The 144179-nt window shown below is 36.4% G+C and overlaps 7 protein-coding genes and 1 pseudogene across 13 annotated transcripts; 3 read left to right on the top strand and 5 right to left on the bottom strand.

The window, feature by feature from the left end:
• Window positions 1-33832: 33832 nt before the first annotated feature.
• On the bottom strand, window positions 33833-34373 carry LOC127082689 (agamous-like MADS-box protein AGL62). The gene has a single exon (XM_051022915.1). It carries the CDS (start codon window positions 34370-34372, stop codon window positions 33833-33835), a length of 540 nt encoding a protein of 179 aa, XP_050878872.1. The 5' UTR covers window position 34373.
• Window positions 34374-54080: 19707 nt separating this feature from the next.
• LOC127087653 (pentatricopeptide repeat-containing protein At1g80880, mitochondrial) lies at window positions 54081-57214 on the top strand. Its single transcript, XM_051028576.1, has 2 exons — window positions 54081-54602; window positions 55462-57214. Exons 1-2 carry the CDS (start codon window positions 54133-54135, stop codon window positions 56456-56458), a joined length of 1467 nt encoding a protein of 488 aa, XP_050884533.1. The 5' UTR covers window positions 54081-54132; the 3' UTR covers window positions 56459-57214.
• Window positions 57215-60097: 2883 nt separating this feature from the next.
• Window positions 60098-62761, bottom strand: LOC127087651 (putative receptor-like protein kinase At1g80870). Its single transcript, XM_051028575.1, has one exon. The coding sequence runs from the start codon at window positions 62481-62483 to the stop codon at window positions 60294-60296; it is 2190 nt and encodes a 729-aa protein (XP_050884532.1). The 5' UTR covers window positions 62484-62761; the 3' UTR covers window positions 60098-60293.
• A 1683-nt stretch (window positions 62762-64444) lies between these two features.
• On the bottom strand, window positions 64445-67750 carry LOC127087650 (uncharacterized). Its single transcript, XM_051028574.1, has 3 exons — window positions 67563-67750; window positions 67015-67282; window positions 64445-64861 (listed from the first exon to the last, which is right to left on the bottom strand). Exon 2 carries the CDS (start codon window positions 67221-67223, stop codon window positions 67047-67049), a length of 177 nt encoding a protein of 58 aa, XP_050884531.1. The 5' UTR covers window positions 67224-67282; window positions 67563-67750; the 3' UTR covers window positions 64445-64861; window positions 67015-67046.
• A 7632-nt stretch (window positions 67751-75382) lies between these two features.
• On the bottom strand, window positions 75383-79461 carry LOC127087648 (galactoside 2-alpha-L-fucosyltransferase-like). 3 transcript variants are annotated; one of them, XM_051028570.1, is made up of 3 exons: window positions 79124-79461; window positions 78930-79013; window positions 75383-77431 (listed from the first exon to the last, which is right to left on the bottom strand). In XM_051028570.1, the coding sequence occupies exons 1-3, from the start codon at window positions 79320-79322 to the stop codon at window positions 75960-75962; spliced, it is 1755 nt and encodes a 584-aa protein (XP_050884527.1). In that variant the 5' UTR covers window positions 79323-79461; the 3' UTR covers window positions 75383-75959. The 3 variants fall into 3 exon arrangements, with proteins under 3 accessions (XP_050884527.1, XP_050884528.1, XP_050884529.1); XM_051028571.1 differs by having other exon boundaries at window positions 78930-79017; window positions 79128-79461; XM_051028572.1 differs by lacking the exons at window positions 78930-79013; window positions 79124-79461 and adding an exon at window positions 78073-78214.
• LOC127085911 (dephospho-CoA kinase-like) lies at window positions 78274-78924 on the bottom strand (annotated as a pseudogene).
• Window positions 79462-79523: 62 nt separating the features above from the next.
• On the top strand, window positions 79524-81990 carry LOC127087649 (uncharacterized). Its single transcript, XM_051028573.1, has 7 exons — window positions 79524-79665; window positions 79760-79843; window positions 80572-80638; window positions 81216-81338; window positions 81420-81503; window positions 81583-81669; window positions 81749-81990. The coding sequence occupies exons 2-7, from the start codon at window positions 79776-79778 to the stop codon at window positions 81833-81835; spliced, it is 516 nt and encodes a 171-aa protein (XP_050884530.1). The 5' UTR covers window positions 79524-79665; window positions 79760-79775; the 3' UTR covers window positions 81836-81990.
• Window positions 81991-92499: 10509 nt separating this feature from the next.
• LOC127087647 (ABC transporter C family member 13) lies at window positions 92500-111547 on the top strand. Of its 5 annotated transcripts, none has more exons than XM_051028566.1 (36): window positions 92500-92641; window positions 93282-93322; window positions 93406-93515; window positions 93813-93973; window positions 94070-94201; window positions 94321-94421; window positions 94707-94770; window positions 95740-95991; window positions 96551-96620; window positions 96921-96981; window positions 97782-97869; window positions 97985-98103; window positions 98412-98509; window positions 99034-99100; window positions 99729-99846; window positions 99995-100111; window positions 100225-100305; window positions 100403-100651; window positions 100970-101071; window positions 101153-101220; window positions 101369-101500; window positions 101577-101724; window positions 102243-102523; window positions 102643-102802; window positions 103149-103324; window positions 103408-103519; window positions 103619-103672; window positions 103750-103872; window positions 108919-109017; window positions 109403-109495; window positions 109588-109698; window positions 109785-109946; window positions 110038-110225; window positions 110369-110558; window positions 110758-110925; window positions 111225-111547. In XM_051028566.1, the coding sequence occupies exons 1-36, from the start codon at window positions 92600-92602 to the stop codon at window positions 111303-111305; spliced, it is 4419 nt and encodes a 1472-aa protein (XP_050884523.1). In that variant the 5' UTR covers window positions 92500-92599; the 3' UTR covers window positions 111306-111547. The 5 variants fall into 5 exon arrangements, with proteins under 5 accessions (XP_050884523.1, XP_050884525.1, XP_050884522.1 ...); XM_051028568.1 differs by having other exon boundaries at window positions 92501-92641; window positions 93406-93514; window positions 93818-93973; XM_051028565.1 differs by having other exon boundaries at window positions 92501-92641; window positions 93406-93514; window positions 93818-93973; window positions 96551-96632.
• Window positions 111548-144179: the final 32632 nt, after the last annotated feature.

The following is a 144179-nucleotide window of genomic DNA, read 5'->3' as shown; positions in this document are numbered from 1 at the left end:
GTTAGTAGTTAATAGGTTAGAAGTTAGTATTGTTTTGTTTTTTTGCTATTCATTCTTAGACATTCTTTGGAGAACACTTAACCCACTTATCACAAGCATGGATCCTACATGTTTCATTTCTCTAGCATTAGAATCTTCGAAATCTTTGATTACTTCAGCATGAATCATTTCTTCAGCATTAGAATCTTTGAAATCTTTGACTACTTCGGCATGTTTCATTTCTCCTACATGAATCCTTTCTCCAGCATTAGCATCTTTGAAATCTTTGACTACTTCAACATATTTCATTTCTCGCATGAATCCTTTCTCCAGCATTAGCATCTTTGAAATCTTTGACTACTTCAGCATGTTTCATTTCTCCAGCATGAATCCTTTTTCTTAGTATCTTTAAATTTTTTGACTACTTCAGCATGTTTCATTTCTCCGGCATGAATCCTTTCTCTAGCATTAGCATCTTTGAAATCTTTAACTACTTCAGCATATTTCATTTCTCCAACATGAATCCTTTCTCCAGCATTAGCATCTATGAAATCATTGACTACATCAATATGTTTCATTTCTCCAACATGAATCCTTTCTCCAGCATTAGCATCTTTAAAATCTTTGACTACTCTAACATCAGCATTTGCAGCTTCCAATATTCTACCACAAGCAACATTGAGCAACAGAAAGAAAAAAGACAATGACAAATCCAATTGCTCTTGATTTCATCTTGTATAAACTATGGAGGATATTGAATGGTTTATTTGCTAACATCATACAACCACCTATATATAATCAATATATTTTTGTCCACAACCATTAAAGCAACCATACGTATATCATATGTTATTGCATTGTATAAAGTAAAAATATCATTTCTAATCCGAGTAACCAGTCAATGTACTTAATTATTAAGAATCATATTAAAATAAAATGAAAATATTTCCAATATTTCATCATAATATAAATATATTATTACTTTATTCTGTTTAATTTAGTATCATCGAAAATGATTGATAACAATTACTGTATCATTATATATATATATATATATATATATATATATATATATATATATAATATATATATATATATATATATATATATATATATATATATATAATATATATTATATATATATATATATATATATATATATATATATATATATATATATATATATATATATATTATATATATATATATATATATATATCATTATATATACAAATATATATATATATATATATATATATATATATATATATATATATCATTTATATATATATATATATATCATATATATATAAATATATATATATATATATATATATATATATAAATATAAATATATATATATATATATAAATATATATATATATATATATATATATATATATCATTATATATATATATATATATATATATATATATATATATATATATATATATATATATATATATATATATATATATATATATATATATATATATATATATATATATATATATATATTACTATAATGACTCACATGATCTCTAATATCATCATATCTTTAAAATCTAACTGTAGTCATTGTTTGCATTAAATTTATGAGGGAGCAACTTAATTTATAAGCAAGAACAATCATATATATTTACGTGTATAAATTGTAAATAAAAATTACACAAAAAACGTTATATAAAAGTATCGTGTTTTGTTTTCTTTTTTTTCTACGTCTTCAATGCATATTTTTCTTAATTAACGATAGTTTTTTTTTCCGGTGTATTCTTCTTTCAATATCGTTAATGTTATAGGACTTAAGAAACCCGACTGCGTTAAGGAAAATACAGCCTCATTCATGCCATTGCTAAGTAAAAATAAGAGAGTCGAGTGTGCAATAGTGTAGCCTACTAGGTAGCATTGTCTTATTCGTTTTTAAATCTTCATAGTTATTCAAGTGATTTTTAACATCTTAAGTGATATATCATAATAATTCCACTATTAGTGATTCTCAATTTTTGATAATATGATATATGATATGATTGATTAATTTGTTGTTTAATTAAATATATTTTATGTGATTGAATATTTTTAAGTTAATTTAATTGCAAATTTTACTAACACAATAAATTTATTAAATTAATGCATTTACAATCAAATATCGGTGGACTAAGATTTCTGCCTTGTATAAATTGATTCTAGGATAAATGTATTAGACTCTTCAATTGGTGAAAGGCATATAAGTTTAGGACGAATTGTACTTTTATAACCGGATCTTACTAAATTATAAGTGTTGTTGGTCTCTAATAATTCAAGTAAGTTCATAGATTTATTTATTTCAGCATCCAAACATTCATATCAGATGAAAAATAATAAGACAAAATTGAAAAAACTCAATATTCATAACATAATAATATTATTATCTTAGAAATGATACATTATCTTAGAAAGGGAGGTCATGATTCAAAATAAACGATTTAGCAAAAGATCATAATAACAAGTAGTTTTTATTTAATATATGATTTATAGAAAATCATATCATGAGACGGAAAGCATCTCGATTTTCTCCACAAGAATGAAATATGTAGGAAAGAAAAAGACGTACCTAAATTTTTCATTTCTTCAGCATCAACATCGATGACAACTCCAGCATGTTTCATTTCTCCAACATTAGCATCGATGACAACTCCAACATGTTTTATTTTTCCAGCATTAACATCTTTGAAATCTTTGACTACTTCAGCATGTTTCATTTCTCCAACATTAGAATCTTTGAAATCTTTAACTACTTCAACATGAATCATTTCTCCAGCATTAGTATCTTTGAAATCTTTTACTACTTCAAGATGTGTCATTTCTCCAGCATGAATGCTTTCTTCAGCATTAGCATCTTTGAAATCTCTGACTACTTTAGCATGTTTCATTTCTCCAGCATGAATCATTTCTCCAGTATTAGCATCTTTGAAATCTTTGACTACTTCAGCATGTTTCATTTCTCCAACATTAGAATCTTTGAAATCTTTGACTACTTCAACATGAATAGTTTCTCCAGCATTAGCATCTTTGAAGTCTTTAACTACTTCAGCTTGTTTCATTTCTCCAACATGAATTCTTTCTCCAGCATTAGTATCTTTGAAATTTTTGACTACTTTAGCATGTTTTATTTCTCCAGCATGAATCCTTTCTCCGGCATTAGCATCTTTGAAATCTTTGACTACTCCAACATCAGCATTTGCAGCTTCCAATATCAGGCCATGACAAGTCTAATTGCTTTTGATTTCACCTTGTATAAACTATGGAGGATATTGAATGGTTTATCTGCTAACATCATACAACCACCTATATATAATCAATATATTTTTTCACAACAATAAAAGCAACCATACGTATATCATATGTTATTGCATTGTATCAACTAAAAATACCATTTCTAATCCGAGTAACCAGCCAATGTACTTTATTATTAAGAATCATATTAATATAAAATAAAAACGTTTCCAAAATTTCTTCTAGATCCATTTTCTTCCTTTTCATTTTTTTGTGTATTGATTATTTTTGTTTGTCTTTATTCTTCATGTTCATGCTATTAATGAAAATCATATGGTTCTTACCTCCTCTATCATGTTCAAAAAATTCATGAGAATATATTCCTTCATTGTTGTCTTTTTTTTTTGTTTCTCTGTTGTGCTATATAAAGTTGTTTTCATGTTATTTATACTCTATTCAATATTGTTTTTGATCCGTTTTCTATTTGCTTACCCATTATGGAGGCAATGGAAACCAACATGTTGACGCTATCTTACAAGATGACGCTATCTTACAAGATGTTAAGGTTTTTATTTCGTATTCCCTTTGTTTGAATTTGTGTTTTCTTTTATTGCATTTGAAATTTACATGTTTCACTATCGGTTATATATCATATTTACATGTTTCACTAACGGTTATATATCATGTCTATCTCATTAGACTTTTCTCAGTTTCCATTTTCAAGCTTTTTCAAACAGACGATTAACAGACTCAAATAGGTTTTTCCAGAATTGAGCCGACCTTTGACTCAATCTGTTCAAACCCAAGAGTTACACATAATGGAATATGCATGAATAAGTCAACCGTTCCAAGGCATGATTCGACTCAAAGTTCTTAGACGGTCAAAAATGAGATTTTGAGATATATATATATATATATATATATTAGAGATCCAGGTTAATAAATTTTATAAAATAAAAATTTCAATCATTTAATTACTTTATATTAATAACTTAAATTTATAACTTTTTAAATGTTAGAATTAAAGGGTTTTTTTACCGAGATAACCCACATTTTCGAAAAAATTCTCAAAATACCCCACTTTTCAGGAAAGTTCCCAAAATACCCCACTTTTAGGAGGAGGCGCCAATTGGATTGGCGACCCCTCTTAAAAATTGCAAGGAGACGCCAATTGGATTGGCTAGGGCACCTGCCCTAGCCAATCCAATTGGCGCCTATGTGTTATTTTTAAGAGGAGGCGCCAATTCAATTGGCGACTCCCTTAAAAAAGCCTCAAATGAAAAAACCTCCAACATGAAAGTTGTATATCTTTTCAAGACAATGAATTTGGATATAAATTTTGCATCATTTGGATTTTTTATGAGAAAGTTATGGGTAGTTGAAGTTGGACTTCTGAGTTTTTGAACTGTTATCTGACCTATAATGTCTTGCATTATTTCATGTGTTTCTTTTAGAGTTATGAAATTTTGTCAAACATAACAACTGAATTAGACATCTTAAATTTTGCAATTAACTTGGTCCCACCTCAAAATAATTAAAAATGAGTGAGTTAGGTCCCTGCGAAGTTGACCCAAAATTAGGGTTTCTGTCAAAATGACCTATAATGTCTTGCATTATTTCATGTGTTTCTTTTAGAGTTATGAAATTTTGTCCAACATAACAACTGAAGTAGACATCTTAAATTTTGCAATGCACTTGGTCCCACCTCAAAATAATTAAAAATGAGTGAGTTAGGTCCCTGCAAAGTTGACCCAAAATTAGGGTTTCTGTCAAAATAACCTATAATGTTTTGAAATGAATGATGAGCTTCCAAGTTTCAAATGGATTTTTGATGAACATGAAAGTTGTTCATATGGCGACTCTTCTTAAAACTTGAATGGAGGCGCCAATTGGATTGGCTAGGGCAGATGCCCTAGCCAATCCAATTGGCGCCTATGTGTAGGTTTTAAGAGGAGTCGCCAACTCAATTGGCGAGTCCCTCATAAAATGCCTTTTTTGTCTTATAAATAGATGCGTTGTGTGACCTATTGTTCCACAACTCATATAATCATTTGGCTATCATGTTTGGTGTTCGTCCCCGCGTCTTCATTAGACAGTCGAATCTCATCACGATAATATTGAAATGACGGTTGAGTTAAAGCATACCCAGCATTCACCACCTTCTTGAGAAGATTCTTATCTTTTATAGCACGCATGAAGTTTTGTGCAATGTGTCTGATACAGTAGACATGTGTAGAAGGAGGATCATGTCATCCGTTGTCATGGTTGTTGTAGGCACTTTCAATGGCAACATGTCTATCTGAAATCAAACATAGATTGGCTTGTGGAGCGACATGCGTTCTGAGATGTCGAAGAAAGAAACCCCATCCACCAGCTGTTTCACCTTCAACAAGAGCAAAGGCAATGGGAAATACATTGTTGTTACCGTCTTGTGCAACTTCCATGAGCAAAGTACCCTTGTATTTTCCGTATAACTAGGTGCCATCAATTTGCAGGAGAGGTTTGCAGAAAGCGAAACCTTTGATGCACGGGTCAAATGCCCAAAAGAGACGGTGAAATATTCTATTACCTGTAGCGCAGGTTCCGTCTGGCATCATTGCTGGCACTGTCTCCAGAATTGCCACAGTTCCTGGGACATAAGTTTTTAGTGCCCATAAAAACCGTGGTAATTCCTTGAATGAATCCTCCCAGTTGCCGAAAACCTGTTCAACAGCCTTTGTCCTCGCAATCCATGCTTTCTTGTAAGATGGAGTATAATTATATGTTGTTCGGATATGGGATATAATTATACTCACCTTCACTGATGGGTCTTTATTTACCAATGGCAGAATGTCTTGACATATCAAGGCTGTGCTCAGTTTACGGTGATCTTGTTCAACGTTAGTTGCAACGCAACTGTGTGGTGGGTCTATTGAAGCGATCTCCCAAGAGTCATTTTTCTTCTTGTAAGATGCAGCCAAACGAAACTTACAAAGCATGTTACGACATTCGATAACATACCTTCTAGAATCAGTGCGTTTCACTGTAAAGTCAGCAAAGTTGTTCATGTGGAATTTTTTATTGCCAAGACACATTCTTCTTTGGTACGAAACATGTCTCCCACCTTTAATTCGCCTACTGGTCTCGGATACGGATTATAGAAGACACTGTCGGACGTTTCATCGTCGTGAAGATCCATATTTGTCATATGTTGAGGAGGATTGTAGGCATGACTAGGAGGTATTGGTGGTGGTTGAGCCTCATCGTCATCGTCGTTGTTCAGGATGTGATCAACCTGTATCTCAGTCTCCTCTTCTTCTTCATCAACAACGTCGACTTCTACTTCTGCTTCTGGGTTGAGTTCATCTGAACATTGTGCATCATCTGCAACATCTTCACCAACTGCATCCTGATCGGTTAGTTGAGACTGTTGAGACGGTATACATGGTTGTACAGTAATGTACAACTCGATAGAATCCATGCCTGAATGTTCATGACTAAGAAACATGTTTTGAACATCTTCATCGTCTCGTATCTTAAGGGGGGAAAACTTGCATTGACCATTCTCAAAAAATATAGGATTTTGATATGTCATCTTTGACACAATACCTGATCCTATAAAGGATTGTATTCTTTTTTTCAAATGCAAAAATGTTGCATTTCTCTTCATCGTGACTCTAATGGTATCAGTGTTTCTAAAACAAAAACCATGAAGCTCAGACTCAAAAGTTTCACCATTGCAGTGAACGTTGACACTGTATAATGATGAAGATGACATTTTGGAGATGAAAACTATTTTGCAAGTGCAGATGAATGTGAGAGAAGTGTCTTGGATGTTGATAGTAAGACACTTAAATAGATGGTATCAGTATCTCACATGCTAGTTAGTTCTGAGATGATGCGTCAGACATTGAAGCTACTCTGAGATAATGTGTCAAGCATGCAAGTCAGTTCTGAGATGAGGTGTCTGTCATGCAAGACAGTGTGAGTTGATGTGTCAATCATGCTAGCTAGTCAAGACAGAAGTGAGTCTTCAACATGCAGGATACTAGAGAGCCACGTGACTGAGATGATGTGTCAATCTGCAAGACAGTGTGAGTTGATGTGTCAAGCAGGCAAGCTATCAAGAAGTGACTCTTCAGTATGCAGGAGACAAGATAGCCATGTGTCGGACATGTAAGACAGTTCTGAGATGATGTGTCAGTCAGGCAAGACAGTGTGAGTTGATGTGTCAGACAGGCAACCTATTAAGAAGTGAGTCTTCAGCATGCAGGATACTAGAGAGCCACGTGTCAGAGATGATGTGTCAGTCAGGCAAGACAGTGTGAGTTGATGTGTCAGACAGGCAAGCTATCAAGAAGTTAGTCATCAACATGCAGGAGACAAGACAACCACGTGTCGGACACCTAAGATGGTCAGACATGATGTGTCAACCAGGCAAGGCATCAAGAAGTTAGTCATCAGCATGCAGGAGACAAGACAGACACGTGTCGGACACCTAAGATGGTCAGAGATGATGTGTCAATCATGCAAGCCATCCATAAGTGAGTCATCAGCATGCAGGAGACAAGACAGACACGTGTCAGACACCTAAGATGGTCAGAGATGATGTGTCAATCATGCAAGCCATCCATAAGTGAGTTGTTTAGCATGCAGGAGACAACAGTGCCACGTGTCAGACATGCAGAAGGTGGCGCCAATTGGTTTGGCGCCTACACTTAAGGCTTGCACATGGTCGCCAATTTGAATGGCGCCCCCATGGAGTCAGTCCTCGAAACCAAGCATTCAGAACTAGCCTTGCATGCATGTACCCTATGGTGTCGTCAATTTGAATGGCGCCCCCTCTTTATTATTGCACATGGTCGCCAAATGAGGTGGAGACACCATGCAAACACAATTTTTTATGCTCTCCTCCATTTGCCTATAAATTCATCCACTCCTTCAACAATTCTTCCACACCAACATTCTCACTACTTCATCTACATTACTTCTTTTACAATTTCATCTTCAACAAAATCTTCCAATTTCATCTACACCAACTCCCCAACAATATGTCTTTACTCACAATGGGCGAAGCACACAGAGGAACAGTTGCAAACATCGCAACATACATAAGTTTTTTCTTATACTAATTTTTTATGTTTCATCTCCACCAACCCCATTTTATTTTGAAATACCAACTTAGTCAAGTGTTATATTATTTCTATTATAGGATGTATCAAGGTTTCGAACTCGAGTCCACGAATTTGTCCCAACGGACCCGATGATTCAACCTTATGTTGAACTTGCCGGTTTTGGTCACATTAGCAAGATTATGTCTTGGTCTATAGATAACAAGTTCATTCTAGCCTTATGCGAAAGATGGAGGCCAGAGACACACACATTTTGGTTTCCAACCGGTGAGTGTACCGTGACGTTAGAAGACGTCTACATGCTTTTAGGACTACGAATTGAAGGCAAAGCTGTTAATGGTAAGACCAACTATGCAAATTCAATTTGCATGGAGCTTTTAAACACTGATTTGTTAGATGATAATGCTAGAGGTCAAGGTATACTACTCTCACGCCTAAAGTCATATTATAATAGTTTTTATTTAGATGAGCATTCTACCGAAGATGCTCGAATCATCAAAACTAGGTGTTACATTATGTTGTTACTAGGATCCTTTTTATTTCCCGAAGGTAGTGGTTCTAGCATGCATATTATGTACTTACCTTTACTTAGACATATAGATAGAATAGGTAGTTATAGTTGGGGATCCGCATGTCTAGCCTATCTTTATAGTTCGTTGTGTAAAAACTCCCACAAAGACACATCTACGTTTTCTGGATGTGCTGTTTTGCTACAAGCATGGGGATGGTCAAGACTACCGTCTCTAGCACCGGTCAATAACAACCCCTTCACTTTTCCATATGCAAAAAAGTAAGTTGTTTAAATTGCTATATCTTTACTTCCTTCCTTACAGTTTAGTACCCATAACTAATTTTTTTTTAACTTTTTGGTGTAGATGGTCGGCACGCGGTATGAATTACAGCAGATGTCCGAGACACTGTATTACTCAGTATCGCAACCTGTTGGATCACCTTCGACCGACAGACGTAAGCAAAATGACTTCATTAATTCGTCATATTATGTTGACTTTTTTTACATTCATTTAAATCCTATCGTCTTTAACATTTCAGTTCATTTGGCGTCCATACCTTAATATGGATCATGAGCATCAGATCAACCCTGAAGACGCAACCGTATGGACAACATGCACACCGATAATACGGTTCACAACAGTGGAGATGCACAACACCGATCGTGTGAAGCTGCAGTTCGGTATGGTCCAGAATATCCCAGACCCCCCAGCTAGCCTAGGAGAATGGCATATGCGTAAAGTGAACGACCAATGGAACTACAACCCTTGGCAACAATTCGCAAGATCAGAGTGTCGCAAGTGGAAGCACCGTCATGACCATGTCTTAACTGACGCAGTCATGCCAAATGAGGTAAAACCAAGTCGTACTTATATGGCTTGGTATAGATCGGTTGGATTTCAATTCATCGCCGATGATATGTACCTCTACGACCCACGTCAGACAAGTTACACACAAGCAGGATCAACATCTAACCCCCAACAACAATCTCAGTCCGATTACTCACAACCACCTATCCGTCAAACTTTCCGTTCCACAAACACACAAACATACAACCAAAACATGCCATTCACCCAACCCCAATACCAAGAACATCCCCCATACCACCACCAACAAATGGACCATCAACCTTTGACCGAACATCGCTTCGCACCCACACCATCACCTTACCAAAGTCGCCTTAGCCAAAACACGAACCGCCCCTCCTCCTACCGTAGCCAAGAACCCCAAACATCACAATACCAAAACATCCCACAACCATACCCTTTCCAAACACCCCAACAACCTTTCCAACCGTTCCTAGACCCATCATTCACACCTATGTCTCCCTTCAACCGTCCCGGTCGCCCATCCATGAGTCAACCACACCCCAACTTCTCTGGCATGGGTCATGAGCTCAGCTACGCCGGTACACCATCATTGAATACAGAAGACTATGTTGAGTTGGTTGAATACCTCAACGGATCTTCTCCTGTAGGAGGTAATGACACTCCTGGACCATCAGATGAACAAACACCGGTGCAGAATCGTCAACGTGGGTTAGGGCCAAGGGTTAGGGTAGCTAGGGGATGTGGGACCGGAGGTCGGTTAGGTGATCCCGGTCATCACCATTAGGATTCTTTGTGTAAAATCCAAATTTTATTAATATCAATTCGTATTATGTCAAATTTATCTTTGTGTAAACTCCAAACATTAGGTTTCTTTCATAATTCTAAAATAAACACATATCATAATACAAAACATTATAGGTCAGAAACCCTAATTCAAGGGCTTGTTATTGTTATGTTGAAGGGCTTGAATTTGGTCCCTTTTGGCAAAATTCACATACACATGTTTTGACAGAAACCCTAATTTTGGGTCAAGTTCGCAAGGACCTACCTCACTCATTTTTAATTATTTTGAGGTGGGACCAAGTGCATTGGAAAATTTAAGATGTCTACTTCACTTGTTATGTTGGACAAAAATTCATAACTCTAACACAAACACATGCAATAATACAAAACATTATAGAAGACAATAACAGATAAAATGTCAAAGAGTCCAAGTTCAATTGGCGCCTCCTCCTAAAAGTGGGGTAGATTGGAAAATTTTTTAAAACTGGGTTATTTTGGGAATTTCTTCGAAAAAGTGGGTTATCTCGGTAAATTTGCCGAATTAAAGTTTATATTAAATATCTTAGATATTTTTTCTTCTATCTATTTAAAATCTCAATCATGTTGTATAATTTCAATTAATATTTAAAAAACTAAACAGCATGATATTTTTCTATATATCAGTTTCACAAAGATATTAGAAAATCCATATTAGAAGGTATGGTAATTGATGAGCATTTCAATTAATATATTTTTCAATTACAAAATAATATCCAAAATTCTGTAAATGATAAAGTTTCGTTACTTTTCTCCAACTAATGTCTGTTTCATTATGAAAAATCATCCATTTAAAAAATAATTTTTTTCTAATTATTTAAATGTTTAAGCATCAATTCCCTCATCTCTTTTAGTGTTAAAATATATTTTTAACTCTTTATAAACTCTTATAAAAGGCACTAATATTTCATAAAATATAATTTATGAAGTAATATGGGACACATCCAATTAGATTCAAATAAAAAAATCATACATAAATATTTCTAAAAAAAATGAGAAGAGATTCAAATAAGAAAGTAGGTGTAAAAGTTAATATTGATTATTATTTATTCAAATCTTTTAATTATAATATTTAAAATATGATTGAAACACTTCCTAAATTGTACGAGAAATAATCAATTAGATCAAAAAAAACATGCATAAATATTATAAATTATTATACATTTAAATATAATTTAAATATTAATATATCTAATATTATATCTCATACTTTTTCTCATATCCGTGCAGACGCATGGATCTTCTACTAATATAAATATATTATTACTTTATTCTATTTAATTTAGTATCATAAAAAATGATTGATAATGATCTTACCTGATCAGGAGGGCCTTCCAAGGTCTTGGTGAATGGGCCAGAGAATGAAATGAGAGGGGGGTGTACCTGCAAGGTGCTCCAATGCTTAAGTCAGAAAAGGTACAGAATGAGGTTATCAGAGTGTGAGTTAGAATACCTGCCCCTTTGCCATGAAAGGGGTATTTATACTGAGCCCCCAGCGCTGGGCCAAGGCTCCTAATGGGCTGGATTAGCTAGGCCCAAGGAGGAGCTGCCAGGGGACGCGTCAGAAGCGTTAAGACCTAGACCAAGGTCTGCCCCCTGGTCCAACTGCCCCTATCCCTAAGGAGACAATATAGGGGAGTTGGGTGACGTGGTAAGTGAGATGCCGTTATGGCTCTGCCGGACACAACTTAGGTGTCCGCGACGTGGGTTGACGATAAGTGGATGGAGATCATATGAGGAGGGCCCGGTCGTTGCCCGACACGTATTTAAGGGGCCGGGGAGACGTTCTTCGGGCGGACGGTCGTTCACCTGACGTGTCCTCGTGGTCGTTTGGACATGGACTTGGCGAGCATTGGGCCGTGCCGTGCCTAGTGTCATGGCCCAGTCCAGAACAGGAGCCCCCCAAGTCGAGTCTCTGAGCCAGAGAGATGACTTATGTTTCAACTAAGGGTTCCCCGAGATGATGGGGAAGCTTGATCGTTAGACAGGTGAGGTTGTAACAGACCTATTCATGACTGACCTTTTCTCCGGGAATGTCGGGGATGGAGGTGATCGGTTGGTCTGCACCTTCCTTGTAGTAGACGTGGGTATGACGCGGGGAGGTGGCGTCTTGGTGAGTCGAGGAGACGGATAGGTGCTCGGGTCGTTTCAGTTTCTTATCTTTGATAGACGTGTCTCAGAATTAGCGGCGTCGCTTCGTTTCGTGTGCAAAGACGGCGTAGGCAGGCTAGGCAATGATGACCTAGCGTGTTGGTCCACGTGCCAAGCCCTATAAAAAGGGGTTGAGTAACTTCATTTCCACTTTTTTCGCTCACACGTTCACCGGAGTTCTCCACACTCTCTCTCGTTTGCTCGCTCAACCGTCTGGACCGCCGTCTCCGCCCGTCCTCCTATCTGAACCACCGTCTTCTGCTCGGGCACCACCGTACCCCTTTCAACTTAACTATGTCAGGTATGATTTTCCACTGTGATCCACTGTTTTTCCTCGTTGTTTTCTGTCAAACGCATGCTATTTTTGTAGAAATGTGGTTGGGTTTAACTTAGGAATAGTGTAGTGGGCTGTAGGTGTATATTAGATGGTAGAAAATAGGGTTGGGATCATACTGTACCGGGCATAAATTTCATATGCCGGGCAATACTTGCATAGACTGTATGAAGTTTATGCCCGGTCTCCATAGAATGCGCGCGTCACCGAGTTGAGCACGGTTAGTGTCCGTCGCCGCTACGCCCTTTCACTTGACCTGCGGTGGAAGGGTGGATTTGATATGACGTCGAATTCACTCTTTCTGTCTGCGTTTCAGGTGCTACCGGGCGCTTTCGACCGAGGAGGGAAGATTCTGGGTCCTCCACCGAAGACGCGACAATCGCTCGTCTCCCTGTCGGGGATGGGAGTGTCCGAGATGGTACCGAACACGCCTCCTCTTCCGGGCAGGTCGACTTCTCATGGGTTGCGGACGAGCCCTTGGAGGAGGAATCAGACTTCTGTGACGAGGCCACCATTGCTTACGCTATGGTCGAGACCATAAGCCGGGAGGATCCACCAAACTGGTATTGCTGCGCCCCCAAGGAAGAAGACCGCATTTGTCATCATTTCCCGGGGAAGCAGTTCACCATGTATGAATTTGCTTTCCGTGAGGCGGGGATTAGACTGCCCTTCAACTCCTTCCAGATGTCGGTCTTCAAGTGGCTCCGGCTGGCGCCGTCCCAACTACATCCTAATGCTCTCGCATTTATGCGGGCATTCGAGTTAGTTTGCCAGTTCCTCGGCATTGGTTGCACCCGGGCTCTCTTCTTCCACGTTTTCCATCTCCAGAGGTCCGGTTCCCGTGGTCGCCACAGTTGGGTTTCTTTCAAGCAGCCCGTGCGTCTGTTCAAGACGTACGAGGATTCTGTTCGCCATTTCAAAAACCGGTGGTACGTGGTGATGCCGATTACCCGGGCTGCCCTTCACTCTCTATACTACTATCAGTGGAAACCCAACGGGGAGGAGACGCTGATGTCGAAGATCCCGCTGAGGTGGCAGCGTGATCATTTCGATCTCTCCACGGCGCATTACCGAGTCAAGTATGCGATGCTCGGCGAGGAGGATAGGCTCGCGTACAAGAAGCTGGTCGATTACGTGCAGAGCTTCAGCTTGGGGTTCTGGGCGAATCGACAGGGCGTGCCCTACCTGGATGAGGCCGGGGAACCAATCACCGAGACGCGTTATATCAATACGAAGGCTCTGCTCGAGTGTGATACCGAGGAGGAAGCTCTGGTGTTATTGAGTAGGCAGACTTTGTTTAGCTTTTTATTTCTGTTTATGACTTCGCTCGCTAATGTTTGTGTGTAATTTGTTTGCAGGTGCCATGCCCAATGCTCGTGATCGGGTGCTGAAGCTAGCGAATCAGGTCGGCGCTCCTGACCGGGTGCCCAAGAAGAAGAAGAAAACTGTGGCCCGTGTCTTGGAGACTGCTGGCGATGCCGGGGCCGGTCCCTCGCAGGCGGCGAGCGTGATTCCTTCCTCTCCTCCTCGATCTAACCCGATCGACATTCCTGATAGCAGTCCGTCGCCAGCGGCTTCTCCCCTCCATAAACGGAAGCGTCCGGCTGGGCCTCTCACCAGGTCGTCTCTAGGAAGTCCGAATGGACCGGGCAGCTATCTTCTACCTCCCTGCTGTGTGGAACGGTCGTTCTTCGAGGCCGAGGAGTCGATTGCTGTGCCTGCGCCTGAGGCCAAGGCTATTCTGGACCAGGATGCTGCTGCCCGGAGAAAAGATCTGGCCAGGGATATTGCTGCTGTCATCCGGGTGATGGAGACGGCCATGGTTTTGACCGACACTTCGGTCTCCACTGCCTCGCTGGAGGATGCCCTTTTGCAGGTTCGGACGGAGAAGGAAAGACTATCTAAAGATCTGTCGGACTACAAAGAAGAGCATCGGCTGCAGGAAGGGCTGAGCCAGAAGCTGGAGGAGGTGGAGAAGGAGAGGGACCAGTTGAAGGCTGCTAAGGCGAGCTTGGAAGAGCAGGTGGTCGACCATCAGAAGCTGACCGAGGACAACGCTGGCCTACGGGCTCAGGTTGAGTCTCTCGAGGGAAAGGTCCGTCCTCTGGCAGATGAGACCGAGGAGGAACGCGCCCTTGGTTCGCGCGGTGAGCTGCTAGGGCATCTTCGGACTCTCAACCAAGATCTCGTGGCCTGCTTCAAAGAGGGTTTCGACAATGCTGTCGAGCAGCTCGGGCTTCTGAACCCTGAGTTGGTGACAGCAGGGTCGGCCTATAACTGCTGCGTCCGGGATGGTGAGATTATCTGCCCGTTTGAAGCGGAGGAGGAGCTGGGGGGAGAAGAAGAAGAAGAGGATGAAGAGGTGCTCCGAGCGGAGTCTTAGTTTATTTGTTTTTCTTTGATTTTAGTTATCATGGCCTGCGTGCCTTATGTATTTTGGCCTTCGGGCGTTGTAATATGGCCTTCGGGCGTACTTGGCTTCGGCCACTCTTATCGTTTTTAATGTATGAATATTTTCGTTATCATTCATTGTGCTCGTTTGTGTTTGATACTTGTTTGTATGAATTCGTACTCTGCTCGACTTTGTTAATCTCCTCGGTTTAGGGAACCGACGGAGTGTCGGGCTTTGTGCCCGTGGGTATCGAAGCCCGGGTCCGTTGTTCGAACCCTGGTCCCGAGGCTTGGGCCCTCCCATCGCGAGCTGGGTGCCCTGCCAGTCCTGGTACTTCGACGTTGAGTCTTGGTCAAGATCCCAACCGTCGGGGAGGGTTGTGTTTGTTATGTGACCCCGGATCGTTCCCGGGTCTCGTGGTTCCTCCCTGGGGTTTTGGGGACGAAGAGCGTGGTCGTACCTGCCACGTCTCCCCGTGGTGTATTTAGCTGTGGTGTATTTAGCTGTAATATTGTCTAAGTTTTTCTGCGTTCCATGGTCGAGCGAGTTGTTCTCCTTGTAGGTTTTCTAGGTAATAGGCCCCGTTGCTCGTTTTGTCGCGGACACGGTAAGGGCCTTCCCAGTTGGCCGCCAGTTTGCCCTCTCTCGGTTTTTCTGGTTTCTTCTGAGGACCAGGGTGCCGACCTGGAACTCTCTTTTTATGACTTTCGCGTCATGGCGTAGTGCTATTTTTTGTTTGAGGGTTGTTTCCCTGAGAGCTGCTTCGGAACGTATCTCCTCGACTAGGTCGAGCTCGGCTCTAAGGGTTTCATCGTTCATTTCCTCGTCTAGGGGCTCCTCTGTCCTCCTCGTTGGCGCCCGTATCTCCACCGGGATGACTGCCTCGGTGCCGTAAGTTAGTCGGAACGGGGTTTCCCCGGTGGTAGAATGTGGTGTCGTGCGGTAGGCCCATAGCACGCTATGTAGCTCCTCGACCCATGCCCTCTTTGCCTCACCGAGTCTGCGTTTGAGGCCACGTAAGATTACCCTGTTGGCCGCCTCTGCTTGCCCGTTCGTCTGCGGATGCTCGACGGACGTGAAATGCTGTGTGGTGCCCAGGCTGGCGATGAAGTCCTGGAATCCTCCGTCCGTGAATTGTGTCCCGTTGTCTGTGACAAGTGCCTGGGGTATACCGAACCGAGCGAGGATGTTGCGTTTGAAGAACCGGAGAATGTTCTGCGCGGTTATTTTAGCCAGTGCCTCCGCCTCGATCCATTTGGTGAAGTAATCCACCCCGACGATGAGGTATTTATTCTGATATGATCCGGTGACGAAGGGTCCGAGGATGTCCATGCCCCACCACGCGAAGGGCCATGGGGAAGACAGTGATTTGAGGTCGTTCGGGGGTGCGAGGTGCATGTCGGCATGTCGTTGGCATTTGTCACATCTTTTGACGTGCTCTTTCGAATCGTTTTGCATGGTCGGCCAGTAGTAGCCTGCTCGAAGGGCTTTTCGTGCGAGCGATCGTCCGCCGAGGTGTTGAGCGTTAATTCCCCGGTGTATCTCTCCAAGTATGTCGGGGACTTTCTCTTCCTCGACGCATTTGAGTAGTGGGATGGAGAATCCTCTCCGGTAGAGTTTGCCTTCGAGGAGTACGTACGAGCATGCGCGTCGTTTGACAGTGGTCGCCTCTTTCGGGTCAGCCGGGAGTTCGTCTCGTGCGAGGTAATTGTAGATGGGTGTCATCCAACAGCGGGCATCTCCAATAGCGTTGACCTCGAGTGGAGGCGGTAGTTTGTCGATGCTGGGCCGAGGGAGAATTTCTTGGATTACTGATTTATTCCCACCCTTTTTCCTCGTGCTGGCTAGTTTCGAGAGAACGTCTGCCCGTGTGTTGTGCTCGCGGGGTATGTGTTGAACTTCCCATTTTTCAAATCTATCAAGTTTTTCTTTGACGAGGGACAAGTACTCGAGGAGGTTGTCGTTCTTGGTTTGGTATTCTCCTCGCACTTGTGAGGCCACGAGCTGGGAGTCGGTGGATATTTTTACCTCTTTTGCTCCCAGGTCCTCGGCTAACCTCAGGCCTGCGAGGAAGGCTTCGTATTCGGCTTGGTTGTTTGATGTTGGGAACGCTAGCGCTAATGATACCTCTATCAGGATCCCTTCTTCGTTTTCGAGGATGATCCCGGCCCCGCTGCCTGATGTGCTAGAGGCGCCATCGACGAAGATCGTCCATTTGTGGGCGCTTTCTGCTGGAGTCGGGCAGTGGGTCATCTCCGCGACGAAGTCGGCCAGTGCCTGAGCTTTCAAGGCTTTCCTACTTTCGTATTGTATGTCGAATTCGGAGAGTTCTAGTGACCATTTGAGCATCCTCCCGGCCATATCCGGGCGCCCGAGCAGCTGTTTGATTGGCTGGTCGGTCCTCACCTTTATCGTGTGTGCGAGGAAGTAATATCGTAGTCTCCTCGCTATGTTGATGAGGGCCAGGGCGACCTTTTCGATTTGCTGATATCGGAGCTCGGGGCCTTGGAGTGCTTTACTCGTAAAATAGATGGGCTTTTGTCCCTCGTCGGTTTCTCTTATTAGAACGGCGCTGACGGCCTCGGTTGCCACGGATAGGTATAAGTATAGGGTTTCCTGTTCTGATGGCCGTGATAAGACCGGGGGTTGGGACAGAACCTTCTTTAGATGGAGTAACGCTTGCTCGCATTCATCGGTCCAGTCGAAGGTAGCCTCTTTGCGAAGGAGTCTGAAGAATGGCAATGCGTGCTGGGCGGACTTGGCGATGAAACGGGAGAGTGAGGCGAGCACTCCATTGAGTGACTGGATCGATTTTTTGGTTTTCGGGGTCGGAAACTCCGAGAATGCCCGGCATTTGTCGGGGTTGGCCTCTATCCCTCTTTCGGTGAGATAGAAACCGAGGAACTTGCCTGCCCGGACTCCGAACGTGCATTTTTCGGGGTTGAACCTCATTTTACACTGTCTCGCCTGCTCGAATACCTTCGCAAGGTGTCGAGCATGGGTTATCTCCTCGTGTGATTTGACGATCATGTCGTCCATGTATACTTCGAGCATGTCCCCTATTTCGTCCTTGAAGACTTTGTTCATCATGCGTTGGTATGTAGCGCCAGCGTTCTTGAGCCCGAACGGCATCACGTTGTAATAGTAATTGCCCGTTGGGGTCATGAACGCTGTGTGTTTCTTGTCTGTGGGCGACATAGGGATCTGGTTGTATCCACTATATGCGTCCATGAAGGACAAGAGTTTAAAACCTGCAGAGTTGTCAACGAGCATGTCTATATTAGGGAGGGGGAAAGCATCTTTCGGGCAAGCCCTATTAAGATCAGTATAATCAACACACATACGCCATTTTCCATTATTTTTCTTAACGAGGACTACATTAGAGAGCCAGGTTGTGTACTGGGCTTCAGAAATAAAATTTGCCTCTAAGAGGTCTTTTACAGCTCGCTCGGCAGCCTCTGCCTTTTCGGGCGATTGCTTGCGTCTACGCTGTGCTATGGGCTTGGCTGCCCGGTCTAGAGCTAGCTTATGACACGCGATCTCGGGGTCCAGCCCGGGCATTTCTGCGGCATTCCACGCGAAGAGGTCGGAGTTCTCTTTGAGGCATGCTACTAGCTCTTCTCTTGTTTCCTCGGGTAGTCCCTTACCTATCTTCACCGTCCTTTCCGGATCGTCCCCAAGAGGAATGAGTTCGAACTTTCCGGATCGTTCCCACAGACGGCGCCACTGATCTTACCTGATCAGGAGGGCCTTCCAAGGTCTTGGTGAATGGGCCAGAGAATGAAATGAGAGGGGGGTGTACCTGCAAGGTGCTCCAATGCTTAAGTCAGAAAAGGTACAGAATGAGGTTATCAGAGTGTGAGTTAGAATACCTGCCCCTTTGCCATGAAAGGGGTATTTATACTGAGCCCCCAGCGCTGGGCCAAGGCTCCTAATGGGCTGGATTAGCTAGGCCCAAGGAGGAGCTGCCAGGGGACGCGTCAGAAGCGTTAAGACCTAGACCAAGGTCTGCCCCCTGGTCCAACTGCCCCTATCCCTAAGGAGACAATATAGGGGAGTTGGGTGACGTGGTAAGTGAGATGCCGTTATGGCTCTGCCGGACACAACTTAGGTGTCCGCGACGTGGGTTGACGATAAGTGGATGGAGATCATATGAGGAGGGCCCGGTCGTTGCCCGACACGTATTTAAGGGGCCGGGGAGACGTTCTTCGGGCGGACGGTCGTTCACCTGAGGTGTCCTCGTGGTCGTTTGGACATGGACTTGGCGAGCATTGGGCCGTGCCGTGCCTAGTGTCATGGTCCAGTCCAGAACAGATAACAACCAACAACTATTTTAATTTGTATCAAACATCATACTCATCACATTAAAATAAAATTACTGTATCTTTAATACCATCATAAATAATTAGTTTTTGTATATTAATTCAAATTGTTTATTGTCGAAAGTTTATAGATTGTCAATGTTTCTCTAAATTTTACTCTAATGATTTAATTAAAAATATAATATTAATTAGATATATTTTGCAAATTTTACTAACACAATAAAGTTTTTATATATTAACTAGTTTGTAACTTGTCAATATTTCTCTAAATTTTACTCTATTGACTTAATTAAAAAACAATATTAATTAAATATATTTTATGTGATTGAATATTTTTAAGTTAATTTAATTGCAAATTTTACTAACACAATAAATTTATTAAATTAATGCATTCACAATCAAATTCACAATCAAATATCAACCGACAAAGATTTCTGGCTTGTACAAATTGGTGAAAGGCATATAAGCTTAGGAATATAATAAGACAAAACTGATATCAGACTCTAATAATTCAAGTAAGTTCATAGATTTATTTATTTTGGCATCCAAACTTTCATATCAAAGGAAATATAATAAGACAAAATTGTTAAAACTCAATATTCATAACATAATAATATTATTTGTTGAAATGTTAAACTTGATTTGGGCCTAATTTTATTATTTGATTTTGGGCTTAATTATTTGGGCTTAGTTTATTTTGGGTAATGTTTCTAGAAAAGTCTTGTAGTATTTGGAGTGTCTAGATATTTCTTAAGATTGTAATATTTTCTATAATACTCTTTGAATGTCTAGAGTTGAGAACTCTCTAGAATTAGTGTGTCTAGAGTTCTACTTAGAGTACTATAAATAGAGATATAATCCTACACTTTTGTATCAAGTAAAAATAAAAAGTTCTCTCTTCCATAAATAATTCTCCTACCTACCAAGTTTATATTCAAGCCTCTAATATTCCCACACACTTTTCCTAAACACAAAAAGAGTTTATTTCCAACAAAGTGGCATCAGAGTTTCAAGGTTCTAAAAAAATGCCGATTGGAGGTTTCCCTTTTCAAATGTCGATCCTCACAAAGAATAACTATGACAATTGGAGTATCAAGATGAAGGCACTACTAGGAGCTTAAGATGTGTGGGATATCGTTGAGAAAGACTTCAATAAGCAAGATGAAGCCTCGCGAAGCCAAGGTGTAAAGGCGACATTGAGGGAGTCAAGAAAGAGAGACAAGAAAGCTCTCTTCCTCATTCATCAATCGGTCGATGAAAATACATTTGAGAAGATCTCCAACGCACCGACGACCAAAGAAACATGGGACAAACTTCTAACTTGCAACAAAGGAGTGGAAAAGGTGAAAAAGATTCGTCTTCAAACGCTTAGAGGTGATTTTGAACGTTTATTTATGGAAGAGTCCTAGTCAATTTCTGATTATTTTTCTCGAGTATTGGCCGTAGTCAATCAACTTAAAAGAAATAGAGAAAATGTTGATGAGGTGAAAGTCATGGAGAAAATACTTCGCACTTTAAATCCAACTTTTGACTTCATTGTTACCAACATTGAAGAAAACAGGGATTTAAAGACCATGAATATTGAGCAACTCATGGGTTCCTTACAAGCATACAAAGAAAAACAAAAGAGAAAAATTAAACAAAAGGAGGCTATGGAGCAACTACTACAACTCAACATAAAGGAAGCAAATTATGCGAATTATAAGAGCCAAAGAGGACGAGGTTGTGGCCAAGATCGTGGCGTGGACGAGGACATGGAGGAGAAGGAAGAGGCAGTTACAACTACTACTCTAACAATGGAGAAAGAAGTTGGAATCCACAAGCAACAAGAGGTCGTGAGAGAGGAAATTCATGGTCGATGTGTGACAAATCACAAATCAAGTGCTTCAACTCCAACAAGATCGGTCACTATGCATCTGAGTGTAGATTTCTGAAGAAAGTTGTGGAGGAAGCTAACTTTGTAGAAGAAAAATGCGGAGAAGAAGAAACTTTGTTGCTCGCATGCCAAAACCAAGTTGAAGAGAAAAGAAACAAATGGTACCTCGACACCAGCGCAAGCAATCACATGTGCGGCTGTCGAAGCATGTTCGTAGAGATCAATGAAGCGACAACTGGTAATGTCTCATTTAGAGATGACTCAAAGATATTGGTCAAAGGCAAAGGTAAAATTCTTATACGCTTAAAGAATGGGAGTCATCAATTCATATCCAATGTCTATTATGTTCCTAACATGAAGAATAATATTTTGAGCTTGGGACAATTATTATAGAAAGGCTATGACATCCACTTGAAAGAACATAGTCTTTTCTTAAAAGATTGTAGACATAACTTGATTGATAAGGTGCCTATGTCAAATAATAGAATGTTCCTCTTGAACATTCAAAATGATGTTGCAAAGTGTCTCAAGACTTGCTATACCGACTCTTCATGGCTATGGCATCTACGATTCAGACATCTCAACTTCGGCAGTCTAAATTTTTTGTCAAAGAAGGAAATGGTGAGAGGATTGCCTAGTATAAACCACCCAGACCAACTATGTGAAGGATGTGTAGTTGGGAAGCAATTCCGGAAAAGCTTTCCAAAGGAAACAACGTCAAGAGCAACAAAACCGCTAGAGCTCATACACACTGATGTCTGTGGACCAATCAATTCAAACTCTTTTGGTAAGAGTAAATACTTTATCCTCTTTATTGATGATTATTCTAGAAAAACATGGGTTTATTTCTTGAAGGAGAAGTCATAAGCGTTTGATAACTTTAAGAAGTTCAAAGCCCTTATGGAGAAAGAAAGTGGTATTTCCATTAAGGCCATGAGATCTGACCGATGAGGAGAGTTCATTTCAAATGAGTTCCATAAATATTGTGAAGATCATGGAATCCTCCGCACACTAACAGTGCCAAGATCACCACAACAAAAGGGAGTAGCAGAGAGAAATAATCAGACTATACTTAACATGGTGCGAAGCATGCTTAAGAGCAAGAAGATACCGAGAGAGTTTTGGGCCGAAGCAGTGGCATGTGTAGTTTATCTGACAAACCGTTCCCCAACAAGAAGCGTGCATGAGAAGACACCACAAGAAGCATGGAGTGGAATGAAGCATGGGATCTCTCACCTCAAAGTGTTTGGAAGCATTGCCTATACTCACGTTCCTGATGAAAGGAGAACAAAGCTCGATGATAAAAGTGAGAAGTATATGTTCGTCGGTTATGACTCAAGCTCCAAAGGGTACAAGCTCTATAATTCAAATAGTGGAAAGATCGTCATAAGTCATGACGTGGAGTTCGAAGAAGAAGATTGTTGGGATTGGAGTGTTTAAGAAAACAGGTACGATTTTCTTCCTTACTTTGAAGAAGAAGACGAAATGGAACAACCAATGATAGAGGAAATATTACACCACTGGCCTCACCGACACTAAGGTTGGATGAAACAAGCTTAAGTGAGAGGACACCACGACTAAGGAGTATTGAAGAGCTTTATAAGGTAACCGAAAACATAAATGACATTAACCTTTTTTGCCTTTTGGGTAATTATGAGCCTCTAAGCTATCAAGAAGAAGTTGAAAACGTAAAGTGGAGAGACGCCATGGAAGAAGAAATCAAGTCAATCACGAAGAAGGATACATGGGAACTTACTACACGTCCACAAGGACACAAAGCAATTGGAGTAAGATGGGTGTACAAGGTGAAGAAGAATGCAAAAGGAGACGTGGATAGATACAAAGAAAGATTGGTGGCGAAAGGCTATAGTCAAAGACAAGGAATTGACTATGATGAGGTATTTGCCCCCGTTGCCCGTCTTAAAACTATTAGACTGATCATTTCTTTGGCAGCCCAAAATGAATGGAAGATCTATCAAATGGATGTGAATTCGGCCTTCATGAATGGTTTTCTCGAAGAAGAACTTTATATCGAGCAACCACAAGGCTATGAAGTAAAAGGGCAATAAGAAAAAGTCTTGAAGTTGAAGAAGGCATTGTACGGACTCAAGCAAGCACTGAGAGCTTGGAATGTTCGAATCAACAAGTACTTTCAAGACAAGAACTTCATCAAGTGTCCATATGAGCATGCACTCTATATTAAAGTGCAAAATGGAGATATTTTGATTGTGTGTTTATATGTTGATGACTTGATCTTCACAAGGAACAATTTAAGCATGTTCGAAGAGTTTAGAAAGACATGTCAAATGAATTTGAGATGACATATATGGGGCTCATGGCATATTATCTCGGCATCAAAGTAAAGCAAGAATACAAAGGAATTTTTATCACCCAAGAAGGTTATGCCAAAGAAGTCCTTAAGAAGTTCAAGATGGATGATGCCAATCCAATTGGCACCCTAATGGAATGTAGCAGCAAGTTGAGTAAGCATGAAAATGGAGAGTTTTTTGATCTAATTCTTTACAAAAGTTTGGTTGTAAGTATGCGTTACTTGACAAGCACAAGTCTGAAGATTCTCTATGTTGTAGGAGTCGTAAGTTGCTACATGGAAGCTCCAACAACAACTCATTTCAAGGTGGCAAAAAGAATCCTTCGATACATCAAACGTACAACAAACTTTGGCTTGCACTATTACTCTTCTAACAATTATGAGATTATTAGCTATAGTGATAGTGATTGGAGTGGAGACTTGGATGATAAAAAGATCACTACTGGTTTTGTGTTCTTTATGGGAGATACTTCTTTCACTTGGATGTCAAAGAAGCAACCTATCGTCACACTGTCAACTTGTGAAGTTGAGTATGTTGCCGCCACATCATGTGTTTGCCATGCAGTTTGGCTAAGGAATTTGTTGAAAGAATTAAAAATGCCACAAGAAGATCTTGTCGAAATATGTGTTGACAATAAATCAGCACTTGCTTTGACAAAGAATCCTGTATTTCATGAAAGAAGTAAGCACATCGACACTCGTTACCACTTCATAAGAGAATGCATCGAGAAGAAGAAGGTGAAGTTGAAGTATGTGATGTCTAGAGATCAAGCTGGCGACATTTTCACCAAGCCACTCAAATTAGAAACTTTTGTGAAGCTAAGGAATATGCTTGGAGTCACAAATCAAGTTTAAGGGGGGATGTTGAAATGTTAAACTTGATTTGGGCCTAATTTTATTATTTTATTTTGGGCTTAGTTTATTTTGGGTAATGTTTCTAGAAAAGTCTTGTAGTATTTGGAGTGTCTAGATATTTCTTAAGATTGTAATATTTTCTAGAATACTCTTTGAATGTCTAGAGTTGAGAACTCTCTAGAATTAGTGTGTCTAGAGTTCTCCTTAGAGTACTATAAATAGAGATGTAATCCTACACTTTTGTATCAAGTAAAAATACAAAGTTCTCTCTTCCATAAATAATTCTCCTACCTACCAAGTTTCTATTCAAGCCTCTAATATCCCACACACTTTTCCTAAACACAAAAGAGTCTATTTCCAACATTATTATCTTAGAAATGATACATTATCTTAGAAAGGGAGGTCATGATTCAAAATAAACGATTTAGAAAAAGATCATAATAACAAGTAGTTTTTATTTAATATGTGATTTATAGCAAATCATATCATGAGACGGAAAGAGAAATAAGCATCTCAATTTCCTCCACAAGAATGAAATATGCAGAAGAAGAAAAAAGACGCAACTAAAATTTTCATCATGATAAACAATCTTTCTTTTGTCCAGCATTAGCATCTATGACTAGTTCAGCATTTTTCATTTCTTCAGCATTAGAATCTTTGAAATCATTGACTAGTTCAACATGAATCATTTCTCTAACATTTGCATCTTTGAAATCTTGGAATACTTCAGCATGTTTCATTTTTGCAGCATTAGAATCTTTGAAATCTTTGACTACTTCAGCATGAATCATTTCTCCATCATGAATCATTTCTAAAACATTAGCATCTTTGAAATCTTTAACTACTTCAGCATGTTTCATTTCTCCAGCATGAATCCTTTCTCCAGCATTAGCATCTTTGAAATCTTTGACTACTTCAGCATGTTTAATTTCTCAAGCATGAATCTTTTCTCCAACATTAGCATCTTTAAAATGTTTGACTACTCCAGCCAGGGCCGATCCAATTATATCGGAGCCCCCGTTCTAATTACAAAAATTAGTCCATTTTTTTAAAACATAATTATAATAATTAAAAAATATATATTAAAAATACATTTATATATAAATTAAAAATAAATTTAATTATAAATTATTTTGAGTTTTGATTTTTGTATGTATTGAGTTTTTATTATAATATTTTTTTTTATTATTGAGTTTTTTTAATAACATTTTATTTATTTTTATTAATATTTATGAAAAAAATTGAAAATTTCAAAAATTTGGGCTCTCTAATATTTGGGGCCCAGTGCTGCAGCACATGCTACACATGCACAGGGCCGACCCTGACTCCAGCATCAGCATTTGCAGCTTCCAATATTCTACCACAAGGAGCATTGGGAAACATAAAGGAAAAGACAATGACAAATCCAATTGATTTGCAGGGTTGGAAAGAAGAAAGAAACCTGGATTAAAAACGTTGTGTGCGGCCCGAGATACAAGTGATACTTGAGTGTATAACTAATTCCTAATCTTAAGGGAACCCTATTGTTGATTCCTAGTATTAAGCAATGAATAATTCAAACTATACCAACTCATATGCATAGTAATAGGAATGGTTGGTTACACTTAATTATTGGAACAACTTATTCTTATCTATTATTATGCCCCCTCAAAATTGGGTAGGTACTTGAGATGGTACTCCAAGTTCACTCAATAGATTGAGCAACCACATGATCTCAGCTGTAGTATTGGCAGCAGATCGGTATTCGACTTCTGTGGAAGATCTTGCAACTGTTCTCTGTCTTTTTGATAACCATGAAACAAGATTTCCTCCAAAGTAAATTATGTAAGCTGAAGTAGATGTTTTGTCATCGTAATTACCTCCCCAATCAGCATCGGTGAAGGCTTGCAGTTTAAGATGAGGTGGTTTTGCTAGCCGCAAAGCATGATTAATAGTATGTTTTAGATACCGTAATACTCGCTTGAGTTGCTGGAGATGCTGTTGTGTTGGTTGATGCATGAATTGTGACAATTTATTAATTGCAAATGACAGATCTGGCCTTATCAAAGTAACGTATTGCAATGCACCAATGATACTACGGAATAGCTTTGAGTCGGCAGCGGCTGATCCATCATTTAGTTTGAGAGGAGTAGTCATACATAATGGTGTGTTGACGGTCTTTGCTCCAGCCATATTGAACTTATCCAAGAGTTCTCGAATATAGCCATGTTGAGATAATAACATACCCTCCTTGGTTGGGATCATTTCAATGCCAAGAAAATAATGAGGGAAACCAAGTTGTTTGAGCGAAAACTTGTTGGAAAGTTCTGTCATGAATTGAGTTAAAAAGGTAGTATCACTGCCCGTCAAAAGTAATTCATCAACATATACTAATAAGAAAGCTTGTACACCATGTTTATTGTAAATAAACAAGGATGAATCACTTAGGCTTGTTTGAAACCCAGTAGAAAGAACAAAGGCCTTGAGAGAATCATGCCATGCTCGAGGTGCTTGTCGTAAACCATAGATAGCCTTCTTGAGTTTGCATACATGTTGAGGAAATTCAGAATGAATAAATCTGGGTGGCTGTTGCATGTAGACATCTTCAGTCAATTTTCCCTGCAAAAAGGCATTATTAACATCCATTTGGTGTAAGGACCACCCTTGAGCAAGTGCTAAAGTGAGAACCACTTTAATAGTTTGAGGTTTCACAACCGGTGCGAATGTTTCCTTAAAATCAAGACCAGGTGTTTGAGTGAATCCTTTTGCAACCAACCTTGATTTATATCGTGCCACACTTCCATCAGGATTTCTTTTGATGCGAAACAACCATTTACAACCAACTGAATTAGTATGAGCCTGACGGGGAACCAAGGTCCAAGTACCATTATTCATGACTGCATTAAATTCAGCCGAACAAGCATCTCTCTAATATGGTATTTTAAGTGCTTGAGTAATAGTAGATGGCTCAAGATTTTCCTGCAAGTCATGTTTAGAGGCAATAAATAGTTTCTTGGGTTTGAATATATTATTTTGTGACCTTGTTACGATAGGAGCACGTTGAACAGGATTATTTGTCGTTGAAGTTGGAACCGGATCAGATGCAGTGTTAGTGGTAGAGCTTGTTAGGTTATCACTAGTCACTGGTATCTCTGTTGTTACCGACTCGATAGGTTGCATTGGCTCAGGGACTGGTGGAGGACTTGATACCGGATCTGTTGTGGGACTCGATACCGGGACTGATGGCTCAGGTGTGGATAACTCATGTGCTAGGGACTGGATAGGTTCCTGAGCTGAATTTTGATCTTGGGTAACATGAATAATATTGTGTACCGAAGAGTCATGTGATGGAATTAGAGGACAAGTAGATGACGAATTAATTGGGATTGATAGGGGAATGAGTTTTCCACAAAGGGGACATGTCTAGATGCATATATCCTATTTGACAAAGGTTCAAGACAAAAATATGCATGCTGAGACGTTGAATAGCCTAGGAAGATGCAAGGTTTAGACCTGGGTTGGAGCTTATTTTGCATATATGGTTTTAGCCAAGGAAAGCACAAACAGCCAAATGAATGAAGTGTATGATAAGCTGGTTTGCTTTTAAATAATATTTCAAAGGGAGAGATCATATTAATAATTGGTTTAGGCATCCTGTTAATAAGATACACAACAGTGGTGAAAGCAAATGACCATAGTTGGGAAGGTAAATTAGCATGATGCAAAAGAGCACGACCCGTTTCAACAACATGTCTGTGTCTCCTCTCTGCTGTGCCATTTACCTCGGGTGTGTGGGGTGGTGAAGTTAAATGAGAAATGCCATTATTGGCAAGAAAAGATTTTAATTTGATAAATTCTCCACCGTTATCAGTGAAAAGGGAAACAATCGGAAAATTAAAGGATTTTTCAACAATGGACTTGAATTGAACAAAAATAGAGAAGACATCTGACTTATGTTTGATTGGGTACAATCAGACATATTTGAAAAAATGATCAACAATGATTAAATAATATAAAAAACCATCTACTGATCTAACAGGAGCTGGGCCCCAAACATCAGAGTACAAAAGTTCCAAAGGTTTGCTGCTTGTGAGATGATGATTTGAAAAAGGAAGCTTGTGGCTTTTTGCACAGTGACAGGAAGTACACTCATGTGAGGCCGGAAGCTTTATTGGTAGATGATGATTGTCAGTCAGATGCTTTATTATTTTGAAAGAAGGATGTCCTAATTTATGATGCCATGTAGATGTAGAATGAATGCTTGTATGCAATGCTTGCGGTGGACTGGATGAACTAAATACATTGGATAGATGATAAAGATCTTGTTTAAGTGGTCCTTGAAGCAGTGGTTGACCCGAGGTCAAGTCCTTGACAACAAAATGGTTTGCAAAAAATTCAACAGAACAACTATTAGATTGACATAACTTGGAAACAGACAGAAGGTTAGATTGAATTTTAGGAACACATAAGACTTGTTTAAGATGAAGAGGTTTGACAGAAGTATTAATAACAGAGTTACCAGTGTGAGTAATTTCCAAACCTGTTCCATCACCAACAATCACCCGATCTTCTCCAGGATAGGAATTTGTTAAGGTAAGCTGTTGTAGGTCCTGGGCAATATGATGAGATGCTCCTGTATCCATGACCCAGTTACCATGTTGTGTTGCAGCCTGATTCTGAGCAAAGTTCGTTGTTAGTTTAGGGCCGTTTCGTTTAGGAAATCCCTTAATTCTATAGCAAACCTTAGAAGTGTGACCAGCCTTGTCACAAAACTAACAGACCACCTTATTTTCGCCATTCCGCAAAGTTGGTGAAGGGCTGCAGTTGTTTTTGTTTTTATGGTGATGGTTTTTTGTTCTTGTGGCTGCATTGGCAGTGGCAATCACATTGTCAACTGCAAGTGGATCAGCTTGATGATGAATTGTTTCAAAATCCATCAGTTTTTCATGAAGTTCAGCAAATGCAACAGGACTTTCTCTGCTTCTAAGTGCAGCGGAAATTTCATGATACTCAGCACTCAAACCATTGAGAGTGTGAATAACAAGATCAGTTTCATCAAGGGGATGATCAATGATTGAGAGTTCATCCGAAATTGCCTTTATCCCTTGTAGAAATGTAGCCATCGATTGATTTCGTTTTTTGAAATTGGAAATCCGTTGTTTGAGCGCAATAATCCACACTCTTGAGCGGCCCGCATACATGGTTTTAAGGATCTCCCATGCTTGATTGGAACTTTTGACAGTTCCTAAGTGTGTGACCACTATTGCAGCCACCGAAGATACAATACCATGTAGAATGAGTTGATCTTGTCGAACCCAATTCCTGAAGTCTGGATTGACAACGGTGGTATCGTTTGCGAGCTATTTTGATGGACAAGGTGTAGTTCCATCAATATAACCTAGAAGATCATAGCCTGTTAAAAGAGCCATGAATTGAATTCTCCAGGCAGGATAATTGTCTCCATCAAGTTTAATGGAGAGTTGAGAACCAGCATTCAAGACAATCAGTTTGTCGGTTGGTGATGACATAGTGTGCGTCGGTTCAGAAGGCATAACAAGGATCGGAAAAAAATTGCTTTTAAGCTTTACGCTCTGAATACCATAAAGAGAATGATTCTTTTATATTCTGTTCCAACCATAAATGCTGAGTATTTATAGATACAAGTGATACTTGAGTGTATAACTAATTCCTAATCTTAAGGGAACCCTATTGTTGATTCCTAGTATTAAGCAATGAATAATTCAAACTATACCAACTCATATGCATAGTAATAGGAATGGTTGGTTACACTTAATTATTGGAACAACTTATTCTTATCTATTATTAGGAATGGTTAGTTACAGTTTTTTCCATTTACAAAACCTTTTCACAAGAAGTAATTAGAATGAAGCATCAACTTATTAGTTTGTGACTGTGATAAGGTTTGTGAATATTCCATGTTTAAAATGGCACAATTTGATGCACCTAAAACTCCCTAGTTTATTGTGTTTGATAATTTTTTCTTGATTTTGAACCATCCATTGCAAATAATTGTGTGATATGAAATCAGAAGTATGAACTTGATGAAAGCCTTACTTGTGTTTATGCTTCTAGGTTATCACAGTGGAGCCTGGATGCTACTTCATTGAAGCTTTGTTACTTCCAGCCATGAATAATCCAGAAACTTCCAAGTTCTTTAACAAGGAAGTGATTAAGAGATTTATCGGCTTTGGTAGAGTCCGAATTGAGAGTGATATGGTATTCCACTTGCTGAGCCTTATTAAGTATAAACTGGTTTATGGTTTATCATTTCTATCTTCTCATTGTGTAGCAAAAGTTGAAATTCATGTTTTTCTCTGCCATGTAATATTTTCTCTAGAATGCATATTATCAACAACACACACATTATGGTTAAAAAATGTAGTCATTGTTTGCATTATATATATAACATAGGTATATATTACTCTAATGACTCACATGATCTCTAATACCATCATAAATTTAAAATCTAATTGTAGTCATTGTTTGCATTAAATTTATGAGGGAGCAACTTAATTGATAAGCAAGAACAATCACAATAATATATTTTTATGTATATAAATTGTAAATAAAAATTACACAAAAAACGTTATATAAAAGTATATATCGTGTTTTATTTTATTTTTTTTCTACATCTTCAATGTATATTTTTCTTACTTAACAATAGTCTTTTTTCGGTGTGTTGTTCTTTCAATATCGTTAAAGAAACCCGATTGCGTTAAGGAAACCGCAACCTCATTCATGTCATTGCTAGATAAAATAAGAGAGTCGAGTGTGCAATAGTGTAGCCTACTAGGTAGCATTGTCTTATTCATTTTTAAATCTTCATAGTTATTCAAGTGATTTTTAACTTCTTAAGTGTCGATACAACAACAACGTACTAGGTAGCCATGTTGAACAACAGCGTACCCTAAGATTTCATTTGCAGCTAGTGGATACAACAAAGAATTGATGTGCATACAACAAAAAAATTAAAAAGAGAAAACCACTGATCCGAACATATACAACTACTATCATTGAAAAATGCAAAAGGAGATAATTAGCAAGTGGTCAAGATTGGATTTCAAACTCATTAGGGTTTGATACCCTACTAGGTTTCTTCATGGTCAAGATTCATTTATGTGTCATCATTTAAGCATAGAATAATTATTTCAAGATATATGTATTAATATCTCATTTGATTTAAGTCAAGATTAAAGAGCTTGAATAAAGTCAAATTCAAAGCTTTCTTGATCTTTGGTTTTCACATGGCGTCATGCATAAACTTCATCACCTTGCATCATTGATAAAAGTCAAGGCCTAATGTGATTTAATTCCTCTTCATTTCCTGGGTCCCCATTTATCTTTCATTTATCCTTAGAAACTTGAACCCATGATGCTGCACAATCCCTGTAAATCACAAGCCCAATTATATCTATTATACTGCATTATTTCATTTTTATTTTAATAACCATTTTATTTTCATTTTTATAACCATTACATTTTCAATTTAATACCGTTTTCTTTTTCATCTTAATAACCATTTCATTTTCATTTTTATAACTATTACAAAACAGTAACTATTACTTTTTCATTAAAAACCCATTATATCTGCATTTCAATAACTATTACTTTTTTTCATTTAAATAACCATTACAATAGCCAATTGAAATCAATCATTTGATTTACATGGTTGGAAGTTCACCAATTTTTCTTCAAGAAATTCACCAAAATCTATGAAAATTTTTGAACTGAATCTTGATGAACAAGAATCAATCTTTCTGATTGATTACTCTTCAGTCGAGTGAATCAATCAATCTTGGTTGCAAGGTTTCAGTGTACAATGGTAATGAAAATATACAAAATTGAATTGGGGAAGAAAGAGATATTAGGATTTTTGAATAAAGAAGAAAAAGAAAAAGAAATTCTACAAAGTAACTCTCAACTCTAAAACTGAGAAGTTGTATTCTTTGCAACTGCAAATATGTGGTATTTTTAAATCAATAAGGGTTACTCCCTATTTATAGATTCTGGGTTTGCTTGTTCCCTATGCAAATCACAAATACCTAATTCTGCTAACACTGCAAAATTTGGCCAAAGTAAATATCCATGTCAAGGCTAACTTCTCGACACTTCTACACTTCTAAATTTTTACATTTAGGTGTTTCGACAACATTATGCTTCGACACTATGAATTACATTTTCAACACACTTTACTAATTGAATCGCATCAATAACAATTCAACTCTAAGTAACATACAAACTAACATGTTGGTTCATTACACTACAACATGATTTCACTCTACAAATTAAAATAATCAAATTCAAACAAGCCCATTCACATAAACCAATTAACTAAATTACATTTCACCAATTAATTACATTAGTAGAAACTAATTACATAAGTGAAAACAAAAAACTACATTAGTAATCTTTTTCGTCCACGAAAGAATGAATTAGATTCAGTTGTTTAATATGTTTTGAACGGAAGATGAGTCCTCGAATGGGAGACTAAGAACGGTCATCATCCACATAGCTCAAACTATGATGTTCTGAATGAGAAAAACAATAGAGATAAGTTATTGCCTGGTCTCATTTTTACTATGCATGTGGAATGTGTAACTTAATAGTAACTAATTTGTCTGTAAATCAGTTTAAATACAAAAGTTCATAGGGCAACCGAAAAACCACATTGCTTAAATATTAAAGAAAAAGATAGCTGTAACATAGTATTAGATATTAGAGGTAAAATTAGAAACTGACTTGCCCTTCAAATCATAATCAAATTTATAATGAAGTCAAATAAATTTTTTATGTTAAAAAAAAAACAAATGGTATAAAAAAAATCTCAATTTATAAATTAATTTTTTAAAGGCAAACAAAGAATACCAAATATCAGAAACAAAAGAATAAAAGCAGGATCAAAAAAATGTAAAGAACAGTAAAACTTTCTCTAAAAAACACCAATATTATTAGTTATTATTTAAATTAATAATAGAAAAAGTAACAAAATAAACGAAACTATTAAAAGAAAAACTAATAAGTGAGTAATAAAAAAGCTAACCAAATAAACTAAACTATTGTTTAAAAAAAAGCTAAAAATTCTCCAACATGGCAAACTCCATCATACGTTGATGATCCCTTTCAAAAAGCTTACCTCTAAACTCATAAATAGAAACCATAAATTGTTGAAGTTCATCGATACACATTTCATCAATATCTTCATTCCACCAAGCCCCTCTTTTCGAAACCCTAGCCAACTTTTCGACTTCCAAAAGTTCCTTCTCCATGTCCAAAATCTTCAACACTTCTTCATATTGTTTATTATACTCTTTGTAAATCGAACAACATTCTTCTAACTTTAACCTCTCGAAATCGAGAGATTCCTTGACATAACTGTCGATAATTGCGTCGGTGTCGGGATGACCGAAACAAAAGAGCTTGTGAGCACCAGAAAAAACAATGATGGATGCATGAACATCACATAGGATACAAAGTTCACTTGCTTTTTTGAATAAACCTTGTCTTCTTTTTGAGAATGTCACTTGTTTGTTGGACTCTTTGTCAAGTTTCTTGATCTCAATCTTTTTCCTACCTGTGCTTTTCCTTTTCTGATTTTGATTAGCCATATCCATGGTGAAAGTTATTAGGGTTTTGAGTTTTGAGAATTCTAATATACATATTTATTTATATGGAAAGAATTATTTTGGGCTTATCCTATCATTAAATAAAATCCTACAATTTCTCCTTATCTAAGATTATAAATCAATTAACTATTAACTCACTCTTAATGCCATTTTCTTACATAAAATAATTGACATGAGGTTTTCCTTTTGGAAATATTGATTATTAAAAAATTTATTTGATTAGTGTTGGTAGGTTAAAAATCCCTTAAAATTAATTAAATAAAAAATTTGATGTTTTATATTCATACATAACAAGGAAAACAGCAGGCATTTTAAAACAAGAGAAAAAACAGATTATTGTGTGCAAAATAATTTCACAATCAAGGTAATTATATTTAAGAGGATAATGTTAATTGTGTTCTAAATGCATAAATTAAAAACTAAATGAAAAAAATATTATTTTAAAAATTATGTATTAATTATAATAAAAATATAAAATTAATTTTTTAATTATATTCTAAAATAAGTGAATTTTCTAATTTGTATACTAGGAGTAAGAGTTAGCACTATACTATATTTAATACAATGAAGAATAATTTGATTCGGTATCCATTAACACCAAATATAAAATTTAACATATACTTTTAAAAACTCACTCGGATTGGAAGCCGAGATTACTGTTTTTTATTTTTATTTTATTATAAATTTTTACTGAGTTGAAAAAATTACAAAATATTAATAAAGATTTCTAATATTTTTAATATTTATTGCAATATTTTATTTTAAAATCAGTGTAAAAAGTATTACACATATATCTAATCAAAATATTTTAAAATACCAAATCATATAATTAATTTAAAATTTATAAGTTGATTTGTCGAATATAAGATAAGGGATTAATTACTATACATGGTCACTGTAAAAAGATTTACACTGTGGAATCATCATCACCGTTTGCATTACTTTATAGATTTTTAAAATAAAAGTCAAACTTATTTCAATATCTAACTGATGGTGTAAAATCTTTTTACACTATCAGTGTATTTCAATTAAATTTATAAAATTATTGATAATATAAAAACAATTTAGGTTGACATTGTACCATACATTTTCTCTTATTTTAATTATATAATATTTAAAATAGACTTAATTATACTTTCCACGTTCTATTTTATCAATCATAAAAAAGTAATTCAAAAATAGAGTAATGTTATTATTGTAAAATAAATTTGAGTTTAATTGAAACTATAGTGTAAAAGGATTTTACACCGTCAGTTAATCATAGACGTCGGATATTAAAAAAAGATTGAATTTTATTTTAAAAATATATAAAATAATACAAACGGATGATGGTGATGAATCGACGATATAAAACTTTTTACATTGTATAATAATTAATCTCAATAAATTTACATATAGAATACCATGTATTTAGTCAAATCATACATTTATTTTAAAATTACTTTTCTTTTAATTTAGAAAATTAAAACCCTCTTACATTAAAGAAAGTAATAGAAAGGAAAATTGAATACAATAAATTTATCGTTTTTTATTGGAATGTTTACTTTATCATTATTATCATTTTCAGTATATATCCATTGGGCTAAATCCATATACTTAGCCCAAAATATAGTGAATTTGATTTTTAAAAATTGTGTTTAATTGTTCCGATCAAACTCTAAAATTTTGATGATAAATAGAGTATACAGTTAATACCTTTACAATGTAAATATTAAAAATTTTACACCTTGTAAATATTAAAAATTGTGTTTAATTGTTACAATCAAACCAAATTGACATTTTAAAAAAAAAATATTTATTTTTAAATTAATTTAAATTAAATCATTAAATTTATTTTGTTTCTTAAACTTTGTTACTAATGTCTATTTGACTCTTTATACCTCTTTAATTTGATACCTTGTTAGAAAATATACGTATGTTTTGGTTCTTTAATTTTTTTAAAATAAAACCTCGTATATTAAAAATAGAAAAAAGAGTAAAAAATATCAAAATTTTATTAATAAAATAATAATAATAATAATAATAATAATAATAATAATAATAATAATAATAATAAAAAATAGTAAGTTTATAAAAAAAATGATATTTTTATGTATTTATTCTTATATGTATTAATACCATATCAAAAGAAATAATTTATACTTCTCCAATATACTTTAAATATCGATATTTTTATCATAACATAAATGCAAATTGAATTTGACAGATAATCAAGAATTTAATCTGCCCTCCTCCATTTTAAATCTGACATCCCATTTTTTTATATTCAAAAATGTCTTTGGTTATATTTATCCACAAAAATAGTTTTTTTTGTCAACAATTCTCACTTTCACTAAAACAAAAAAATGTAAATTTTTTGTAACGTTTTTTTTTTTTTCAAGTTGTTGAAAATTTGGATTTATATCCGAAATATTAGAACTTTTGATATATTATAAAAAAAATATATGCAATCATACTGAAATTTATGAAATTTAAATAATTAAATACCAAAATTCTGATAATTTCTGAAATTTTTTAAAATTTATTGAAAATTGTCAAATTTCTGAAATACCATAACTTTTACCTTTCTTCAAAATTTTCGGTAATACAAAATAATTCTTCATTTCTGCGGTCCCGAACCGGAAGGCTCATCAATGAATTCTTTTGAAGATTATACGCAGTTCTTCTCCACAGATATAAGATTATATGCAGTTCTCAAATAAGTTTAATTTATAAAATAACATGAAAAAATGACTCAAATAAGGTGTTATACATTTTCGACATGCATCTATCTCAATCAAACATATATTAATGCAGCTGAGTAAAACATCATTTAATTTAATATGTCTCAAAAATCATAATTTGACTTCATTAAAGCAAAAGGTTCAAACTCATAACAAAAAAAAATCATAAACAAATAGTTCATCTAGTGTTACACATCTGAGCGACACTCCGGAAACTAAACGACTCAAAAAACAGCAAAATAACAATTTAACTTTATTGAAGCAAAAGGTTTCAAAGAAAAAAAATCATAAACAAATAGCACATCCAGTGTTACATATCAAAGCGACACTCCGTAAACTAAACGACTCAAAAAATAGCAAAATAATGAAGAAGACCTTTACGCTATCCTACATCTTAACAGCAGCTATTGCTCATCTACTTGAGTATTTGTACCACAAGTGTATAAAACACGAGAAACAAAATAACTAGGGAGTGAGAATACATTAAAAAATGTTAACGGTCTATAAAACAGTAAAGGATAGCACTCTCAATCATCAACATACAAATTATTCACAACAATCACCAACTATAAGTGCATATGTGTATGTAATGCATCTCCTCATCACCAATGCACGTGGTTCCAATCTACTCACCAATTTCAGATGTCAGAGTTATATTACTGATTAATCAACTCACCGATATAGGAAATCAGAGTTATGTTACTGATAAGCAACCTTCAGAGCCATGAAATGGAACTGAATGAAGACGAGACAGTTGTGAAATCCAAAACAATTGCATTAAAATATGTGGCTGGAAGATCTGGTGGTCAAACTGTAACATCCTCTAAAGTCTAGAAATCAGAAGAGGCTTCTAATGAAGAAGCTTCTACTAGTGACTCTGATAAAGAGGAAATGACCTTTATCATCAAAAGGTTCCAACAACTGCCTAGAAATAAAAAAGGATTCTCTGGTAAAAGCAATGGCTTTATAGGGTCTAGTTCTAAAGGCAATATTGATGACCAGAAGAACTGCTTCAACTGTAAGAAGTCTGGTCAGTTTAGAGCTGATTGTCCTGATCGTCTGAAAGAAATATCAAATAAAGAATGATCTTAAAAGGATGGATTCAGGAGAAAACTCAAGAAGAGTCTCATGGCAACATGGGATGAACTTGACAACGAGGATGGATCTGACAAAGATGAGGGAGAAGCTAACCTGGATGTTATGGCCATGACACCCTCTAATATAGAATATGAATCAACCTCATATTCAGATTCAGATGAAGAGGACGAGGTATTTTCTAACCTATCTCGTTCTGATTTAATATCTTTCATTCAAGAGCTCATTAGTCGATGTCAAGATAAAGTAAGACTCGTGAAAACATTGAAAAGGGAATGTTATCTTTTTAAAGAAGAACTGAAAGTTTCTCAAAATAAAGTTGAAACTTTAGAGAAAGATCACATTATTGTAGTAAATAAATTATCTGATAAAAACTTGAATGAGCATGAGATAGCTCTTCAAGACTTTATCATGACAGGTCTTGAAAGGACCAAACTTGATTCCATAATATATGGAGTAATTAAGAGTAAAGGAAAAGGTTTAGGTTATAATGACAATAATGCTGAAAATCAACTCATAAAATTTGTTCATGACAGGGCTAAAAACTTGTTTTGTGCCTGCTTTTGACAAGGTTAAAGTCTGAATAAATCAAACCCAGGATATTTGAATCAAAGGTTCTAAACAAATGAATACCTAATATGTCAAAATCAAAGGTAGTGAAAATTTTAGAACCTAACTTTCAAAAATTAAAGAATCGGAAAAAACCAAAACCAAAAAATTTCAAGTCTAAGATTATAAAGAAAGTAGAATCTAAGACCTATGAACCTAAGGTTTTGAAAAGTGCAAATGTCAAAATTTATTATAGACAAAAGTTTTATAAATAAAACTTTGGAATAAGCATAGACCTTCCTATCAGAAGAAGGCTTAGAATAGAATAAAACCTATAAGAACTAACAAAAAAGGACCCATAAGAGTATAAGTACCTAAATCTCAAATTGCTTTTTCTACAGATATGTCTAAGGGGAGAAACCAAGCAATAACATTAGTGCCTAAACAGTGGTTTCTCATGTTATATGATGAGAGAAAAACTCATGTTCCAAACCATGACTCTGAAGGAGGAAGGCATTGTGGGGTTTAGAGAAGGACGGAAAGGGAAGATTATTGGAATATGCACTATTGGTAACTCTCTAATCTCTATAAATAATTTTTGGATGGTGAGTGGACTTAAACATAACCTTCTGAGCATAAGCCAGTTTTGCGACAGTGGTTATGAATTTTTGTTTGACAAGAACTTTTGTTCTGTCATCAAAGAGTCAGACAAATCCATTATGTTCAAGGGAAAAAGGAAGGGAAATGTGTATACCATTAATCTTTGTGAATTGATTGACCAAAATGTTGTTTGCCTTATGTTAGTGAGTGATGAAAAATGGGCCTGGCACAAAAGATTAGGTCATACTAACTGGAGGCTGATCTCCAAATTTAGCAAGCTAAAACTTGTCAAGCTACTGGAAGATCTTGATTATCACTCAGATTCTATTTGTGAAGCATGTCAAATAGGAAAGATTAACAAAACCTATTTCAAATATAAAACATTTTCTCAACCTCTAGACCTTTAGAACTACTTCACATTGATTTATTTTGTCATGTTGGGTCTGCTTCAATCAATGGGAAGAAGTATCAATTGGTCATTATTGATGATTACAGCAGATGAATTGAGGTTAAATTCCACAAATCCAAATATGAATCATATAAAGTATTCAACATCTTCTGCATACAATTTCAATATGAAAAGGAACTAAAAATTATAAAAGTCAAAAGTGATCATGGTGGTGAATTTAAAAACGAGCCTTTTGAGATCTTTTGTGATAAACATGGAATTATCCACGAGTTCTCTTCTCCTAGAACTCCACAACAAATTGGGGTTGTAGAAAGAAATAACATATCATTACAAGAAATGGCTAGAACCTTGATCCATGAGAATCATCTTCCAAAATACCTGTGGGCAGGAGTTGTCAATACTTCTTGTTATGTTCAGAATAGGATCTATATCATACTAAATCTGAACAAAACATCATATGAATGGTTATAAGGAAGAAATCCAAACATATCTTACTTTCATCTATTTGGATGTACCTGTTACATTCTGAACAATAAAGTCTATTTAAAGAAATTTGATGCTAAGGCTCAAAAGGGTATCTTTTTAGAATACTCTGATCGCTCTAAGAAATACAAAATGTATAACTCTAAAACCAAGATGGTTGAAGAGTCTATACATGTAAAATTTGATGACAATAGGCTTGACCATGATACATCAGAGCATGTTGAAAGTGTTGTAGATTTTCAGGTTTCTGAAGAACATCTAGAGGTTGGACCTTCAGAAGTTAGTATCTCAGAAGTCAGAGGTTCAGAAGTTGTTGAACCAGGAGTTGATCATATGCCTGAGCTCTTCCAAAAGTGGAGGACTCAGAAGAAGCCCAAGATGGTTCATAAATGTCTGCACAACCCAAGAAGTCCTTCAAATATAAATATTCTCATCCAAAAGATCTAATAATTGTAAATAAGGATGATCCCTTGAGAACTAGATCAGCTTCCAGAGATGATAATTGTGTGCTAGGGTTTATTTCCTTGATTAAGCCAACTTCTGTGGATCAAGCTTTATCAGATGATGGATGGATTGTGGGCATGCAAGAAGAGCTAAATCAGTTCTAGAGAAATGATGCTTGGGATCTGGTTTCAAAACCAGATCATAAGAATATTATTGGGAAAAAGTGGGTGTTCATAAGCAAGTTAAATCAACAAGGAGAAATGGTAAGGAATAAGGCTTGACTTGTAGCTCAAGGCTACAGTCAGCAGGAAGGTATAGATTTTTCTGAAACCTTTGCTCCTATAGCAAGGTTAGAGGAAATAAGACTTCTTCTCTCTTATGTTGTCAATCATAATATTATCCTTTACCAAATGGATGTTAAGAGTTCCTTTATGAATGAAGTCATTTTTGAAGAAGTATATGTCAAACAACCCCATGGGTTTGAGGATTCAGTCCATCCATATTATGTGTTTAAACTAAAGAAATCACTTTATGGATTCAAACAAGCTCCTAGAGCTTGGTATGAGAGACTAAGTAATTTCTTGTTGGAAAATGGTTTTGAAAAGGGGCAACTTGACACTACACTGTTCAGAAAGACTCTGAATAAGGAAATATTAATTGTTCAAATTTAAATTTATGTTGATGACATAATTTTTGATTCCACTGATGCCTCTTTATATCAAGAATTCTCTAAGGCTATGCAGGTTGAATTCGAGATGAGCATGATGGGAGAACTGGAATTATTCCTGGGAATCCAAATCAATCAAGGCAAGGATGGAACTTATGCCTCTTTACGCCTTTTTCTCCGTTTTCATCTGATTTGTCTCATTTCTTCACGTACGACTCTCTCATGGTTAAGTACCTGAAATCCAGACAAAATACCAATATAATACTAGAAATGAAAGCAAAACGACAATAAAACATGTGCAAGTCGAGTAAAATATGCGGTGTGTTGCGGTGTTATCAGTAATAAAAATATCCTTTGTATAAATAATAAGGATACAACCAAAACACTCTTTTAGATGTCTTCTTTCAAAAGAAATTCCCACAAAGTGTCATCCGGTATATTTATTTTAACGTTAAAAAATACATTTTTATTTGTATTTTTAAAAATATTAAAAAAATTAAATTTACTTTTTTATAAATTAAAATATGAATCTTGACATTCTATAATATAAATATACATTATTAAAAAAAATTCAAAAAAAATATTTCGTATATCTTAAAATTATTTTTTATGAAAAACTATTTGAAATACCTTCAAATTTAAATATTTTTTTTATTTTGATAACTAAAAAAAATTACAGTAAGATAATAAAATATCTAAAATAATATATTAAAATAATTATTTAAATTAATTTTTTATTAAAAAATTTATTAAAATTTATATGTAAATATTCTTTAATAAAAATTATAAAAATAATTTTAAAAAATTGAAATAGGGCCCAGGAAGCTTTTATACCAATAAAAAATAGTGAAGAATTGCCATAGGTTAGGGAGAGTTTTTCTCCTTTTTTTTTGTGCTTACTTTAGTTCTATTTTCTATTTTTTATGTTTCAATCCTTCATTTTCGCTACTCCCAAAAGAAGGAAAATCCAACAATTTTCCTTTTTTAATTTATGTCGAGGATTCTACGGTGTTGTATAGGTACGGGTACGTATCCAGTATTGGATACTGGTACGAAATACGTCATTTTTAGAAAAACTAAGATACGAGTACGTTAGTATAATTTTTTTAAAATATAATTATAAAAATAACAAAGGTGTTATATTGTTTAAATAACAACAAAACATTAAAATTATAAAATAATTAGTTTAATAAAATTTAATATCTGCTCAATAACATAAATAAATCACACTTAAAAAGTATTCATAAATCATGACATCATTAAAAAGAACGGCTTCTAGTTCAGGTTTATCGAGAGAAAAACTAACAACTTCAAAAATATCAACTACATCAAATATATCTCATTCATCTCCACCAATATCCCATATTTTTATTGCTCCAACATTATAAACCTTAATATGAAAAGACAAAGATTTGTATGAACAAAAACTAAATCTTCGACCCTCTTTGAATTGAGCCTATTCCTTTTCAATGAGTGAATAAATTTAATTGTGCTCCAATTTTTCTCCACGGCAGATGAAGAATTTGGTTGTGAAAGAACTTTTTTATTTCAAAATAGAATAATTAACCTAATTTTTACTTAGGAAAAAAAACCCAAATTATACCATCCGAAAAAAAAATTAAAAAAAAATTGGGTATGTGGTACCAAATATGTACTGGTTGGTGTACCAACTTAAAAAAAAAAACAAAAAAAAATGGTACGGCTTCGGTGCGTACCGTACGAGTACCGATACCCGATACCGGTACTTTATCTAAAATGGAGTAGTCGTGCTTCAAAGGGATTCTAGCAGTCCAACAACTTTCTTACAATGTTTTTTTAAGGTAAAGTCTTGGTCATTATATATGAATAATTGTTATTTGTATGAATAATTTCAAGTTATAATTGCTTGAATTTCAATGTATTATGTATCCAATGATATCTCGTATCGATGTATTTTAACTTTAAGTATTTTTTTAAGGTAAAGTCTTGGTCATCATATATGAATAATTGTTATTTGTATGAATATTTTCAAGTTATAGTTGCTTCACTACGCCAAAAACTGGAATAGACAGCGCACCTTAGAGGGCGCTTTATTACAAAAGCGCACTCTAAAGTGAAGCGAAAAAATAAGGAGCGAACAACTGGAATAGACAACGCACTTTAGAGGGCACTTTTGTAATAAAGCGCCCTCTAAGGTGAAGCGAAAAAATAAGGAGGAGATAGAGGGACAACAATACATGGCGCTTTTTAGAAAGCGCCCTCTAAGGTTACCCTTAGAGGGCACTTTTAAAAAAGCGCTCTATAAGTCCATGTGCATTTCCAGTTTATAAAGCGCTTTTGGAAAGCCTTAGAGAGCGCTTTCATAAGCGCCCTCTTAGGCCCCCTTTAGAGGGCGCTTTTTTTCCACAAGCGCCCTCTAAGGTCCCCTTTAGTAAACATTAAAATTATAACATACTGCGCGTTTTGTTATTTCACTCTCTGTTATTTTCATTCTTTTTCACGTTAGGGTTCTCACTGCTACAATTTTCGCTACTTCTAAGGCGTTCTCCTTCCACCTCTGTTAGATCTACGACGTTTCCTCCTTCTACCAATCAAAGGTACACTATGCAGCTTATGAGTGTATTTATTCTAGCATACATTATTACTTGCATTATTGCTTTGTTTTAGCTTTGCCCCATTTCAGTTTTATGTTATTGTTGTCTATGCTACGTTTGTTTCGACCATCAAAATTAATGATGAAGAAAAAAAATGAAATTTTATGATTTATTATTGACTCATTTGTTGGTTAACCCTGTGAAGTTTCAATATTCATAGTCATTTAAATAGTTTGGGTTTATTAGGCAAGTGACGGTTGATTTTTAAATTGCGGAATTTGATATCGCTATGAATCACATTTGTTGGTTAACCCTGTAATGTTTCAATATTCATAGTCATTTAAATAGTTTGGGTTTATTAGGCAATTGACGGTTGGTTTTTAAATTGCTGAATTTGATATCGCTATGAATCACATTCAAAGACTGTTGTTAGGGTTCGGTTATGGTTGCATTATAGAGACATTAGAAACCTTTGATTTCGCGGCTTAGATTGTAGTTTAACAACATTTTGTAAAACCCTAAAAAAGTTTCAAATTTTTGACTATTCAGGCAGCAATATCTAAAACACCTCCTACCAATCAAAGGTACACTATGCAGCTTATGAGTGTATTTATTCTAGCATACATAGCGTAGCTAGTAACTTAAGAAGTTTAGGTATGGATGTTATTTGATAGAGTAAATGGAGACATGAATGCCCTGCACAGAGACTAACTCAATAAAGCGAAATTGTTTTGTCTCATCCCATTTTTGGTTTCTCTTCTGAAATTGTTTTTTGTTTATTCTAATTAGTAATGGATAATACATGGATGTCTTCCAATCGATTGTCGAGAGAGTACGAGAATGGGGTATCAGAATTCGTTAAGTTTGTCGTTGCGCACGCCGAAGACCCCAATAGAATGATATGTCCTTGCTTGGGTTGTTGTTATGGGAAACGGGTTGACGCAGTTCAGTTGACATCGCATCTAATGAGGCATGGAATTGATCGAAGTTATACATGTTGGAATTTGCATGGTGAGAAAAGTAACGAGAATGTTGAACCGGGGGATAGTACGACCTATGCCTCAAACTATAGTGGCGCAGATACATACGATTGTGATCGAGTTGAAGAAATTGCAGAAGCACTTGAAGGAGATCTTAAGGATTGTCCCGAAATGTTTGAGAGGTTGGTAAGTGATGCAAAGAAACCTTTGTATGATGGTTGCACTAAATTCACAAGATTGTCTGCGGTATTAAAGTTGTACAACTTAAAGGCGGGCAATGGATGGTCGGATAAAAGTTTCACAAAGTTATTAGCCCTTTTGAAAGATATGCTTCCTGAGGATAATGTTCTTCCCAATCGAACATATGAGACCAAAAAGATGTTGTGCTCTATTGGCATGAGCTATGATAAGATACATGCATGTCCAAACGATTGCGTTTTGTTTCGAAATGAGTATGCATCGTTAAATGAGTGTCCTAAATGCGATGTCTCGCGATATAAGAACAAGTTGTCTCCAACAAAAGTCTTGTGGTATTTTCCTGTTATTCCGAGATTTAGACGCATGTTTCGTAGTGAAACCGATTCAAGACACTTGACCTGGCATGCAGATGAAAGAATTATAGATGGAAAGTATCGACATCCGGCAGATTCACCACAGTGGTTGAAAATTGATAATGATTATCCTGAATTTGGAGAAGAATCAAGAAACCTTCGCTTGGCATTATCTACTGATGGAATGAACCCACACGGTATCCAGAGTATCTCACACAGTACATGGCCTGTGATTATTATGATTTATAACCTACCTCCATGGCTATGTATAAAGCGTAAGTACATGATGTTGTCTATGTTGATTTCTGGACCTAAACAACCAGGGAATGACATAGACGTGTACTTGAAGCCCTTAATCGAAGATTTAAAGATTTTGTGGGAGACCGGTGTGGAGGTTTATGATGGATATAGGAAAGAAAGTTTCAACTTGAGGGCGATGTTGTTTGGCACAATTAATGATTTTCCAGCATACAGAAATCTATCAGGGTATAGCATAAAAGGTCAATGTGCGTGTCCTATTTGTGAAGATAAAGCAGATTGGAAGCGCTTGGAGTTTGGTCAGAAGAATGTCTTTCTCGGTCATCGGAGATTCTTAAATTCAAATCATCACTACCGTGGATGGAGAAAGGCGTTCAATGGAGAGACAGAACAAGGCAGAGCTCCACCTATATTGACGGGTGATCAAATTTTTGAAAAGGTGAAAGATTTGGATACTCAGTTTGGCAAGCCTTTTGCCCACACACTTGTCAAAAGTGGGTGGAAGAAGAGGTCAGTTTTTTTTTAATTGCCGTATTGGAAGTCCTTGTATGTGAGACATTTTCTTGATGTTATGCATATTGAAAAAAATGTATTTGAAAGTGTTATTGGCACGTTACTCAATATACAAGGAAAGTCTAAGGATGGCCTTAAGGCAAGAAAGGATTTGATAGCGATGGGAATAAGAACTGAATTAGGACCCTTGAAGAAAGGAAAACGAACATATCTACCGGCTGCTGCTTATACTCTATCTAGAAAGGAGAAAAAAACATTGTGTAAGTTTCTAAGTGAAGTTAAAGTTCCAGAAGGGTACTCTTCAGATATTAGAAGACTTGTGTCTATGAAAGACCTCAAGTTAAAGAGTTTAAAGACCCATGATTGCCATGTTATAATGGAACATTTTCTCCCAATAGGTATACGTTCTATTCTTTCAGAAAAAGTAAGAAGCTCTATAACTAAGTTGTGTTCTTTCTTCAAGTCAATTTGCAGTAAGGTGATCGATCCTGCGATCTTACCAATGTTGCAAAAAGAAATCGTTATTACTTTGTGTGAGCTTGAAATGTTTTTTCCTCCATCATTTTTTGACATAATGGTACATCTAGTTGTTCATCTTGTGAAAGAGACACAATTGTGTGGACCAGCTTATATGAGATGGATGTACCCTGTTGAACGTTATATGAAAATATTAAAAGGGTACGTGAAGAACCGAAGTCGACCAGAAGGTTGTATGGTTGAAAGATACATTGTTGAAGAAGCGATTGAGTTTTTACTGAATATTTGTCTAATGTTCAGTCAATCGGACTCCCCAAGTCTCAGCTTGTCGAAAAGAAAGAAGGAAAAAATCTAATTGGAAATAAAATCGTGGCAGTATCAAGGGTCGAACGGGATCAAGTGCATTTGTATGTTCTGCACAATGAGAATGAGGTTGAGCCGTATGTTGAAATTCACAAGGATGTTCTCCGAGGTTTAAATCCCAATAGAAATGAAAATTGGATAGTACGAGAGCACAATCGATGTTTTATACCTTGGTTTAAGGATCATATTTATTCAAAGTATTATTCAGATCCCGCTTCAATAACAGAAAGGTTGAGATGCTTAGCATATGGTCCAAGTTTCCATGTTTTTTCTTATAGCGCATACGCGATTAATGGATACACATTTTATACCAAAGAACAAGATGATAAAAGTACTATGCAGAATAGTGGTGTCACCGTGGTAGCTGAAGCAATGCACATATCAAGTGTGAAGGACTTAAACCCCAAATTTGCAAATCTGTCGTATTTTGGTGTTATCGAGCGCATTTGGGTGTTTGATTATGAGAAGTTTCAGATTCCTATATTTGGTTGCAAGTGGGTTGAAAATAATAACGGCATTCGAATGGATAAGTCAGGATTTTTGCAAGTGGATCTTAATAGGGTGGGATACAAAGATGAGTCTTTTATTCTAGCCTCTCAAGCTAGACAAGTGTTATATGTCAATGATCCGAAAAGTACGAAATGGTCTATAGTTCTTTTTTCCAACAAAGTAATTGATGAAAACACTGGAGATCACGGTGATATTGATGTTGAGATTGAATCGTTTACCAGAAATGATCAAGATGAGAAAATTATATCAAATGATTCATATATTAGAAATGATCATAATGAGGGTATTTGGATCAATCCAACCGTCCGTGTTGTTAAGAGACATGTAGAACATATTCCAACCAAGAAAAGAAAGAGAACTTAGTGAAAAAGGTACAGGTCAAATGATTTTAATTGTTTTCTTTATTACAGGTAAAATGGCTTTTATGATTTTAATTGTTTTTATATTTGTCATCTGATTTTAATTGTTTTCTTTATTACAGGTAAAATGGCTATTATGAAGCCAATCATTCGTGCAAGGGGCAAGGGATACTTGAAAGTATCAATTGATATTTGTTTAGATGGAGATGTTCCATTGTCGTCAAGCCTCATTCGCGTAGATGATGATGCTGGATATTTGAAAGTATCCCTCTACGACAATGGAACATGTCCATCTAAACAAATATCAATTCTATCTTCAAAAGATAAGGGACCAAAAATATAAGGGGATTACGCAGCAAATCGAGTCAGTTGCATAAAAAAAAGGTATAAACACAATTATATGATATTTATGCATAGAAAATGTTAATTCTTGATCTTATACTTCACCTAACTAATTTTATGATATTTTAGGTTCATGCTATTGATATTGAACAAAAAGAGGTTGTTGCTAAGAAGACTGCGGCTAGCAAAAAAAACATACATCTCAGAGATGCTTTTGCTACTTAGTTTTATTTCTTTTTAAGTTATGAATTGGTTGTATATTTAGAATCTTTAGAAGTTAAACGATTATATATCAGTGGATTGTTGTATATAAGGCTTGTTGAATGCAATGTGTGAAAAAGACTTCAAATTATACAGTTTTAGGTGTACTGCTTAAATATACAGGTTGTCTAAAATAAATAAATAAATATAGCGCTTTTTAAAAAAAAAATTTAAATAACCACCCACTTTAGAGGGCGCTTTCCAAAATAAGCGCCCTCTAAACCCTTTAAATTTTCACTTTAGAGGGCGCTTTCCAGTAAAAGCGCCCTCTAAACCCTTAAAAGTTTCCACTTTAGAGGGAGCTTTCCAGTAAAAACGCCCTCTAAACCCTTAAAAGTTTCCACTTTAGAGGGCGCTTTCTTTAAAAAGCGCCATCTAAAGTGGCCTTTAAAGGGCTTAAAGAGCCACTTTAGAGAGCGCTTTCACCAGGAAAAAAAGCGCTGTCTTTACCTATGCCAGCGCCAGATTAGAGGGCGCTTTAAAGCGCTGTTATAGGCCAAAAAAAGCGCCCTCTTTTCCCTTATTTGGCGTAGTGCTTGAATTCCAATATATTATATATCCAATGATATCTCATATCGATGTATTTTAACTTTAAGTATTTTTTTTAAAGTAAAGTCTTGGTCATCATATATGAATAATTGTTATTTGTATGAATACTTTCAAGTTATAATTGTTTGAATTCCAATATATTATGTATCCAATGATATCTCATATCGATGTATTTTAATTTTAAGTAAAAATTTGAATTTTTGTTCATGTGGATTGCGCGGTGACTGTCGTAATGACATACTTTTGTTGTTTTTTCCCTAATTCATGTAAGAATTGCTTCATCCATAACATTTTGTCACAAACTTTTGTTATTTCAATTATTTTTTCTTTTGTGGTAGACAAAACAATACACTTTTGTAGTTTTGGCTACCATAATACAACTCCTCATGAAAATGTAATTAGTAATTTAAAAGTTGATTTCCTAGAATCAATATCTCATGTCATGCGTGCATATGTGTAGCCAATCAATTCAGATCATCCACTTCTAAAGCATATACTCATTTTGAAGGTTCCTTTGAGATATCTTAAGATTCACTTCACATCATCTTAAAGATCTTTTCTGATTTAGCCAAAAATTTGCTAACAACTCCAACTGCATGTGTTATGTATGTTGGTGTGCATACTATTGCATACATTAAGATTCCACAACTAAGGTATATGACACATTTTGCGCGTGTTCCTTTTCAATTTCACTTGTAAGACTATGCTTTGAAATAATAATAAAGTGATTAGCAAGTGAGTAGTAATTGTCTTTGTTTTCTCTATGTGAAACAACTCAAATACCTTATCTATATATATTTCTAGTGATAACCACAACTTTTATTTCTTTCGATCACGACATATGGACATAAAAAGAATATATTGTGCGCGTCTCAAGTCTTTCTTAGTAAAATATTTATTCATTTAATTCTTCAACTTGTTGATCTTCTCACTGTTTTATCCTACAATCAATATATGATCAACATACAAAAGTAGTATGATAAACCCACCATCAACAAATCTCTTCACATACACATTGTGATCATAAGTAGTTCTTAAGTATCTAGGCTCAATCACGAAGGAATCAAACTTATTGTACCATTGACGTGATGACTTCTTAAGTTCATATAAACTTTTTTTTAACGACAAACTAAATCTTCTTTGACTTTAACTTGGAACCCCTTTGGATGATCCATGTAAATTTATATAATATTCATATCAAGCTCCTCAACATCTAGATTCAAACATGAAAGTACTATCTAAATAGATGACATCGTTACCACACGTGAGAAAATCTCTTCAAAGTCAATATCTTTCTTTTGACACAAGAAGGGTAAAGGCAATAAACAATAGAAGAAGTGAGCACCACAATTTCTATAGAAGAATCGGTTCTCAAAATCACTTATATGGTCTCAAGTTTGATATATTTATCTATCACAAAATCTTGCAATAACTGTTTGATGAGAAGATGTTGAATATGGGGTTGATAAGGTGGATGGAGTTTTAGAGTGACCATGCAAGGCCAATATACTGGATGAGGCCTTGAGTAGTAAATTCCTCCATGGATCCATTAAATAAAGCTAGTAAAAGATCATCATGTGAACCTTAAGTTAGGTGAGTTTTAATTTTGTCACTAGATATATCCTGTGACATCAGATAAAGGATTAGACTAGCACAAACAAATGATGGAGTTTTACAAGGGAATAGAACTCAACTCGAGTTTAACTATTGCTTTTATAGAGCTTTTTACTAGGATTACGAGACTCAACTTAACCTTAGATCGACGAACAATAAAAAAAGGATGTTAAGAGCTTATATTTTTGAAGAAATGAAAAGATGGTTAGAACGATTACATTTAGTTGAATTATCTTACAAAAACAATTATAATTCTAGCATAAGTATGAGGCCTCTGCGATGCATTGGTTTGAGATGGGTGACAAAGGGATCTTAGAAACAAAACCACTTATATAATTAAGATGATAAGAGAGAAGGTGAACATTTTGTAAAATAGGAACAAGAGTTATACTCACAATAGAAAAAGTCTTTAGAAGGAGATCATATGGTTTTTAGAGTAACTCTTACTCTAGACATTGGACAAACAACGAGAGTGAAGAAATTTGTTAGCCATCATTTCCTAGGTTCATTTCAAATAATTTGTTAGTCATCATTTCCTAGCTTCATTTCAAATAATTTCTTAGTAGGCTCACTTGTCTGTCGTTTGGGATTACCTCTCCCATGACTGGTCTACAATGAACTCCTTCATGTATTCAAACTTGTTTCTTATTTGATACACCCGTTAGTCATCCCAATTTTGAATATTATTTTTCTCTAAATGCAGTATATATAATTATTAAAAATATATATTTTTCTCTTCTTTTTTTTTTATAACAAAAGAGAGTAGAGATTCAACCGCGTTTGGGCTCAACTTAATAGAAAAGGTCATTATGATCGAAAGTGGATTGAAACCACTTGATAACAGAATTGATCCCAAAATCTTAGTGGAAAAAAAGTGATATTTTTTTCAAAATAACCAATTTTTTTAAAATAAAATCGAAAATAATCAATTTTTCAAAAAAAAATATATCAAAATAACCAAGTTTGGTAGAGGATGCTCCAGATGAATTGGCGCATCCCCAGATTGTAAAGAGAATGCGCCAATAGCATTGGCGCATGGATTGGACTCCTCATGAGGAGGCGTCAATACTAGTGGCGTCTGTATTGGGTCTCATGAGGAGGCCCCAATGCTAGTGGCGCCTGAGTGTATTTTGGTTGGTGGGTGTATGCGCCAATTCATCTGGCGCATACACCCCCTCCTATTTATTTGTTTATTTATTTATTTTAATTTTTCTTATTAAATAAATAAGAAATAGTAATATAAATAAATAAATTCATTGAATATGTAATAATTGGTTACATTGGATTGGACTGACAATAAACTAATGACCCGCCCGATTATAACGTCCCCCAGTTCCACATAATGGTGTGTTAGTTTGTCTCTGAGGTCTCCCACGATTTTCTTGAGGTGTTTGTGGTCTTTGGGTGCTGACATGATCGAGCGATGGCTGGTTGGAAGGTCCGACGGAAGTTCCAGCGATATTTGACAGATGTGTCATCATTTGCTCCCAATATTCGGAGGGGCTCTGGCCAACGGCGCTTTCGTGATGGAGTTCGGGGCCCACGTCATCGTAGTTATGGCGTTAGGGTTGGGTGAATTGGGGACGGTATAGTTGCCCAAATTGGGCCATTGAGCCATTTTGGAAACGAAGTAATGGTTCCTTGGGCGTAGTATAGTTAAACAATGGTTGTATGTTCATTGGTAGGGGGCTACGATGAAGTGACCCATATGAATAATCTGGGCTATAGACGGTTGTGGTTTCGGGGTTTGATTCTTGATTTTTTGTTTGGGTGGGTGGTATAAATGGATTGCGACGTTTGATGGTTGGTTGTTGGGTGGTTGGCATGAACGAGTTGCGATGTTGGGTGTTTGGTTGTTGTGTGTATGTGGTCGGTTGATGTTGTGTGGTTGGTTGTTGGGTTTGGGTGGGTTCACATTGGTGTTGGATGGTGAATTGTTGTGGGGCATATGATGACGAAGCATGTTGGCATGGATCCATCAAATACCGCGGATCAGACACAAATTGTTGAGTTGTTACCGACCTAAACCATGCCATATATTGTTGAGTGGCTCTTGCACCTTGGATGACTGGTTCGTTCAAAATGTATTGTCGTCGATTCCTTCATTGACGACACATGTCTTTTGTAAAGTCTCTTCAGTCAGAATAATCCCACTGTGCATCGACCCTTTTTTGATGCCAATTCCCCAAACACGTGGGAGATTCTGGAATCTGTTGTAGCATTCCGAACTGCAGTTTGACCCGGGTTATGCGAAGTTATGCGAAGAAAGAAAAAGGGTCGCCCTAACAGCACCCGGGTTCAAACCGAAATGGATACGGCGAACAAAATGGTTAGACTATGTAGTTCATGCTGTCAACCAGGTCACAATCGTAATAACTGTCCTAGTGTTGGAACAAGCACAACCAGATAAATTCAGATGTATATCTGTTGCAATATATGAAAAACTAAATTTATTTCATAGTACCTCTGTTGCAATATATGAAAAAATAAATTTACTTCATAGTAGACGTCTTTGACGAAAATACCATTACATAAAAAATAACACAAACAATTAAAACAACTAGAATACAAAAACTATGCGATTACAACCATCAAAACAATTTTGAACATGTAATGCATCATCCTACGAGCGTCTTGATCGGTCTTAATATTCACTCATTCACGCACTTCTCCGTGTTGGTTGAACGTGGACACAAGCCATTATATTCTTCTAATCCGTTCACCCTCTCCAATTTCTCCCTCTAACCAACTGTACTACGTCCGATTAAGACGTTCGAACGTATCTGTGTTCCAAAGTCGAACCTGTATCGGAGCCGCAACGGCAGAAAATATTACATCAATATTTCGTTTCTGAATGTATGCAGACATTGTTGAAACAAGGAGAATTGAAATTAATTGTTAAACTAGACAAATTATGGTATTAGCAGAAGAGTTTGAGTGAAAAATATTATATCCAAGGCGTGGTATTTATAGAGACGGGACATCCATTGTACAAAACACGTGGGCGCTTGAGGGATTGACGCCCACATGACCATCACATGCAGGCGCCAGATGAATTGGCGCCCACCAATCAAAATACATTCAGGCGCCACTAGCATTGGTGCCTCCTCATGAGGAGTCCAATGCATGCGCCAATGCTATTGGCGCCTCCTCTTTACAGTGTGAAGATGCGCCAATTCATCTGTTGCATCCTCTATCAAACTTGATTGTTTTGGTTTTTTTATAAAAAAATTGGTTATTTTCAAAAAAAAAAAATTGAAAAAATGGATTATTTTAAAAGAAAATTCAAAACAAGTAGAGTCCATATTTTCTTTTGATTATTATATTTTAATATAGTCAAAGAATTTCATTTCACAAAAAGCTTTATGCAGTTGATAGTTTATTAAGAGCTTTTATTATAAATCATCACTTAGGTGGGAAGGTTTCCAATGGCTCAACTGTGTCGCTTTTACCACTCAATTTCAAAGGGGCTTCAGGCTTTTGCAATTCTAAAACCTTCTTACCCTTTTGCATCTTTCTCTCAGGCATTTTATCAAACACTTTCACTACCCTCTTCTTCAAAGAGTCAATATCCACCTTTGAACTTCGAATTTGATTTGGATGATCCAGCTCTACTGCAATTCCTCCAATTGCTCAAAAAGGATGATAAACATTGCCTTTCATCACTGGAACCAAGTAAAGATTTGATATGTTCCGCAATTTGGGTCTTAAGGGAAGATTGGAAACATGCATTGCGTGCCTTCGAATTGAATAGCTATTGTAATGATGAGAAAGCTTGCAACTTGATGATTTGGGTTTTGGGAACTCACGGAAAGTTTTCTACTGCTTGGTCCATTGTTCGAGATATGCACAGCTCGTCTCTCTCCACGCATCAGGCTATGCTTATTATCATTGATAGGTACATTACTATTCATTATCCTTCTTATGAATGAATTCAAACATAAAATCATACGCCTTTTGTATTGAAAATTGCCTGTTCATCTTCACGAATTGCTAAAATTGGTAGTATGCTATGAAGGACCATCACCCCCAAACACGACCACAACGGTGACGCCAATAATAATTTGAAAAAAATGAATAAATTAAACATATCGGCGCAGGTGTCTGATACCAACACGGGCACATACACTATTTTATACATAGGTAGTATGTAGGAAGGAAAAATATGAAGCAACATTCACTTTTGATGTATGGGATTGTTTCTGCTTGAATTCTTCTTTGCCATTACTGTTGTGTGGATTTTGGTTGTGTTTAACTCAACCCTATGAAACCTGCTTGTAAAATGACTTATTAACACATTTTAGGCCATATTTCATCCAAAGTGGGACGCTCAAGGCAGCACCTCATGCCTAAGACTAAACATCTGGAGTGTGACTTGAGTGACTCGATTGTGGATGGTCCACGAGTCTTAGATAGACTTTGATACTATGTTAAAATATGGGTTGAGCATAACTAAAAAATATAAATCTGATTTGTTAGGTGAAGGATACCTCCCACATATAAACCTATTTTTAAGTCGCATCACATCCAAACTGAAACTCTCAACATCTTATAACCGATTAGGTTGTGATTTTTCTCGCAAATTATGACACTTAGTTTTTACTGTCGGGCTTCCTTTAAACTTTTATGGCTCATTTGACTGTCTTGTGTTAATGATAAATTTCACCAATTCTTGTTAGTGTCACACCTACTCTATTGATTTGATATCAGATAACTCAGTTTTCCCCCTATTCACAGTGTTATTTTATTTCAATCAGATATGCATATGCAAATAACTCTGCGAAGGCTATTGAAACATTCAACTTTATGAACAAGTTCAGATTGACTCCTGATCAGAAAGCATTCCGTGCACTTTTGACTGCTCTTTGTAAACATGGTAACGTTGAAGAGGCTGAAGAGTTTATGCTAGTGAACAAGAATCTCTTCCCGCTTGAAATCGAGAGCTTCAACATTATTCTTAATGGATGGTGTAACATAACAACTGATGTATATGAAGCAAAAAGAGTTTGGAGAGACATGTTAAAATACTGTTTAACACCAGATGCTACTTCATATAGCCACATGATTTCCTGCTTTTCAAAGGAAGGGAATCTTTTCGACTCTCTTAGACTCTATGATCAGATGAAGAAAAGGGATTGGATCCCGGGGATAGAGATCTACAATTCTTTAGTGTATGTCTTAACTCGTGAAAATTGTCCGAAGGAAGCTCTCAAGACTATAGATAAGTTAAAGGAACAAGGTTTGCAGCCTGATTCTGCCACATTTAACTCCATGATAGTGCCTCTTTGTGAAGCTGGAAAACTAGCAATGGCAAGAATAGTGTTGAACACAATGGTAGAGGAGACTATTAGTCCAACTGTTGAGACCTACCACGCATTTTTTGAAGCAGCAGATTATCATGGAACTTTAGAATTTCTGAGTAAGATGAAAGGTTCTGGCTTGAGTCCAAATAAGGATTCCTTTCTTATAATTCTGGAAAAACTCTTTAAGTTGAAGCAGCCTGTAAATGCATTGAAAATTTGGGCCGAAATGAAGAAATATGAAGTGGTGCCCAGTTGTATTCATTATAGAAAAATGGTTGAAGGGCTTATATCATGCAGGTGGTTCATAAAAGCCAGGGATTTTTATGAGGAGATGATCTCAAATGGATGTTCCGAAGATCCAAAGCTTAACAAAATCCTTCAGAAAGAAGTACTCGGTAGCGGTGATAAAAGAAAACAGAATGTTAAAAAGGCTAATAGTGATAAAGTGTGAGAGTTTGGAAAGTGATAAATTGAAAAAACAATTTCACCCAGAGCAGAGGAGATAGAAAAGTTCTCTATCTTGGAGCAGAGAAACAGAAGCTCCCGATTTGTATTTTGCAATTCTGCATTCTACCATTGTGAATCTTGTAGCATTTTCATTGCCAATATGGTTAATTAAAGGCGACATTTCTCGAGTTCACTCCATAGTTGTGGTAGTGTGGTTGCAATCTCTTGACAACCTGCCTAAGTTTTAAAATTTACTACAAGAGCGGATGTACTGAATAAATTGGTTGCAGCTGCTGCTGCATGTTCTGGCCTTATATTCCATTGTCTTGATTGTGTCCTGTGGTTCCTCATTCAAAAGCATGAGAAGTTCATATTTTGGTTGTCTTCCTGGGAGTTCTATCTAATAAAATTGCAAGGATTTGCGTTGCAAGAACTCGGCTTGGTCTGACATTGTATGTGTGAGTCCAATTTTCTCCCGCTGAATATAAGTCCAAGAAAACACTCTTTGACATATAAACTTCCATAGTGATCCTTACTCAAAACAATTATAATATCTTGGTCCCTTTTAAAATTCAAAGTATTAGGAATACCTCCAAAAATTACTGACAAAGTTATCATCATATCTTGGTGCTTGATATTTTACAGTTTGTGCATGTGTATTGAATACTCTATCTGCATGTTGGTTAATACTTTAAAAATAAGAATGTGTAGATTGATTTCATTCACTACTCATAACTTAGATGCGCCGATTTCTCAGTTATTTGGGAATTTGCAAGTTTTTGTTTTGCACTTGTTCTTTTACTTTATGCTGAATTTTGTGGAAAATGTATACGGATAATTGTTAAGAGTTCCACATTATATATAATCTGAATATGTGTTTATGAATGGGGGGCAGTCCTCGTTCCATCAACCGATTTTGTAGGGTTGAGTTAGGTTCAACTATATTTCTTAACGATAATGAATGATTCTGATATTACATTATTACTAATAATTTTAATTCTATGAAATATAGTAATGTATCACAAACTATTTTATATAATTTGAATGTGGCATTCATTTAAACACAATTATTTTCATAAATAAAAAAATCAAGTAGCTGATATAATTTAACCAAATGATCTTAATCAAAATGTAAAATTATATTCACTTCCTTTGAATGTTCAATTTCAAACTTTTGACATCTATGATTAAGGGAAAAAAAACCTTTCATAGGTGATGACAATTGTTCCTATATTTAATATATTTAATGAGCACTCACAAAAATTACTCATAAGAGATAGAATTAAAAATCCATAAAAATAGATATAAACGTGTGCACGGGTAATTATCGTATGGATGCGAATACGGATACCGTAATTCTCACATCGTCTGAAACCTATACCTCGTCCCATACCTGACAATGTATATTTATATATTTTAATTTATATCATCATATAAAAATATATGTCTATATTTTTTTTAAAATACATTTTTAATATAAGTGTTTCTTTATTTAATAATTCAATAGTAATTTTTTAATAGTTAATTTTGTTAAAAAAATTAAAATAATATGATACTTTCATCTATTTCAATATATTAAATATTAAGCAGTAAATAAAACATAATGGTGTGAATATAATAGTGTTGTATTTTTGTAAGGAAAATTGGTTACCATATGATAATCTATGTATGATATGCATAGTCTTATAAAGCAAAAAAAGTTCCATTTGGTAGGTATTCTTTTTTAATGAATATTATAAAATTAATAATGTAATGAAAAAATAGATAATAAATAATGCATCTGTTTGTTTCTTTTGTTCCTATAATAAACTACATGGTTTGCGGAAGAGCAGTTGAGTAGGTACACATGATGCACTCCTCTTTCCTCTCATGCAAGGACTTGGATCTTTTACACTGCCTGCCTGGATCCTTCAAACTTTTATTAATGAATATGGTAATATTATCAAGTGGTTGACATTAATGCAAATTGAAATTCGTGGTAAAAAAAAGACAATAGGTGTTTACATTGGATCGCAAATTCCAAGATGATATCAGAGTCTATCATAAGTCTGATATTGGACTTTCTGCATCGTCCACACTTTGGGCTCATTGAAGCCCACACATGAGGAGTGTGTTGGAATTTCCATCTTAATTGTGGTTCGTCCCTAATAGTCTTAATTGCGGTGCTCTAGTTTGTCTTTGTTGCAGCCTCCAACACTTTTCTTGTGTTGGGTTTGAATGGATGAATTTAGTCTCAAATTGATTAGAGATATGCTTTGTGGTGTGTTTATAAGTGGTTCCAATTCCCACTCTACAAGCCGGTTTTGTAGGGATTAGTTAGACTGACCCAAATTCTGAGATGTGTTAAGTATCTCACATCGGATAATATTGTCTAAATATATGTTTATAAGTGAGAGCAATCTTTATTCTATAAATCTGTTTTGTAAGGTTGAGTTAGGTCCAAGCATATTTCTTAATATAATATCATATCAGAGTTTAATTTAATATCCAATGAACCACATGCTATTAGGTTTTTGCTATCGAACCATACATAGTATATTTTCACGTTATAGATATTCGGTCATGGGCATGAAAGAGTGTGTTAAAAGCACCACATCAAATAATATATAATCCGAATATATTTATAAGTAGGAACAATTCTCTTTCTATAAATCGATTTTGTATAATTGAGAGACGATATAGTGGAAAATGATTGTGCGAGAAAACCGAAACTCAATTCAAAATAAATTTGTTAATATTGCTTTAGCTTTCTTTTGTCGTTTGCTTGTAAAAAGAAAGTATATTCTTTTAATAAAAATGTGACTTTTAGAAAAAGGAAAATGGAAAAAGAAAAAGTAAATAGCGCATGCAATTATGAGTGAAAATAAAAGACTAGACTTTAACCATTTGGTAGAGATTTTTCAAAACAGACCCTTCATGTGTTTCAAACTTTTAAGCCTTAACTCCAATTTTGTGCACCTAATAGCAAGATATCTGATTAAGTTAAAATAAATATCTTATTTATATTAGTATTTTGTTCAAGACTTAACCCCAATTTTGTGAATCCAAATATTAGATAGAATACAAAATTATGGTAATTAGATGATTAGTTTAATCTATTCAAAGTATTAACATGTACAAGTCTCTATTCAAATAGTAAACATAACTTAGAATATAAAATTTTGTAATAATTTATCAATATGGTTGAAGTCGATAATGTTTGTTTGTTTGTTTGGACGTTATTACCAGAGTTTAAACTCAATATTTATAATTGTTTGTGTGAATTTCTATTAATTATTAACACTTCATTTATACTAATATTATTTAGTTGCACGCTATTACCCGGGTTTAACCATGATATTCATGATTTCGTGTGTGAATTTTTAGTGGTATCACTTCATTAAAAAAATCATTTCATTTCAATTTTGTCATTATTATACAAAGTGGATTTTTTTTTTTTTGGATTAGGAATGAGATAGAACACAAGCACTTATATTTCATAGTGACTTACTTTAGCCTTTGATAATGACATATATTCTATGGTCCATCCATCCATTATACCACAATCAATATCAAACCCCATTTTAGGTTTTAACTTCAATTTGTTTCTTAACCAAAAACCAACCTAGTTCTTGGATTTAACATCTTAAAAATAGACCAACCATTGTTGCAAAAATGAATCTTTGTGCTATCTTCTTCTTTCCTCAATCTCTCATCATCAACATGAACTACTACATTAACTAAATACATGTAACAAATAAGATAGGATACACTAAATGTTTTCTCAATATATAAAAAAATAAACCAACTTGTGTTCATGTTAATGCACAAAGAAACATTCAACATTACAAAAAAAAAACCTATACTTCTGCATTGCCCTTCTGTTTCCTCCTTGATCTTGATCTGCTGTATAATCTGGACGGAGGAGACGGCGAGAACTCGAACGGAAGCGGCGGAAGCTCCATCTCCCCTTTCAAAATCTTAACAATGTCGCCGATATCCGGCCTCAACTCCGGAATTTTCTGTAAACAAATGAGTGCCAAGTTGATACACAAACTTGCCTGTTCCTTATTGTAATCTCTCAATTTCTCATCAACTAGTTCCAAAATGTTACTGCCACTAGCCTGAGCCAAATGTCTACACCAGCTTATCAAATTCGCTTTCTCTAACTTCATTGGAGATGCAAGAACATGTAATGGTCTTCTACCTGATACAATCACAAGCATCAAAACTCCGAAACTGTATATATCCGCTTTCTCCATTAAGAATCCACACCCTCCATACTCCGGCGCAACGTAACATAATGTCCCTCTCATACTAGTCGTGCTGCTCAGTTCGCGGCTGAAAAGATCGCCACTCCACATATCACTTCCCATCGAACGCGAGCTTTTCTTCCTCCAACCTCTCCTGAAGCTAAACTCGCCGTTTTGCTCGCACTCGTTCGGTCCTTCCTCTCCTCCATAGTTCTTATCACTTTCACAAAGATAGAACCTTCTACCTAAGCCAAATCGCGGAACTTTCAATTTCAACCCTTTCTTCCATTTCGTTTCAAGACTTCTCAGCTTGTTTCTCTTCTTCTTGCTTAACTCATCAAGATGTTCTTCTTTCCACCATTCTTGCATCTTCCTATTCTTCTTCATCTTCTTCTTCTTCTTCTGGTTTTTCTTTCCATTCACCTCTTTCATATCAACAACTCCATTATCAGTATCTTCCGTCGCAGAAACATGTAACCGAGTTCCATTTACAATTGCATCATTATTACCTTTATCTATTGGACTTGAATTTTCCAACTCAGATTTCTCCTGAATGCTGTTCATGTTCTTAGTATTCGCGATACCGTCATCATCCCAATCAGCATTCGATGGACAAATCTGACTCCCAATCCATTCCTTAACATAATCTTTACTACACAATTCACCACTTCCATCTTGTCTCCACCACCAATCTTTTCCCCATTTTTTCCCATTTTCCTTCTCATCATCAACCAAACAAGCATTATTAACAGCCAAATCCTTACTATAATCATTGCTGCAAAACTCATCATCATAAGGAACAAACATATCAAAACTTGAAACTTCTTTACCTTTTACATCTAAACTCCTACTTTCACTCTCACCAACAATATTAGCATTATAATTCAAAGAGTTCAAGTTCAAAGCTTTACCATTTAAACAAGTCCTACTATTTTTCGACGAAGACGAAGCTTGCAAAGCAAGAGCAAAATCAACTTCACTAACACTCTCAACAGGAGTACCAATTACAGGAGTTTCTACTGTCAAATTACCTGAAAGATCCTGACTTTTCCAAAGATCCTGACTCTTCCCCAAATCTTGGCTAAACAAATCAACTCCAAATTCACCCTCCACCTTAATCCTTGACAACCCAAAATCCGAGATCTTCCCGCGAAACTCGGAATCAAGCAACACATTGCTTGGCTTAATATCACCATGAATCACAGGTGGATCACATCCAAGGTGCAAAAACTCCAATGCTCTAGCAACATCCATTATGACACAAAACCTTCTCTCCCAACTCAAACCAAAACACTCATCACCAAAAAGTGACTCTTGCAAGCTTGCATTAGGCATATACTCATACACCAAAATCCTCTTATTCTTTTCAACACAATAGCCCAAAAGGGTCACCAAAAAAGGTGATCTCAACCCTCCAAGAATCTGCAACTCATTCTGAAACTCTCTCTCAGATTGCAAAGACAAAGAATCCAAACACTTGATAGCAATAAATTTTCCATCTTTAAGAACACCCTTAAAAACAGTACCAGAACCACCTTTGCCAATGACATTGGCAGTGTCAAAACCATTGGTAGCAAGCTTTAAATCCTTGTAAGAGAATCTCTGCAGCTTCAAAGGAGCACTAGCATCATAAGGTATAGTCTTAGCTCTATGAACAAGAGAAAGCCAAAGATGGTAAAGAAAGTAGAGAATTGAAAACACAATGACCACAGAAGCTGAAATGGTGAGTGCTATGAATAGAAACTTGGGTTTGGTGAAAAGATTGGAACTTGATGAAGGGAATTGTCTTGAAGGCATTATGGTGTGAGTGAATGAATGAAAAATGATCACAAGTAATGAAGAAGAAGATGAAGATTGTGATGTTGGTTTTTCATGACTACTTTTTGTGTTAGTTTTATGAAATTGGCATCCAAAGTGAATTGCTTTACAATTAGATAATGATTAGAGAAGAAACTGTTTTCTTTTTTTCCTTGATTTATGGTTTTCATTATTTTAGTGATATAATAGGATGAGATTAAGATTGGCAATTGGGGAAGAGAGTGATGAATGGACCCAATGTGCTTTTTTGACTAAAGAGAAACTTTTTATGGCAAAGTCTTGGAATACTTATTATTACTATGATATCATAAGAATTGAGATTTTATTTTAATCATCTTTCCTAACTAAATTGATTATTTAAAAACACATTCTACTTTCCATCAAAATACTAGTTGTTTATTATTGGTTGAATAAATGAAGCATTGGAATCAATAGGATGAAATTGAAAGGAAAAGTGAGTTCTTCTTTGCAGTAATTTTGTCTTTATGTGGCATGACCAGGGCATTGTTTGGAATCTAGAGATACTGTCTATTTTTAAATTATTTATAGCTTGTAGTTTTTGACCAAAGGTTTACATTTCACACTAGGAAGCACAAGTTCACATGGTTTGATGTCAATAATTTCTTGTTCTCCATTATTCTCACATTGCACCTCTGGTCCCATCTTGCACTCACAATGCATCATCATTTTATTAAGCTTTCACTAAAGTATATCCTTATTGTTAGGGGTCACAGTTGAAGATATAAATTACTCTAAATAATTTCACTTTTGTAATAAATATATTTTGAGCATTAGTATCCTTTATCAAATGAAACAAATTTGATGTCTATCTTATTTTATTTTTTTTCACAATAAACTAATTAAAAGAAATGTTAATGAACCAAACTATATTATACTAACGGTTCTAGAACCGAATCATATGATAAATAAACCAAACCGAGCCAAAACTAAAAATGAAAAGTTAAAAATTTCTAAACAATATATAAAATCAATAGTTTTGATTCTGAAATTAAAATGATTTGGTTCAAATAGCTTTTAACTATGATTTGATTCAATTCGATTTTCTCATAAAATCATACAAAAACAGCCCTAAAGGCAACCTTGTAATTTGGAAAATGTACCACATGTCACATTATTTGTACTATAATATCATATGTAGTTCAATGATTTCGCCATTGTAGGCCCTTTTTCTTTTTTTGACAAACCGTTCTTATTCTCTTTTTTTTTGGCAAACGGTTCTTGTTGAATGAGTAAAAGTTTAATAGTTTAAAGAAACAATTACAAATTTTGTAATCAAATTCAAATTTTTATTTTTTAAAACTCAGTATGAACTCGTAAGACTAGGGACTGGTTCCAAATTTTCAACAAAAAAACCAACCATTTAAAAAGTAAATACGTAGAATGATGTGAGTTTCACACTCCTACAATTAAGTGTGCAACTACTAATTTCACTGGATTAACTGAACTATTTTTTCATTTAAAATGACCAAACGTTTAATTAAGCTTAATTTTTCATAAGCAAAAATAATTATTAACTTTAAAACTTTTCTTAGTGCACATATATCTTAACTCTTAAGTAATCACATTATTCAAAGTTAAAATAAGTTAGGATATAATGTGAAAATACTAGTAATACTTAGAAGTAAAAAAGCTAAAGTAAATTCTCTAGACTTGAAGAGAACTTATGCTGGCAGTACATTTAATGATAGAGGCTCTACTTTCTACTTTTTGGTATTGAATAAAGATCATAAGTTACATGTTAGTATGGTGTCCACATCATGAAGGGCCAATGCGTATGATTTGCATATGCAATATATATGCATGTCATAGGTCTCTTTGTTACTTTACTATCCCACTCATACAAAAAAGGAATAGCACATAGACTATAGACCAGACAATATTAGCTGTCCTATAACAAAGGAATAATAAAAGATGGAATGTCGTTGTTGAGCAGTGGATTACATTGCATTATGTAATATGTATAGTGTACAATGCACTGCAGAATCAGAGGTAGCAATATCAATAACAAGCAGAAGAAAATGGGTGTGGGACAATAATGACAAGCTTTAATTTGTCTCTTGAACATTTTTTCCTCTTCTATTGGGTATGCAATCATATACTTACTACTTTTACACCATGGATTCCATTAATATTCTACCACATTAATTTGAGTTAAGAGATGCAAACAAACATTGGAGTATAAAATGTGTATAAAAATATATTTTTTTTAATTTTTAAAGATGGAAAGAGAAAAACTATAGTTAGAATGACAAGTCTTCCCAATTTGGTATTTTGGGTTTTTTAAGCACTTTTTTCTCTACCTCCAGATTCTCCTATTGTTTGCTTCCAAAGAAATCCTGAAAAAGGTAGAAACAATATTACAGTTGATTCAAGTACAGCAGCACCAAGCTTATACCAATTGAACCAGTTATTTACCCCCTGCCCCAACTTTCACACGACATATCTAATCTATAAATAATCATCACAAACACTCCCTTCATGACTCATAACTTGTTTACATGTGACAGCTTTCGATGGGATCAACGGCGGTGTTTCGTGAGAGTGTTGATGTCTAGGAGCTTCGAGCTGCCATAGAGAACTGCCTTAACCAGACAGAGGATACTGAATGATCGTTATTTTGACGTTTATTTTCTATTTGATATTTATTTATACAAACTGCAGATAACAAAAGACGACTAAACAGTCCCGTTAAGCCAGCTCAGTTGGTAGCTGTGTAGAGACATCACGTGTAGGGGCGCAGATTCAAACCCACGACATCCTACTTGTTAATCTTTAAAGGGTGAATTCCAGCCACTAAGCTATTTGAACAAAAAAATGGAGACTAAACATTGTCTATCATTCATAAAATCAACAAAAAGAAAGCCCGGATTCTGACAATATACAGGGTCTTGAGTAAAATGTAATTAACTTCAAACTATAAATCCATATAAAGTTGTAGACTTATAGTTGTTAGTATTACAAGGATCTAGTTTGTTGGGTTGGATGAGGATTTAGGTATTGTCCTTGGAAGAAAATAACTAACCACCGGCAAGTCATTGTATAAGAAAGTTTAGACACTCACTCACGGGAGAAAGTAACAAAATTGATTTAACTTTTAATAAAGAATAGATGCTTAACATTTGTTGGCCAAAATTGATCAAACATCCAAAAATCTCATGTTTACTAAAAATGATAAAAAGTAGCTTTTACATTAAGTTGCAAAATTTAGACTACAGATTTCATCAAACCAGTTTTAGATTAAAAACATCCAAACACAAATAGCTTCAGCTCAAATTCAATTCTGACTAGAGCAATTTTACGAAAAACAAGATTATTCAGAAACACTTTCCCCAAGAACTTACCCAAACATACACAATCTAAACTAACTCATTGACCTCTATTTTCTTTCTGTGCAATTTACACTCACCATTAACCCATTTACCTTGCACACGAACCATACATTGATTGACTTCTGTGCATACTTCTCTAACTACACCCATGGATATTGAGATACAGATTGATTAGAGAGAGAACCTCAATGAAAGGAAGATCAAACACAACACACATTTCTCATTGGCATTAAAAGGATATTTCGGTTGATCTATCTAAACTTTATATATTTAATGAGTTAATATTCTCTACCCTCAAAATCTCCCCAATACTGGAGGAGTCCCAATTGAGTGAGGAGGAAGTTGACTCCCCTCTAGTCCCTTCATCTTCCTCACCCTTGAAAACAGTAAACCAAACAACAAAAATTTAAAATAATCCTTCCCATTCCCTCTCCCCACATCTTATCCCCGTCACTTCCACTATACCGATACTATATATGGATCCATGTTTGCTCATTGTGGATGATAACCTTGCATTTTCTATAACTCTTTACGTAATCATCATATATACAGTTTGTAATAAATGAAAGAACCAACTGTACAGCTAATATACATCAAAAGATCACATCCCAAAAAGCCTTTATTCTTTTGGAAGGGAGATCCTCGAGACTTAAATACCACATCGACCCTCCATCATGTTTGTGAAATGTAAGACATGCCATTACATATATGAAGAGAGGGTGGCATCGACAACGAATTGTGGATTACTAATGGGCACACATGAAAACAACAATAATGACAGTCCAAGTCTCATTTCACTAGGATTTAAGACACACATGAGTAAATGAAAATACACATCCCATCAAACTACAAATAGAAGATGTAGATAAACAATCAAGATACAAATTGTTGCACAAACATGATAATACCGTAAAAGAGAAAACTCCAATCGAAAATCATCAATAACAACATAAGGTATAAAGTTTGGTTGGATAATCAATACAATTCCAATTACCCATGAAACAAATATGACAATTTAGAGCACAAATGCCCATGTCTCTATTGGAAAAGGATAAAATATTGCTTCCGTAAAATCTTCCACTGATCTATATTTTCAAATTAAGATATTTGATCCTATAGTATCCATGATTTAAAACAAAAAAAAAAGTTTAAACAAGAACCTGATTCAAGTATAGTATCATTCAGGAACTAATCATTCATCATTGTCATCCTTCTTCTTGGGTTTGCGGTATGTTTCCTCGGTGATTTTAGCCATGAACAAAACAGTATCAGCCAGCTTAGCAATATTAGGTACTTTATAATTCTGAGCCACATAAACTCCACAAACTGTTCCAGCTATAAAAGAAAAGCAACCCCTAATTATACCCATTGTTGCTCCAGCACCAGCTACGAACCTTTACTATCAAGATATCGCTTCAGCAAGAATCACTGTTAGGATCACAATTAATCAAATCAGCGTCTAGTCAAAATCATAATTTCAGAAGTGCTTAACCTAATTTTACTGATTTCATTTGAATGGAGTATCATTCAGTTGTAGAATCATAGTGTGGTTTTCTAAAATTAATAAAAGCATAAGATAAGTGATTACGATTATGGTGAGAATCACGTTACTGCGACGCGATTCTCTATCGCGATGGAAACGCAACCTCGCGTGCGATACACAGTCGAAGGAAAGGAAAATCCGATAAAATAGAGTAAGAAGAAAAACCTGAAGTGGAGTTCGCCACTGTTTCTGTTCTCCGATGACGATCAGTGGCGGTTGTGTTGGAAACTACGGCCCAACAAGGCGGCGGTGCTTGGATTTTGAGTTGATGGAGCTGCTTAGTAATTTGTTTCAGGACTTTAATTGTTATTTTTATTTAATATTTTTTAACTAAAAGTTCTTGTTTTTGTTTTTTAAATGTGTAGTGGTAAAATTTTAGGATCTATTGAACTGAAATTTTAAGAAAATTTTATAATATCTTTTTAAGAGATAGTAACTATTAAAATATTTGTGCTGAGATCTGTTTGGTTGATGTATTGAACGTCACAATTTTTTATTGATTATATCTAAATTTATTTAACACAGAAATTGTGATATTGATCAAAAACATTTACAAATATGAACTAATAATATGTTTGATATATGATGCATTGATCCGAGTATTAATTTCAAATACAATGGAAATATAGCTTAAATAATGAATGATATGAAATTGATGAGAAAATAATTAATAAATTGTATTAATATTGTTACATTACATGAGTAAATAGTTTTATAACTAAAAACATAAAGTTATGACATTCTTGAAATGACTTCAATAGTACTACGATTTCAATGATTTCTAGCTTTAAAAAATGTGATTTTGTTTAGTATTAGCATTGTAGTGTAAATGTGAAACTATTATACAGATAAAAAAACAATTGCATAGGAATCAAAAAAGAATATAATCAATTGAGTTATTATTTCGCATTCTTGGTTTGATCTTATCTTCTATCATTGGCAACCGATAGATACGCTTCACATATATTTGTCAATATATGTCTGCAAGGACCTTCATTACGATGAATTGTGTAAAAATCGGTTGTCATACCTCAATTTTGATAGGGCATTTTAACTTTCATCCATCAAACTTTACTTTACTTTACATCATCGGCATAGTATAACATGTATTTCGTCATGCATAATAGTTAAAATGTCGACCAAAATGATTTTTCAAATTTATAGACAGACTGGTTGAATCGTTTCTTAAATATGCATAAAATTAGCTGGTGGAAAGTTTCGAAATCAAGCTTGCAAGCGTCAACATTATTAATCTACGGTTCGCGTAGTTTGACATAGTGTGCTCATTTTATTTTTTCGACTACTTTTTCGATCGCATTTTGATCAGCCTGGGCCTCTTTAACCAAGTATTGTTTACTTTAAAATTTGATCAAAACCTATCTGTTTTCTAGAAGTTTATTTTGCACGAGGCATTATAGTGCATTCATTTGATGGGCATTTTGACGCTCAAATTTTATTCATTTTAATCCCTTTTATTTTTATATTTCTATCAAATCGTTCATAAAAATTAATAGAACTATCCATATTTTAATTTTAATTTTATTGTGTTAATTTTAAAAGGTGTGAATTTTATTTGATTTAATTTATTTTAATTGATTTTAATCTTTTAAAGCATCTATAAAAGGCATTCTAAATATTTTTAATTAATTGATCAATGTGTATTTCTTTGTTTCAATGATGACCATCATATCTATTTAATCAAGAGTTATCAAGAACTATCTACACTTTTTCCATTCACCCAATAAAATTCGAATAAAAGATTGAAAAAAAAAAGAAGGAAAAAGTTTATCTCCCTCATTTTCACGTGACTAGGGGCAGAATACTTGTTTCTCGTTTCAAAAAGCAATCTCCTCCAATTGGGAGGATACACGTGGCTCATCCAAAATGAAAAAACAAAACTTGTTTATGTCCTTACAAGGTATTTAAAGAACAATAGGGTTTGCTAACATTTTGTTTAAGTGTGTAGGATCATAACCATATAACTAATCTTGATTGTTAGCATATGTGGAGAAGTAATTTAAAGTCTGGTTCTGATTGATCAGAATCTAAACTAGTTCATCGCCTTTGAAGGCACAGACTTTGGCCTCATGACCCAGCTTTTGATGATAGCTCAGACTCTTAAGGCATGGAGAGCAATTGATTTGTACACTGAACCACAACAGTCTTGTCTTATCAAAGCCCCAGATTTCTGGACAAATTCAACTAGCATTTTCATTTTGCAAGGCTCAAGAAAAAAACATGTGACATCTTCCGTTTGTTCTACCTTTTTATAGATATCTAGTAGGATGCAAGATATTGAGAGCAATGTTATTATTCAGTGGATAAAGCTTCAAACCAGATGCAAGTCTCCAACGTCTCTCTTGACATACTTCTTCACTAAGTTTGCACGTTATATTCAAACCCTCAAATGACTTTTTTTTAATCTCTATAAAAGGAAGTTGAAAACTCAAAGGAAGGTTACATCATCACAACATATTGCAAGATATTTGGCATAAATCTGAGCTATTATTTCTTTAATTGTTATTGATTAAAGATCATAAGATTTCTTATCTTTGATTATCTTAGAAATCTTAGAAAGGTTGGAAACCTTTGTGATTGTTGCACAAGTGTTATACTTGTGATTGTTTATCAAAGTATAATAATTATCTTTTCTACTAAACTTATGTTTAAAGTAAAGGAAGTTGTTTGTTTGCGTACTTGAACAAGGAAGTCTCTTTCTAAGTTGATTGAGCAAGGAAGTCTCTTGTTTGAGGACTTGAGCAAGGAAGTCTCTTTCTAGGTTGATTAAGCAAGAAAGTCTTTTGTCTGAGGACTTGAGCAAGAAAGTCTCTTTCTAGGTTGATTGATCAAGGAAGTCTATTGTTTGAGGACTTGAGCAGAAGTCTCTTTCTGGGGTGATTGAGAACTGAAGTCTCTTGCAAGTGGGCTTGAACAATTTGTAACCTGTTTGGTTATAGTGAAAAACTCTTGTTAAGAAAAGGGGATTGGACTACTCTTAATTGAGGAGAGGAACATGGATAATCTTTGTATGTTGCTTGTATTTACTTCTAAATTATATATTTTCACTATTGTGTTTAATTCTGATATCAGAATTTGAACATTGTTCAGAATTTGAACTTACTGTTTAGAAGAAAAACAATTTTTAAGTATACGCAATCCAACCCCTTTTCTTATATATTTTTCTCACATTCCATTGGCATTAGAGCATGGTTTGTACTAAACACTTAACTGAGGTACATAAAAGATCTTGAGAAAAATATTCTTTTCATCATGCGTGAGAGTTCTGTTGTTTATAGCCCTGATGAATAGCCTCCTCGGGTAATAACAACCATGATCAAAGTACATATGTTCAAAACACCTATTTTCTAGACCACCAACATTCTGTGGAGACTCCACTTGATTTGAATGGTGGAAAAGCAAGATGTACACTCACATCATTGATCTATATGATGAATTATAGGATACTTGGAAGATGGCGTTAACTTTCATGTTGATAGTGTTGGAATGCTTTCTAATAGAAAGTCTCTCACTTTTGATCAAAAAAAGATTTATAGAAAGCATCATAGAGTGAGAGGCATTCTTGTTAATGATTTACCTCATTCTGAGTATGCAAAGATTATTGATAAGTATATTGCAAAGACTATCTTTAAATCCCTATGTTCTACCTATGAAGGTAATCAACATGTTCAAAAAGCTAAATCCAATCTTCTAATTCAACAATATGAGTTGTTCGGGATGAAGAATGATGAGAACATTGAATCTATGTCCACAAGGTTTCAATTTCTTGTGTCTGGACTTCAGGTTTTGAACAAGAACTAGACAAATGTGGACCATATCAAGAAGATTCTTAGGTGTCTTCCTGTCAAATTCAGACCCAAAGTGACTGCTATTCAAGAAGCTAAACACTTAAACTCTTTAAGTCTTGAAGGTCTTACTAGCAATATTCAAAGTCATGGGTTGGAGCTAAATGGAGATGAACCTCAAAAGCAGGTTGAAACTGTAGCTTTAAAATTTATGAGGGTATCTAAGAAATCCTCTCAAAATCTCAAAGAAGTCACTCGTGATGAAGCTTATGATGAAGAGTCTGAGGATGATGAACTAGCTTTTATCATAATTTTTTTTAAATATTTGGCAGAAATAAGAATATATTTTCTAGTAAGAGAGACAACTCCAAAGGATCAAGTTCTAGAAGTAAAGATCAAGATGGTTGTTACAATTGTAAGAAGCCCGATCACTTCATTGTTGAATACCTTAATCTTCAAAAGGACAATAGGAAAAATGAGAGCTTCCATAATAACAACTTCAGAAGCAAGTTCAAGAAAAGTCTCATGGGAAGAACTTGACAATGAAAGAGAAGATGAGGAAGCCAATCTTACTTTGATGGCTTCAACCTTCGCAAACTCAGAATCTGAAGTTGATTCTGACTTTGAGTCAAAAGGCACAGACCAAGTACTTTTTAATCTCTCCAAATCTGACTCTGGGAACTTTGAATAAGTTCGTCATGTTTCAAGTTAACCAACTTTTTCAAGAGTTAAGAATTTTTCAGAAGGCATTAGTCAAGTTGATTTGAGTTGACCAGGCGTATATAAGTTCTGACAAATTAAGCTCTGATACAAGGCTAATAACCAGAATTTCTGATACTCAAAGCCAAGACAATTTAGAATACTTTTGTAACTAGACTTCTTCGTCATGTAAAGTTATTTCTTTCATGCTGATTGAGATATTTTATATGTTAAGATTATTTTAAGTCTTAAATTCAGGGGGAGCATGCAAACCTAACTCTGAAATTCTAAGCTGAAAAATAATTTTAATAGTATAAAATTCAGGGGGAGCTTATAAACCTCACTCTTATGTTTTAATGTGATTAAACCAAGTAAAAATTGTTCATCAAAATTTATGGTTTTTAATCATCAAAAAGAGGAAGATTGTAATAACAATTTTGGTTATGTACCTATCCTTGTGTTTTGATGATAACAATTTATAGAATCTTAGAGAACAATTTCATACACTAATCAATTTGTTTAATGTGAAGATACTAAGACTCAAGTTCTAACTCTGAATGAATGACATGTGATGTCATCAAATTCTAAACCTAGTGCACTCTGACTCTGAGATATGTGGTTTACGATATGTTCAAGCTCTGGATTGTATACTTCAGCGCTTCTGACTCTATGCTTATCCAAAGCTTTACAACTTTGATGCATCTGATGCTGATATGCTCTGAAGCCTTGCTCTCTCAACACTCTGAACTATGTCACCAGACTTTGAAGACCAGGTTCTGATGAACTGGATCAAGACTTTGAAGATCAACGTTCTGAATTTTCTCTCAATCAGATTCTTAATAGTCTCTTATACATGCTTCATCATCTATCTATCAGAAGCCCCTGGATATTGAAGATAAGATTAAAAGGTCTTACGTAAGGAAAATAGTACACAATACAAGATCAAATATTCCTTCCACTATACTGATTTTGTGGGCTAAGGATTGTACTATTGTATAATTTTGCCTCCCATTTTCACAAGCCGTTATGCAAGGATAAAATTGCATTTTGGTATTCCAATTCCACCCTCCAACAAATATTTTCATTGCCTATATAAAGGAGACTTGAAAGAATGAACAGTGTTGCCAATTCACGCTACTACACACTATGTTATACAATTCATCATCTGCGTGAACATTGCACTTGTGAATCTGTGTGATAAATTCATTATACTGAAATTTGTGTAATATGTTTTCTTAGAAGCAATCTTGTAAACATGTTTCTTGTATCTCATTGGTTGAGTTTGTATTCCTTAAGAGACTAGGGTTTAGTCAGGATTCTCAAGAAGATATTGACGTGTTATCTTTTTGTGTCTGTAATCAGTTGGTTATAGTGGATTAAGTCCTTGTTGATAAGGCGAAATCACCTTGGCGGGTAGATTGAAGGTATCTTAGTTAACAATGAACTAGGATAAAAATGATTGGTTCATTATATTTTATCTTTGTTTACTGTTTTTTTTGTTGGGTTGAAAAAACTTTCATTTTTAGAAACTCAATTCAAACCCTTATTTCTCGTGTTTCTTGTCACCTTCATTGCCTACCCTATGTTCCACGACACTTCTTTGATTACTCTGGTAGTTGTTGATCGGAGATAAATACTCGCCCTCGATAACCCTTCCAAAGAGAATGTGCCTAAGCTTTATGAGGAGTTGGAGATGTCCTAAAAGGAGGTGGAGAAATTTTAGAAGGAAACCGATAAGTGACCGAATGAGGCAGGGTGGTTGACTGACCTCAAAAGGGAGGTAGATGCCCATAACGCCCCTTTTAACTTGGTTTCCAAGATGACTAGCCTAAAAGATTCTTCAAATAATAAAGACAACATCCTAGAGAAGGCGGAGTTCATTGGGGGAGGAGTTGTCTTCCCAAATTACTGCAGGCAAGAAGGCCTTGGAAAATGAGAGAGAATCTCACATGGAGTAGAGCTGAAGAAGGAGTATGATGGTGTTATTGATGAATGCATCAATGGACACATGGATGCTTTCTTAAACGCATGCGACCAAGTTGAGGTTCTTTATTTGGGAATTGAGATTCCTAAAAAGAATATGGGCTTGCGTTAATAATGTTGAGTTTTTTTTTTCCAACTGATTCCTTTAAATCATTAAATCATTGTAGTACAAAAATAAAATCTCAATTACATAAAATTGAGATGTAATATACTTTAAAATATTTATAAAAAAATGTTGTTACAGGGAAGAAGATGATAAATCATCTATATACTTATCAAAAAAAACATATGTCGGCAGTATATAAAGACGATGAGATGTATTTGACATTTATTAATTTAATTTAATTTACTTTGATTTAAAATTAGAGATTAATTACTATACATTGTTAGTGTAAAAAAATTTACACCGTCGGTTCATCAGTATCACCCGTTTGTATGACTTTATAGATTTTTAAAATAAAAGTCAAACTTCTTTTAATATCCAACGTTTATAATTAAGTGATGGTGTAAAACCTTTTTACACTGACAGAGTATTTCAATTAATCTCTTAGAATTAAATTAAAATTAGATCAAATTTGATTTGATTTTGATTAAGAATTAAGATTGCGTTTGACTATTTGATTTGATACAAAAGATAAATAAAAGAGTTAAAAATATTTGTACAATGTAACAAAAAAATTGTGCAACATTCTTAATTTAGTGTTTGGGCCTTTAACATACTCAACGCTTTATTGTTTTTCAAATTATTTCTTTCCCATATCACTTTTTTCTAGTGTGGTATAGAGTAAAATTTTCTTTATGGTATTTTTATCTTGATGTTATTATGCACTTGTTCGCCAAGTGCCAGAAACATGGACTCTTGTTTTGTGCGTTTAAGGCTATAGTGTTTTAAATTGATCTTATTTAAAAATTTGTCTATATTCGAATACAAACCCATAAAAGTGAAACAAACCATAAATTTGAGTCTAAAAATGTTACGATTTTAAACTACAAATTCTAACTTAAGTCATAAGCAACTCTAAAGAGAAAATCAATTCCGATCGATGCCAATTAAGGATCCATTTGTTCTGACTTTTTTTAAAAATGATTTCTATAGTGCTATATATTTTAGTGTAAAAAAAATTTACAATTTTTTTTCATAAAAGCTTCAAATGAAAATTTTGTTTGAATAGTTATTCTTAAAATGTTATTTTAGGTATTTTATCATTTTATCGAAACTTTTTTTAGATATCAAAATTTCAAAAAATCACTTAATTTTGAAGCTATTTCAAATAGTGATTTTATAAAAAATTGTGATTTTAACTATGTTTTGATCTTCAATAATATATATTTATATTATACAATGAACAATTTAATCTTTTAATATATAAAAAATAAATTTAGAAAAACTTGTAATATTTTAAAAAACAATTTTGTAAAATCCATTTTCAAAAATATAATAAAAAAAAATCCATTTTTTTAAAGATAAAACAAACTGGTCCTAAAGATGTCAAAATCAACTTTATTTGAATCAACTTTTGATTTTGCTTCCTGTAAAACCATTTACACACTAAGCAATGGACAAGTTAAGAATATACTCCCTAGTGTTTATATCCCAACTAGAACCAAAACTAACTACTTCATAACTTATGAAAGAGCCCAAAAATATAATTACAATGCAATTAACTAAAACCAGTAGCAGAAAATGCAGCAACTAAGATAAGAACCGAAATTACACAATGGTTGATTCAACAATGCTTATTAATTATCAGAGAGACCATAAGCCGAACACATCAAGGAGTGTCCGACAAATAGCAGCTAAGCATATCCATGCAAGCATCAGATAACTTGTCCACCAGAAGACTTGATTCGTGTGAGGTTCATTTGTGTATCATCGCATCACCGATAGATTAGCACTAGCACAAACAGAGGACTTCAGTCATGTGAGGTTTCCATTAATTCACTGACCCGAGAATTGGGAACCATTTCAATAAAATCCATTCTACTAACCGATAACAACATTTTTTTCACTGTGCTTCAGGACCAATGATATTGGTTGGCGTCTCAAGCAAATAATTCTGTGCTGGTGGCAATGCTTCTAGTGATTAACATTGACCAACCTCAGTCCACTAGATACATCTTCACAGTGCTTCATGTGATGAAAAAGGGAAGTAAAATCAATTGTGTTGTTGGCCCTACAATCATGCTTTGGAGGATAATGGAAACAAGGCTCCATGGACTTGGCTCGTCGACAAGGTGGATTTGGGAAGGTTTCCCCATATGCCCTCTCAAGAATCCATGGCTTTAAACCTCCAAGACTATGAGCAACATACCCAAAAGTAGACTTGGGGCTTGTGATCAATGCATCACACAAACTCAGCAGATATATTTCCGTCCATGCTTTAATATTGTGCGTGTCATTATTTGATTTTTGACGCCCTTCATGACTTGGCTGATAAACATTTATTACCTCCCCGGTCACAGTTGTATTTGCCTTGTACATAGTCCTCAGCTTCTCACCATATTCGGAATATAGAGATGCCACTAGAACAGCTTTTGATGCCTGCTTCTTTAAATGAGACTCCGCTACTGTCTTTGGCACACCGATATCAGGCAGCAGCTTATGCTGAAGGGTGCAGGCTAGAATTTCATTAATAATTGTTTTATGTGGTGCTCGGTGAGTGTTGTATACTCTAATCTGCAAGCCAATTTTCTCATTTTCCTTGGCTAAATGTGCCTCATAGAACCTGCTAATTAGCTCCCATGCCTCATTGGACGGGTGGAAAAGGTAGCGCCCCAAATGGTGAAAAACAGTGTCTTTCTTAGGGAACATGTTGCTTAGTTCTTGTGTAAAAGATGGGATCATAAAAAGGGAAGGGACAAAGTATTGATCCGACGACAAAATTAGAACGGGAACTTTTTGGAGAAGAACTTGACTTTGATCACAATGAAAGAAGTTGTTATGCCCATCATGAGTGTGCTGTAGATTAAGAATGAGAAATTGCGGCAAAAACCCATTTGATCTGTTTATCTTGCTATTCATTAGCATGTTTTCATATGTTTCAATATGTTTCTGACCTTTCCAATAAGGAAAGTTCCTTGGAAGTAACCATGAGGAATCGGGAAATGGCTCACAAAAGAGACCAAACATGTCAGTCCCAAATTTGACGAGTAAAACCCGGTCAGTGAGGATAGCATAAAGAAAGGCTGCAGCCAAGGTTATCATCCTGTTCCCCAATCCATTGGAAGCTGTCCAGACAAGATATTTGCAATTTTTACCTGCATCATTTTTGCTAAGTTTTGGGCCCTTTCTCATGACTTTATTGTATGATTTTGTACGAGGTCCGCAACTTCTATGAAGACTTTCATAGTTTCGCAGCTTGGATATCAGATATACAGAAGGTTTATAAGGGGAAGCTTTACGGTATAAGTGAGATCGATACCTACTTAAGCACGATGATTCATCAAATGCGGAAACCAGAAGTCCATCAAGTAATTGGTCACTAGCAATGCTAATAGAAGATAGAGATGTATCCTTCTTTTGGTCTTCAAGTGAATGATTTTTTGGACCTGTAGATGTGGAAATAAATTTAGCATCATACACATTTCAATGTGAAATAAAACTTCAGATTGCAAAATTGATTTCACCCTAGTTATGGTAGATCTGACTACAAGAGAGTGAATGAATAGATGAAACCATCTCGGTGTTCATTTTAACATAAGTTCTAGGAGCATTTAACTCAATTATTTGTCATCTCTGTCTCTAAGTTCAAGAAGTCAAAAGTGTTAGTTATGAATAGACACTCATAGTAATCATGAAACTAACAACAGTTTGATTCAAAGAAGTCTTATTAACATGCGTATAAAGAGGCTTGAAGCAGTATTGATAGTAGAAGGTTGCTAACAGTTTTTTTAAGTAGCACAGTTATAGCAGCGGGTGCTATACCGCAATAGCCTAGCGGAATTTGGACAAATTGCTCTTGTCAAATGGCTGTTATAGTGGCACTATAACACTATTGCATAGCATGATTTTGACAATCCCCTATTTTTTGATATTTGTTATTAACAACATTTTTGTTTTTTTTGCAAATAGTAACACTCAATATCAGAACAAAAAAATCCATATCAATATAACACGATACGATAATGGCCACTAGGTTATCTTCCACTTAATGCAAGCCAATGGTTTGATAGGTCTATGGACAAATTACCTGTGATTATCATTATCAATATTCCATTCCATATAGTGTCGTTTGGAGTTCCCTAACAGTAATGGTGTGCAACAAATCCTATACTAAACAAGTAAATTCTAATATCATCTCGAAACTCGGGTTGTAGTATGGTATCTATATGTTTTGAATTTAGAAAGAGATGCAGTGAAGCACTTCACAAATCACAATATAGGCAAGTGGCTATGACCTATTGTTGTTGAATGCCTTTGCACATAGAAAAACACCTAAGTAAAGTGAAGCAAGAATGATCGAGATCCCGTGCTTAGAACGCCAAAATTCACACCATGTCAAAGGTCTAGTGACCTGGACAAAAACCTTCTTAAATTGTTGATTCAAGTCGTCCAGTGAACCGGTGTTGTCTATTACTATATCAGCTTTACTCTTTTTATCATCCAGTGGCATCTGAGCATTAACCCTATTCCGACCATCCTCCTCACAAGATTTGTCTCTTGCCAAGAGTCTCTGAATCTGTGTTTCAGGAACAAGCCACACAACCATAATGGGTGTCGTGATCTTGTCCATCTTGGCCTCAAATAACAAAGGGACATCGAGAACAATGACCTTGTAACCTTTCAACCACCGCTTCCCAACTTCCCAAACGATGCCCGACGATATATAAGGAGCCAACAATCAGTTGAGAAATTGACACTTATCAGGATCCGCAAAAACAATTTGGCCATGTCTGCGTCATTTAACTTCCCCATTGTCTAGTAGAATTTCCTCCCCAAACACCGCAACAACTTTTTTCCATCCACCGCTCCCTTTCTTCAAGGCCACACAGTTTTGAAATTGACAAAAAACCAAAAAATTTGAAGTGATTTTGTGAGAAACATTACCAATATCTAAGATTGTTTGTGTCTGAGGTGGTTCTTGAAAGATCCCTGTCACAACATTCTGATCTTTATCTCCCAACACCTTATCTAACTACAAATTAAAAACATAAAATATCAACAACATAACTAATGATAAAACAAAAATTGTAGTAGTAATTTTGATAATAAGAAGAATAGATTGTAAACACTGGCCTTACCTACCGGTGATTTTGCTTTAACTGTAATATTTTGAGCTCCTTGTTTCAAGACATTGTGGTTGGAAAATCCTCCAACAAAATCAAAGATTGAGTTTTGGTGTTTAACACTGAATATGAGTAATACAGAGAACGCTATGAAACTTAAAACCAATAATGTTCCCAATTTTCTCAAACTAAACCCTAATTTATCCATCGTCATCTGAAAAAGCTTCCGCAGATCTTCAAATTTCAGTGTTCTTTGTCAAGCTCAAATCTGATTGATTGAAAGGTTTTACAAAACACACTGTCTCTATTTTGGGTCTGGTTACAAGAGATAACTGAATCAAATTAAACTGAACCAAACACTGTTTTACAAAACCGAACCGAATACTTGAACCAAACCGAACTGGTTCAGTGGATCGATGTCGAACCAAACTGTTTTATTGTCTTATTTACTATAATACCCTGCCCTAAGAGTAATTGAAAAACCCTAACCTCCGTTTTCGTCGCAGCAACATCAGGAACAAGAAAGAGCTCTTCTTCTAAAACCGAAGCAAGCAAAGGTATATTTTTCTCTGTTAACAGATTCGTTGATAGGTTTTCAAGTTAGTTTGTTATGGATTCATGGAGTTTTATATATGATATTTTTTTGAACAGATTGAAAGCAAAAGCTATGAAGTTAATCGACATAAATGGAACCACTCTTTATCTTGCACTCTACATTGATGTCACCAATTCAAAGTTAGTATTTCATCCCTTCATATGATTCTTCTACTCAATTATTCTATAGGTGTGTTGTATGTTCTGAAATTTGTGTGAAACTTGTTAGAGGAATTTCACCTGTCAAGATGTTATGGTAACTTTGTAGTCATCTACAATTAGTTCAAATTTAGTGGGTTTTTTTTTCTGTCAAGGAGGTGTTTTTGTTATATACAGAGTTATGTTTCACTTCTTTGTTATAAAAACTACTTTAAATTGTTATCAAATGTGCATGCTTGTCTTTGAGTGGCCGTTGAATACATGCTCCATATGTTTTTGAGTTTCTGTTTAGAATAAATAAAGAAAAAGAGAAAGTGGTTATTGGAGGGAGAGACCAAAACGCTCTAATTCTTGGAAGAGAGATCAAGACTCTCAAATTTCTTGGATAAGGATTGTTTTGTAATAGTGTACCATCTATTTCCTTAGTTTATTTGTGGATTATGCTTTCTCTATAGTGTGTGCAATTATGTCTTTATTGTAAATGTATTCTGTCATTAAAAAGGACAGTTTCTCTAGTTAAATTGTATTCTGGTACCTGTTTCTCACAGATTGCAAATAAAATTCTATGTATTGTCAGTCATATACACCAATCTCTAAGAGTAGATATACAGAATATGTTATGAAAATATTATCTATTAACGTGTAATTGAACCAGAAAATTAGGAACCCGCTCTTAGCTAAAGTATATTATGTAACTATTGCTCTTGCAGGGAACTATTAGAAAGTATGCAAGCAGGGACATTGGAGCCAGAAGTTGCATTCCTCAATGCATCACTTGTATAATTTCTTATATTTGTGTTTTATGTCATGTCCAACTCCAGCATCATTTACAAGAGGATCAAGATCATCTGATTTCACTCACTTCTTCACAAGAAAAGGTTATGTTATGAGGGCATATTTACAAAAGTAATTAGTAGGACATTATAACCCACACTGGTTAAGTGTTATCAAATATTGGCCATGGCGGTGCAATGGTGGATATACATGGCGGTTTTTGGCCCGCAGCAATGGTAAATATCAGCCAATATTGTGGGTATTTCCACTATAACGGCGTCGCAGAGCGCCCGGTATAGCGGGATTTTGGCTCTCCTCTGCGGGGTTTTCCACTATAACGGCGTCGCAAAGCGCCCGGTGTGGCGGAATTTTGGCTCTCCTCTGCCATGGACCGTCATCCGACATCAACAACACTGATGTGGATTATAAAGGACTACTAATTTCAATTTGTTTCTTTCTCTCATAACATGATTCTCTTATGTTGCTAACGAGAGTATCCCAACCCAATGATGCTGATACTTATATTTTTAGCAATGACTTTAGCTTCTCTCTGATGTTAAATTGCTTTCAACTGCACCAGATTCCAGATATTTTCCCTGTTTTGGCAGCTGCACACAAAACACTTGTAACCAAATCACAGGACTCTTTGATCACACGCACTCTTCATTCCGAGCTCGTTTACAACTACTCAGGGTCCAAACATGTAATTATCTATGGCTATTTAACCTGTTGTGGTTCAAAGTTCAAATTAAAGTTGCTAATTTCAGCATGTCTTTGCAACTAGATTACTGAATCTTTAAAAAGATGTGGTATCTCTGAAAGCACAACTTATGTCCTTGCTGCTCGATTTGATGCTACCCCTGATGAGGTGAGAAGATTCTACCATAAAATATGGTGCCTATTTTTACTGTCACTCCCGTAACTAAAATAATGTCTCTCTTTACTAGATAAAAGCCATGGAGAAACTCGTCAAAGGAAAAGAGATCGGCTTGGAGGAGCTGGAAGGGAGAGCAAACCTATCCCAGATACAAAAGGTTTGTTACGGCTCTGATCCAGTTATTTTGCATCTTTTGTGTGCCAACTAGCATATTCAAAAAATTTGTTATGTTTCAGCATTACAAGATGTCTGCCCCGGAACTTGGAGTATCATCAATTGCAGATGCTATAACCTGCCGAATAGCTGCTCGTGACGCCTTGTAGAAGAATACGGGTTGTGATCTACTTGTATGATTAGCTCCTAGCCTTATTGTGTAAGAATGATTTAGATTTAGTTGATCTATCATTAAACATTATTTATGATGAGATGTTAGGGCATATCATTTGATCTATGAAGTTGATTTCCATCTTGTTGCACAGTGTAGTCTATGCATAGTTTAAAAAGAACAATTTGTAGTACCTTTTCTAGATTTTTGCCAACGATTGACACAAATCAGATATAGTTCTTGGTGCTCCAAAATTAGGATGACCAGAGTTGAATTTGTACTTCAATTATAACATCTTATATTAAACAAAGTCTTATGGGTAAAATCTAAAGCATTGATATTCTAACAAGAGAATTGAGGCATTGATTACTAGAGGAGAAAATAAAAGATCAGTTGAGCCGGATATGGAGTGGGAGTGCCAGACTATGCTCTGAATTTGAGATGTGGTGGAAGTTAAAAGAACAGTTAAAAAGCTTTATAGATTGATAAAATCTGTGTTATATAATCAGATTCAGCAGTTTCATTTGTTTGAGCATAGCCCAATTTATTAAAAAATAAATTCAAATTGGAAGCTATTTGATTGATTTGCTTCTTCGGGTTGCAAAAAGTGAAAAAGGTTTTTATCCACAAAAAAGGAAAACTGATAGTGCAGTATTGTATTGCCTGTCCAAAATTATTTAGTATTTTATTGCTACTAACTTTAATGTAGCTACATCCATGGTAGTATTAGTTAGGGGATGGGTTTTGCTACTTTTAAGGCGCCATATTCTCTCTCATCCTACTTTTCAATTTTTTCTTCACTTTCTCTTTCATCAAAATTAGATAAAATGCCTTGGCGCCACAAAGACACCAAATCCTTGCCCATTAGTTAAGGGTAGCTAAATGACAGAATTTAATTTGTCATCCCACTTATATCTTATATTTGACACCCTCTATATTTTAAAAATTTTAAAAGTGTTTTTTTTATTATTTATCAATCAAATTTTATTTTATTTTTTAAATTTTCACTCTTACCAACGTACCAAATTAAAATTTTTGATACGCATTTCTTCGTATTTATGAAAATTCTCGTATTTATATCATAAATTTAAAATTTTCGAATTGCAAAACTGATAATGCAACATTGCATTGCCTATAAATTTGTTTCTCTTATCCAAAAGCATTTTTAGTATTTTATTGCTACTAACAGAGTTACCAAAAAAAAAAGGGGACGAAACGGAATGAGTATAGTTGTTGAAAATATAGATCTAAAATTTTGATCCGTCGCGTATTTAAAGTGAGGGCGGGACTAGGCTGGCATGCATACACTATTTTTTATTTAAAAATACAAAAAATTATGTTAATGTCTATATTTGTAAAAGCTCACATAAAAAATAGAGTGAACATATTAGAGGGTGTAAGTCTAAATTTTTGACTTGTCCCGCACTAAAATGCGGGTAAAATAGACATGTCCAACAGACAAATGATAGATATGGTAAAGTCTATGAGAGGACACGTAAGAGGAGTGAGAAGAGAATGACTCATACATAAAACAAATTCTGTTAAAGGTTGCACATGGGCCAGGACAGCTGGCAACAACAGAGTGGTGAGAGAATGTAGGATCTGAGTGAATAAATGATGAGAGTAGATCTTAGATTTCTTACGCATGAATTAAGTGGAGAAATCCCCCCTAGGAGAGTCAGGCCTCTCGAAGTGCCTTATTTCAGCTTTTTACTTCATCTTTTCTGCACTTTTGTATTACTAGATTCCCATTTGAACATCTAGTATTGAATCACAATTATTCCTCATAAATCATTATTCAGTGTACTTGTCTTTTATTTTTCCTAAATACTAAATTGATTCAATCAATTTGGTATCTAGAGCCTTGGTTACGTCTATTTGTGAATGGTCTGTACGCGAAGAATCATGGAAAACATAGTAGACATGATATAACAGAGGATTGATCGTTTTGAAGGAACGATGGAACAAATTCGCCAGCTGCTGATGGAGCAACAATCGACACCGCAAGTTACAGTGGAGCAGATTTGTCAGTTGATTCAAGAGCAATCGAGTCGGAATCACGGTAGAAATGGAAGACCACGGAGGAGAGGGGAGGACGACGACGAAGAAGAGGAAGAAAGCGACCGGAGTACGATTTCGCGAGAATCGCGACCAAGACTTCACCGTCATGGTGGGGGAAGCGGATCCCGTTTTTTCGGAAGCAAACGAAGGTTGGAGATCCCAATTTTCAAAGGAGAGGATGCGTATGGTTGGCTCGTGCGTGTTGAGAGGTATTTTCAGTTGAATGGGGTGAGAGTACGAGACAAGCTGGAAGCGGTGGTGTTGGCTTTGGAAGATAAAGCTTTAAATTGGTACCAATGGTGGGAGGAACAAACACCATTGAAGACGTGGGAGGAATTTAAGCTGGCTGTGATGAGGAGGTTTCAACCAGGTCTCTTACACAACCTGATAGGACCATTGCTGAGTTTGAGGCAAAAGGGGACGGTGGTAGAATACATGGAGAAGTTTGAGACGATGGTAGCTCCGTTGCGAAGGGAAGAGAGGGGTATGTTGGATTCCATTTTTTTAAATGGACTGAAGGAAGAGATTCAAGCAGAACTGAAGCTTTATGAGAATCAGAGTTTAGCTGAACTCATGGATAGAGCATTACTGATTGAGGAGAAAAATGAGGTTTTCATAAAAAAGGGCAGTTCATGGAGGGATAGAGGGGGGACTTTGAGGATTAAGGATCCTGGAGATTTTGGAGGAGTTAAGAAAGAGAGTGAGAAAACTCATAGTGGGGGAAATGAGAAATTTAAGGGTAGAAGGCTGAACCCTGCTGAATTAGAGGAAAGGAGTAAGAAGGGGTTGTGTTTCAAATGTGGGGACAAGTGGAATAGAGAACATGTGTGTAAATTCAAGCACATGAGTTTGAAATTGTGTGAAGATAATAGTGAAGAAGAGGAAAAAGAAGAGAATCGAGGAATACAACAAGAGGAGACAAAGGAAAAGGTGGAAGAATTTCAGACCTTGCAGTTATCGATGCAAAGTAGGGAGGGTTTTACTTCCAACAAATCTTTCAAAATATGGGTGAATGTGAAAAATAGGGACCTGTTAACCTTGATTGACTCTGGAGCAACCAACAACTTTATTGATTCTAGGTTGGTGAAGGAGTTAGGATTGAATGTTGTGGAGACCCCTACTTATGTGATTGAGGTGGGTAATGGAGAGAAAGTAAAAAATCAAGGGATTTGTAAAGGATTGACATTTCAGATGCAAGGAGTGGAATGTAATCAACATTTTTTCTTGATGGAATTGGGAGGGTCAGATATGGTGCTAGGAATGGATTGGTTAGCTAGCCTAGGAAACATTGAAGCTAACTTTGGAGAGTTATGTTTGAAGTGGGAACGGAAGGGCCAAGTATACAAGATACAAGGGGATCCTGCCTTGTGTACTAGACAAGCATATTGGAAGTCTATAATTAAAGTTTTAAATGATGAAGGAGTGGGGTTTTACTTGCAGACCCTGAAAACTGACACAGGGGAGCTTCCACAGGAGTTAACAGAATGGGGAGACGTGTTAAATGGTTTTGAAGAGGTGTTCAATTTACCTGCAGGCTTACCTCCTATAAGATCATGCTATTAGGCTTAAAGCTGACGCGGCTATACCTAATCTCGGGCCATATAGATATCCATTTTTCCAAAAAAATGAGATTGAAAAAATAGTAAGGGATATGCTGCAAGCTGGCATCATAAGGAATAACACCAACCCATTTTCAAGTCCAGTTTTATTGGTGAAAAAGAAAGATGGAGGATGGAGGTTTTGCACTGATTATAGGGCTTTGAACAAGGTAACCATTCCTAACAAGTTCCTTATACCTGTAATTAAGAAGCTATTGGATGAGCTCGGAGGTGCTATTATTTTTTCTAAACTGGATTTGAAATCGGGATATCATCAAATTAGGATGAAGGAGGAGGATATAGAGAAGACAACTTTTAGAACCCATGAGGGTCACTATGAGTATCTAGTGATGCCGTTTGGTTTAACAAACGCTCCCTCAACATTCCAAGCTTTAATGAATGAAGTCTTGAGGCCTTTTCTTAGAAAATTCTGCTTGGTTTTCTTTGATGACATATTAATATTCAGCAAGAGTAGAGAGGAACATAAGAGACATCTAATCATGGTTCTAAAGGTGCTTCAGGATCAGAAACTATATGCCAACAAGAAAAAATGCTCTTTTGGCCAGAAAGAGGTTGAATATTTGGGACATATCATTTATGGACAAGGAGTATCAGCTGATCCCAAGAAGATAAAGGACATGCTCAAATGGCCCAGACCTAAGAAGTTAAAAGGATTAAGGGGATTCTTAGGCTTAGCGGGATACTATCAGAAGTTTGTAAGAAATTATGGGAAAATTGCTTGGCCGTTAACACAATTACTCAAGAAGGATAGTTTCAAGTGGAGTGATGATGCTCAAGTAGCCTTTGAGGGATTAAAAGTAGCCATGACCACCATACCTGTTTTAGCTATGCCAGATTTTGAAAAAGAATTTATGTTGGACACTGATGCTTCAAATAGAGGAATAGGAGTTGTCCTCATGCAGGAAGGAAGACCTATTTGTTATATGAGCCAGACTTTATCTGACAGGGCTCAACAGAAGTCAGTTTATGAAAGGGAACTTATAGCTATTGTGGTTGCCATTCAAAAATGGCGGCCTTACTTACTTGGCAGACATTTCAAGGTGCACACTGACCAGAAAAGTCTCAAATTCATCACTGAACAGAGGATTATGGGGGAAGAACAACAAAAGTGGTTGTCCAAACTTATAGGTTTTGACTTTGAGGTTAAGTACAAACCATGAAGGGAAAACAATGCTGCAGATTCTTTATCTAGGCAGATGCAGTATGCTCACATTACTACCATTCAATGTGAAGTTTGGGAAGGGTTGGAAGATGAAATTCAAAAGGATGATAAGCTGAAAACTATTGTGCAGACATTGGTTTCAGACCCTCATATCCATAAAGGGTTTCAACTGAAAGGAGGAAGGCTGTATCATGAAGGTAGAGTAGTAATTCCAAAAACTCACCAAGAGTAGCTTGGATTCTAAATGAATTTCATGATACAGCTGTAGGAGGACATTCAGGACACTTGAGGACTTACAAAAGGATTGCTAGTGTGGTATATTGGGAAGGAATGAGGAAGAAAATTCAGGAGTATGTACAGGCTTGTGAAGTGTGTCAGAGAAACAAATACCAGACATTGACACCTGGAGGATTGCTCCAACCTTTACCAATACCAACATAGATATGGAGTGATATATCCATGGATTTTGTTAGGGGGTTGCCTAAAGTCCAAGGAGTAGATACAGTCATGGTAGTTGTCGATAGGCTGACAAAATATGCTCATTTTCTCCCTGTCAGCCATCCTTATACAGCAAAGGACATTGCTGAGTTGTTCATTCAAGAAGTGGTCAGATTACATGGATTTCCTAGCTCTATAGTATCTGGCAGAGATAAAGTATTTCTAAGCCATTTCTGGTCTGAATTGTTTAAACAGGCTGGTACCAAGCTAAAATATAGTAGTGCCTACCACCCTTAGTCAGATGGGCAAACTAAGGTGGTCAATAGATGCTTGGAGACTTATTTAAGGTGTGTAACTGGACGGAAACCCAAGCAATGGCCTAAGTGGTTAGCTTGGGCAGAATATTGGTATAACACCAATTATCATGCTTCTCTAAAAACCACACCCTTTGAAGCTCTATATGGGAGAGCACCCCCTGTGTTAGTAAAGGGAGACACTCCATTTTCAGCAGTAGATGAGATCAATAAGTTGACTACTGAGAGAAATGTGATGCTAAAGGAATTACAAGAACAGTTGCTTAAGGCTTAGGATGTTATGAGGAGTCAAGCCAATAAGCACAGAAGGGAAGTGGAGTATGAGGTGGGAGAGATGGTTTTTTTGAAGATCCAACCCTATAAAATGAAGAAACTTGCCAAGAGGGTGAATTAGAAGTTGAGTCCTAGATACTATGGATCTTATGAGATACTGCAGAAGATTGGGGCAGTAGCCTACAAGCTAAAGCTGCCTGAAGATACTAGAGTACATCCTGTTTTTCATGCCTCTCTTCTAAAGAGAGATGCCACACCTTCTTTGGAACCCCATTCCCTACCAGCATTTATGAACGAGGAATGGCATCTTGAGCTTACTCTTGAGAAGATTATAGAGGCCAAGAGAAATGAACAAGGGGAATTAGAGGTTTTAGTGAAGTGGAAAAACCTCCCTAATTTTGAAAATTCTTGGGAATTAAGAAACAAGATGAAGACAGAATTTCCAACACATCTCCTTGAGGTCAAAGAGAGTTTTGAAGGGGGGGGGGGGGTATTGATAGATATGGTAAAGTCTATGAGAGGACACGTAAGAGGAGTGAGAAGAGAATGACTCACACATAAAACAAATTCTATTAAAGGCTGCACATGGGCCAGGACAGCTGGCAACAACAGAGTGGTGAGAGAATGTAGGATCTGAGTGAATAAATGATGAGAGCAGATCTTAGATTTCTTACGCATGAATTAAGTGGAGAAATCCCCCTAGGAGAGTCAGGCCTCTCGAAGTGCCTATTTTCAGCTTTTTACTTCATCTTTTCTGCACTTTTGTATTACTAGATTCCCATTTGAACATCTAGTACTGAATCACAATTATTCCTCATAATCATTATTCGGTGTACTTGTCTTTTATTTTTCCTAAATACTAAATTGATTCTATCAACAGACTCCATTTTGGCGCCCCTAGTATTAGTCAAACAATAGAAGGGAATTTCTTAATGTACCTTATATATTACTAGCGCACCACGTGAAAATATTAAAATGCTCACAGATTTCAGAGATGTGTCTTTGGACGCATCCAATACACACAACCTAAGACATTCTGAGTGACACCCTAGTTGTTGATTTTTTTAGCCCGGAGATGCATCTTTGGGATCTGTCTGTAGAAGCATCTCCGTAACATATATGCAACAGAATCAGAGGCAGAAACCAGAATCTTGTAATTTGACAAAATAAAATTATCATTCATAACATAAAATAGACATTACGTAGGTGATTTCAACATAAAATGAAACATCATATTTCAATATCTAGGTGGACGCTTCAACGTCTTCATAATATCTTAACCGATCTTGAAATCGTCGCTTCCAACTTGAGCAAAATTTTTGTTTCGAAATGGAAAAATGTATTCCACATAGTCGTTACATCTGCATCCATCTTGAGCTCATAGTTGTTGAACTCAATCTTGCTTTCATTGTTAATTAACGGTGAACGGTACTCGAGCTTCAAATTTTTCGATTATCTCCGTAAGGTAAGAGATTAAGCACTTTGTATTTCAGATCTGTAAAAGAGATGTACTCATTAAGCTTAAATCTTTGTTCGAATGTTGCACTAGAGAAGGAGACATTTGCGACATACCAAATGATACGTGACATTTGAGACATTTTATGTTTGTGTGAAATAAAAAATAAGAGCCCCTTAATTTATAGAAGTTGTAGACAAACGTGGACCTCAAAAATTCTATCATGTATCAATGCTGGTTTTGGAGATATATTTCCGGCACCACACTCTATTATGTTATTCCGGAGATACATGTCTAAAACCTATCCTGAACCAGACATGATGAACCAGGCAGAAAACATAACATAATTGATGACTTTATTTCGCAAAGAACAAATGCTTTAGCAAAGATAAAAAACGTATTAAAATATTTAGAATTTATATATATTACACTGAAATGTATAACAACATCGACATATAACTCTTTAGTGGAAGAATTTATTGTAGCATTCCATGCATCCATTATTCTTTCCACTACCACACCCGTCTTTAATATTTTTCCATCTTCGTCTTTTATCTATTTCATCCCTACCGCATGTTTAACCCGACTTTTCACATTCTTTGTTACATGATACCTGCAAAGTAATGCACAAGAAGTAAGAAATACCTTTACAATAATTCATCAAAGCGGTGTCGCGGTCGATAACAATTACTTTAGACATCTCTTCTTGGTTCTTCAACATTGTTCGACACACCTCTAAGGCCCAAGTAACATTCTCCTTTTTTTCCCGCTCTCTAGAAATGCAAATCTGACAGAATAGGTCTTCTAACCATCTTCAGTAATGAAAGTCTGTACTTGTTGGTCTTGTATGCTGAATCAATGATGAGTACAGTAGGAAACATGTTGAACAACTTGATGGAATCAGGACGAACACAGTAGAGGAAGCGTGTTACTCCATCCTCGCAAGTTAGGTACCTAGACACATGATTGTTATCATCCAACAATTTCAAGATGCATTTCAGTTCTATCCCCCTCAGTGCCTTGTTAGTTTGATATTGAATATTGTACACTTGCTTGATATTTGAGATATTTTTGGGTCTTTTACGTTTTAAAGTTGCAAGTATGTTTTTTAGTTGAACCAAATTCAATGTCATGTCTGAAACACATTCCCACTCTTCCAGCATGAGGTGACACACAATTGGACGACTGACTAACTTTTCACACAAGTCATGGTTATGTAAACCACATATGACATTAAATCTCCATTTCTTATTTTCCAACATATAACCACGTAATTTAAAGAGACACTCACATTTTCTTGAACCAATGTCATCTCGTTTAAAATCCGTAGAAGAGGTTTATATTTCCCACTTCTTTCGCACGTCATTGTCACAAATGCACATCTTCTATCCGAACCATTATTAGGCCTTCCGATTACCACACCAAATCTCAGTTTGGAGGCCTCCGTACAAATCCATTGAAGCATGTCATCACGAAATTCAAACTCTTACTCATTTTTAAATTGGTTGACAACATCCACCGCATTCACAATAACACATTTGACATCCAAAGACACGACATGTTTGGGAAAAATATCGGAGTGCACCATATCTAATGAAAACAATTACAACAAAACATAAAATAAGTGCAAATACTATAAACAGAGTTGAAAAAATGACAACAGACAGATACCAGAGATGCATTTCCGGATGAGTCCATACAGACTCCGAAAATGTATCTCCGGAATAAACGCACGTTTTCAAACTTAAAACAAGATTAATGTGAGTAATCAAGGCTTGAAATAAATGATCATTATCTAGAATTTCAACTTCTTTTATTCCCTTTGATGTGATGAAACACAATATTGAAGATTTGGAGTGAAAATGTGGATTGAGAATGGAAGAATTTTTATAAGAGTTTGGAGTAGAAAACAAGTATGGATATTTGATCATGCAGTTGAGTGGTTTATCAAATTATTCCGGAGATGCATCTTCAGAAATATCAGACACAAAAGTCACAGAAATTTCAAAATACCGCCCCAAACCTCCGAAAATACATCTCTAGAATGTCAACTGGACTGCTCAAGTATCAATATATTTGTTGAAAATACTCGGAGATGCATCTCCAAAATAAATTTTTGTTTTAATTTGAAGAGACACTCATTTGGTGCGTCATAAGGTGATGCATAATGCGTCCGAAGATGTATCTCAGAATCTAAGGGACAATTTCAATTTTTTATAAGATATTTTTCCATCCCATATGTAGAATGTAATTGTAACAAATTATTTTTTAAATAAATATTAGGGGCTCTGGCCCTGTATTACAACCTCCCTCCATCCGCGTGTATGTATTAAGAAAAGGAGTGTCAATAGTCACTGACTTGGTTCATACAATTAACCTCTATCATTCTGTTCAATTGTATAGACTACAGTTTTGCTCTACAAAGTTTTCAAAAAAGATATGTTAGAATATCTATTAGAGGAAATCTCAATAGTCTAAAGTTGCTTCATATTTTTAAGTTGTTCTAGTAGTGCTTAGATTGCTCATATAAATCCATCTTCATCATACTTTTTCTTTTCTTTTACAAGTATAGTGGAATTATGATATGGATACCATTTGTTACTCCATCTCAAAGGCACACGAAAGTAAGCTCAGATTTTAATAGAGCAAAGATTCGATGAACTTTAATCACTTATCTTTTCTTTTAATGTGTTTCCTTTATTTCTCATTGCCATGCACATGATGCTGAAACTGGTTCCAGATTAATTAATTGAGAAGAAACTTTGTTATTGTGCATGTCTTTCTCCATAAAGTTTCCACTTATTAAAGGGCTATGGGAAACAAATTTTTTGGTTGTAGATTATTCACATGAATAACTTTTTTATAATTGAAGAAAATTATGTTTTGTAAAAGTTAATGGTTGAACTTGAACCCATGTCAAAATATGAAAGCGTCTGTTTTACCAATTTAATTAAAATAATATTAGTAGTTTCTAATTTAATTAAAAAAAATGATAATATCATATATGTTACATAACGTTTAGTATATTGATGACTTTTGTTTCCTAAGACACAATCTCTTAAATTACTAACAGAATTTAACAAAAACTCTACCGTCTCTCATCATCATGTAAATGTTGATAAACTCCACACAAATTCACATACGTTACTTCTTTTCTAATTTAATGATATATCACCGGTGTAATTTAACTTTTGGTATTTTCTTTTAATCAATTTATTAATTAACCCTTAAGACAATTTAATTTAAGCAACTGAATTAATTTTTATATTCAACTAGATTTTTTTAATATTCTTAATATGTATATATTTGCATGAAAAGGACACGGGATCATAGTATATAAAGAAAGCAAACCCCACTAAAGTTAAATTCAGTTTTCAAAGTGCCATTTCTTCTTTTTGCGCTTTGGTTTCACTCTTTCTGTTATTTCTCTTCCATTTCCATGGATGATTTCTTCTCTCTCATTTGCCCTAATTCTCCATCAGTGCGCATTTCTTCTCCTTCCTCTTCCCTTTTCCTTTTCCAACTCTTCGTTTTTTGTTTACCTGTTCTTAATTTTAACCAGAAAAAAATGAACCGAACCAGCGGTTTCCACACTATGCCGCAACTTCGTAATCTTCAACTTCATTTTTTTATTTGAATTCTAACGTTAAAGATAACGTGAATTCATTTTTGTGTTACTCATTTGCTATTTGATGAATCATATCTAACTACATTTTCTGTGAGAATTTGAATTAGACTAATCGTGTTCTGTTTGTCACTAAAACCTAGGCCTGCAACTGCAAGAATGTTGTTAGAGTTTTGTGATTATATAATTTAAGAGTCACATGGCTCTAATTATGTTTCTGCATTATTATTGACTTGAGAATTTACTTTACTTTATCAATGTAATACAACACTCCAGATCGTGTGTCTGGTGTACGGGCACATGTATTGTAGTTACGTTCAAATTCTTCCTTTTTTAAATTTATTATCGAGGTTCTGTGTCTGGAGTGAGTCCGCGTTAGTGTCATTGCAACTAAAATTGTCAAAAGTTGCATTGAGTGTTACGGTATTTATGATTATGAAGGTTCTTTGCATTCTCACCGTGAATTTCACTTTTTTTTTCTTGTCTTGGTTTGCAGGTATGGGATGGAAAGGGATTCTCGGAGTGTTTTGATGATATATATCCTTATTGTTGTTGAAATTCTAGTTTTAAGTTTCTGCATGACGATTTTTTATGAATTGATTTTCCTTAATTAAACCTACTGTGTTAGGTTTTGCAGTGAATGTAGTGACTGTTGTTATGATTGTTGTGCTTGGATTTAGTCAAAAGATTGGTGGTCGTGGTCGTGGAGCTCAGAGATCAGACTCTCAGGTAGTGGCTAATGTTGTGATATTAAATGATTTTGAGAAGGTGCTAGAAAATGACTACAAGAAACATGTCGAAAATTCATAATTTGCCCTGTTTTCTATTTACAACACTGCTATTTGCAAGCTTTCAACCATATTTATACAGTAATAGATCTTGTAAACTGTCCATTTAATCGTCAAGCATTGTTGAAATTGTCTGGATCAAGCAGGAACAAGTTATAACTATCCCCGTAAAACAATCTTTGTATTCTGGTATATACTTGAAATAATTATATTCATATTTGATGCTTTTGATATCAATCAACAGACGACTCGTCCAGCAAAAAATGTCTTGGATTTTGTACCAGCCATTGGAGCATGTTTCTCAGTTTTGGAAATAATTTTCCTGCTGAAGAAAGAACATGACGGTAGCTATGTGGAATATTATAAATGGTTATGTAACTGTTCTGAATTGTTGTTGTGGGTATGTTTCCTAATTTTTAGTTGCCAGCTACAATGTTGAAGAGTTTAATGCATTTTTTTTCTTGTGATCTACATTACGACTTATGCCAATATGTAGGCAAATATCATTCTCTTCACAAAGTATACAAGGAGTCATTACATAGTCTTCAACCGTGTCTTATGTTTCTGGTGGATTCTGAAATCAATATTGGGGATTTTCCATTTGATAACAAAGTTTCCATCATTGGAGGTGCTAATATTTTTGGGCATGCCGTGCTTTACCTCTATTACGAGTAATATTTATTTATTTTCAAATAAATCTTATACCATATGTTAGATGTGAAAGATTTGTCATAACTTTCATTTCAGGTTTCGGTATGCATAATGGAAAGCTTAGTTATTCTCTTGAATATATCATTTTGCATAGCTATCAATGTGATCAGGATAAAGAGATTATCTTCCAAAAGCAGGTATATACTGGTCTGTCACTCTTACATTGTTGCTTTCTTTTTAAGACTAGTGATAAGCATTAATAAAATAAAATTAAAGGTGGTCAATTAGACCGTTGATAGCTCGATTGTCTTACCAGGTCACTTCCCTTATAGGTCCTAATATATTCAAAATGATTTGTTCTAATAGAGGCACCAAGAAAAGGGCCTTCGTTCGATTGCCTGTGACGTTTAGTATCTGCAAATTATGTTTTGCTTTTGAAGTACATTGAAAGCTCTTGAATGACTCTTCTTTCATAATTTTAGTTTATTGGAAGATCGACTTCTTTCCAACCGAGGGGACCTTGAGGAAGGTGAAAATCATGACCTTGTAAGTACCTTCTCAAACTGTGCAACTCACTTCAGATAATTAGTCTATAATATATAATCCCTTTTGATGTCTTGGAAAAAAGTATCTGATATATATGGAAGGCTATAATTGTAAGATCTGAATACAAATTAATTCTTGCATACGGTTTTATTTACACATTGAGAGTGGAAATGTGCGGGATCAGGTGCAAAATTCTTGTTGAATTTGACGATGTCAGTATTGCCCATTGAATTCTTTCCTTTGACAATTGTGTCAGTAGTTTGCTTATGCTTGCATAAATTTGTAACAAACATTTTTATTTCAAAGTATAAAATTTTTAACTTGGAACCAATGTATGGGTTGACAGTCAAAAATTGTAATGCAAGAGTGGCAGGATATAATCTCACTAACTAAAGATACCTGATAAAAAAAGCTTCTGAAAACATTTTCAAACTTCATGGCTATTTACCAAATTGAAAGTTGACAAATTTATTTTCCAAAGATCTGAGTATAAGAGGGCTGCAGCCATATCCACTATGTGGCTGAAGTTGTCTTAGTTGTGTCCGATCATATTCTTATTTAATGATTCTGCTCTTTTCTTTTATTTGTTGTATCCTTTATTTTAAATTAAGTTTTTCACTTGGTATGATATGTAAATACAAATAAAAACTTGACTATCATTCATCTTGAATGTGGAGTTCATTGATGTGGTTTCTTGTGTTTGGCATAACCTCCCAAAATACTTCAAAAGCGATAACGTTGCTTGTATTTCCTGTTGTTGACAATCTTCATAAGACTATCTGTGTAAAATTATGATGGTTTTAAATATTTGAATTTTATTAATAGAAAATTACTTGTCTGGCCTATTTTTGAAGCAAAAAAAACCCCTTTTAATTCAGTCTAATCATTACCTCTGTTTTATATTATTTTTTCAATTTTTATAGATTGATATGCTTTCACAATTGACTCTTTTAAACTTTCTTTCTGAAGGGAAATAATGGTTACTTTTGGGATTTGATGACTTTCAAATTCATAAGTCCTGTAATGAATCAAGGTGTGCTAAAGCAACTAGACTCTGACGATCTTCTGCCGCTACTACCTGATATGAGTCCTTCTTTCTGTCATAATATAATTTTAACCAGCTGGCGAGAACAATTGAGTAATAACGGTTCAAACCCTACCTTGCTTAGAGCACTCTGTAATGCATATGGATGGCAATATCTCTGCCTTGGTTTATTGAAGGTATTTTTCTACACCAAATCAAAGTTTCCACCCTTGGGCTAGATAAATCTAAGTTGATAAAATATTGAAGCTTGCACCTTTTATATTTATACACATATTTACTTTATATGTTTAAGCTGCCTGCTATAAACTGGTGTAACGACGTTGCCTTCAAGCATATTTCAGATACATCTTAACAATTAATTAGAAGTCAGCAATTCTTATCAATATATATAAGCAGTAAAAAATTGAATAGTTTATGCATTTCATTTGTCTTATATAGAAGCTGAACGGATTATCATGGTAATTTACAAGTAGGATTATCACTTCAATTTATTAAAGGTGTTGTAACTTTAGCAGTTGAATTATTTACTTTTTAGTTCACTTGTTGATAAAACATGATTTTTCCAAATGATATCTAGTCCTTATCATGTCCTAGACTTACATTGTGTGAAGTCAATTAATGTCAATATTAAAATATCCCTTCCTAGCCCAAGAAGAAACCAAAATTGTAATCTAACTATTTTTATTTTATTTCATTTTATGCTCTTGAACGACAAAGTATTTGAAATTCTTCCAGGTGATAAATGATGGTATTGGTTTTGCGGGACCATTGCTTCTCAATAAGCTGATCAAGTTTCTTCAACAAGGTTCTGCAACAAGTAATAGTTTATGTTTCACCACCGTGACCATTAAACTTTTTGCTTGCATCTCTAGGTTTATTTGTTCTCTTGCTTGAAATGCTTCTCTAATATATCACACTATTTGTGCATATTACTTTTATTTCTTAATACTTGATACATAACTTCGTCTCCCAATCAAAACATGGTAACAGTGATAGTAGTCTCACCCCCCTTTAATTTTGGAGAAAAAAAATTCTTCTAGCTTCTTATGAACCAATTTGTAGAAAAACATGAAATATTGGTTCCATTTTTTGTTACATTTTTCAGGTTCAGCAAGTTGGGATGGGTATTTACTTGCACTATCTTTGGGTCTCACATCAATAATTAAGTAAGCTTGGTTATTTATATTTATATAACTCAGTATGCTTTTCTTTTTTTCCCCCTCTTGTGCTTTATGTTTCTAGGCTTACTTCTTGTCTACTTATTGTTACTACTGTAAATTGTTTATCCTGTACTATATCGAAGTAAAGATTTATGGACAAACATCTTTATGGGTGATTGATTTGTTCATAAGTCATTCTGATGCTAATTTCATCGACAGTTACATAAAAATCTATGAAATGATATCCTACGGATTAACTATATGCCTATCATTCACTCATTATTCATTTCGTAGAATGTCTACATAATTGTGGAAATAACATAAAAATAAGAAAGGCTGAGAGTTGAAAACCTATGAAAGATTCATTATTTTAATTTAATATAAACTGAAATTATGTTAGTTTGTTCGATATATAAAACCATTCATAGGAAGGACTCCTCATAAATAACTTAATCTTCTAGTAGAATTTCTTAGGGAAGAACACAACTAGTGGGAGGATTAAGAACCCTCCAGAATGCACAAATTGAAAGAAACATAGTGCCAATGTTACTAAAACTTTCACAAACCTGTCCAATCTCTGTAAATTGGATATCTAAACCCCCTTATAAAGAAACGATGTGTAGAATAACAGCAAGAAAGGATTCTCTTAATGATTTCATATTGGTCAATATTTCCATATTGCATTCCCTCTGACTTCGACGAGCAACCATTGTTGGATCTGTATGGTTTTATAAAAGCTCTTTAATTCTTTTTTTTTTGCTTCAGTTACCACTAGCAATTAGTAAATCAATTTCCTTTTGTTCTAGATCTTTTTTAGATACACAATATACTTTTCGTCTTTCCAAACTGAAGTTAAAGCTGCGATCTAGTATCATGACTCTAATCTATGAGAAGGTATGCTAAAAGTTATTGCTTGTAAATGGTGAAATTTTATATTTTCATAGTAATGAAATGCTCATGTTGTCCCCCTTCATTCTAAAATGTGTATATTATTTGATGTTGTTTCAAGTGTCTATTTGTGAACCTAGCAGAGCGTTCAAAATTCACAAGTGGAGAAATTCAGACATTTATGTCGGTCGATGCTGACCGAACCGTTAACTTGTGTAATAGTTTTCATGATATATGGAGGTATTTCTTTAATTTGACTGTATTTCACCAAATTATCTTTTCATAATCTACATATACTAAATGCATGTAGTCTCACAAGCTTATAGTCTTGTAAAAGGCCTTTCCCAGTTTTACCTTTTGGTATATGATTTCTATTAAGGGGTTAAATTTATGATATCTTCATCAACCTACTCTCATGTATAATGGAATCTGCTGAGTTATAGCTGAATGGTATAATTTAGTTTTACAACTGATGTCAAATCACAAATGTTAATGTTTATTTAATATTTACTCTACATATATCTCAAACAATGTGTCTATTGTTTCAGCCTGCCTCTACAAATTGGAGTGGCGCTTTATCTTCTGTATACTCAAGTCAAATTTGCATTTGTGTCCGGGTTAGCAATAACCATTTTATTGATACCAGGTACAACTATCACTATAACAAAACTTTAGTTCTTCTTTAATTTGTTTTCACCTACTTATGTCCATCAATAACTGGAATGAATTTGTAGAGAAGTTTATACTTTATTAATAACTGTTTTGTTTCCCATACCTAACGAGAATTCTTATATAACTTATCAATTATTATCATCATCATCGCCGTCGTCTTCGTCATCTTCGTCATCATCATCATCGCCGTCGTCTTCGTCATCTTCGTCGTCATCATCATCATCGCCGTCGTCTTCGTCGTCATCATCATCATCGCCGTCGTCTTCGTCATCTTCGTCGTCATCATCATCAATAACATGCGTTTTACTGCCCACTAATAACAGGGAGTAGGAGCATACCAAAAAAACCATGGATTGAAATTTAAATTTTTTAATAAGTTAGAGATCCAAAGTTCAAAATTAAATGCAGATTAAAATGAATTAAAATAAAAATGTCATATTTAATGCGAAAAAAAATATATTTAACTCTTTGTTAACTAATGAATTTTAATTGATGCAGTGAATAAATGGATATCAACATTGATTGCAAGAGCCACTGAGCAAATGATGAAAGAGAAGGATGAAAGGTATCTATACATTATTTTCCTTTTCTATAAGTAATTAAATGTTTAATTTGTAGATAATACCTAGCATTAGCATCTTATTTAGTAGTAATTTAACAAATATAGGTCATGCTTTGACTTTCGAATTTCCATCGACTCATAATTGGCCAACTTCATAAAATGTAGCAAGTTCTATATGGTTTAATTTTTCATTTCTTTTCAATTTATATTATACATTTCTTATAATTTCCAAAAGAAATTGAATACTTGCAGAAGGCAGATGAAGCAGCACATTGCATGCCACATAAAATTTGGTTAATCTTAAAAAGAAATCTAAATTACAGTCAGCTGAATTTCTGACACTGATAAGCACATGCAATTTTTCTTTATACTTTTACATGCTTTGGTCTGGAGGAATTTTCTTGCTATCTGGGATGGTTGTGGTTTCTAAATGTGTTGGAAGAGAATTGATTCATATTGCTAAAGAATGCGATGCAATTGATTCTCTCGTTATCTGTCCTTAGGATTAGGCTTATTATTATTTTTTTTCTCTTTCTAATTTTTGTATTTTGCTTCATTCTGTTGGACTATAATGGATAAATATCAACCAAAGCTGCTAGTACATATAATACTATCATTATGATTCTTCCAGGATTCGTAGGACCGGGGAGCTTTTGACTTATATTCGCACGTTAAAGATGTATGGATGGGAACTTCTTTTTTCTAGTTGGTTGATGGAGACAAGATCTTTGGAAGTGAAACACTTAGCTGTAAGACTTTTATGTAAAAAATATTGGAAGCTGCTAAGCTAGTGTTTAAGAATGTCATAATCAGATAAAATAGCTTTGGAAGCTTCTAAGCTATTGTAAAAAAGTCCTTATTTTATTTTGACCATCATGTTTCATCTATGTTTTATAGACTCGAAAGTACTTGGATGCATGGTGTGTATTCTTTTGGGCTACAACACCATCACTCTTTTCTCTTTGCACATTTGGACTCTTTGCATTGATGGGACATCAACTTGATGCTGCAACGGTATTTTCAAACTCGTTTTACCTAATATTGGCGCTCAAGTTTTTTTTTCATTTAATCATTTTTCCTGTCAGTTGTTTCGAAATTTGATGCGGTCAAGGAAATCTTAATTGCAGGTTTTCACTTGTCTTGCTTTGTTTAACACACTGATTTCACCACTTAATTCATTCCCTTGGGTTATTAATGGATTGATTGATGTGAGTCTCCTATATTCCATCAATTTTTATCAACAAAAGTAATTTGGTACACATTAACTAGTGATTAGAATGAAAAGAATCTCTAACTCCTCTGTAGGCCATCATTTCCTCCAGACGGCTGAGTAGGTTTCTCTGTTGCTCTGAACATAGACGCAAAGTGGGAGAGAACATTTCATGTTCATCATCATTCCTGAGTGTACAGCCTGATTCTTTACAAGATTTGGCTGTCTCTATCCAAGATGCATGCTGTTCTTGGTCCAGCAGTGATGAAAAAGCATTGAATATGGTGTTGAATCATGTGACTCTTAGCCTGTCAAAGGGATCCTTTGTTGCAGTTATTGGAGAGGTCAGGTCCCTGTTTGAATCTTGTCAATGTCTTTATCCAATAAAATGAAAACAGTATCATATGCGGTGAAGGAACTACAATGGATACCCACCTATAACATTTCCACATCATAATAATGGATATTTAAAATCCATAGTTCTAAATATGAGTAAAAGGTCATGATTTCTAAACTTAGCCATCTGTGACTATCAGAATCATCTACATTTTAAATATTTCACTATTCAATTTAATAAATAAAATGGAGAGAAATGCACTTCACCTATTATCTGAAGCACACCCAGAGTTACATTATTTACTTCACCAACTGCATATGTTCAGGTTGGTTCCGGCAAATCATCCATGTTATATTCAATTCTTGGAGAAATGCGGCTTGATCACGGATCTATCTATTCCAATGGATCTATAGCTTATGTACCACAGGTTTGCATGTGATAAATGATAATACCATAAACATAGCCTCAGAATGAAATATCTTATTTCTTTATTTCCTCAAAACTGCAGGTCCCTTGGATTTTATCTGGAACAGTACGTGACAATATATTATTTGGGAAAAGCTATCATCCTGAAAGGTATAATGCCTTCAACAATCACATAGTTTTTATCTGATTGAAGCTTCGACCCATTATCTCTGTTTGCTGTTAACATGATCTTTGTAAACATGTTTTGAACCAAAGAACCGGTGTCCTTCCCTAGTTATTATCTTACTTCTGTAATCAGGTATACAGATACAGTAAAAGCGTGTGCGTTAGATGTTGATATCTCATTGATGGCCGGTGGTGACATGGCATATATTGGAGAGAAAGGAGTCAACTTATCAGGTGGACAGAGAGCTCGTCTTGCTTTGGCAAGGTGCTGGTTTCTTAATGGTTTTTTATGCCTAGATTATAATGAAGAGAAATATCTAAAAATATTGTCCAATTGGCAGAGTACTGTATCATGACTCGGATGTTATCATGCTCGATGATGTCCTGAGTGCAGTTGATGTACAAGTTGCTCAGTGGATCTTGCACAATGCCATTCTTGGTCCTCTTATGAAGGGAAAAACTAGATTGCTCTGTACCCACAACATTCAGGTTGTTGCGTACTCTCTTTATAACTATTCTATGTATCTATTATACATACTCTATGTGTGTGAGAAGAGATGAAATTGCACCGAAATAATACTTAGGACTGCTACAGTATTCCGTAACATTTTACCAAATATTTGTTGCTCAAATTTCATCATAGGATGATCAATCATATATGTAAGATTTTTACATTAATCCAAAATTATTTAATTGTCATTGAGATTTATTAAGATTAATATTATGTGCATTCCTGAAACATTAAAACAAGAACTATTTGATTATATACTTATTATTGTTTAAAGTCTTATGATATTTGACACAAGTAGTCAATGTAATACAGTTATCTTTAAATGTTTGGATCAACAAGAATCACGTTGTATCTAAAACTATGAAAGGCATAAGAATCAAAGTGTTACATCAATATAATTTGATTCCTACTATGTATTTATATGTGTGCATGTGTGTATTATGGATGTCTTTTTATATGAAGGTTAGCATAATGATGTGTTTAAATTCATCTGTAGGCAATATCTTCTGCAGATATGATTGTAGTATTGGACAAAGGACACGTAAAGTGGATGGGAAGTTCAGCTGACTTTCCAACTTCTTCATATACAGCATTCTCCCCATTGAATGAAATGGATTCAACTTCACATAATCATCAGCAATCTTGCAGCACAAATTCTTCTATAACCAAGGAGCAGTCTCTTCCTGATAGAATTGTCACGCAAGCTCTAGAGGATTCAGAGGATGTAATTGAAGTTGAGTTAAGGAAAGAGGGAAAAGTTGAACTTGGAGTGTATAAGTGAGTACGAACACATTGATTGCTGATATCATTCATGTACGAGGAGCTTATGCTGTCAATTTTGTAAGTCAGCTTATGCGTTTTTCAATTGTTTGTTAACAACTTAGTGCCTTATACAGGAGTTATGCTGCTTTTACTGGCTGGTTCATTGCCGTGATTATATGTCTATCAGCTATTCTGATGCAAGCTTCGCGTAATGGAAATGATTTATGGCTTTCATATTGGGTTGATACCACAACGGAAGACAGTCAAGCGAGTTACTCTATGTCTTTCTATCTGGTAATAGGCTGATCTGTAGTGATGGTTTTTATAGTACTTTTCTTGCTGGACATACTGTTGATAGACTAAATACTTTTTGGCACAGTGTGCCTAGTTCAAGAAGCACAACAAAATACTTTTAATCCAAAACTCTTTTTTTAAAGTAGAATACTTTTAATCCAATTTTAAGTTCCTTCTTTTTGTAATTTGGAATCCCCTACTATCTTTCTGTAAATATATGATAATGGAAATATTAAGCTTAACTGAATGTTTTTTTCTTCTGTTCATAACATCTAGTTAACGTGAGGCGTGAGCTACTAATAATAAATGTAACTTTCTAATTTTGAGATGGTAATTATTGCCCCAGGCTATTCTATGTCTCTTTTGCATCATGAATTCCTTTTTCACATTGGTGAGAGCATTCTCTTTTGCATTTGGTGGCTTACAAGCGGCAACTAAGGTACACAATAGACTGCTCAACAAGCTTATCAATGCACCTGTGCAATTCTTTGATCAGACCCCAGGCGGAAGAATACTGAATAGGTTAGAATACGATGTCTTCATACCATAGCTGATTATACTAATATGCAATTTGTAGATTTCATGATTTATGATGTTCTGCGCAGGTTATCATCAGATCTTTATACAATTGATGATTCTCTTCCATTTATTATGAACATTCTCCTGGCTAATTTCGTAGGCCTGCTGGGTATTGCAATTATTTTGTCTTACGTACAGGTAGGTATTCATAACTATTCTTAGCTTTTCTTATGTACTATGAGATTTTGGAATTTGTATTAACTGTCTGCATCATGAATATATTTTTGTTTTCTGTAGGTCTTCTTCTTAGTTTTGTTATTGCCATTTTGGTATATCTACAGTAGACTTCAGGTACTCATTTTGCTTATTTTTCGTTTTCTTGGATTTAACCACTCATCTGGTTCAACTGATAAAAGCAATGGCTTCAGTTCTTCTACAGGTCAACATCAAGAGAATTAAGAAGGCTGGATAGTGTTTCTCGCTCTCCAATATATACATCTTTCACTGAAACACTTGATGGATCATCAACTATTAGAGCCTTTAAATCTGAGGTAGAAATTTGTCTGTTTCAGACACCCACTTTAACTCTGAAATTTCTTATAAAAGTTTCTTTATCCATAACCAAAGATTTAGACCTGGCTGGAGGCTTAATGTTTTACTATTTGAATAAAAAAAAGTCTCTTCTCAAAAGTAAAAAGGGGAAGCATAAAAAGGAAGACACTGTTAGAAAATTCGGTAAAATTAAATGGATCCAGGACTGAATCGTGATTGAGAATCACTTTCCTTAAAAGTATTTCAAGCACTCTTTTATTATGTCTTAGAGTTGGAAAATGCAAGAACACTCAGGATAATGTCAGCCTTATTTCGAGTCTGCACAAGACAAGTGAAGAACCCGAAATGCAAGGAAGGTTTTCTGGAATTTGGAAGAGAAATTCGTTTTTAGTTCTTGTGTTATTTTTCTGAATAGAATCATATATTTATAGGAGATATGGATGTTGTTTCAAAAGTTTGCAACCTTTGATGAAACAACACCATTTCACCATAAAACACAATGTTTCATATATGACACTATTTCATGAAAAGATATGAAAATTGAATTCAAAATTCAAACAAAACAATAACTAAAAAATTGAATTCAAATCATTAAATGCTATTTAACTCTTTTGTCATTTTGGAACTAATATTGCAAAACAATTTCCAACAATCCCCCACTAGTTCTAATAATGACAAAAATCATTCCAGATAGTGAAATATAAAAAGTGTTAATACAGTTAGGTATCTTTCGATTTTAAACTTAACCTTAGTGAGGATAACGCAGAGTTTAATCGGAATGTTTGGTAGCAAAGCTTTTAAACCATTAATCCATGGGATCAGACCGGCGTTACCTTACACACACTCTTTAAAGGTTCTTCCTTTACATATCTCGCTTAGCACTTATTTATGGCCATATGCTATCCTTTTCATGAATTTTTCATGAGAGAAACTCCAACTCTCACTTTGAGACGGCACCATCTCAAAATTCACATAGGTGAGGTTCATATAGCATCCTTTCCAATAGATACTCTTCTTCGTTAATGAACTTCATTAAGAGGTTTTGGAAACCTCAACCCTCAATTCAACACAGTCAACCTTATTTCCCAAATTCTTGACTTACATCCAATTCAACGACTTGTTGTTACCCATTGAATCTTGAAGTTAATGTTTTGTTAACATAAGATTGGGTTGCTGCCGTTGTCGGAACTTTTATTTAAGGAGTTTCAACCCCATTCCTCTCGAGGTTGTTCGTACTAAGTCTCTGGCCAGTGGCTTAGTAAACGGATCTGCTAAGTTATAGCATGTTCGTATGTAGGTGAGTGAAATGATTCCATCCTTAATCAATTTTCTTACGAACGAATGTCTAAGTCCTATATGTCTAGACTTTCCATTATACACTTCGCTGAATGCTCTTGCTAATGTGGCTTGGCTATCGCAATGTATCATCACTTTTAAGACATTGTCTTTAGCCAATGGAACTTCCAACAGAGGATCCCTCAACCATTCCGCTTCTTGACCGGCGGAAGCGAGAGCCACGAACTCTGATTCCATGGTCGAAAGTGTAATGCATGTTTGTTTCTTGCTCTTCCAAGAAATTGCTCCACCAGCAAGTGTAAATATCCATCCAGTTGTAGATTTATGGTCTCCAATATTAGATATCCAACTCGCATCAGTGTATCCTTCTAATATGGCAGGGAACCTTCCATAGTGAAGACCAAGGTCCTTGGTTTTCAGTAGATAGCCAAAAATCCTTGTAATTGCCTTCCAATGTTCATTACTTGGATTACTAGTAAATCGACTCATTTTACTGACTGCAAATGATATGTCGGGTCTGGTACATTGCATTAGGTACATTAGACACCCTATTGCACTTGCATATTCCAATTGAGCCACTGATCTTCCATTATTCTTTTGAAGTTTGTTGGCATGATCAAATGGAGTGGTTACTTCCTTAAAGTTTAGATGTTTAAACTTATCAAGCATTTTCTCAATATAGTGGGTTTGACTAAGTTCATAACCCCCACTATTTCACTTTACTTTAATCCCCAAAAATGTGTCAACTAGTCCAAGACCATTCATCTTGAATATGAAAGTTTGAAACCTCTTTGTTTCTAAAATTCCATTCATCTTGTTACTAATGATCAATCATATAATCAATATGAATACGAGTGAATATCACAATATTCTCACACAACTTTGTGTACAAACACTTGTAACAAGAATTAGATGAATAATATTTTTAGATAATCATGCATGATGATGTAAGAAGGTTTTTAGATGAAGTGAGAAATGAAATTATGAGCAATTTAAATTAGTATAAATTTCAACGAGTACCTTAGTTATGTTCACTGGTCTCAAATCTTCACTTGAATTCTATGTTCAACTTTCTTAGTCAACTTCATCATTGATGTGCATGAACCTTTTGAACCTTTTCTCCTTTGATAATCTTTGTCTTCATCAAAATTAAACTAGATATAAGATTTATTCCTCACAATCTCCCCCCTTTTGATGATGACAAAATATTGTCTCCTCTTAAGTTGTGTGTCTCCCCTAATTAATTGGTGAATCTTACTATGACATTGTCAAACTTTTGATGTCATTGTTTCGGTGCTTGTTTGAATTCGATACAAGGATTTCTCAAACTTGCCCACCTTTTGTTCATTTCGACATAACCTTCTAGCAACTCCATGTAAATCCCCTCATCGAGATTTCTATTTATGAATGTTATTTTGACATTCATTTTAGGAACTATACGGTTATGCAAAGAAGCTAATGCAAACGATGCACTAATTTTGTTGCCCTTGCTACACTAGTGCATATGTATCAAATGATAAATACCTTCTTTTGTTAAAAACACCATTGGTCATTAATCTAGACTTGTAGGTGTTCAGTGTACCATCACACTATGATACTTCCTTCTAAACAAGAGTAATAGGAATCTTACGAACAAAATTCTTACTATTTCCTTAAATTAGATCAAAGAAATAAATTGACTATCAATTTTGTTCGGTGCTCGATCCTTAGTCTTTCGGTCTCTCTTGATTATTCTAAGTTCGAGTTATTTTCAACAAATCCATGAAGAATCTTCCTCACAAGATTCTTCATTAGTGACGAACTTTCAGTTTGTGTTTTTCCAATCCGTGGAGAACCTTCCTCACGAGATTCTTCTTTTGTGGAAATCTCAAAATTCTTATCCTCTGTGATAAGGTTCTCAAAATTCCACATCTCATGATTCAATAGTGAAATTAGACTCTAAATTCAGAAGTCTTTATAAGTCATGATCCATTTTCGGATAATCATTATATTATATGTGTAATTATAATCATGCTATACAAAAAAAAATAGAGTTCTGCATTTTAATAAATCACATTCATATATTACGTACATGTATCACCAATTATTATTCAATATCCAAAGCTTAACATATACACTCCAGAACATTTATTATTGGATCGTGGTACATACATTACTTAACATAACTTTCTTAATTTAATATTATGTATAGTGTAATATATATAACACATATGCACATAGATAGTTAACGGATTACAATACGTGAACATTCATAACACCATACACCATATCAATTAAAATTCATATCCAAACATATGATACATAAAATTCTGTCTGATAATTAAACTAAAATATAGTCATTAATATTATAAAAGAATATCATCAAATACGCAGATGCATGGCGGGATATGTTTCAAACAGTATGGCATAAATGATTTACAACATATACCATACTATTACTAAATCTTTTTAAAGCATGGTATATTTATAAAAGGTTCATATAATCATATATTAATATCAATTAATTCAAAATATTTTCATATTATTTATGCATTATCGAAAATCATAAAATCATGAACTTTGGTATGATATTAACCGATAAATTCTTTTTCTTTTATATTTAGGATATTGATATTATGATTTTCACAATGTTCTAATTTCTATAAGAAATAATAAAAACGTACTCGTATTCATGATGTAAAATCTTCTTGTATTCAGAATGTGTCCATGACATGACTGTTTATTCTTTGATGCTTGAAATATAAGTCCCGATTGCCATTATTGAAATACTTTTAAGATTGTTAGAAAATTCGGTAAAATTAAATGGATCCAGGACTGAATCGTGATTGAGAATCACTTTCCTTAAAAGTATTTCAAGCACTCTTTTATTATGTCTTAGAGTTGGAAAATGCAAGAACACTCAGGATAATGTCAGCCTTATTTCGAGTCTGCACAAGACAAGTGAAGAACCCGAAATGCAAGGAAGTTTTTCTGGAATTTGGAAGAGAAATTCGTTTTTAGTTCTTATGTTATTTTTCTGAATAGAATCATATATTTATAGGAGATATGGATGTTGTTTCAAAAGTTTGCAACCTTTGATGAAACAACACCATTTCACCATAAAACACAATGTTTCATATATGACACTATTTCATGAAAAGATATGAAAATTGAATTCAAAATTCAAACAAAACAATAACTAAAAAATTGAATTCAAATCATTAAATGCTATTTAACTCTTTTGTCATTTTGGAACTAATATTGCAAAACAATTTCCAACAGACACTATATCCTCCCCAAAGAAATCAAATGAGAAATAATAGACTAGCAGTTCCCGCCTCCTTTCAACGTTTTTTATTGTCGAAGGAAAAGATGTTGTAGGGTGATCGACACAAACAACTAGTATAAGTTATTGTGAATGTAACTTGGACTGGTGGTTGTTATAAAAATAGCCAAACCGGAGATTTTCAATTTGACCTTTCTATGAAATGCTTGTTTTGGTTCTTGGTTAATTTGTTTACTTTTGTAGAATAAGTACTTAGAGTCGTTCATTTACGCTATGGTAAAAATTCAATCATGTAAATGGAATGTGTCAATAAGTTTTAATACAATTCTGTCTTTATTTTGATTAGGGTGAATTTTGTTTTTTTTGAATTTTTGTTTCTTTGGTCTTCTCAGGGCATCGTTTTCTTACCCTGTGCTGGGATTTCATACTAGCATCTTAATTTTGTGCAACTATTTAACTCTTGTACAATGGTCATTGTGGACAGGACTTTTTCTTTACCAAATTTAGTGACAACTTAACATTATATCAGAAGACTTCCTATACAGAGACAGTGGCAAGTCTGTGGCTTTCCTTGCGTCTTCAGGTCTGAGGCTTTCTTTTGAGTTTATTGGCCTTTCAATCAAAGAAAATATGGAAATCTGTGGGCTTCTTTTAAGTTTAGTGGCATTTCAATCGAAGAAAATATGGCAATCTATGGCTTTCTTTTGAGTTTACTGGCATTTCAATCAAAGAAAATATGGCAATTTACCTAAAAGTTTACACTTCATAAAATTTAGTAATCAATGCTCTTAAAAACCACATTCATTGTACAAGGAGACACAATATTGCTATCCATGATCCTTTGCACTCTTTGTTAAAGATCAACTGCTTCTGCTACTAGAAAACCAAAAGTGTCAAAGGCAATAGTATCAGATTTCAACTTACGAAATATGGATTATCAGTTGTAGCTAATAATGGCTTTCTTTCAGTTATTAGCTGCATTTATAATCTCATTCATAGCCCTGATGGCTGTTGTTGGATCTCAAGGCAGTCTGCCTGTCAGCTTTGGTACCCCAGGATTGGTTTGTTTCTTTTTCTTTATATCAAATATCGAATTTGATTAATTGACTAATACAAAAATTGAACATGGCACATTTTAATTGTTTTTCAACAGGTTGGATTGGCCCTCTCGTACGCAGCTCCAATTGTGTCCCTGCTAGGGAGTTTTCTAACAAGCTTCACTGAAACAGAGAAGGAGATGGTTTCAATTGAAAGAGCCCTTCAAGTATGAATAGACATATTATCTCGCTTAGTAGAATCATATTTATACATATAAATTCCGGCACTTAACAGACATTAAATGTTTTCTAGTATATGGACATTCCTCAAGAAGAACAAGCTGGATCTCTGTACTTGAATCCAGATTGGCCAAAACAAGGAGTTATTGAATTCCAAAATGTTACTTTGAAATATATGCCATCTTTACCACCTGCACTCTGCAATCTTAGTTTTAAAATTGAAGGTGGAAAACAGGTAGTGCATGATACTTGAATTTGTTCTGTTTTCTGCTAATCTCAAATTATATAGAATAGCTATGTCTAATCCCTATACATGGCGTAATCAGGTTGGAATAATTGGAAGAACAGGTGCTGGAAAGTCTAGTGTGTTAAATTCCCTTTTCCGTCTTACCCCAATATGTGCAGGCTCCATCAGAGTTGATGGCATGGATATTCAAAATATTCCTGTGAGAGAACTACGCACCCATTTGGCTATTGTTCCTCAGAGTCCATTCTTGTTTGAAGGACTATTAAGGTACTCAAGTTGATATTTCGTTTTACATATTATAATATTCGTTCCATCTTTTTGGTAAAGAGTTGCATTAGCATTTATTTTGATTGCACCAATACTTCATGTCTTCTTGATATCATGTATTTTGAACATCTTCAAAATTGTAGGGATAACCTAGATCCATTCAAAATGAATGATGACTCGAAAATTTGGGATGCACTGGAGAAGTGTCATGTGAAAGAGGAAGTAGAAGTAGCTGGAGGGTTGGATATTCTTGTAAAGGAAGGGGGAATGTCATTTTCAGTTGGCCAAAGGCAGCTTCTTTGCCTTGCACGGGCACTTCTTAGATCTTCAAAGGTATGAACAGTTGTACAATATATTTTTCTTCATGGTTTAAATTGTTGACGCTGATAGTATCTTCTTAAGCAACGACTTCATTATAGCTCATTCCGTCATATAAAGAAACACATTTCTAGATATTATGAATGAAAGTATCTCTACACAATATGATATGCCTCTTCCAAATCTGAGCAGTATATTATTGTGATGCACTTAGGTTCTTTGTTTGGATGAATGCACTGCCAGTGTGGATATTCAAACTGCTTCGCTGCTGCAAAAAACTATATCCAGTGAATGCAAAGGAATGACGGTGGTCACAATTGCTCACCGGATTTCAACTGTCATAAATATGGACAACATTTTAATTCTTGATCATGGGAACCTGGTATGTTTTATTTTCTTGTCTTAATTGTACTTTTAGTTCATCATCTAGTACAGTTAATGTATGAATTTGGTTTCTTAATTTATTTTATAAAATTAAATTCTTCAACTTTTCATACGCACATATCAGTCCAAGTTCATGGGAGAAGGAACTAAATTGAGTTACATGTCATTTGTTAAGTGCTATGTGTATTTGTTTCATACAATGTGTATTGGCCTGTCATTCAAAAGTTCCCTTGAGGCTCAAGTTACTAACCATCTTGAAGTAATCAGTTTTTTTCTTCTTTCTTCCATCTTTTCAAGGCTGAACAAGGAAATCCACAGATTCTTCTGAAGGATGTCACCTCTATATTTTCTAGTTTTGTTAAAGCTTCATCTCTGTAGAACCATGGAAGGCATCTTAGATTGAGTTTTGGATGCTGTTGATCTTTAGCTGTACGGATGTCAAATTGCATTATTAGCAAAGAGGTGTAAGACATGATTCTCTATAATGGTATCATAAGTAGTTTTGGATTTTTTCTTTGTTGATCAACTTCTTGTAAAGTGTCAAGCCCAAACTAGGAAATATTAACTAGCTTGTATATATCTGCAAAAATAGGCCATAGATCATTGCTAATGCTCTGCAAGTTATGTCCAGATCATGTTTAACTTTTCATAGAAGCTATAAATCTATATTCCATTCCACAAAAATGTGAGGAACACAATTTTTTCTCCATACCTTTCTTCAATTGACTGTAATTCAGAAAAGCTCACCATATTAATCTTAAATCCACATAATATCCTGAGACTCGTTTTCTAAATAGTGCAATCCATTAGAATTTAAACTAAAAGGAGGGAGTGTGATAATATTCAGAGTTTGTTAATTTTTCTCTTTCTTGTGAAACATGAAAAGAAAAATTACTAAACATAAACGAAAAGGCGAGTGTTTCTAATCCACTTATGTGTATTATTATGGGGAATGTTTGCTACACCCATGATTTACTTCCTCGCGCATTTTGGAAAAATTCTAAAAATATCTTTAGAATTTGTTTGGATGTAACATTTTAGTGAAAAAAAGTAATTTTTTTTTGAAGGAATTTAAAATGACTTGATCAAAATTTATTATTTAGATAAAAAATATGAAGAATTGTTAAAATGATATAAATTTATAATATTTTTATCAAATTAAATCTTAAGGAATTTCAAATGACACCAATAAATAAATAATTTGAAATTGCTCTCGTATTTTGTATAATGCAAATATTAAATTGTTTATTATTAATTTTTCAAATTTTGCAAGATGACCTTCATATATTTTATTTAAATTTTAAATTGATTTCTAAAATTTTCAAAATATTGCAAATAAGTCCTCAAAATATTTCAAATTTTGTTAATTAATCCTTTAAATTTTCAAAAATTGCAATTTGGTCAATACTTCATCCAAACAATTTGCAAGATGACCTAAATGTTTTAAAATTTATGAAAATGACTCCGAAATTTTAACAAGGAATCATTTTAATACTTCATCTAAACAATTTTTTTTTTCAAAATGATTGAATTTCAATTGAATCATGTGAGTTGCTTAGAATTTTGAATTACCTAAAAATTCTCAATTACCTAGTCTAAATACACTCTTATAATGAAGATTTCAAAATTTGGACACATTAAATACACACCAAACTCTCTTTGAAACAAGCTAAATCAAAGTTTTAAAATAAATCCGGATTTCAATCTCTGGATTAAAAAGTTACAGAGGTTTAACTTTGGATGCCCCTCAACACACCACACTCAACCCTAATTTCAGAACCACGCCAAAACAAAGTTAAAAAAATTCAGATTTCAATCTCCATATTTTCTATGGAGATTAATCTCCAGATGCGTCTGATTTAAGTAATTGCGTTAGACCTTTCCCTCTTCCTTTCCTTTCATTTTAACAAAGTTAAAACAAAGCAAATTTCTCATACTCATGTTCTAATGTTTTTCAAGCTTTCTCACAACTTTTACTCCACTTTTACTCCACTGCCTTCAAACTAAGCACATTTCTTTACTTCTACTCCATTGCATTCACTTCAAGACCATCCATCTCTCACATTTGGTAAATTTCTCATTTTCTTCCTTTTTTTTTATTGTTGATGCAAAATTTTAAGTTTGTTAAAGTTTAAGCTTATTTCAAATTAACCCTAAAAATAAGCAATCAAACAAACTAACTAATACCATAACCAGTAGATAGAGCAACCAATAAAAAGAACCATCATAACGAAGAACAACAACCAAATAGAGAAGAAGTGTTTGGAGAAGTCAAAAAGAGTAACGAATCGAGAGAGGATGAGCATCTAAAGAGAGGGACCAAACTAATAAGTCAAATCATATCAAATCAATTTGAATCAAACCAAACCAAAACAAACTAAATCAAACCATATCAATTCAAATAAATCCAATCTAATCTAAACCAAGACAAACAAAATAACTAATAGGGAGAGGAGTAACCAAACAGAAGAACCAATAGAGAGAGAAACAACAAAAAAAGAACCAATAAGAAGTGTGAAAGAGAAGGGCGATCCAAAACGCAGCGGAATTTAAAATTTCTCCTTTAGTGATCCTTACGAATGGGCATGATCAGTGATAGAATTGTTACCTCTTGTGGCGATTGTAACCTTTGATGCAGATCTACGGAGCGATCACGAACGTTGAACGATGACAACGCCTCTACTCAGTCCATACGAACGGATTCCTTCAATCTCAGTGCTAGCTGCTACGAATGAAGGCTTTGAGTGTGAGTGAGAGAGAGAGAGAAACGAAATTGCAACTGCATAAATGCTTCTACACAAGGGTTCTATTTATATAACCACTTATGTGGGCTGCAAGCTACTACCACTTCAACATCTTCAAATGCCAACAATCAGCCCACTACTACCACTTCACCATCCTCCTCCTCTATTTCTGCTCTTAGGGATCCTAACCTTCAGCCTCTCCCCACCAATACTCATCCTATGACTACTAGAACTAAATCTGGTGTACCCTTACCTCCTCTAAATCCTTCCATTTTTCTTGTCAATTCTGAGCCTAAGAGTGTTAAAACTGCTCTCCAAGATCCTAAGTGGTTTGCTGCTATGCAAGATGAGTATGGTGCCTTGATAAGGAACAACACTTGGTCTTTGGTACCACTGCCTGCTAACAGGAAAGCAATAGGCTGCAAGTGGGTTTTTCGTGTAAAGGAAAATGCTGATGGGACAGTAAATAAGTACAAAGCTAGGCTTGTTGCTAAGGGGTTCCATCAAGTCCATGGATTTGACTTTAATGAAACTTTCTCCCCTGTTATTAAACCGGTCACAATTAGAATTATTTTGACTCTTGCTCTCACTTATAATTGGCCTCTGCAGCAATTGGATATAAACAATGCCTTTTTGAATGGCATTCTTGAAGAGGAGGTCTATATGATGCAACCCCATGGATTTACTGCCCCTAATTCATCTCTGGTTTGTCACTTGCACAAGGCCTTGTATGGCCTCAAACAGGCCCCAAGGCAATGGTTTGAAAGACTCAAAACCACTCTTTTATCCTTTGGATTTCTGAACAGCAAGTGTGATACTTCATTGTTCATCTACAAGCATCACAGTGCTGTCATTTATATGCTAGTTTATGTTGATGATATAATCATCACAGGAAACTCTCCTCCTCTCATCAAGCAAATTACTCAACAACTAAATCATGTGTTTTCTCTCAAACAACTTGGTGACTTGGATTATTTTCTGGGCCTTGAGGTGAAGAAACTGTCCAATGGTAATCTCCTTCTCACTCAATCTAAGTACCTAAGGGACTTGCTAATCAAAACTGATATGGAGAATTCCAATCCAGTTGCTACTCCTATGGCATCCACCACCAAACTCATCAAAACAGGGTCTGCTACCTTGTCTGATGCCTCTCACTACAGGTCCATTGTAGGGCCCCTGCAGTATGCAACAATTACACGCCTAGAAATCTGCTATGCTGTTAACAAAGTATGTCAGTTCATGGCACACCCCTTGGAGTCCCATTGGCTAGCTGTCAAGCGTATTCTACGCTACCTAAAAGGCACTATCACCTCGGGTTTATTGTTCACTCCTGCCTCCACTGTTCCATTCTCTCTGCAGGCCTACTATGATGCTGACTGGGCTGCTGACCCAGATGATAGAAGATCCACCTCTGGGTCAGCTGTGTACTTAGGCTCTAATTTGATCTCTTGGTGGTCTAAAAAGCAAACTGTTGTTGCTCGTTCTAGTGCCGAGGCAGAATATCGCAGCTTGACGCACACCACAACTGAAGTTTTATGGGTTCAAACTTGGCTAGCTGAACTAAAAATTCCCTTGACAACTCCAGCCATCTATTGTGACAACCAAAGCACAGTTGCTATGGCTCATAATCCTGTTCTTCATGCGAGAACAAAACATATGGAAATTGATCTCTTTTTTGTAAGAGAAAAGGTCCTTAATAAGTCTCTCACTGTCTGCCACATTCCTAGTGTTGACCAGACGACTGACATCCTCACCAAGCCTCTCTCAAGTTCAAGATTTATGGAGCTCAGCAGCAAGCTCAACCTGTCTGCCTCAAGTCAGCCTTTGCAGCCACCTTGAGCTTGAGGGGGAGTATTAGAGTTATATCTTAGGATATGAAAGTTCAGCACTATAGAATAATTAAGGTCATCCTTAAATGTAGAGCTTGAATGATTCAACTCTTGAATGTTCAACTCCTCTTGTATAAATAGAGCATCATGCTCCATTCCAATTCAATATATAAAACAAACAGAATTAGTTTCTCTCTTTTCTCTTTTAGCTTTCTATCACTTCTCTCTCATATCTCACTCTAATACAAATTAACCCTAAAAATAAGCAATCAAACAAACTAACTAATAGCATAACCAGCAGATAGAGCAACCAATAAAAAGAACCATCATAACGAAGAACAACAACCAAATAGAGAAGAAGTGTTTGAAGAAGTCAAAAAGAGTAACGAATCGAGAGAGGATGAGCATCTAAAGAGAGGGACCAACTAATAAGTCAAGTCAAATCAAATCAAATCAATTTGAATCAAACCAAACCAAAACAAACTAAATCAAACCATATCAATTCAAATAAATCCAATCTAATCTAAACCAAGACAAACAAAATAACTAATAGGGAGAGGAGTAACCAAACAGAAGAACCAATAGAGAGAGAAACAACAAAAAAAGTACCAATAAGAAGTGTGAAAGAGAAGGGTGATCCAAAACGCATCGGAATTTAAAACTTCTCCTTTAGTGATCCTTACGAATGGGCATGATCAGTGATAGAATTGTCACCTCTTGTGGCGATTGTAACCTTTGATGCAGATCTACGGAGCGATCACGAACGTTGAACGATGACAACGCCTCTACTCAGTCCACACGAACGGATTCCTTCAATCTCAGTGCTAGCTGCTACGAATGAAGGCTTTGAGTCTGAGTGAGAGAGAGAGAGAGAAACGAAATTGCAACCGCATAAATTCTTCTACACAAGGGTTCTATTTATAGAACCACTTATGTGGGTTGCAAGCTAAAAAGCTCACTCAAGTGTATGTGGCCCATATCTTATAATATGCCTAAATCACTTAAGCACGTGGTACCTTACCATATTTCGTATTCTACTTAAGTACACCGTACCTTACGATGTTCTACAATTCACTTAAGGGCACCGTACATTACGGTATTCCTTAGTTACTTTATCTCTCATCAATCCGTCCTTTTGTGTGTGACCCTGTAGGTTTTCGCGGCATTGGCAATTATATAAAATCACGTATTTAACATAATAAACATTGAGCGGTATCTAGTAACACATCACTGCTACCCAAGACACGAAAATGTCATGTGATCTGACAAATCCTTTTGTGATAATACTTATATGTACAATTACCCTTTTGCCCTTATGTCTATATTGAACACAAGACATAGGCCGTGTCATCCTTGTCCAGTTTAATATTGGACCCATAGACATTTATCTTGTTACGCAGCATGAGCAAACTCCATCTAGGTCACTCATGTCCCTTAGCACGCTTCATGGAGTACCCATCGTAGCACCTCAAAATTTGCACCTACCTTTTGTACATACATTCTCATGTTAGGTCATTAACATAACATAGTCCACTGCATAGCATTGCATTGTCCTTTGCCCAAGTGCAGGCCCATCAGACAAGATTAGGTCAAACTGGTCAGGAGATCAGTCAATCAAGCAAGCAAGTGCAATTTCCATTGGGACAAGGCCCTAGGATTGGTCCAACATGTTCACATGACCTAGGGGTCCTTTGGAAGTGGTTTGGTCAAAGATTGGTTGCTCAGAAGTCATCAGTCATTGTTCAGTCTGCCAGAAACCCTAGAAAGTCAACTATGGTCAACTGTGGTCAACTGTGCCTGATTTTATGGATTTCAAGGTGGGAGATGGTTTGAAAGGGTTCATTCATGTCCATACAAGTCTCATTTGGCATTTCAAAGATCAAGATTGAAGAATTTGAAGTCAGACAAAAAGTTTCCTAAAAAGGCAGGTGACCTGTAATTTTCAGCTGCCAAAAATAGAAAGTTTTTCTCCTCAAATTTACATCATCATACAAGCTTCAAATGAAATTTTGTCCAACATGAAAGTTGAAGATCTTGCTCTCACCTTTCCAAAAAGTCCAAGAACACGCATTTCTCATTTATGGTTGGCAAGTTATGATCAAATCATTCTCAAGAATTTTTGAACTTCAAAGTGACATATCTTCCAAACCATTTGGCCAAATTGGGTGGGGTTTTTTGCTACAAGTCACATTTGATATGCTCTATTCAAATTCTTCATCACAATTCACCAAAAATCATCCATTCAAAATGGCCTTTTTCCAAGTACATGAATTAAAAAAGAGAGGGGTGAAAAATGAGCTTTCAAAATAATCATTTCCAATGCATTATACCAATTACAATTGTTCAGAAATCACATTTGGAGGTTGTTTAAAGCCCAATTTCGTGCATTAACATACACCCCATGCATTTTTGGTTGGTTTTTAGTAAAATGACCAAAACATTTTCATTAAGCCAAATTCACTTACCATTACACTAACCATGTTTAAACCTTATTAATCAGAGTATATATGGCATTGTTTCTGACAAAAACCCTAGCCACTATTCACCAAATCAGATCAAAAACTTCATTTGCTCTAAAACTCTCATTTCCTTACTTAGAACTTTTTTTTGAAAAACTGTCAAAGGATTCGTGTTCTGGGCATTGGTTCATCATTCACAAACCTTTTTGAAGCCATTGCAAGCACCATTTCACGACTGTAAAGCCATCTCCTACCACGGTTACATTGGAGCATCAGTCATGGCAGGTCGAATTTGGAGCTAGAATCAGGGTAGCTGGGCTTTCAAGACTCATCCGTTCATCATCTAGGACATCACTAAGCATCTATTTCAGCTCATCATAGCCCAAAAACCACTGTTTCATTCCTGTCCTTCAAACAAGGTAAAATTTCGACCCTTACCATTCTTGAAATCATGATGTGTTTTGGATAGATCTTTGATTAAGGAATATGCTGCACTTTGTGGTTTTCATTTTCATTAAGAATCGATTGAGTTATCGTGATTTTAAATTTGGTTGTCAAATCTTTCCTTGCTCGTTTTGTTTGATATGATTAGAGTCATGCTAAATTAATGATATATTGTTGATGAGTGTCGAAAGGTGGTTCGAATGCTATGCTCACTTCCAATTTCTGGAAAAATTGTTCTTCGTGATGATGAATGTGGTACTGTAGCATAAACCCTAGAAGACCAAACCCAGAACTCTGTTTAATCCTTCAAACCCGTGTTTGCATGAAATTCCAGGTTTATTGACCATGAAACAAATCACTGCACGCCACCTCACTAAGTGAAACGCAGCGTTTCACTTAGTGAGTCCAAATATTACCAAATTGCCATTCCCGGTTTTATTAAATCAATTAATCATTTCATTTCTCAAATTTTATTTCATTTTGCATGGCCAACTTCAAAAATTCATAAGTTCTTCAATTTTAATCCAAATTTGATGGGATTTTTTGTGGATTGCTTCTCTTGATCTGTATTTTATTATGGTGATTTTTCCAGATTTTTTTGCATGTGTGGATTTTTAAATGTGCTAGGGTTTGTTCATGTATGTCCATTTGTGTATGTCTTGCCAAATTGTTTGTGAAATGATGATACATGATCCAATGCCTCTCAAATTTTTTGTACATAAACTAGACATGTTCATGGTGATTTTGGTATAGAGTTTGCAATTTTATCATTGCTGGTTGTGGAGATATGATTTTTTGAATAGGGGTGTGACAATTTGTGTCACACCATGCATGTCCAACTTCATGATTTTAATTACCATGCTTATTGAACCCAAAATGGTCTGATTTGTTGCATGAAGACACTTGTGCATGTTTAGAATGTGTGTGAATTTTTCTGGAATTTTTGAATGCATTTCCTATTTGATTGATAATTTCTCCCCTGTTTGACCAAATTGTTGACTTTTGTGACACATGATGCCATATGATTTGTGAAATTCTCATGCATTATTGGATGGATCTAAAATTTGACATGTGCACTTTGAACATCTTGAAGTACATCATGGCTTTGGTCCCATTCATTTATCATATGTTGTTTCTGTTTTATGATTAATTGAAGTTGGTGCATGTTTTGATGCTTTGTATGAGTATGCTTGAACTTGCCTTGCCTTTCTGAATTTAATTTCCCTACTTCCTTTGATCCAAATGAGCTGAAATTTGGTATGCCTATCATGTTGTGGATGATGTTTGATCATGATTTATTTGAGGAATTTTTGAAATGTTTGTGATTGAATTTGAGTTGAGTCATTCTGTTGACTTCTTTGAGGTTCCATATGCCATGCTTTGACCTAATTTGCTTGTGAAATGATAATGATGAATGATGTGAATGTGAAACCAGTTGGGTTTGCTTCTTGATTGATTTGTTTTGACTTTGTGCACTTGTCCCTTGCTGTTTTAAACTTTTTGTCTCCTTTTGACCCTAGGCTTGTCCTAGTGGTCTTGTTGCTCATGTTTAAGCTTGTTGTTTCAGGTTAAGCAGCAAATGCTTCAAAGAGATTAGTACAAGTTGAATGAGTTTGATTGTTTATCATGAACTAAATTGTGTGTTTTATAGGTTGCTTAGCTCATTTGCTTTGAGCTTGTGCTTTGCACATCTGATTGACTGTGTTATTTGTTTGACTCTTATGCTGTTTATTTTAACCTTGTGTCTGGTATACTAATTGTGTTTGACTGATTTCAGGTACATTAGTTGCTAATAGTTCTTTGAGAACTTTGCTTTGCTTTGCTTGATAAGCAATTTGCATTGAGGTATAACTTCCTTACTTCATGTAGTCTGGAAGACCTGGCCTGTTACTTGGCCAGGCACCTGTCTGAAGTCCTCCTTAAGAGGCAATGTTTGTGACTGTTTACCTTTGTCCTTGTACATATTCAAAGACCTCCTAAGTGAAGAGGCATTGGCAGATATAAGGGATGTGCAATCCATCCCCTGCTATTCTGTGTGTCATCTGCTTTGCTCACACCACTGTGTTGATGCATTGCAGATACTAACCCAAGATCTTGTACAGTTGTACAGTTGAGTAAGTGTCAAATGTGTAGAAGGGTTCCCACTTTCTGAACCCACACATCCTTGTCTTAAGCTCTCCCAGGCCATGGATAAGAGCTGTGAAGTCTCATCTTCACTCACCTTTCATCAGCTTCACCCTAACTCTCAATGTTAGGGTTAAGAGCTAATACTACCCAGTTACAGTGGTTTGTTTGTTGAGGTTGATATGACCCCTCGACTAAAACCTAACCTTGATTGAGCCCATTGCTTGCATATAGTGTGTGCTACTTGTGCTTGTGTGTTTGCTTTAGCTTGCTTCCTGTGCAAGTTAGGTTTAGTTTGGCTTGCTTCCTGTGCAAGTTAGGTTTAGTTTGGCTTGCTTTCTGTGCAAGTTAGGTTTAGTTTGGCTTGCTTCCTGTGCAAGTCATGTTTAGGATAGGCTTGCTTCCTGTGCAAGTTAGCTAGAAACTTTAACTTAGGGATGATTTTGCATGATAACATCTAGGCTCGAGTCGTAGTCTCCCTAGTTGTGTCTCCCTCTGTTATCTGGTTAGGCTAGTCCTGTGTCCCTCCGTAGGGGAACTACGTCGCCCTGATCCTCATACCAGATGAGGTACGTAGGCAGGAGATGAGCTGATCTCTCCGGGCGCCCTTTTTCTTTTTCAACCTTTGTGTTTCAACCCCCCTTGTGTGTGTTCTGGTTCGGATGCTGATGTAAGTCCAGTGATTGGCATTCAGGCTCCACGTTTGCCTTCTTGTGTGTGTTTTGGTTCGGATGCTGATGTAAGTCCAGTGATTGGCATTCGGGCTCCACGTTTGCCTTTGCCTGTGTTTATTTGCGTGCGTGTTAGCCGAGCTACGAATGCTCTGATTCTCCTTCGTCCAAAGGAGATACGTATGCATAGGATGCGATATCCTAGCGAGCATGTGTCGTTTTCCCAGTCCGAACTACTTAGACTTTGATGTCTATGTTTGATAGACTAAGTAGGCCCAGGATGTGATATCCTGCCGAGTCAGTCTTGTTTGTTTTCTTGTGTCTCTTTCAGCCAGTATTGGTGTGTTTGTGAGCAGTGTTTAGCAACCACTTTCCTTCCTATTGTGCGTGGATCCCGTCGAGTACGACGGATGCGTAGGGGTGCTAATACCTTCCCTTCGCATAACCGACTCCCGATCCCATTCTCTTTGGTCGCGAGACCATGCTTTTTCCAGGTTTACTCTGAGCGTTTCCTTTCCCTCTTTTGGGATAAATAACGCACGGTGGCGGCTCTGTTGTTCTTGTTTTCCCGCCGGTTTTTCGCGTAATGCGACAGCTGGCGACTCTGCTGGGGACATAGAGAAGTTGACCTGTGCTGGTCCACCTTCCCTAAGCGAGTCTCTCCTAGCGCTCTCTAGGTTAGGGTTTTGGTTGCTTTGTGCTGTGTTTATTTATTGCATTCATTTCATTTATTGTTTGCATTTATGTTTGCACTTATGTTTGCATTCATTCACATTCATTATTTGTCTGGCTGGCTGGTTGTCTGTTTCTCTCTGTTGGGGTGGGAGTCACTTGAGGTAAAAGGTCCAATACCCAGACCATGAGTGAAATCTAGGATAATTAGGAATAGAGTGATTCATGGGAAGCGGGTGGTATTGCGCCACTTAGCGGAACATTGATATCACGAGCAGTTCAGACCCTGGTGGGATATTGTCGTTGCATACTTCAGGTGTGTATATGATGGTATTCTGCGAAAGGTTATTTATGTTGCGTTTCTCTCGACCTTACCCTGGCCTAGACGACACCCGTGAGTGGGGAAGGGTTTGATCATTATTACAGGTACCGTTGGTGACTTGTGGTCCTGTTGGTGACTTTGGGTTCAGACAACAGTGTCTCAGTTGACCTTGGGTTTCAAGTTGGATTTGGGTTCTGAGTTTAGACCGAAGCTTCGACCTTGTGTTCAGAGATGCACTGCCAGCCAGTCCCGTCTACATCATGTGCATCATAGCATATTTATTTTCAAAAGATACGCAATATAAAAAAAAATGAAGAAAAAAAGAAAAAAAAAGAAGAAGAAAAAGAAAGAAAAACTAATCTTTGCATGCATATCATTTCTCAGGTACATTCCAGAGCTTGTTTCACTGATAGAGATGGCAACAGTCCCAGAGCCGAAGCGGAAGACCTGTTCCTACAGCTTTCATCGTGAGCCGTTGACTTCATTGATAGATTTGGGTAGCCTTGTGACTAGTGATCAGCTGAAGGGTTTTGTTGACCGGTTTGGGGATATTCTGACGCTATTGAAGATGGTAGTCGATCCGGTGCCGCTGCAGACACTTCTTCAGTTCTATGACCCGGAGCTTAGATGTTTCACTTTTCAAGATTATCAGTTGGCACCTACTCTCGAGGAGTATTCTATTCTGTTGAGTATCCCAATTCAGTATCAGGTTCCTTTCTTGGACGTACCAAAGGAAGTTGATTTCAGAATTGTTGCCAGAGCTCTCCGGTTGAGTGTCAAAGAAGTCTGTGATAATTGGAAGCCCAGTGGGAGTGTTGTGGGTCTGCCGTTTAAGTTTCTGCTGAGGGTGGCTAGAGATGAAACAGAGAAGGGGAATTGGGAAGCTTTTCACGCGCAACTTGCTGTTATGATCTATGGGATCGTCCTATTCCCGAGCATGCCCAATTTTGTTGATCATGCTGCCATCAGTGTCTTCATTGGAAGGAATCCAGTTCCCACTCTGTTAGCTGACACTTACTATGCTATTCACAGTAGGCATGGTAAGGGTGGAGCTATCAGATGTTGTTTACCTCTCTTACTCAGATGGTTCATGTCCTTTCTGCCAGTCAGTGGACCCTTTGTGGATGCCCAGAGCACTCTTAAGTGGACTCAGAGGGTCATGTCGCTCACCTCCTATGACATCAGATGGCAATCTTACCGGATGGATGTGAAGAATGTTATTATGAGTTGTGGAGAATTCCGGAGTGTGCCACTCGTGGGGACCAAAGGTTGCATAAATTATAATCCAGTTCTCTCTCTTTGCCAGTTAGGGTTTGTAATGAAGGGAAAACCACTTGAGGCTGAGGTAGCTGAAAGTGTGTGTTTTGAGAAGCAGAGTGACCCGACTAGATTGGAGCAGATTGGAAGAGCTTGGAGATCTGTGGGAGTGAAGGATGGATCTGTCTTAGGGAAGAAGTTTGCCATCTCTATGCCTGATTATACTGATTGGGTAAAGAAGAGAGTGGAAACTTTGTTGCTACCCTACGATATGATGGAGCCGTTGCAGGAGCAACCACCTTTGGTCCTTGCTGAGAGTGTGCCTGCTGAGCACTATAAGCAAGCCCTGATGGAGAATCGCCGATTGAGAGAGAAATAGCAAGATACCCAGATGGAGCTCTACAAAGCCAAAGCTGATAGGTTGCACTTGGCCCATCAACTCAGGGAAGTGCAAGGAGAGGATGCTAGTAGAGTGAGAAGCAAGAAGAGATCCTACGAGGAGATGAAATCCATGTTAGATGCAGAACACCGGGAGTGTTTGAGGTTGCAGAGAGCTGAAGCCAGCTACCAGAAAAAGATCAGAGACTTAGAAAAGCAACTCAGAGACAAAGACGTCCAGTTGAAGAAAGAGGTGGATTTGAGACAGGCATCAGAGGACTATCTTGGAGGAGAAGTCATGGAGCTTAGAAGACAATTAAAGGAGAAGATCACCCCTCTACCAGAATGTTCAGAATGCACACTGTTGATAGACCAGTGCCAGTACCTGAAGACCCTTATTCTGGAAGACCGTTTGTCTTAGATTGTATCTTTGATGTTTATTTTGAGAATCACCTCCAGGCTTGTTGGAAGGGATTCATTGTTGTACTCTGTTTATTCGAATATTTGTTGACTTGGTTGTATGATCTTTTTACTCTTATTTATAGATAAGGTTGTTGGTGTTTCCTGTTGTTCTCATTTACCTTGTATTTTGTTGTTTTCCTGTTGCTGCAGGTTGCTATCTTTTGAGGATGAGTCAGGCTCTTTGAATGCTTGAGAAATGAGCATATCATGTGCAACATACGCATCATTAACATCATACTCATATCATTTTTGCATAGCAGGTGCTCTTGCTCGTGACTTCTCACTATGGTTCCTGTGTTTAGGCAGGATAGCTGATCAGAGACCGCACCGCTACTCAACGAGACTCAACCATCAAAGGAACGTGGATCAAGTACAAGCCGAGTTAGCAAAGATGAGGGCTAGCATGGCCCAGTTCATACACATGATGCAAGGGGTTGCACAAGGTCAAGAAGAACTCCGAGCTCTAGTTCAGAGACAAGAAGCTGCACTTCCACCGGTCAACCAAGCTCTGCCAGAGGGAGGCCCGATCAATGATAACCCTACTGCTGCTGTTCCCATCAACAACTTTGCTGTAGGGGATGAGTTAAGGGGTATTCGAATCAACGGTCAACCAATTGCTCCAGATACTGCTAATGCCAGAGTAATCCGTGCTCCGGCCCGTAATCAAGCTCCGATTGTTGACAGACAAGAGGATATGTTTACTCTACTCAGTGAAGACGAAGACATCTTGGGAAGGGTTGATGAGAGAGATCGTAAAGTTGAGGCCCTTGCTGAGAAGATCCGGGCTATGGAATGTCAGAATTCTCTCGGTTTTGACGTTACCAATATGGGATTAGTGGAAGGTCTGAGAATCCCACACAAATTCAAAGCACCCACTTTTGACAAATACAACGACACTTCTTGCCCTCGCACTCATGTACAGGCATACTATCGAAAGATCTCGGCGTATACTGACGACGAGAAGATGTGGATGTACTTTTTCCAAGATAGCCTATCTGGGGCATCTTTGGACTGGTATATGGAATTGAAAAGAGATTCGATCAGATGCTAGAGGGATTTGGGTGAAGCTTTCCTCAGACAGTACAAACATAACATGGATATGGAACCAAGCCGGACTCAGCTGTAGAGTCTGTGCCAGAAAAACAACGAGAGCTTTAAAGAGTACGCCCAGAGATGGCGTGAACTTGCTGCAAGAGTTCAAACCCCTATGCTGGAAAGGGAGTTGACAGACATGTTCATCGACACTCTTCAAGGTGTGTTTATGGACCGGATGGGAAGCTACCCATTCGGTAGTTTTTCTGATGTCGTCATCTGTGGCGAGAGAATTGAAAGTCTGATCAAGGCCGGAAAAATTCAAGACGTGGGTTCTTCTTCGTCATCGAAGAAACCTTTCTCTGGGGCACCTCGCCGTAGAGAAGGTGAAACCAATGCTGTACAACACCGAGGGAATGTGTATAGAGGAAGTGTGAATAGGGATCAGTATCGCCCGGTTGCTGCAATGACCATTCCTGCACCTCAACCTCGTCAACAACAACAACAAAGAGTCCAACAACCGCAACAACAACAACAACAACAACGTCCGTATCAGCCCAGACAAAGAATGGCTGATCGACGTTTTGATCCGCTACCAATGTCGTACGCTGAACTACTGCCCGGACTACTCCGGTTAGGGTTTATTGAGTTGTGTACAATGGCTCCACCAACAGTATTGCCACCTGGATACGACGCCAACGTCCGTTGTGACTTTCATTCCGGGGCACCAGGGCACCACACTGAAAAATGCCGGGCTTTCCAGCACAAAGTCCAAGATTTGATCGATTCCAAGGCGATCAACTTTGCTCCGGTACCAAACGTTGTAAACAATCCTATGCCTCAGCATGGTGGGCATAGGGTAAACAATATTGAGGGGGAAGAAGCTGAAGATCTAGTTGATAGTGTTGATGATGTTCAGACTTCTTTGTTGGTTGTGAAGGGCCGTCTACTGAATGGGGGTGTCTACCCGGGCTGTGATGAGGGCTGTTTGGGTTGTGTTGAAGCTGTTAATGGTTGTGACCAGTTGAGGGATGGTATTCAAAAGCTGATCGATGAGGGTTATGTCCAGTTCAGTCGGGCTGTCAGAGATATTGGGTTGGTGTCAACTGTCACCATCTACTTTAAACCGGCTGAAGGACGAGGGCAAGGGGTTGTTAGTACATCTGCAGCAAGTGGTACTCCAGTTACCATTTCCGCTCCGGTAACCATCAGTGCTCCAACTACTATCGTTGCGTCTGGAAGAAGACCAATTGAGAATAGTAGGGCTGTGCCTTGGAGGTATGATAACGCCTACCGCAGCAATCGAAGGGCTGATAACCAGACGAGGCCAGCAAGTCAAGCGCCTGTGACGATTAGTGCCCCGGTTAAAACTCCCGTGGTTGTGAGTCCCGTTGTGGACAACGTGGGTGGACCATGAGGTTTTACCCGGAGTGGACGACTGTTTGCTCCTCAGCCGTTGAGAGATGCTAATGCTGAGGCATCTGCTAGGGCGAAAGGCAAACAGGTTGTTGTTGACGAAGAACCGGCTCAGAAGGAGGCTGAGGGTTCATTTGAAAAGGACGTGGAGGAATTTATGAAGATCATAAAGAAGAGTGACTACAAGATCGTAGATCAGCTCAACCAGACTCCGTCCAAAATTTCAATTCTCTCTTTGCTGCTGTGCTCTGAGGCACATCGTGATGCTTTGTTGAAGATGTTGAACATGGCATACGTACCGCAAGAGATTTCCGTCAACCAACTAGAGGGTGTGTTGGCTAACGTGAGCACCAAGCATGGTGTAGGTTTCACTGACCTAGACTTAACGCCTGAGGGTCGTAATCATAACAAAGCCTTACATATCACTATGGAATGTAAGGGGGCAGTTCTGTCTCACGTGTTGGTAGACACCGGGTCGTCATTGAATGTCCTACCAAAGCAGATTCTGAAGAAGATTGATGTTGAAGGAGTTGTGCTCACTCCTAGTGACCTTATTGTGCGCGCATTTGATGGATCCAAACATTCTGTGTTTGGTGAAGTTACCTTGCCAGTGAAGATAGGTCCCGAGGTTTTCGACATCATTTTTTATGTTATGGACATTCAACCCGCCTATAGCTGTCTGTTGGGGCGTCCTTGGATTCACGCAGCAGGAGCAGTCTCGTCAACTCTCCACCAAAAGCTCAAGTATGTCTGGAACGGCCAAATTGTGACCATGTGTGGCGAAAAAGAGATTCTGGTGAGTCACCTATCCTCGTTCAAGTATGTCGAGGTAGATGGCGAGATCCACGAAACATTATGCCAGGCATTTGAGACCGTGGCTCTGGAGAAGGTAGCTTATGCTGATCAGAGGAAGCCGGGTGCTTCGATTGCTTCATATAAGCAAGCCAAGGAGGTTGTGGATTCCGGCAAAGCTGAGGGCTGGGGCAAGATGTTAGACTTGCCTGTCAAGGAGGACAAGTTCGGTATTGGTTATGAGCCTCTCCAAGCAGAGCAGAGTGTACAAACGGGTCCGAGTACCTTTACCAGGGTCGGGCTGATGAATCATGGGGACGTCTTTGCAACTGGTAGTGAAGACTGTGACAGTGACTGTGATTTGGACATCTGGGTTCGCCCGTGTGCACCAGGGGAGTCTATCAACAACTGGACGGCTGAAGAAGTGGTCCAAGTTACTCTTCAGACAGAGTAATTTTCCTTTGCTTTGTCATTTTGCATGAAAACCCTACGTTCTGCCCAAGGCGTAGTGGTTCATTGTAGGGCCTCATCATGTTTTAATGATTATCATAAATAAAGGACGTTTTGCAATCAAATTTTGTGATCTTTGTCTTTCTTTTTTTTGTTTTTACTTTTTCTAAAAAACAATAAAAATGGCAATGTTTTTGTTTTTTGTGACTTTTTTGAATTCTTTTTCTAAAACAAGGCATTAACATGCAGAAGTGATATCACGGAATACACTGTGAACAATTCTGTTATGGCTCAGTATGATTTTGATAATCCCATCTACCAAGCTGAAGAGGAGAGTGAGGAAGACTGTGAACTCCCCGCAGAACTGGTCAGACTACTGAAGCAAGAGGAAAGGGTCATCCAACCTCATCAGGAGGAGTTGGAGATTATTAATCTGGGTACTGAGGACGCTAGAAGAGAGATCAAGATTGGGGCTGCTTTAGAGGACTCTGTCAAGAGGAGGCTGATTGAGATGCTGAGAGAATATGTGGAGATATTCGCCTGGTCATATCAAGATATGCCTGGGTTGGATACAGACATCGTGGTGCATCGTTTACCTCTCTGAGAAGAGTGTCCGTCGGTCAAGCAGAAGCTTCGCAGAACTAGTCTTGATATGTCTGTCAAGATCAAGGAAGAGGTTCAAAAGCAGTGGGATGCGGGTGTCGCATCTCGAAAAATACGATTCCTCGCGATGGTCGCGGAAAAATTAGTGTTCGAACAGAGTCGCCACCGAACTTTATTTATCCCAATGAAGGAATAGGAAAATATCGATAAAACCTTTAGAAATAAGAATAATGGTCGTCGCAACCATATTCGGGTTCGGGAGTCGATTACGTAAGGGGAAGGAATTAGCACCCCTCACGTCCGTTGTACTCAACGGGAACCTTTTAGTCTAATTTGCTATTTGAATGTTAGTTGATTGTTATTCGCTTTCTTTGAGTAATTAAATATTGAATAGAGATGGATGAAAACCTCAGAAGGGGAAAGGGGAGGTTTTTTTTATTAGTGTGCTCGCGAAGATACAACAATCTCCTGCCTACGTATCCTTATGATATAATAAGGAAATCAGAGCATTCGTAGTTCGGGGAACTACGGTTTTTGTTGGTGTCTTTTAATGAACGACTGTATAGATCGCGTCCTAAAGGCTAAACGCTGGCTTGTCTACTCTCGGCGGAGGCTTAAGCGTTGGTTTGTTGTGCGCATTAGAAAGGATTAACAGTGTTCTTTTTGAAAAGGGTTTCGGTCACGCGGGGGTGACAAGTTGAATTGATGTGTTTGGGTGTTTTGGTTTGGTTTCAGTCGCACGGGGGAGAGAAGTTAGATTTGATTTGTTTGAGATGTTTTTGGAGAACGACGAAAGATTGAGCAATGTGGTGTACACCAATCGTCCAATTCTTTCGAGGAGTAATAAGGCGTCCGCCTTCTACTCCTTTTTCATTCGAATTATTTTTGAAAGTTTGTTTGTGGATGTTGAATATGCACGGTAGTGAGGCGTACGCCTCCTACTTGCTTTTTCAAGGAATAATGAGGCGTACGCCACCTATTCCTTTATCCAAGTTTATTTAGCGTGTTTTAGTCGGAAGTCGATAATTTGTGCAATATGGCGTACGCCAATTATCCAAATAATCGAGAGACTGTGAGGCGTACGCCTCCCATCTTTTATCGTCTGAGGTTTAATTTAAGAATGACATGTTTTTAGATATTGTATTTGATTTGAGCTTACTCGATTGTGTTTTAAGTTTGATGACGAAAGATTCGAGCAATGTGGCGTACGCCAATTATTCGAATAATCGAAAGATAGTGAGGCGTACGCCTCCTATCCTCTTTTCATCTGAAATATGGAATTAAAAGGATTTATAGTTGATTTAGAAAATGTGATTTGAATGTATATGATTAAGATTTTAATTTGATGACGAAGATTCGAGCAATGTGGCGTACGCCAATTATTCGAATAATCGAAAGATAGTGAGGCGTACGCCTCCTATCCTCTTTTCATCTGAAATATAGAATAAAAAGGATTTGGAATTTGTAGGAATGATTTGAAATTTAATCGAGTGACAAGAACTCGCGCAATATGGCGTACGCCAATTATTCGAGTACTTGAGAAATAATGAAGCGTACGCTTCCTATCTCCTTTTCATCCCAAATTTTATGTTTGAAAGAGAAAATTCTATTAGAAGTTGAATGATTTGGAAAATGATTTGAATTTGTGTTAATGAAATTTATTTAGTGTATTATTTCATCTACTCGATTAATCAATAACCAAGTAGGTTTCATTGTAAGGAAGCCCAAGAGTAAGCTATGTGAGGTTGATGGCGATGCGAAGAGCAATCGACTTACAAGGGTGTTTTTTAAAAATGGACTCGATATTTGGATCGAGAATTGTGATTCGTGCTTTTTGAAATTGGTTGAAATGGCTTTAAGTTGATGAACTTGAAATAATCTTATCACAATTGTAGAACATCATGCAAATGAAATCAATAATTTATACAACATGAGTAAAAAAACACAAAAATAATAATCCATATAAATCTCAAAAGGGAATAATTATCTAAATTATGCTAAGTGATAAATGATGATAATACAACATATTAATTAATTAAATAGTAAATTATATAATTAATATTAGATAATTACGATATTAAAGTTTTAATTAATAAAATTCATGTTCAAATCAAATAAATTCAAATCAATACTAAGCTAACAAAAAGAAATAAAGAAAACTATCTAAAAAGACAGATGGGCCTTGAAGGCCTCTGAAGCCCATTAGGGAACACAACAACAAGGAGAAAGGGGGTGGTCCAAAACCCAGGAAGCCCATGTGGCTGATCCAATTCGGGTTATCCATAACCCTGAACCGGGTCAAAGAAACCGACCTAAGATCCGTTGGATCTCCAACCTTGAAACATGCGGAACGGCGTTTCCAACGCCTTGAGAAGGTCAACCAATTCTTGGGCAGTGAGAGATCTTGGCTCTCATTCATGGCCATAAATCAAAAAATCTGCAGTTAATGATAATTAACAATAATGAAGAATATATACGCTCTGTTCTTTCTTGTTCAAGAACTCAACCTTTCAGAAAGTAATCGCGTCCCAAACCCTTACATGTACCCAGAAACAAACTCCAATCTTAAACTACCTTCCTTGAAATCCAACATTAGAGTTACACAAATCCAACAAACCTAAGCAAGATACTCATTTATATCTACCGATTCGAGAATAATTTCCAGTGATATCACTCAAAGTAAAAGAAAAATCAGGGAAGTGATATGAACTTTACCAACTCAGAGAATCGGAACGTCCAACTTCTGACGATGTGTCGCTTAAGTTCTTCCGGCGAGTGTTCTGATTGCAACCAATTGTCCAGACAAAGTATGCTTTCTCTTCACGGTTTGGCTTTTCTCTTTTCCTTTCCTACTCCATTCTTGTCAATATGCTCTTCTGTTTAGACTTCTACTGATGAGGTTTTAGATTTGCTTTTTTTCAGAGATTCAATATGAAACTCTAAAAGAAGATAAGCTTTTAGGTGAGGATGAGGTATCGATTTCAGCAGGGTGACGGTGCACCGATTAGGGTTTTTTCTTCGTGGAAATGGATAGTCCTTATATAGAGCTCTGGGTTACCAAGTCTCTCACCTGTGAGCTGGCCAAAAATCCAAGATTTTCCGTTGGAATAAAATCTCCTCTAATTTTGGTGTGGTCCCTAATTTTGATGCAGGTGGCAAGGTGAGTTGGTTGGGAGTGGAAATCTTTCCATGATGCGTGGTCCCAAAATGCAGGTGCTTGAAGGTTTTGTCTGTAGTGAATCCCTCCATGATGCGTGGCCCCTCTTTTGAATTTCTCTTGGATTGTTACTGCTGTAAGACAGGTAAATGCTTGTGGTAGAAATTCAATTTTTATTGTTGTAAAATTTGACTTTAACTGAGGCATGACCTTAATCTTTGACAACACTTCTTCCTGGTATTCCTCTGGTTTTTTAGCTGATGTGAGGACTTAGACATTTGATTCGAATCATGATGATTCTGATACTTTCCACGTTCTCTTGTTCGTAGGTGCAAAAGATCTCAGGTGGGGGATAAGCACATACGAAGGTTCATGAAGAATGAATGGAATCCTGGCCTGTCATCATGTGCCATCCCTGTTTTTCTTCGAGGCAACATGTACACCAGGTGTATGCAATGCTTCCTCTTATCCTCTTACAGGCGATTTTAGTTAATTTTTGTGACGACATGCTTGGTTCCCTGTGAAACATTTCTTTTGGGTTATGTTTGTAACAGGATGCTATGATGCTACACAATTCGTGCTGGCCTAATGCATACATAGGATGGATAAGGAAAACATTCAAGGATGCTGTCATGGATGCGAGTACATGGTCAATGAAGATTGGGTATCACAGGGTGTTTATGACTTCAACTTGTCTACTCTAGCTGGTCTGTTATGATGGGATTCCAAGCAATGTCCTTCGCGCCGCATGCCTCTATTGGCCAGCTCGTAGCAGGTATCTAATCATATTCATTTTCAATTTTGATAGGTTGTAATTAGAACCTTGTGTTATTATATGGATGATACTGAGGTGACTCTTGACTTCCTCTTTTATGGGGCCCGATGGAACAGGGTATCTTGACTGGTGCATACATTCTACAACGGAGTTCTTGCTTAAGTTGCCTCATGAGCAAATGGTGGATTTCGTGATTGGATTAAGCCTGGATTGGTTCTGCAGCATGGCCTAACATTGGTAACAGCATACTTGTTGCATTAATTTCTGGTTATCCTGCTGATGTGTTATTTCCAAGAGTACACCCTGTAATGGCTTCGTTTGGCTAATGGTTTAGGACTGTTTTAACAGTTGGTAGCCCATGGTCCTATCATGTGTTTTTTGTTGATCAAAATAATGGTTTGCAGGTTGGAACTTCATGTTGGTTTGGTTATGCGATTAGAGAAATGGTGAATGACCTGCACTCTCAGAAATGGCTTTAATGCATGGTTGGTACCGCTAATACATATTGCTGAATTTGTTATTAGCGGTGACACTACATTTGGTGCGAAGCGTATTGCCATTGCAACTAATTTTTGTTGGTTATTGTGATGTTGCAGCGACATGTCGTGGCTGCTTGACTGTGTACTAGGACAGATTCCATCTCCCTAACGCCTCGAGCTCGAATGACCGGAATTAATGGGTACTTAAACATTCAATGTCATTGTGAACTGTCATTTTCCAAAACTAGGAATAACCTTGGCAGATACTTTACCGTATGCGATTCTGTAGGATGCCCATAATGCGGAAAAACAACATTCAGCATTTAGTATGCGGAATTATGTATCTGTCCTCATTAGCTTCCTTTCATGAAACTGCAGGTATTTGGCGTGCGTTGGTGGTGTTGGCTGAATATTGTAGTTTGATGATCACCATTTTTGCATAGCACGTGACTTACGGTGCGGAAGGCCATGGCATGCTGCAAGTATAATGCATTTGGCTTGGACGATGATGTAGACTGCTGTGCTTCTCCGGACATGGCTTGACGCTCATTCTTTTGAAAGTTTACTTTTTTCAATTTGGCTCACTACATTTGATGATCTTCTTTTGTTAATGACAATTGAAGCAACTACGTTCGGGAATCCAGAATTTGTTCAGTTAGTGTAATTCCAAGTTGATGCATTTAAGCCACGCAATGTTTTTTTTTTAAATTCATGGCTATATTATGTACAGGTGACTACCTAGAAACCATGCTAGGTTGTTTTTTCGATACATCAATCCAAGAGAATGTCAGCTACAAATGAAAAGAATAAAAAACTGTGAATTTTCTTTACATTCTTTTATGAACATCTCATTGCCCTTTGTCATCTATGTTCGAGAAAATGCTAACTTTTAAAGGGATCCATGCCCCCAAAGCAGAGGTGAAGTTAACAAAGTTGCAAACCAACTTGGGCACATTAGCAATCATTGCTTGTAATCACACATACTCATTGCCATGCTATTGTATTCATCATCCCAATACTTGTATGATGCGACCTACTTATGACCTTGATTCAACCTAGTATTCCACCTCAAGAAGATATCCCTTTTTCTCGTATTTGTGTAATAAACCATATTCCTAGACAAAATTGATTTTATGAAATGCATGTTTTTATGTATTGTTTATGATGGAATGCATGTTATGTTGTGCATATGATGTAAAAAATGAAATTGATTTTGTATCGAAATTTAAATATGCTCGGACAAAATTGGGGTATGACAGTTGCCCCTATTTAATTAACTTAGACCAGAAGGTAAGAATGACAACAGTTTTCATACATTCGTGGTGGAAGGTAATTAAATACGAAAAGATCCAAATTTTGTCCTTTGAAATGCAATGGGGAAATGTAGAAAGAAAATGCAACGAGTTCTGGAATTTTGTAGGTTTTTTTTCTTGAGATTATTGAAGAATATCATCATCAAAGAGTTGATGGAAAGGTAACTGTCATCGTCAACGAGTTGACGGAAAGGTAAATGTCATCACCAGAGGGCTGATGGAAAAGATCATCATCAGAGGGCTGATGAAAAGATAGTTGTCATCGTCAATGGATTGACGGAAAGAGACTTCACTATGGAGTGGCATCATCAAAGGGTTGATGGAAGTAATTAAAAGAAGTCATCACCAAAGGGTTGGTGGAAAATAATTCGTCATCGTCAAAGGGTTGACGGAAAGAGGTAAAGGATAACATCACCAAAGGGTTGGTGGAAAAGGAACCGTCATCATCAGAGGGCTGATGGAAAAGAAACTTCACTATGGAGGGGCATCATCAAAGGGTTGATGGAAAGAAACTTCACTAGGGAGTGGCATCACCAAAGGGTTGATGGAAAATAGCTTCACTATGGAGTGGCATCACCAAAGGGTTGGTGGAAAGGATGATCATCATCAGTGGGCTGATGGAAAAGAAACCTCACTATGGAGTGGCATCACCAAAGGGTTGATGGAAGTAAAAAGGCCAGGTTATGTCCTCATCAAAGGGTTGTTGGGAAGGATTTATTATGTTATGTATGCATATGTGTCGCATCCTACGAAAAAACAACCGGCGGGCTGAAACAAAAACAACACAGAGCCACCACTGCGCGTTATTTATCCCAAGATAGGGAAAGGAAACGCTCAGAGAAACCTGGAAAGAACATGGTCTCGCGACCAAAGAGAAAGGGTAAGGGAGTCGGTTACGCAAGGGGAAGGTATTAGCACCCCTCACGTCCGTCGTACTCGACGGGATCCACGTTCTAAAAAGAAAAGGTTGCTAAAACATCACACAGACACACAGGGAACGCAGGTGGGGTTAAGAGAAGGGAGCTCGCTAGGACATCGCATCCTATGCCTACATATCTCGTCTGGAACGAGAATCAGAGCTGCTGTAGTTCGGCTCACGCACGCCAAACAAACAAACAAACAAGCAGGCAAACAGGGAACCCGACAACCACTCGATGGAATTACGTCAGCTTCCGAACCAAACAAGCACACACTGGAACCCAGATGCCACTTGATGGACTTACACCGGCTTCTAAGCACACAACAAACAAACAAACAAACAACAACTTGATAAGGAGTCGGGAACTCGAGCCTAGCACTTGTCAAACAACACACACAAAAAGGATAAAAAGTGCCCGGAGAGGTCTCGCACGACCTCCTGCCTACATACCTCGTCTGGAACAAGGATCAGGGCGATGTAGTTCCCCTGAAAGGGAAAGAAATTCTAGCCAGAAACAAAGGGGAGACACACTACCAGGGAGCTGTACTCGAGCCTAGTGTTATCATGCATCATTGCCCTATGTTCAGGTTTCTATCCTACTTGCACAACAGCAAGCTAATCCTATCCAGGAAGAAAGCAAGCATACAAGCATACAAGCACAACAGAGCAAACAAATATTCACAAAGCACACACTATATCCAGTCAACTGGGCTCAAACAATAGGTTTGACTGCCGAAGCAAGTCATCTGTACAAGGGTATTGCTCGCTCTTAACCTTGCCATTAAGGGGCTAAGGTGAAGCAGATGAAAGGTGAGTGAAGATTAGACTTCACAGCTCTTATCCCTGGTCAGGGAGAGCTTTAGACAAGGGAGCGTGGGTTCAGAAAGATGGAACCCTTCTACGCTCAAAGATTCTGACACGACTGTACAAAGTACAAGATCTTGGGTTTGTGCCCCAATGCATCAACACACAGCCGTGTGAGCAGAGGGACGACTCAACAGAATAGTGGGGGATAGATTGCATATCCCTTGGCTTCCACCAATTGCCTTAATCAAGGACTTCACCTGCTTGGGCACAAATGTAAACAACCACAAACATCGCCTCTTAAGGAGGACTTCAGACATTTGCCCGGCCAAGTAACAGTCCCGGGTCTCCCAGACTACATGAAGTCAAGAGATTCTACCTCAATTGGTTTATACAACCAAGCAACAGCAAGCAAGTTCTTAAAGAACTGTAAGCAACTTAATGTACCTGAAATCAATCAAGTATCATCAGTACTCAGACAGACAAACAGTAAACAGCAAATGTTAATCAGTTAATCTGTACAAACAACACAAGTCAATGCACACAAGTGCAAGCTATAAGCTCAAGCTCAAGCTTCACAACCTACAAAACAAAGTCAAATTAGTTCTCAACATCAAACAATCTCAATTTAATTGACTTGAAGCAATCTCCTTAAGCATTGTGCATTTCATCCTGAAAAGTCAAACCAAATGTGAGAAACAAGACCACTAGGCCAAGCCTAGGGTCCAAAAGGGAGAAAAAAATCTAAACAGCAAGTGCAATTCAACCAAAACCAAATTCAAACAAATAGAAAGCAAATGCAATTGGTCCCATGCTCATATCATCCACCATTATCATTTCATGCACAATTTATCATCAAACATACAATTTGCAACTTCAATTGACCAAACAGAACTATCTCACTCAAAAGCATACCAAATCAATTCAATTAATTCCACAAAAATTCACACCTAAACAGGACACATTCAATGTATAACATGTCAATTTTCAGCTCAATTGGACAAAAGAAAGTAGGTCAATGAAAATCAAGAAGTCTAGACAAAATTATACAAGCCAAAACAAGGTATCCAAACAAGCATCCACTTCAATAATTCATAAAACAGTGACAACATATTAGAAATGAATGGGATCAAAACCATGATGTCCTACAATGTGTCTACAATCAACATGTCAAATTTCATCTTCATCCAATACTACATGAGAATTTCACACAAGAAATACAAACATGTGTCACACAATGTTGCACAATGAACCAACAGGGAAGAAAATTATCAATCAAATTGAAAACTCCATCAAAAATTCCAGAAAAATTCACATGTTATCTTGATATATCAATGACCATTCATGCAAAAAATTGGAGCAATTCAACAATCCTAGGCCATGCAAATAAAATCAGAAAGTTGAGCTAGCTTGGTGTGACACAAATTGTCACACCTCTATTCAAAAAATCATATCTCCATCACCAAGTATCCAAAAATCAGAAACTTTACATGGAAATCACCATCAATGAGTCCAGAATAAGCACAAAAATTTTCATTCATTTCTTTGGAAGTATGAGCATTTCATGAAGGTTTTGACAAAACATGCAAAAAATGTACACATGAACAAGATCAATAGGCCAATTAAATTTCCACACGTGCAAAAATTCCACTAAAATCATCATAAAATTCTAAACATTATCATGAGCATGGCACAAAAAATTTCACAAAAATTGGATGAATTTTGAGTGAGTTATCAATTTTCTAAGTTCACCTAACAAAATGAAATAAAAAAATAAAATGAAAATGAAATAAATATTTATTAAATACTGCAATGGCATTCTCGTAAATTTTACAACAATAGCCAAAACGACGTCACTTTGATTAGTGACAACGACGCGTTATCATTGGCTACAACAGGCGAGAAACGTCTAATTCAAATGGCCAGGCAGTTTCGCGGATCAAACTCCAAATATTTCCAGAATTTTCCAAGAACACCTTCGTTCTTCATCCAAAATCACCAGAAATCAAGATCCACGAATCTTGACTAAAATTAACAAGTAGATAACCATTGGAACCGTCCTTCAATGTACATTCCAAATATGTGACTCAAATCTCCTAATTCTAACCACAACTCACGGATCGAGCAAAAATGTAAACACACATCAGACTTCAAATCATGATTACACATTCAATAGTTCACCAAATCAAAAACCAATTACATCATGTTCATCTACGTTGAATGCACTACAAAAGCCATGTAACAATTCGAAGAATAGTGAGATTCGATTTTAGGTACCTTGGAGATGGCAGTGGTGAAATCTCGTGTTTCTTCGTGTAATTCTTCAAAACAGATGAAGAAGAAGGCTTAGGAAGATGAAAGCAACTCGTAGCTTGATCCAAGACAGCTCCACGTGTGAGAAATTTCAATTTGCCATTGATGAACCTATGATGAACAGTCACGATTTTGATGCTTTCTTGCTCCAATTCCTCAAAACAGTCAAAGCTTATGCTTGTAGAAGATCAACCAAAGAAAAATCGTGCCAAATGATGAAGAATTGATGAAGTTTCGATGAATTTTGTTTGATGAAGTTCTTGATGAGTTTTCACTTTTGGAGGGAAAGTTAGTTATGAATTCTTGTGAATTGTGATTGTGATCAACATTTTGTTATAATTAGAGCTTTATACTCTTGCTTAATCATCCTCTTAATCACCAATTAACCAAAAATGAAATAATTAGCATAATGCCATTTTTCAATGCAAGGGCAAAAATGACTTTTCACATTAGGCCTTATGACAGCAATGTGACAGCTCAGACATCTTCTAATTGCCATTTGGAACGTGTTGGCTTTTGTCTCATGTTAATTGGCCTTGTATTTCTCATTTTCACTATGCCATGCCAAAATTGTACTTAAAGTGAGAGTTCAAAAATAGCCTAGCCAAATATTGATCCTTGAAAGCCCATGACAGTTCAAACCATTTCTATTTGGCATTTGGGATGTGTTGCAAAAACTCCCATTCCAAAATTCCAATTATTTCTCAACTTGGACCATTTTGCCCTTGGATTTTAATTAGTACACTTGCAAATTGACCTTTTGCATTGACCATTTTTGATGAATTTTGATTATTCACCATGAAAGTACATGTTAAATGGAGTTTGCTCATAAAAAGATCACTCATTTTGGACACTCCATGTGGAAGTTATGCCACTTTGATTATGGGTCTTTTTTGAAATTGAATGGACCATAACTTGTCAACCATACATGGGATTTTCAAGTTCTTGGACTTTTTGGAAAGGTGAGAACAAGATCTACAACTTTCATGTTGAACAAATTTTCATTTAAAGCTTCCTTGGATATGTAAATTTGAGGTCAAAAACTTTCCATTTTTTGGAAACTTCCATTACAAGTCACTTTCTATTTTTGGCAATTTTTGTTCTGACTTTATTTTCTCCATTCTTGAGCTTTGAAATGTCAAATGAAACTTATTTCAACATGAATGAAGTGTCTCCAACTCTCTCCCACCTCCAAATCCATAAAATCAAGCACAGTTGACCACAGTTGACTTTTCAACTGATAGATGAATTTGGCAATGCATTGATCAATCTGAGCCCCAATTCTCTGATGAAATGGCTCAAGGATGAAACCCTAGCCTCAATAATCTCCATACAATCATAAAATGATCCCCATATCCAATATAGACCCCATCTCCTTGCTATGCCCTGATTGGCCCAATGCAACTGATTAGGGTTGACCTGTGGTCAAAACCCTAATCTCAAGGTATCCTGATCAAACTCCTGATGATGACAAACCATGATGATGATGATGAATCATTTCAATCAAGATGAATACCAATCTCCTTGAGAATCACAAAACCCTAATTTGGACCTCCACATCCTCAGATGATTAATGACCAGTCCAATGAAACCCTAGCTTGCACATGACCTCCTATCTTCTGATCAAGACTTGGGAAAATGACTTGCATAATGTAACCACATGATATGCAATATGCAATGCCTAATGACCTAAAAATGATGTGTAATATGTTAGCTAGTCCCAAGAGAGGAGGGCAAATTTTGAGGTGTTACAGCTGCCCCTATTCAATCCACTGTGAACCTGTCGATATGAATAGCCTCGACTTTCAGATGATCAGGATGAAGAGTGATTGAATACCAAGAACAGACGAACAATTTGCACTCTGATGGGAAAATAATTAACAACGCCTGTCAGAATCGGCGAAGAAACAATCTCTGAAACAAAAATCCGTCTGGTACGGAGAAAGTCGGCCTGAATACCGAAACAACAACGTCAACCTGGATACCAAAATAAATGGCAACGCAGGGATACCCATGGTCTGAACACCACACATCCACTCGGGATTATTATTCTTCTTCTTTTTCATTTTCTTTTGCTTTTCTTGAACCCCGAAAATTTTCTCTTCTTTTTTCATTTTCTTGGCCCGAACACCACTTCGGTCTGGATACCGGAAAACTGGCCTGAATGCCATAAGTACATCGACCTGATCGTCGGAAACTTCTTCGGTCTGAACACCGGAAAATCGGCCTGAATGCCACTTCGGTCTGAATACCGCCTCGGTCTGAATACCGGAAAATCGGCCTGAACGCCACTTCGGTCTGAATACCGCCTCGGTCTGAATACCGGAAAATTGGCCTGAATGCCATAAGTACATCGACCTGATCGTCGGAAACTTCTTCGGTCTGAACACCGGAAAATTGGCCTGAACGCCACTTCGGTCTGAATACCGCCTCGGTCTGAATACCGGAAAATTGGCCTGAATGCCATAAGTACATCGACCTGATCGTTGGAAACTTCTTCGGTCTGAACACCGGAAAACTGGCCTGAATGCCATAAGTACATCGACCTGATCGTCGGAAACTTCTTTGGTCTGAACACCGGAAAATTGGCCTGAATGCCATAAGTACATCGACCTGATCGTCGGAAACTTCTTCGGTCTGAACACCGGAAAACTCTTGTGCAAGTGATCCCTGATCATTGCATTTGAACCCCGGAATCGCGCTGATCGCGTAACGTCCTCTGATTTTATTTCCATCTCTGTCCGACGGAAACATTTCCTCCAATATCGCACTACTGGGGAATATTGCTGACCTGACGTCATGATGATAAACTCCGCAGAGTAACATCTCCACCAACCGGTGAACCCAAATCCCAAACGGTAACCACGGCTTGAGTTACTGATACTTGCAATGCTGATGATTTTCCAACTAGTGAAACCACTCCTCAAACGGTAACCACGGCTCGAGTAGCATCTTCACCTCCGACAAGACCATATCTCACATGGTAACCACGGCTTGAGACTAGCCTATGCTTGTAATAATGATGCATGATCTTTTTCTGCGTAATGCTCCATAATTATGGAAATGCTACGCGATTATTTATTTTTCTATGCAATATGCTATGCTATTTTTTCATGATGAATGCATAAAAAGTATCCCCCTCAAGGGACTCTTCTGGGGAGTACGAGACACTCTGCTGAGGAACTCGACACTGCTCCAACTCTACCCTGCTGGGGAATAGTACTGCTGCTGGAAAAGGTAACCCTTGCTGGGGAAAACCTCCTTTGCACCCAATCTTCTCGAGGAAATGCTGGGGAATAAGAACCACCAACACTCTGTGGGGATACCACGACCTTTGACTTGCTGGGGATATACATCCACCTCTGCTTCGGGAACCCTCACAGATACCTGTTGACTTCACTAGGGAAATGCTCACAGATAGCTCTGCTGGGATATAACAACCTCCAGGACTAACGACTGGGGAAACATCGATCTAAAACCCGCTGGGGATAACCATCCTGACCCTGCTAGGGGAAACGAATGTCACTCCGTTGGGGATGCGGATATCAGTCTCCTACGGAAACTCGTCCAATCCACTGGTAGGATGCAATGCTGGAGATATATTTCATTGAAACCCGCTCCACTCGGGGAATAGCAACCTTCAGGCCTGGCTGCTGAGGAAACACCATTTACCTGCCGGGATAATCATCTTGACTCGGCTAGGGGATCCATAGACCTTGGATCTGCTGGGGAGTTAGTCCTCATAACTCTGCTTAGGGACTTTGCTGGGAAATGAGAAAAGTTGGTATAGAACACCCGTCGACTCGTCGAACCATGGTATCCACCTCCCAATCTCGTATCAGCCTTCCACTTTTGAGAATTCCCATACTTGTCTGGACCTTTTCTGCTCCATCATCTTGTATTCCCAATCGCTCCGCGCTCGACGAGAAACGTACTCCTGGGATTTATACAGAAATTTCAATCTTTCGACTTTGAAGAGTCTTCTTGATTAATTCCAAAGGTCGTCGGACGTCCCTCGTCGTCTCTTCACCGTTCTCCAACTTGCTTGTCCCTGATTGGACTCTGCGGGGAATTTCTACAGACTTTCCAAATCTTCCGACTTTGAAGAGTCTTCTTGATTATCATCAAGGATTGTCGTACGTCTCAACGTCTCTTTCATTCATTTGTTCCTGAGCGAACTCTCTGGGGATCTATCTTGTCAACAGCTTCCACACCACAACCTGCAAGTGAGTGAAAGTTTCTAACAGCACCTGCAAAAGAGATCGTTAGATAAAACCGTGCCCCAGGCGTGTCAAGATTTCAACACTTGGGTCACTCAACCTTCCGAATAAGATTTCAAGCTTTCAATCTTATGAACATGCATCGGAAGGAACCTGTATGTCTTAAAATGCAAGATTCCTTATCAAAATATCTGGATGTTTTTGCAATCAAAGCGATAATGAAAACAAAAACAAAATTATTTGACTGAATATGCACTTTATTGATTGAAAAAGTGTGTGGCTCAAATGGAGCAATACAAAGGAAGCAATTCCTGAAAAGAGGTAATTGCGCACAAAAGGAAAAATCTATCCTAATGGCAATGTGAAACCCGTGATCTCATCGAGTTCCAACTCGGTTACACCCCATATGTCCTCAGACTCTCCATGCTCTTCTGCCTTCTGAACAAGACGATTCCCACTGATCCCTACCGGGTATTATCCATGATGCTTTAACCAAAGCGCAAACGATCATGCCGGACGCAGTTGTTCGTTTTAATCCCTCTTTTGCCTGGACCGCCCTTTCGGGTTTTCAGTCCACCGGGATACCCTTTTTTGCCCAAGTCGCCTTTTCAGGTTTTCGACTTGCCGGGTGTACAGTTTTTTCTTTTTATCCCTAATTTTTGCCCGAACCTTTCTTCTGTTTTTGGTTCGCCGGGATGCCCATTTTTGCCTGGACTACTTTATTCTTTTCGTCCAGCGGGTCAATTTACACGAAGTATTTTTTAACTGCGTCCGCATTCACAGGGGATGGAAAATCTTGGCCATCCATGGTCGTTAACAACAAGGCTCCGCCAGAGAAAACCTTCTTGACCACGAATGGACCTTCATAATCGTTTATCCAGTTGCCCCTTCGATCGTTTTGAGGAGGAAGGATCCTTTTCAGCACCATATCACCCACGTGATATACCCGAGGTCGCACCTTCTTGTCAAAAGCATGCTTCATCCCTTGCTGGTACAACTGCCCATGACAAATGACTACCAGCCTCTTTTCTCCAATCAGGCTTTCTGAGTGAGAAAGGCGTTTTCCCCAGTAGATGCACACACCGAGGTTCAACACCCGAGCTACAAACTTCGTACTCAGCCACCATCGTTGGTGCATTCACATGTTATCCGGGCAACAAAAGAACATGGGATTCTTTCGGCATCACCAAAGCAGCACTAACTCCTTCACATTAACCCCATCAGACATCAGAACCCGTTCGGATTCGGGGTCAGGCCCCTCCTCCGGGATCGGTTACTCTCAATCTTTCGATTTGAGCACCTCGAGATGTCCTCATCAGGGAACTCAAACCTCATCGGTTGATAACCCTCAATGGGTTGCGGAGCGATGTAATCAGATAATACACCCCTTGATCGCTTTATGAGAGTATACCAAATCAGTCAACATTATTTTGCTCCTCTCGCAACCCGCCCGGTCGATGCTGGCTTCTCAAACCCATACTCGATCGGATCCATCTCGGAAATCCACAAAGTGGTATGAACCAGCATACACTGTCTCAGTCGGCGAGCAACCTATGCCAAAGTACAACAAGTTTTCTCGAACAGTGAATGTATTGTTTCACAGTCGGTAAACTTTTT

Source organism: Lathyrus oleraceus, chromosome 5 (genome assembly GCF_024323335.1).
Source record: "Lathyrus oleraceus cultivar Zhongwan6 chromosome 5, CAAS_Psat_ZW6_1.0, whole genome shotgun sequence".
Taxonomy (NCBI): Eukaryota; Viridiplantae; Streptophyta; class Magnoliopsida; order Fabales; family Fabaceae; genus Lathyrus; species Lathyrus oleraceus.
The sequence above is the reverse complement of the archived record's forward strand: the minus strand, read 5'-3'. Positions and strand labels throughout refer to the sequence as shown.

What these genes read in the sequence shown, in the direction of transcription:
- LOC127082689 (XM_051022915.1), bottom strand. Translation starts at nt 34,372, where the DNA reads ATGGATATGGCTAATCAAAATCAGAAAAGGAAAAGCACAGGTAGGAAA.
- LOC127087653 (XM_051028576.1), top strand. Translation starts at nt 54,133, where the DNA reads ATGGCTCAACTGTGTCGCTTTTACCACTCAATTTCAAAGGGGCTTCAG. An exon ending in ATGCTTATTATCATTGATAG is followed by an intron (nt 54,603 to 55,461) that starts GTACATTACTAT and finishes TATTTCAATCAG; the next exon opens with ATATGCATATGCAAATAACT.
- LOC127087651 (XM_051028575.1), bottom strand. Translation starts at nt 62,483, where the DNA reads ATGCCTTCAAGACAATTCCCTTCATCAAGTTCCAATCTTTTCACCAAA.
- LOC127087650 (XM_051028574.1), bottom strand. Translation starts at nt 67,223, where the DNA reads ATGGGTATAATTAGGGGTTGCTTTTCTTTTATAGCTGGAACAGTTTGT.
- LOC127087648 (XM_051028570.1), bottom strand. Translation starts at nt 79,322, where the DNA reads ATGACGATGGATAAATTAGGGTTTAGTTTGAGAAAATTGGGAACATTA. An exon ending in TAAAGCAAAATCACCGGTAG is followed by an intron (nt 79,014 to 79,123) that starts GTAAGGCCAGTG and finishes ATTTGTAGTTAG; the next exon opens with ATAAGGTGTTGGGAGATAAA. An exon ending in ACAAACAATCTTAGATATTG is followed by an intron (nt 77,432 to 78,929) that starts GTAATGTTTCTC and finishes CCACATCTACAG; the next exon opens with GTCCAAAAAATCATTCACTT.
- LOC127087649 (XM_051028573.1), top strand. Translation starts at nt 79,776, where the DNA reads ATGAAGTTAATCGACATAAATGGAACCACTCTTTATCTTGCACTCTAC. An exon ending in ATTGATGTCACCAATTCAAA is followed by an intron (nt 79,844 to 80,571) that starts GTTAGTATTTCA and finishes TTGCTCTTGCAG; the next exon opens with GGAACTATTAGAAAGTATGC. An exon ending in CATTCCTCAATGCATCACTT is followed by an intron (nt 80,639 to 81,215) that starts GTATAATTTCTT and finishes CAACTGCACCAG; the next exon opens with ATTCCAGATATTTTCCCTGT.
- LOC127087647 (XM_051028564.1), top strand. Translation starts at nt 92,600, where the DNA reads ATGGATGATTTCTTCTCTCTCATTTGCCCTAATTCTCCATCA. An exon ending in TTGTTGCAGTTATTGGAGAG is followed by an intron (nt 100,652 to 100,969) that starts GTCAGGTCCCTG and finishes GCATATGTTCAG; the next exon opens with GTTGGTTCCGGCAAATCATC. An exon ending in GGCGGAAGAATACTGAATAG is followed by an intron (nt 103,325 to 103,407) that starts GTTAGAATACGA and finishes TGTTCTGCGCAG; the next exon opens with GTTATCATCAGATCTTTATA.